This window comes from Diabrotica virgifera, chromosome 2 (genome assembly GCF_917563875.1).
Source record: "Diabrotica virgifera virgifera chromosome 2, PGI_DIABVI_V3a".
NCBI classification, from domain to species: Eukaryota; Metazoa; Arthropoda; class Insecta; order Coleoptera; family Chrysomelidae; genus Diabrotica; species Diabrotica virgifera.
The window spans coordinates 201,148,150-201,292,328 of NC_065444.1; the positions used below are offsets into that span (position 1 = coordinate 201,148,150).

Genomic DNA, 144,179 nt, shown 5'->3' on the forward strand with positions numbered 1-144,179 from the left:
TGAAAATAAAAGAAACCTTTCGAATTTTTTAGGAAAAAGTGAAAAATAAAACATACGCCATTTCCACAAAAATTAAAATTTATAATAATCCTTACAATAACTTTTTTATGTTAGCATAAGTAATGATTTCAATAAATTTGACCGGTTTAGATTGCATATTTTTGAAAAAAAGATATAATTTAAAAAAATCATAATTTTTAAAATTATTGTAATTTTCATATTCTTTTGATAACAACTCCAAAAATACTCAATATACGTAAAAAATGATAAATACCCAAATTTTAGTTTATTCTGTGTCAAATATTTTACCTGTTTTATAATTTCCATAGGGTAATAAATAACCGAGATAGAAACGTTTAAATCTTAAATTTTGCTGTGAAAACTATGCAACCGGGGCCATTTAACCTTTTATTTTTAAAAAAGTGAGGGGTCTAAAAGATTAAATTCAACGCGGTTAAATAGCCCTTGGAATTAACTTGCAAAATTTTTTTAGATAAACCTAATATCTTAAAAACAAACGGAGTTATTAAAAAAAAACCATACCATTTTTTGGAAAAATTAAAAATAAATAAATTTTGAAAAAGATTTGGTGCATACATTTTAATGCTATCAACATGTTCGGGGGCTCATTTCATAGATATTTTTAAGTACTTTGACAAATGTTAAATAAGTTTATGTTATAAAATGCATCTTTTCCCGTTATTTCAGCTTGAATACTTAGATTTTTTTACTCGCCGAAAAAATATATATTCAGTTACCTATAACTCACTTTTAGTTAACACTAAAAGGTTTTTCTAGTAAAGGATTTATGTCGTTTTTATTAGCTTCAATTTTGGTAATATTAACTTTTTGCAAAAACTTATAGTTTTTGAGTTATTGATGAAAAATCGGTTAAAAACATGTATTTTTCTCAAGAAAAATTAAAATCTGTGATCTTCAATAACTCAAAAAGTTTTGATTTATTTTAATAACTTTATGTAACAAATTTTGCTTAGAATTTGTCCCTCTATTGAATTATGGGGTTATTTTCAATAAAATAATTTTCACCCCCGAGAAGGGGTGGCATCCACCCCCAGGGTAAAAGCGCAAGTTGGCACCATGTCACCTTTGTTTTTTGAGATATTCTCTAACCACTCACCAATTTTCATGCAAATATATGGAGGTTCAACGAAATCGGAGGCAATATCTCATATCCACCTCCAGTGATTGCACTAGTTGGCTGTATAACACAGTTACTTATAAAAAACTTACAGAGAAGTAAAAACTTCGTTTGTAAACTGTTAAAGTGTTTATTTTAAAAAGCCATCCAAGTGGGTTATAAAATAGAGTCAGAACGTTTTTGATCTTATCATCATCAGTGACATTCTGGGCAGTAATTGAAACTAGCCCACTAGTTGAAAATAAGGCTTCACTCTTGCGTGGTTCTTAAATTAAAGGACCCCGCAGAAACCTTACGGGAAATGGCTCTCTGTCAAATGCTCTGAAACTTTGGGCTCTGTTAGTCCTTGAGGTGCAGAACAAAGGACTCAATGGGCGCGTAGCTCCAAAAAGGCATGGTTTTAAGATATAAGCCTCTGATGTTATAGGTACAGTGAGGACGTTTGAGTTGGAATAAATTCATTTTCTCGAGAATGGTCGATTCTGGACGTACATTACCAATCAGGTCGATTTTTATTTTCAAATTATAATTTTTTGGCATATATACTGCGCGTTATAGAAACGGGCACCCTAAAAAATGGGTAATTTTTGAAGTCGCGTATCTCCTAAACCTGTTGTCCGATTTAAGTAATTTTTGAATATGTTATAGCCTTATTCTTTGTCAATATCTCTGAAATGATATTTTTTAGTCCTGTCGCCAGGGGGGTACAACGGCCTTCTTAATTCAGATGGACTTACCCAAGTTTTTTTATGTATTTTGGCCCGTAGAACTCGAATTTTTTGGGTAACAGTTGATCCGGATGTCGATAAGATTGTTATAAACAAAGAAGTTGAGGAATTACATAACAGCGATTTCTCGCAAAAAAAAACATTTTTTTGTATTTTTTGGGTCATTCTAACCAAAAAATGTTCCTATAAGTTTTTTCGTAGGATGCATAGTTTTCGAGATCAACGCGGTTGAACTTTCAAAAAATCGAAAAATTGCAATTTTTGAACCCGAATAACCTTTGAATAAAAAATAAAATAGCAATTCTGCTTACCGCCTTTAAAAGTTTGAGTCAAATTATATCTGTTTTGAATATTTGTATTGCTAAAAATTTATTTTTTGATTGTTAAAAAAAGGTATAAGCACATAGTGTTTCCCGTGCCTAATACATGCGTTTTAATGCATGCTACGTAGAAATAGACCCGCTTGCACTTTTACCTATTCTACCTACTCGTTCGATTTTAAATGAGAAATCATTGAAAACATCACTCAAACACTAGGTGTTTGTAGCTTTTTTTACCAATAAAATAATAAATTTTTAGCAATACAAATAATTAAAACCGATATAATTTGACTTGAACTTTCAAATGCAGTAAGCAGAATTGCTATTTTATTTTTTAATCAAAAGTTATTCGGGTTCAAAAATTGCAATTTTTCGATTTTTTGAAAGTTCAACCGCGTTTATCTTGAAAACTATGCATCCTACGAAAAAATTTGTAGGACCATTTTTTGGTTAGAATGGCCCAAAAAATACAAAAAAATGTTTTGTTTTGCGAGAAATCGCTGTTATGTGATTCCTCAACTTCTTGGTTTATAACAATCTTATCGACATCCGGATCAACTGTTACCCAAAAAATTCGTGTTCTACGGGTCAAAATACATAAAAAAAACTTGGGTAAGTCCATCTGAATACAGGAGGCCGTTGTACCCCCCCTGGCGACAGGACTATTTGCTAAACAGGTTAATTTTCATTGTATAACGGGTATACGAATCAAACTTTGTTTTTTTCTCAAAGTTCGCAACACCCTGTGGACAATTCTAGCATTTATAAAATACTGAAATTAAAACCCGACTATAGCCTCAGGTTTTCTTAAGGTACTAGTACACTTTAGAAACCAAAAATAATCATTTTTTCAAGAATTTTTTTTCAGAACCTTTATTAAAAATTAACATAAAGCTTTTTACATATTAATATATAACTCTTAGAGAGTACAAAAAATATATCTTTTTTCATTTATGCACACACACTAACATTGTAGACTCGAGGCCTCGAAAAATGTTGGCGGACAGTTAATCTCAGGTTTGGGAAATCTGAAACAAAAAATCGTACGGCATTTGAAAAAGGAAGGTTTCATAAGTGACAATTTACCACAATTTGAACAAAAAAAATATATTTTTTAACAATGAAAAATTAAAGAAAATCGGGCGATTTTTTCACAAATTTTTTTCAAATTTCCGTAAAATCTTTTTTTGCGGAATTTTTCACTAACGGTGGTAAATTGTCACGTAAGAAACCTTCCTTTTTAAAATATCATACGATTTTTTTGTTTCAGAGATTCCAATCCTGAGATTAACTGTCCGCCATCGGAACTACTTTTTTTCGAGGCCTCGACTTTGGCGCCCTCTACAGTATTAGTGTACGTGCATAAATGAAAAAAGATATATTTTTTGTATTCTCTAAGAGTTAGATATTAACATGTAAGAAGTTTTATGTTCATTTTTAATAATGGTTCTGAGAAAAAAATATTGAAAAATACTTATTTTTTGTCTTCTAAAGTGTACTAGTACCTTAACATTCTGTTTTTATACAAAATACAAAAGTGAGGTGCTTTAACAACTAGATATGTTCTTCTTCAGCACAGGGTGTTTCTAAATAAGTGGGACAAACTTTAAGGGGTAATTCTGCATTAAAAAATAATGACAGTTTGTCCGCAAATGCTTCGTTTCCGAGATACGGGATGTTGAATTTTTTCTTACAAACTGACGATTTATTTATTGGTTTAAAAGCGGTGCAAAAAAGAGGTATGCAAATTAAATTTGTTGAATTTTAAGAGTAATATGATCGGTCATATTACCCGTATGCACGCCAATAGTGAATATAAAATTTTTAATTGCAAGCCAAAAAATTCACAATAACCATCTTTTAAAACCTACCAAATTTCATTTGTATATCTCAACCGGTTTTAGGACAATAAAATAATTCGTCAGTTTGCAAAAAAAATTCAACATCCCGTATCTCGTAAACGAAGCATTTGCGGATATACGTTAATAAAGCAAACGGTCAATATTTTTTCATGCAGAATTGCCCCTTAAAGTTTGTCTCACTTATTTACAAACAACCCAGACTGATGATCAAAACAACCCGTACTGGTTATGTACTTACATAACCAGTACATAACTTTTGTATTATCCAACATAAGCGAATGAATCAAATAACAGAATGTTAAGAAAACCTGAGGCTATAGTTAAGTTTTAATTTCAGTCTTTTATAAATGCTAGAATATTCCACAGGGTGTTGCGAACTTTGAGAAAAAAACACAGTTTGATTCGTACACCCGGTATACAATGAAAATTTACCTGTTTAGTAACAATATTATTACAGGTATATTGACAAAAAATAAGGCTATAACATATTCAAAAATTCACTTAAATCGGACAACAGGTTTAGGAGATACACGACATCAAAATGACCCATTTTTAGGGTGCCCCTTTTCTATGACGCGCAGTGTATATCATACTAGTGACGTCATCCATCTGGGCGTGATGACGCAATCGATGATTTTTTTAATAAGAATAAGGGACGTGTGATAGCTCATTTGAAATATTATTCAATTCTCTATTCACTAATATAAACATTAATATAATTATTTCTACAGGGTGCCCAAACATTTTTTTGAATTAAAGTAATTGAGACAAAAAGAAGAAAGTATATAATTTATTTAATTCGACATACATTTTACTGCTGTCAGAAAAGAGAAAAAAAATATTGATTTGAAAAATAAACATTGCTTTTCGCTTAAATTAAATGTTCAAACTGCTAAGAGGCAGGTGGGTGGCACTGGTGGTACCTTTAATATTGAATTTTACTGTCATCGTTGCATTTGGTTGTCTTTTTAAAGACAGATCACATGATATGATATTCTTTATGATATTCTTTTGTGACGGATATTCTTGAGTTGGGATTGATTTCATGTAATCGAATAAACTATCTTTTAGTAAAGTCGTCCCAGGAACGCAACTCATAAATATTGACGATATCATTTAAAGTCTTCTACTTTAAAATGTATAATATACGTCTGAATTGCCAATATAAATGAGTCATATTAAATAAATTATTAGAAGGATTTTTTTACTTAGCAACAACATTTTTGTTTATTTTAGTAGTATTTTGTATTTTGACAACGAAACCCGATTTGGGCTTCGAAAGGTTAATAAAATCTTTTTTTGGTAAAATTGTGGCTTATTTCCCATTATAAATAGTTGATTATCAAGAATGTATTACAAGTATGTACCTCATTTTGATTATTCTAGCGAATTAATCAGCAAACCCTTAGAACTGCCAAGGAATGACTTAACGAATTTTTTCAATAAATTCACAATTTGATTGTGCATTATTGTGCAGAAATTTATATTCATGATTGTCTAGTATCTCTCGAGGTATGCTGAATAATTGAGATTCAATTCTCTATAGCATTTTTTATCTTTTTTATGTATCATGCGTGCTATTTAATGGAAAATTTTCACCAATTCTATATATAGGGTGTCCCGAAAGTAGCGGAACGGTCGAATATTTCGCGAACTAAACATCGGATCAAAAAACTGAAAAATACGTGTTCAATAATTTTCAAAAATCTATCCAATGACACCAAACACCAATCCCCACTACACCCCCTGGAGGTGGGGCGGGGGGTAACTTTAAAATCTTAAATAGCAACCCCCACTTTTTATTGCAGATTCGGACTCACCATAAAAAATTAAGCAACATTTATTCGAAACATTTTTTAAAATTTCTGATAGATGGCGCTAATAAATCGTCTTTTTCCAATTAAAGCGCCATCTATTAACAATTCTAAAAAATGTTTCGAATAAATGTTGCTTAATTTTTCGTGACGGATCCGAATCTGTAATAAAAAGTGGGGATTGCTATTTAAGATTTTAAAGTTACCCCCCACCCCACCCCCAGGGGGTGGGTTGGAGGGTCACGTTTGGTGTTATTCGAAAGGTTTTCGAAAAAGATTAAAAATATGTTTTTTAGTTTCTCATTTGAAAGTGTATTTCGTGAGATATTAGACCGTTTCTATAAATTACCTATGGTATCAGGATAAACCGTTTTTCCCAATTATAGCACCATCTATCCACAGTTTGAAAAAATGTCTTGAATAAAAGTTGCTTACTTTTACTTAACTAATTAAAATCTGCAAGAAAAACTGGGGGTTTCTATTTAGGATTTTAAAGTTACCCCCCACCCCACCTCCAGGGGGTGTAGTGGGGGTTGGTGTTTGGTGTCATTGGATAGATTTTTGAAAATGATTGAACATGTATTTTTCAGTTTTTCGATTCGATGTTCAGTTCGCGAAATATTCGACCGTTTCACTACTTTTGGGACACCTTGTATATTATTATGTTGTTCTCAATATTAAAATGAACCTAATAAAAATATCTTTATAAAAAATAAGTACTTAGGACTTATCATAAATCTATATTAGTTCAAAATTACATAAATACATAAAATTGTTTTGATATCACAAATCAATCAATTGGATTAATCTCAAGTTTTGTAAATATATTGTGGCAGGTACTTAAATATTTTTTTTATTTGGAGATGATGATAAGAAATAACTGTTTTAAGTATTATAGTATGTATCAATATTTTTATTTATATTTTACATTAAAATATACGTTAAAAGCCAAATCAATACCAACGATTTTACAACAGATAACCAAGCGGCATTAATAGTCCAGAGAAATAAGATTTTTCTCGTGCCACATCCCCCTCCAGGCCGAAACCAAATTTTTTGAGTAGTATGGACATCTATATTAATAACCTATATGTTTCCTGCAGCCGATTTTGATTATATACATAGTTATAAACAAATGAAGATAAAAAACGGTAAATTTTCGCTTTTTTCGTGTATTACTAGAAAGTGAAGCATTCTAAACAAATTTAAGAATAAGACACTCATGAATCATATAAAAAACTTCAATATGGCGTTCGCTGAATATGTCTATCCTTATTTGTTGCTTAGAAAATTGCAAAATAAGTCATACATTTTGAGATTTTATAAATGTTCATAACTTATGTAAAAATTAAGTTAGAACCTTCTTATTACACGGAATGCTGAGACTTCTTGTGCTTAAATTATATTGTAAATTTCAGACCAATTTGTCAAATAGTTTAAAAGTTATTTCATTAGTTTATCCCAAATTCATTTTTTTTTAAACACTATAGGTAAGTCAGAAAATTATGAGGTCACAGTAATACTTCGGACAGTTTATGAAAGAAGAAGATTTATACTATCAAATTAATTTAAAAAAAAATGACAAAAAGTAATTTTAAACAGTGTAAAATTATTTTGCAAAAACATGTCGATTTTTTGCTTACTTATAAACAATTAGAGTAACTTTTTAACCGTTACCCGTAGAAAAATTATTTTTCATATTTAGAAAGACTGAATTTTTATACCCATTTAGAAAGAAAAACAATTGTCCTAGGACAGCTAGGGACGAAGTTAACCCCCCCCCTTTTTAATTCACATGCTTTTGCAAAATAATTTTGCAATATTTAGAATTATTTTTTGTCATTTTTTTTAATTAAGTTAATAGTGTAAATCTTCTTCTTTCATAAACTATCCAAAGTATTACTGTAACTTGATCATTTTCTGACTTATAGTGTTGTAAAAAAATTAATTTGGGATAAACAAATTAAATAACTTTTAAACTATTTGACCGATCGCTTTGAAATTTAGGGTATGATTTAGGCACCAGAAGTCTCAGCATTCCGTGTAATAAGAAGGTTCTAAGTTAATTTTTACATGTTATGAAAATTGATAAAAACTCAAAATTTATAATTTATTTTGCAATTTTCTAAGCAACCAATAAGGATACCTACACATTTTCAGCGAACGCCATATTGAAGTTTTTTATATGATTTATGAGTTTCTCACTCTCAAATTTGTTTAAAATGCTTAACTTTTTGGTAATAGACGAAAAAAGCGAAAAATTTACCGTTTTTTGATTTTCATTTGTTTATAACTATGTATATCATCAAAATCGGCTGCAGGAAACATAGGTTATACCTATAGGTTATTATTATAGATGTCTGTACTACTCAAAAAATTTAGTTTCGGCCTGGAGGGGGTTGTGTCTCTAACTTAGTTTGGAACTATCTTCAGAATCTGGTTCGGATCGGAAAAGTAAGCTTACTCTGGTTCCCTAGATGTATTGGTATTGAAGGGAACAAAAAAGCTGACCTACTTGCCAGGAGAATAATGTCAGGAAACATAGGCTTAGAACCCGTGGATGGCATAGCAAGAAGCACAAGCGAAAGAAAAATATCGGGCTAGGTGAAATTGAAGAAACGTAATCACTGGTACCAACAAATGGGGTTTAAACATTCTAAGGCTTTTATACGCGATCCTTACGAGAAGAGATCGAAAGATATACCATAATATGTGAGTAGGAATGCTATGAGAGTCATCGTGGATCTTCTGATAGGCCACTGTCGCCTCAAACGGCACATGAACAAAACCGGACTAACAAAAAGTGCTAAAAGACGGAACGTGTCATGTGCAACTGCCCAGGGTTAGATAAGACAAGAGTAAAAAACCGGTAAGCGCCGTAAAAATGAGTGGGGCATACAATATTCCAGCTACAAGAGATCTGATATGAATATTACGTGGCGCGAAAATGTATTTTCATTTTGATGCAAAATAAAATTTTAGTTTTATTTTAAAAGATATTTCCATAATATTTGCTAAATTTGAAGTAAAACGCACCACAAAAGAGTACCTAATACAGTTTGAATTTTGGAGTTCTTTTGTGGCGCGTTTACTTCAAATTTAGCAAATATTATGGAAAAATATTTTTAAATAAAGCTAGAATTTTATTTTGCATCAAAATAAAAATACATTTTCGCGCCACGTAATACTCATATTAGACCGGGAAGTATCGTCGCCCCCGCTAGCGAAATTATTCCGATTCGATTTTTTTGCACAAACTTACTCAAAAAGAGGTCTTTATAACATATCCACAGGGTGCCGGGCGGTGCCGTGGTCGAAAAATTGTTTAAACAATTTTTTTTAAACAAATTCACAAAAATAATTTTTTCATTTTGAACAATTTTTTTTAGATAAATTGGCTTATTCTGAGCAAAAAATGTCTCTTGTCATTTTATTCTAAAATTGATTGGTGTCGAGTTATATGCGATTAAAAATTTGAAAAATGCGAAAATGGCCATTTTCAAGGCTTAATAACTCGATTAAACATTATTATTATGAAAATCAAAAAGTCACCAAATCAAGGTGAAAATCTCTTCTTCAAGGTCCTGAAGAGATTTTTGTCATTATTTTATTAAAAAGCTGCTATTTTTAATTATTAACAATTAGCGCTATAGTCTATAGTCCAGGATGTATCGTCTCCCTCCGTTAGTGAAATTATTCCGATTCCATATTTTTGCTTTGCAGAAACTTACTCAAAACGAGGTCCTTATAACATATCCATAGGGTGCCGGGCGGTGACGTGGTCGAAAAATTGTTTAAACAATTTTTTTTAATCAAATTCACAAAAATAATTTTTTCACTTCGAACAAATTTTTTTTAGATAATTTGGGATATTCTGAGCAAAAAATGTCTCTTGTGATTTTTTTCTAAAATTGATTGTTGTCGAATTATACGCGATTTATAATGTGAAAAATGCAAAAATGGCCATATAACTCGACAACAATCAATTTTAGAGAAAAATCACAAGAGACCTTTTTTGCTCAGAATAACCCAAATTATCTAAAAAAAAATCGTTTGCAATAAAAAAAATATTTTTGTGAATTTGTTTAAAAAAAAATTGTTTTAACAATTTTTCGACCACGGCACCGCCCGGCACCCTGTGGATATGTTATAAGGACCTCGTTTTGAGTAAGTTTCTGCAAAAAAATGAAATCGGAATAATTTCACTAACGGGGGCGACGGATACATCCTGGACTATAGTGCTAATTGTTAATAATTAAAAATAACAGCTTTGCAATAAAATAATCACAAAGATCTCTTCAGGACCTTGAAGAAGGGGTTTGAAACTTGATTTGGTCACTTTTTGAATTTCATAATAATAATGTTTACTCGAGTTATTAAGCCTTGAAAATGGCCATTTTCGCATTTTTCAAATTTTTAATCACATATAACTCGACAACAATCAATTTTAGAAAAAAATGACAAGAGACCTTTTTTGCTCAGAATAAGCCAATTTATCTAAAAAAGATTTATTTGTTCGAAATGAAAAAATTATTTTTGTGAATTCGTTTAAAAAAATTGTTTAAACAATTTTTCGACCACGGCACCGGCCGGCACCCTGTGGATATGTTATAAGGACCTCTTTTTGAGTAAGTTTGTGCAAAAAAATCAAATCGGAATAATTTCGCTAGCGGGGGCGACGATACTGCCCGGTCTATATCAGATCTTTTGTAGCTGGAATATTGTATGCGTCACTCATTTTTACGGCGTTTAGCGGTTTTTTATTCTTGTATCAGGAGTTTTTCAAAGTTATTTATAAATTAAATGTATGAAAAAGATAAAAAGATCAAGGCAGGTTTTGTTTATATTTGATTCAGAGTTGGACCACCATCTCCATATAGCTATTTCAGCATCCTTATGCATCATCAGTGAAGTTTATGCAGTCACAACTCTGAAGGAAATATAAACATTCTGCCTATTTTAAGGCAAACCATCGCAATGCAATGAACCCACCTTTTGAGACGCAATTTAGCGACATCTCTCGTATTACGAGGAAAACAACGAAAAGCCCCAGATACAAAGTTTACTACCTATTAAACAATTAGAATAATTGAAATAAAAATATAATAAACAATATTTTAAATCTAAGACTTTTCGTTAATAAACTGCTTTCTGGCTGCATCCCGTATCTCCGGATTTTACAATATATAATCAAAGAGACGACGAAAATAGGAGAAAGCAAATAGAGGACACTTAGGCCACGCATTTACCTTCTCTTCGTCTAGGAAAAAGGACCGAAAGACAGTTTCTAAATACTCAAAACTGAGTAAAAATGAAAAAGATAAAAAAGATCAAGGCAGGTTTTGTTTATATTTGATTCAGAGTTGGACCACCATCTCCATATAGCTATTTCAGCATCCTTATGCATCATCAGTGAAGTTTATGCAGTCATAACTTTGAAGGAAATATAAACATTCTGCCTATTTTAAGACAAACCATCGCAATGCAATGAACCCACCTTTTGAGACGCAATTTAGCGACATCTCTCGTATTACGAGGAAAACAACGAAAAGCCCCAGATACAAAGTTTACTACCTTTTAAACAATTAGAATAATTGAAATAAAAATAGCTATATGGAGATGGTTGTCCAACTCTGAATCAAATATAAACAAAACCTGCCTTGATCTTTTTTATCTTTTTCATTTTTACTCAGTTTTGAGTATTTAGAAACTGTCTTTCGGTCCTTTTTCCTAGACGAAGAGAAGGTAAATGCGTAGCCTAAGTGTCGTCTATTTGCTTTCTCCTATTTTCGTCGTATCTGTGATTACATATTGTAAAATCCGGAGATACGGGATGCAGCCAGAAAGCAGTTTATTAACTAAAAGTCTTAGATTTAAAATATTGTTTATTATATTTTTATTTCAATTATTCTAATTGTTTAAAAGGTAGTAAACTTTGTATCTGGGGCTTTTCGTTGTTTTCCTCGTAAATGTATGAAGTTGAAAGCAATGTTTCTCGATTACACGTTAAGCTTTATAAATGGTCGGCTTTGTCGCATTATCTCCCAAATAATCTAGTGTCCATCGAATGTACACTAGATTTTTTTCTATTCGAAACAGATTGAAAAAAATATGGGGATGGCTGGTACATGAACTCGGATTGCCCGTTGTCAGATCAAATTTAGCGTCATAACCACTACAACTACATAAACCATTTCGGGAATAATGGTTAATTGAATTATACTTGTGTAGCTTAATAACTTCTAAACGGCTTAACCGATTTTCATCATTAAAAATGAGTTTGAAACGTATTGACAAGTAGTATCTGATGCATATAAGGTCAAGGATGATAACTGAAGGTATTAAAGGAATTATGCAGCTTGAAAACCGTTTTTTCCCATAGGAAATAAATTTGATCATATTATGAAGCCTAAAACTTAAAAAATCGAATTTTCCAGCGTATAAGGTATGCACCTTTAGATTCGTCTAGAGTCCTTCTACAAACGCTCAGTTATTGGCGCAATTCGTAGGTTGAAATTTTGAGTAATTGCGGAAAAACAAAATTCTCAAAGCTTAGTTTTCCAGTTTTTCGGTTATACTGAGCTGTGTGTATGTCTGATACTGACGGCTTAAACACCAGTTGAAAGCTTAACTGAACACTATTGATTTGGTGTATTTGCGGTTCCCTGTCTCTTCTTGAACCGAAGATATATACCCCCAAAAAATATGCCGTTTTGTACCTACCAAGTCCTGCAGCTGGCTTATGGGTGGTCAAAAGTCACAAACTACACCGGTTCTGAATTCCCCTTGACCCCCTCTGCAAACACAGAAAAAAATTCAGATTTGTTTAACTTTTCCACATATATACATATGCACAAATATTTTCCCTTTTTTAAATAGAAATTGAGCCATATTTCTGAGCTCGGTATCTTTTGAATGGTATAACCGATTTTCAAACTTAGACATGCGTTGGAAAGGTTTATCAGTACCTACTATCAGAAGCTGCAAAGGTCGGACTTAAATTTTGGAAATTTTTGGAGGTTTTCTGCGAGAACGAAAAACAGACCCTAAATAGGAAGGGCCGTAAAATCCACACCCTTGGACTAAAATGGATGGTTGACATATGGATAGGTGAGTCTTTTTCTGAAATTTAAGATGTGAGTTGGCCCAATTTTCAATTCAGTCAGATTTAGAAAATCGAAAATTTCGTGTGTGTGAGAACTGCCGTTTTCTGGTAAAAAGGCTCGATACATTTGAGCATTATCAACTTGAGTTCTACAACTTCGTAGAAGTGTCAACTAAGGCCATAATAGACTTTGTTAAAAAGGCTGGGGTGAAGACACCAATTTAACCTAGTGATGAGCCACAATAGTATCCTTAGGTCGAGCGGAAGGATGGTAAAGCACCCACGCATATTGAACATAACCTAATCCAACCTAACAACTAACTTAAAAGAGATCAAGAAATCAATATCACATCTATTAATATAATCCATAAACTCCATTTGACCCTAAACTTTCGAAAGCAATTGATTATAAGAACAAAACAAAGATGCATTTTATCTTCGCCCATAAAAAAATAAATAAATAACTGATAAAAACAACCTAAACTAAAAAAAAATAACTGATATTACTACAGAACTCCCCAACGAATAAAAATCAAATATGTCCTTAACAACATACGGCAATGACTTGGAATGCCTCTTAGAGTAATTAATTAAATCATGCGACGAGTACGTGCTAAAGTTAATAATCAAAGAACCACATATTATATTCTTTCTAAAAGATGTTTTCAATCCTAATAGCAACATTAATAATTTGAAAAATATTAAAAATATTACTAAAAGATTTTTAAATTGAAAACTTATTGGTCCATTTCCTTGGTAACACTTCCAAGGCTTCCAAAATTTGCAAGTCAGATGGATGCTGCAGTGAAGACAAAGGGTGGGAATTCTAAAAAGTTGCAATTCACAACCCCCGTCTGCAGCTTGGTAAAGTTCCTTGGTAAATGTTGCTATTAGGATTGAAAACTTAACCTTTCAATTGTCAGATGACGTTAGTCACCTAATCCATACACGTCAGTTGCAGTGTGGGGATAAACTTTCATGGTTTTTTCACTTCGAGCAGAGAGCATCAGGCCTACGCCTCTCCGATGATGACTCCAAAAAGAGTCGAAAATCGTCGATTCAGAGTGCTGGACTGTGCTCCCTGTTCTAAGTAAAAAATAAGATTGTTTTGCCTTCGAATTGCAACTGAATAAAAATGATATACATTTTTATTTTATTTTATATTAGTATTACTCCTATAGAGTAACTAGGTCCATTTTCCGTTGGAAATTTACCAAGCTGCAGACGGGGGTTGTGAATTGCATAGTGTAGAATTCCTTCCCTATTGTCTTCACTGCAGCATCCATTTGGCTTGTAAATTGTAGAAACCTTGGAGGTGTCACCAATAGCTTAATGTACCAATAAGTTTTCAATTTAAAAATCTTTTAGTAATATTTTTAATATTTTTCAATATTATTAATGTTGCTATTAGGATTGAAAACTTTACCTTTCAATTGCCAGATGACGCTAGTCACCTAATTCATACACGTCAATTGCAGTGTGGGGATAAACTTTTATGGTTTGGTCACTTCGAGCAGAGAGCAGCAGGCCTACGCCTCTCCGATGATGACTCCAATAAGAGTCGAAAATCGTTGATTCAGAGTGCTGGACTGCGCTCCCTGTTCTAAGTGAAAAATAAGATTGTTTTGCCTTCGCATTGCAACTGAATAAAAATGGTATACATTTTTATTTTATTTTATATTCTTTTTCTTTTCTTGTGCTTGTAGGTCTGTGAATACCCGTTGCTGAAGTATTTCTTGAGGGCTAGACTATCCGCTATCTCTCCATCTCTTTGGTGGTCTTCCAGATGTTAGCTTGCCAGCTGGTTTTCTTTCTAGCGCAATTATTACATGGATAATTGTACGTATACCATTTTTTTCATCTTTGCCTACCCCCTCTCACTACATCTTGTACGTCGTATTGTTCCCTGATGATGTTGTTTCTTATTCTGCCCTATTCCGTAGGTCATTACGGGTCTGATACAGGTTTCATAAATTTTAACTTTGCTGTTCGTTCGCATGTATGGGTTATTCCAGACATCTCCTAAGCATCCAGATATGACTGGGACCTTATATATATATATATATATATATATATATATATATATATATATATATATATATATATATATATATATATATATATATATATATATATATATATATATGCCCTCTTAGGTCTCTGACTGGGCCAAGGTAACTGAATAAATCTACGCAGAGGTTTTTGAACTAATTCAGCTGTTCAATGGGTTGTTCTCAACTACAAGCTCACCTTGTATCCAACCAGTTGGATCTTTGGCTATAATAAATATTATGCTCTTCGCTTTATGCATAGACATGTTCGTGTTGCCAGCGGCATTTCCAGATTTAACAATTATTGATAAGCAGACTTAAGCTGAAAACCTAGAATGACCTAAATGTTCTAGGAAAGAAGACTGGAAATTCTCTGCAATACACATCAAACCGGCGAATGTAAAGTCGGCCATAAACCACTTTGTTCCATTTAAATCTCTAGAGGAGTGAAAAATAAATAGCGATTTTGGCTCAACTCCAGAAATTTATGTCTTAAAAATAGCTTTCTTTACCTAAGTACAAGAGATGTCATCGTAGGGTGTGTTAACCCTTAACTACGGACATGGCATGGATGTTTCAGGACGCCAACTCTGACATGAATTATATTATATCGTTATTGCCTATTCTCCTTTGTTATCAATATGAATTATTCTTTTATCACTGTATTTGTTATATCAACTACGGAATGATTGTTCACACTGCTGTAGAATAAAATACTGCTACAAATAAAATAAACTTTATTTTTTCAAGAAAATTATGAAGGGGTCAAATTGTGGAGGGTCTAGCAAAATCCTTTATAAATTGATTTACAAAAAAACTTGAGTAGTTATTAATACCCACATAACAATTTCATGTTAGTAGATCCATAGAACATACTTTTCAGAAAAAGTATATGCTGAGCATGTGCGTAATTACCATTGGGAATATGCAGAGCAGATGCTAAGTATATACTACATTACAGTACCTTAACGTTCTATTTCTCTACTTAGTAGAATGTACTACCGCACTTCTTTTCGGTATATACCAAGTACAGCGTGTCTACTTGAGTTGGAAACATATGGGAAACTTTTTTATTATTAATTTTACGAAAAAAAGTTATTCTTTATAAAAAGTTCTGCATGCCCCAAAACCTAAGATTCAATTATCAGATATCAAATTTTCTCAATATTATACGAGGTATGTCAAAAAATATGAATTTCGGCTAAGGGTAAAGTACCTTTATTTCTCTCAATATCGAAAATTCTTATTATGAAAAGTTGTTTGGAAATAGAAACCAAGCTCAAATAGGTAATTACATGCTTCTAATTGAAAAAAAATATTTTCCAAATTTTTCTCAAATTTATTGATACTAACTTCGTTTTTATTCATTACACATACGATAACTCTTTTATTATTACTTTTACGAAAAAAAGGTATTCTTTATAAAAATCTCTGTATGTCCTAAGACCGAAGATTCAACCAACAGATATGACATTTTATTAATTTTATACGAGTTATGTCAAAAAATATGAATTTCACTCAAGAGTAAAGTACCTTTATTTTTCACAATATTGAAAACGGTTATTAAAAAAGTTGTTTAGAATTAAAAACTATGTGTTAATATGCAATTACATCCTTCTAATTGAAATACTGTGAAATATAAAGGTGCTATAATATTGAGCGAATTTCATATTTTTTGACACACCTCGTATAAAATTAATAAAAGTTGATATATCATGGTTGTGTCTTAGATTTTAGACCATGCAAAGTTTTTTATGAAGAATAACTTTTTTTCGTAAAATGAATAATAAACGAGTTATGATATTTGTAATAATTAAAAACGATGTTGGGTATCCATAAATTTGAGAAAAATATTTTTTTTTCAATAAGAAGCATGTAATTGCATATTTCATCTTAGTTTTTAATTCCAAACAACTTTTTATCATAAGAATTTTCGATATTGAGAGAAATAAAAGTACTTTACCCTTAGCCGAAATTCATATTTTTTGACATACCTCGTATAATATTGAGAAAATTTGATATCTGATAATTGAATCTTAGGTTTTGGGGCATGCAGAACTTTTTATAAAGAATAACTTTTTTTCGTAAAATTAATAATAAAAAAGTTTCCCATATGTTTCCAACTCAAGTAGACACGCTGTATACAGGGACGTATTTAGGGGTTGGCGAAAGAGGCGCCCGCCAAGGGCGCAAGAGTGAGGGGGCGCAAAATTAGCGGAAGAAAAACTTTTAGGAAATCCAAGATTTTCATTTTATAAACTAAGCATTTTTCATACTTTCGATGAAAAAATATGATGCCGTATTCTAGCAAAATTAAAAAGATAAGAAAATACATAAATACCGGACGGTGTCAGTAACATTATAAAAATAATGAACTATTTTAAATGGGAAATAAGCCACAGTTGTACCAAAAAAATGAAATAATGATGGAATAAATTCTTTTTTTTTTGGTAAAATTGTGGCTTATTTCCCATTTAAAATAGTTCATTATAAAAATGCTTATAAATAACTTGGGCGTCGAAACGTTAATAAATTCATTTTTTTGGTAAAATTGTGGCTTATTTCCCATTTAAAATAGTTCATTATAAAAATGCCACAAGGAAATAGCTTCAGAACAACATTATAAAAATAATTGGCTCAAATCGTGGAGAGTTTTGTTGATTTTATTGTTAGCCACAAGAAAACTGGTGAAGGAATCTCAAATGAAATTCTAACAAAATTGAAAGAAGATGGATTGGACGTAAATGATTGTCGTGGCCAAGGCTTCGATAACGGATCGAACATGGCAGGAATTTACAACGGCGTACAAGCTCACATTGGCAACATCAATGACTTAGCTAGATTTGTGCCATGTGCCGAGCACAGCTGGAATTTGGTTGGTGTTCATGCAACAGAAGTATTCCCAATGATGATCACTTTTTTTGCTATTGTACGTAGTATATTATGTTTTGCCAGTGGTTCAACGATACGATGGGAATGTTTTAACAAGTATTTGGTTTTAACAATTGAATTTCGCCAAGGGCGCAGGAATGGCAAGATACGTCCCTGGCTGTATATACTTTTTAGAATATTCCAAGTAAGTGCTATATACCTTCTATTTATATACTTAGAATGTACTATCTCCCAGGTCTAGATCTCTCCAGGGAAATCGGAGAGAAGAGGATATGGGACTACTGATGAGGAGGAAAAGACTTCCGAAACCGGTATAGACTCTTCCTGCACCCTCCGATTTAACCAGAGTATTATGCAGCTGCTGAATTTTCGTGTTGCAAAGAAATTGAAAATGTTTATACATTTTAAATTATTTACTCTTATGTTGAGTACTAAGGAATCTTTCTTGTTGGAACTTTTACCACGCTGAGCAGATGGGTTGTAAATTATTTAAAATTCTCTCATCTTAATTTCCTCGGCATTCTGTACGATTTATAATTTTTCAAAATCTCGGGAGGTTGAAACCAACGAAAGTATTCCACCTGTTGTCAATCTGGTGGTATGGGAACGATATTTATTGTCGTTTTCTGTTCTACTTTGATTGATTACTTACTTTACATAATAGTTATTTACCTACTCTACCTCATATTATGTATATAAGATTTAAGTTTGTGAAAACTGTCATTACAGATAGCAGTGCGTGAAGGATTTAAAGTGTGCGCGAAGTAACAAACTATTTTAAATGGGATTTACTTTTTCGCACTGTTTTTTGGCACACTTTCATATAATCAAATATCCTAAACTTTCGCGTTGTCATGGTGATGACATGTGAGCAATAAATTACAACAAAAGTTTTGACAGTTTTGTCGTTTGAAAGAAGAATTTTTAAATGTCAAAGTTCTAAAAATTGTAGAATAGAAATGAATTCCAGTGACGAAGAGTTACAGTTTTCTTATTTGTTAAGCGTAGATAAAATATTGTGTGAAACTGTGCGTGAAGTACTTTTTGCGAACTTACGCGATGTATAGCACTCACTCCGCTGTCGCTCGTGCTCTAAACATCGCGTGCGTTCGCAAAAAGCATACTTCACGAACTGTTTCATAAATAACTATAAATAACTATTATGAAACAGTTCGTGAAGTATGCTTTTTGCAAACGCACGCGATGTTTAGAGCACGGGCGACAGCTGAGCGAGTGCTATATATCGCGTAAGTTCGCAAAAAGTACTTCACGCACAGTTTCATACAATATTTTATCTACGGGAAACAAATAAAAAAACTGTAACTCTTCGTCACTGGAATTCATTTCTATTCTACAATTTTTAGAACTTTGACATTTAAAAATTCTAACTTCTTTCAAACCACAAAACTGTCAAAACTTTTGTCGTAATTTATTGCTGACAATGTCATCACCATGACAACGCGAAAGTTAAGGATATTTGATTATATGAAAGTGTGCCAAAACAGTGCGAAAAAGTAAATCCCATTTAAAATACATTGTTACTTCACGCACACTTTAAACCCGTCACGCACTGCTATCTATAATGACAGTTTTCACAAACTAAAATCTTAAACATATTATGACGTAGAGTAGATAAATATATATTTATCTACTCTATGTCATAATATGTATAAGTTTTTAGTTTGTGAAAACTGTCATTATATTTATCTACTCTATGTCATAATATGTATAAGTTTTTAGTTTGTGAAAGCTGTCATTGTAGCTAGCAGTGCGTGAAGGGTTTAAAGTGTGCGTGAAGTAACAATGTATTTTAAATGGGATTTACTTTTTCCTACTGTTTTTGGTACACTTTCATATAATCAAATATCCTTAACTTTCGTGTTGTCATGGTGATGACATAATGAGCAATAAATTACGACAAAAGTTTTGACAGTTTTGTGGTTTAAAAGAAGTTAGAATTTTTAAATGTCAAAGGTTCTAAAAATTGTAGAATAGAAATAAATTCCAGTGACGAAGAGTTACAGTTTTTTTATTTGTTCATCATAGATAAAATATTGTATGAATCTGTGCGTGAAGTACTTTTTGCGAACTTACGCAAAGTATAGCACTCGCTCCGTTGTCGTTCGTACTCTAAACATCGCGTGCGTTTGCAAAAAGCATACTTCACGAACTGTTTCATAAATAACTATTTCGACATGGTATGACATACTGCATGTCAGTGATTAAGGGTTAATTTGAACTAAAAAGAATATATGAAATCGCAAAAAAATTTAAAACCAGAAAATTCATTTATATAAAATATAAGAAACACGTATTGTATAAAATATTTTAGTATATTTTTACATATAAAACATTCAAAAATTATTGATGATCATAATTTTATTCGGGAATTCTACAACCACTAATTTTTACAAGTTCATCAGGACAAACTACTTGTTGGAATGAAACCAGTGGATTTGCCGCGGTTTCCATAAAATCAAATCTAAATTTACATCCCTCTTGTAGTTCTTCTGGAAGGAGCGTCACACATTCTGATCTCATGTGAACTCCCCCGTATTGGTCACCCCATCCTGTCCATGGAGCGTTCCACTGATCGTGGCAACCTTCTGGGTGATCCCCGACACCGCTTCCAGGTAGAGCAATGACGAACTCGTTTTTATCAAAGTTGGTACCACTGTTTGTTACCTGCAAGAAATAGTTTATCGTTATTAATAATCTTTCAGAAGATATTCTAGGCGACTATCAATGTGGCTTTAGTGGAGAATGTCAATAATAATAGATCAAACATTTACGATCCGACAGATATTATAAAAAAACTGGGAATTCAACCGAGATGTACACCAAATTTTCGTAGATTTTCAGCAAGCATATGATTCGATAAAAAGAAGCAGACTATGGCTAGCAATGCTAGAAATGGGAATACCAAGAAAATTAATGGAGCTAACTCAAATGTGCGTGACATACTCATATGCACAAGTAAAGGTGGGAAAGAGAACATTGCCATTTAGTATAACATCAGGATTTAGACAAGGAAGCCCCGTATCACCGTTGCTATTTGGTCTTAGAATAAGCAATAAGTAAAATATTATCTCAGCTCACAGGGAGATTGACGAATCTAGGATCAAAACTATTGTTGGGTTTTGATGATGACCTAGAAACATTCGCTCATTCTACAAGAGACGTGAGAAAGGCAGGGCCGCGGCTAAAGTGTTGGCCGCCCGTGTGCAACTTAATATTTGCCCCCCCCCTTCCAACACTTAAGACGTTTCAACATAGCGACGGTTAAACTGCAAAACCTCATAAGTCGATTTTTGGTTCGTTATGACTTTTATACTTTGTTGGTTTATTAGCATATCTTTTAAACTACGAAAGCTTGTAAATCAATATAAAAATTTAGCTAATAAATACCATTAAATTTTAATATTGACATACAAGCTTTGTCAGTTAAAAAGAAATACAAAATTATAAACTAACAAAGTATAAAAGTCATGAAAATCAAAAATCGACTTACGAGGTTTTGCAGTTGAACCGTCGATAGGTATTTTACTAGTATTTAAAGAAATGTGCAGGATACCGTAACACGTATATGAATAATAATTGCTCTGATCACGACGTTACTTTTAGACCTGGATCACGCATACCAAAAAAAGTTATTATTTTTATGTCAATAATAATATACAGAAATTCAATCTTGCACTAATACCTACATGTCTACACATTGTGTAAGTTTTGTTTACAAGACTAATTACAACATTCGGCATGCTTACCTAATTGTTTACTAATATATTTAAATATGTAAGCCTACATCTAGCGTACCAAAAAAAAGTTAATTAATAGCTGAAAATTTGTTAATAGCTTAACGGTGTCTAGTCGGACAAACTTTGATGTATGAGGACACTGGAACAGGGGAAGTTTTAATTGTGGAACAGGTTAAAAATTTGGAACGTCAGACTACGAAAACGTTTCAATATGATATAACTTCCGATTGATTTGTTACCATTTCATTAAACTCTCAGAGAACGCAAAAATCAGACTGGTGTTTATCACCAACCGGGCATTTTAATGACTGGAACACGAAGAACATTTTAAATGACAGGAATCATGTTGGTTAGTAATAGCAGTCTGATTTTTGCATGAGAGTATAATGAAAGGGTAACAAATCAATTGGATGTTCTGTCCGACAAAATACATGGGACGTTTTCGTAATCTGACGTTCCAAATTTTTAAACTGTTCCACAATTAAAACTTCCCCTGTTCCAGTGTTCCCGTACATCAAAGTTTGCCCGACTAGACACCGTTAAGCCATTAACAAATTTTCAGCTTGCTATTAATCAAATTTTTTTCGTACGGGGGATCCAGGCCTATTTGAAATACGGTAGTGTGCAAAAGAAACGGCCTATACTACTATATGTATATTATTTACAAACAAAATCGTTTATCCAAAGCGTGTCTAAAATCATTAACTTCTCAACTTAGACTGAACTACTATAACTATAACCCATCTATAACCATACATAATCATAAAGGAACAATATTATAACAGAGCAACCATCGAGTGATAAAAAATACTTTTTTATTACTCAACGAGAGCAACTTAACAAGCACTTATCCAAATTCTTGGAAAGTATCCTATTGTCGTATCGTACTCTCTTAATAAATCATAAATGTTCAGAATTTGAAAAAATCGCATATGAACCACATAGATAAAAATATCAACGTCTGAAAGCCGCCAGCCACTTTGAATTAAAAAGCATTCCCGGCAGGGGTGTAGTCGCAAATTAAGCAGTAGGTGCCGGAACGCTATGACTTTGTGATATTAAGTACTTGTCAGTACAGCGGTCAGTTGAGCACGGGGTTTGAGGAACCCAAAAAAAGCAGTACCGGAATGGCGTTCCGGTGCGTTCTGGCTCCACTACACCCCTGATTCCCGGGACTACTTTATGACTACAGCTGCAAAAGGGCAGTTCATATAATAAATAACATTTTCTCGCATTTTTGTTTAGATTGTTTGGAATATTAGAGTTTATAGAAATATCTGAATCATTACTACATATTTAATTTTTTGAATTTATTTTCGTTTTAAAAAAAGTATTATCATCAGTGGCCTGCTTTTGGCCGCCCCTATAATCGGCCGCCCGTGTGCGACGCACACTTCGCACACATGCTAGCGGCGGCCCAGGAGAAAGGTGTTTCATAACCAGACAACGAAACAGGTCTTAGAATAAATGAAAAGAAGACGAAATACATGCTAATAACCAAAAATACAAGACCAAGAGTTAACCCATCACTTTTAATTTTTTTGACAGTTAGGTAGGTACTTCCCGACGGTACTTTTAAGTCCGCTTTATTTTTTTGGTCACAACTTTTTAAAATAAACTGAAAGCATAGTTTTTTCCCAACGATCCTTTAATGTATCTATAAATCTTATTGTGTATTTAACACGGAATCGTTTGAATGACATTTGAAGTATTAAAAATCAGCTGATAACTAATAAATGATATTTTTCTATGTATGCTATACAATATGCAACTTCTCTTACTACTTGCATACACTCGAAACCAACAATTTCTCAAGCAGTGAGAAAAGTCGGCCATTGCAGTGAGAAATATTTTTTCTCACGAGTCCAAATTTAATATAACTGTTAATTGTATTTCATCATTTAATCATTTTTCATAAGCTACAATTTTGATTTTGCTGGGTCTATAGACTTCACGAATACACAATTTTTTAGGGTTTTTCCATGCTAAATTTTTGCTAAGAATTTTTTTTTTCGATAAAATACTTCATTTTTGAGTAATTCGCGAAAAACCGCCTGAAAACGTGTTTTTCTTTTTTGTCGAAAAATAAACATTTTTAAATGGCAAATAACTCGAAAACTATTGATGTTTTTAAAAAACTCTACGGAACAAAAGTTGCTTAGAATTAGTCAATTTACCGAATTCCGGACTTATTTTAAACGTGCGTTTTTCACCCTTGAAAAGGGATGACTGTCACCTCTTAAGTAAAAGCAACCAACGGCACAAGTTCAACTTTGAAGTAGAGGGTAAGTAGAAACTAAATCCAAATTTTCATTCAATTCGGAGTTGACCATGAAAATTACATGGTATCGTCGTATTTCCCGTTCATATAAATATGTAAATACATACAACGTTGCGCGATTTTTGCCGTCTTTTACGATTCTTATGAGATCAAGGTTATCACAGTCGCAGTGGAATTTCCATTACTAGAATCTCCAAATCCTATAATATTTCAAAATATACCTAAACTCTGAATTTAAACTGTAACATTTCAAATGATCTCAGGTCACGGGAAATGCTTCCACAACGAAGACAATTTTTGGACCAATTTCCTCCAAGAAAACAGTTTCAGAACCTGTTTCTTCATGTTTAGTTGGAGATATGAAAATATTGTAACAAAATAGTACTTTTGACCGACCCCCCGTATAACCGACCGAATGTTGCGCCATAACTAGAGTTGGGCAGAATATTCTAGAAATAACGGCTGGTATAAATAACGGACGATTTTGTAAATAAAGTTAGTCTATAAGATAAATTCCGTCTGTACGGTTGTATAAATAAATTTCGTGTAAACAAACCGTTCGTTTCATTTTAATTGTAAGTTGCTACAATATATTATGGGTAGTCATATACAGAAAATACGTACCTGTACAACCATGTGTTTATATTTTATTTGATCTGTAAAGTTAAGCAAGAAACAAGCACAGCAAAAGTTGTTTGTGCTCGGTCCACCAATTAAATAAGCAGCTGCAAATCCATATCCATACGTTTGATTAACAATAAATGGTTGTTGATTTGTGCACGTATATGCAGTACCATTTTCACAACCTATAAAGAAAACTGATAGTATACACGAGAAAGCCAAAAAACTATGAACTAATATTAAGTTCTTTTGATACATTAAGGTATAGTGCAAGCAATAGATATAGTAGAACGGCCAGATTGCTCGGTAGTTTGGTAGTTGTGCTTTGAGATATAGTACGGCGGCTGGTTTTTTTCTGGTACTTAAATATGTAATTAAAAATATTTATTCCTTACTTAGGTATATACCGCTAAAGCAGGACACATTGTATATCTAAAATTAATTTTCACAATTTTTTATTTACATTACCAACAGGATTACAAAACAGGGACCCTCTCTGTTACTGCATGCTTGCATTGATAACTGATGTAGAATAGCTTTTGTTATTACCTTTGTTATTGTTAGAATTACTGATACTAAACGACTTTATAAAAACATAAGGTATGTGCAGGTAATATGGCCACCTAAAGAACTTTTGTCTGTATTTATGGCCAAATATAAGTTTTTTAAAAAGTAACTGTTATTATAGTTATATGGGTTCTCTATATATAGATTTATTTGACATTTTTTCCAAAATTGATAAAAATACGAAATTTATGACGTAATTAAAAAAATACTACCATTGGCCATATTATCAACATGGTGTCGGCAATATGGACACTTTACAGTAAGTAAATTTTTATATCAAATTATGAAACTTAACACATAATACAATAAAACAGTTTCAGAATTTTCAACAGTTTTATTAAATGTTAAGAAAATACAGTACCAAATCTTTGTTTATTAATAACACGATTTAGTAATAATGCGACAGAATAATATTTCATAACTTCATCATCCGAGTAATATTCAAAGGCTCTAAATAGACCAGGGCGCATCTGTAAAAATATTAGTACATTTGGACGTTGAGAGGCAACTCAAATTTTTTGCAGAAATTGCTTGAAAATAACTCAAATAATAATATTTGAGTTATCCTCCCTCTCAAAAAGGTCCGGAACATTGTTTAAATAATCAAAATATCAAAAAATGAAGGAAAAATTCGATTTTTTTCTTCGTTTTTTGATTATAACTTTAAAAGTATTCATTTTCGGGAAAAGTTGTATTGACATAAAAGTTGCATAATTAAATTTTCTACAATATAGAATTGGTTAGAAATTTAAAAATGGTCACCCTTGTTGCAAAATATCAATAATTGCGAAAAAAAACCAAACAAAAACAAGTATTGGAATTTTACGTTTTTCAACCATTTATGCTACACTTAGAACCTTCATATTTCAACCAGAAAAACTTTATGATACAGTAAAACAACACTGTAAATTCCATTAAGATCGGTTCAACAGATTTTACAAAATATATTTTGCAATCCAGCTTTCGCAAAAAAAATTCATTTTTTCAAAATGTTACAGGACTGAAAATAAAGCAGATAGCAAGTTGAAATTTTTTTTGCCGGGGCACTGCCCCGGTTGCCCCAATGGTAGTTACGGCCCTGAGAAGAAATGCACACAAGGATACATGACAAATACAACAGTTTCCAACAAGGAAGCGTATCCATAAACTAATCGACCGCATATGGACACTAGAAGTCATCCCGGAAGATTGGAAAGTAGAAATCATACTTCCTATGTACAAAGGGGGAGACAAATGAGTCTGCAAAAATTATAGGGGCATAACAGTTTTAAATGTCGTCTACTAGATATTATCAGGAATTATATACAGCCACCTGGAATCGTTTTCAGAAGAAATGATAGCTGAATACCAATGAGGTTTTTGACCAAAAAGGTCAACTATAGAGTCTATATAGACCAAATACATGTGTTAAGAGGTATACATGAAAAATGTGTTGAATAGGTTGAATATAACATACCAATTTACAATGTTGTGTACCTATCGATTTCAAAGAGGCGTTTGATGGAGTAGATCGACATAAGATGTTGAAGCAGCTATCTACATATGTTAGGGATACCCAATAAGTTAGTTACTTATACGAATGACGTTGGAGGGTTCCAAAACTATGGTAAGAATAGATGGAGATATAAGAGATGCATGTGAGATTGAAAATGGAGTTAGACAAGGTGATGCCTTATTAACAACACTGTTTAATCTAACTTTAGAAGTGTTATGTATTTAATAAAACTATGGAAGACTTTGACTACTTTATTGAAACACATTAATTTGTATCTCTACACGAGACAAGATGGTCATCCTCAACATGACATCATTGCCGACATTACAGTGTTCTGTCTGCGTGTGACATTTCTTTGACAGCTCCCAAAGTATGTTACTAGGGTGTATTCCGAAATGCCGTAACTTAAATAAGTAAATATACAACAAGAAGCAGTAATAAGTGCTTTTATGAATACAAAGACTTAATGAAAAGTAAGTTACTGAATCGTGAGTCTAAGCTTAGAATCTACAAAACACTAATTAGACCAGTGGTCACATATCGATGTGAAACGGGGACCCTCTCAACAACTGATGAAAATCAACTGAGACAATATTTGGACCAACCCAATGCAGCGATGGTTCGTGGAGAATTAAAATGAACCACGAGCTGCATGAACTAATGCAGAGCGCAGATATTGTTAGATTTTTAAAGTCACAAAGACTAAACTGGCTTGGTCGCCTAGAAGGAATGCCAGATAATCGAGCTGTAAAAGTAATCCAGAAATAGAGCCCCAAGGAAATAAAACAAGAGGAAGGCCCCGTAAAAGATGGATAGAAGACGTAGAGGGGGATATTAAAACCATGAACAAGAAGGCAGTGGCCAGGGCCCCCTCAAGGCTGATTGGCGCCCGCGTGCGGGACATTTTAGCGCCCTTTAAATCTAAATTAGAAAACTAGTAAGTATTTTTGAAAAATTTAAACCAAGAATGAATGACTACATTATTACTGAGGCCGAAAGTCCCTGAAAACTTCTATAATATTTGCTTTAATAAGGTACAGGGGTGAAAATAAAAAAGGAAATTTAGTGTGATTTTTAATAATTGCAAATATTTAATTCAAAAGGAACTCTTTATTTATTTTAAGGGACTGTCGGCCCTCGGCAATGACGTTATCGTTCATTTTACGTTTAAATTTTTAAAAAATACTTAATACTAAAATACTAAAATACTTAATACTAAATACTAAAAAATAGTTTTCTCAGGATTCGAAAGAAATGAATACATTTAAAACACATTGAAAATATTGACATGCGACATTTTGCGCCTTTCCCCTTAAATTCTTTGCAACATTAATGAAGCACCCTGCATTTTAAATTAAAAATGTACATTTAAGTAAATAAACAACAATATTTTGTCCTTTCAAAGTTTCCAAACAAATTTTATGTTATTCTTCATAAAAAGTCCTGCATTGTCTATAACTCAGAATGAAACCATCAAATATCAAATTTTATGAATCTTATACAAGGTATGTCACAAAATATGAATTTCGGTCAATAACAAAGTATGTACGTTTAGTTTTCACAATACTGAAAAGTTATTATGAAAAGTTGTTCAGCATTAAAAACTATGTTTCTATATGCAATTACATCCTTCTAATTGAAATATATTGTGATCTAGAAAGGCACTTTACTTTTGATCGAAACTCATATTTTTTACATTGTATACCTCATATAAAATTGAAAAAAATTGATAGGATTTGATGGTTCCATCTTAGATTTTAGACCATGCAAAGCTTTTTAAGAACTTTTTATCGTACATCACTTGTACTTTTCAACAACGCCCTTTTCATTTATTAGAAATAATGTGATGTCTTTTATTATTAATAATTAGCCCTTTTCAGTTATTACAAATAATGTGATAATTCTCATATTATTATTAATTCATTAATCAATAGCAATAAAAGAGTTATCGCATTATTCGTAATAAATGAAAAGGACGTTGGGTATCTGTAATTTGAGAAAAAAAATCAATTAAAACGATGTAATATATTGATGCTTGATATATTAAAACATAGTTTTTAATTAATTCCAAACAACTTTTCATAATAAAAATTTTCGATATTGTGAAATATAAGGTACTCTTGATCGAAATTCATATTTTTGATACTCATAAGATTGACACAATTTTATATTTGGTTGCATTTTAGTTTTTAGTCTATGCAAAGCATTTTATGAAGAATAAATTTTTTCCGTAAAATTAATAATAAAAAAGTTTCCCATATTATGATTCCAAGTTACGCAGACACAATGTCTTAATTATTTTCTATTTTTTTTTTCAAAATAAATTGTAAATTGTTGATTTTATTAGAGGTAACCCGATTATAATTATTTAAAATGAATTATTATTATTCTATGCAATGATTATGATACTTACCATTTTCACAATTAATTTAATTTCCACACCACTTAAATTAACAACAAATAAACGTTTAAACACAACGATAAGTCACAGCAACTAGTTGTGATGACAAGTTGAAACGCTGTTTAGACGCTGCGATTCAATGCGATACCACCTTCAACCCAACTCCAACTTTGATAAGTTGTGCGATGCACCGTTTACACACAGTGATAAGTTGCAACAACTCGATTGACCTTGATAAGTTGTTTGATTTATCGCTGTGTTTAAACGACCCTATAAGGGTCGTTTAAACACAGCGATAAATCAAACAACTTATCAAGGTCAATCGAGTTGTTGCAACTTATCACTGTGTGTAAACGGTGCATCGCACAACTTATCAAAGTTGGAGTTGGGTTGAAGGTGGTATCGCATTGAATCGCAGCGTCTAAACAGCGTTTCAACTTGTCATCACAACTAGTTGCTGTGACTTATCGTTGTGTTTAAACGACGCGACGCTTTAGAGCTGCACATCGCTTAACGCACACGCTGCCCGGAGATCGGGCAAGTGAGATTTTTCGGCCAGCAGACTCCTCTGCGGATTTTAGGATCCTGACTACAAATAATGAAAAAACTAAAAGTGCGAATTTTGTGATGAAATTTGGTATGTGGGATTAGAATAATATTTGGAACAACTTGTTTAAATAACTTTTTCGATATCTGTAATGCAAAGCCAAATATCGGTAATTTACCGTGTTTTTGTATTCGCAGAGTAAGCCGCTTTTAGAATTAAAAAAATTCAGTTGAGTATCTTAAACAATGTAAACCTTCAACCTGTATGGACTGCAGAACTTCAAATCTGTATTTATTTTGATATGCATATCTACTTACAGAGACAGAATTGTTAACAAATAAACGACACAAACTTTGGTAATACACTTTTACAATTATACTAACTATTTTTAAAATGATATGATATTATGAAATAATTATGAATTATGATGATATTATAAAATGTAAATAAAAAATGGTCAAAAAAATGGGGCCTTAAATTATATTTTTTTGGCGGATTTTTTTTTGCTAGTGCAAATTTGTCTAGTAAATTTACATTTAGGTATAGCCTCCCCTATTGAAAAAATCACGAGCCGCCACTGGAGAATGATGATACATTGACAACTAGGACAAAACTAAATGTATCAGCTATAATGGAGTTATTGACATTATGTACTAATAATACCTATTTTCAACTAAATAATGAATTTTATAAACAAAATTTTGGTCTAGCAATGGGCTCCTCTTTATCTCCATTATTAGCTAATATATTTATGGAGGATTTCGAAACTAATATCATTTCTAAACAAAATTTAAAACCCACTGTATGGTGGAGATATGTAGATGATGTGTTTTGAATATGGCCTCATAGATCAGAATTGTTGGATACATTCCTGTATCCAGTAAAATGACAATAAAATTTACAATGGAAAAGGAATATAATAACACCCTGCCTTTCCTCGATGTTTTAGTCTCAAAGAAGGATACTGGATATGAGACTCAAGTGTATAGAAAACCAACACATACCAAAAGATATCTCAATTACAAATCAAATCACAACATCAACGTTAAAAAGGGAATCATAAAATCCTTATATGATAGAGCCAAAATTACTTGTTCTAACGAAAATTCATTTTTAGAAGAAAAACAATTCTTAACATCTGTTTTATTAAAAAATGATTATCCTTTATCGTTTATAAATAAGGAATTGTCAAGGTTGGATCGAATGGAACAGAACAACATAGAACGGGATCCTACAACATTCACAAGAAATAATACGAGGAAAATATCAACACCATACATAAAAGGACTATCCGAGAAACTTAAAACAATAAGAAATAAATTCAACATTTCAACAACACTCAAAACAACCAACACATTGAGATCTATTCTATCTAAAACTAAACCTAACAATGAACAAGAAAGGACAAAGAATTGTATTTATAAAATACCTTGTGAATGCGAACAGTTTTATATAGGTGAAACATCAAGACCATTAAATGTTAGAATAAGTGAACATCAATCTTATATTAAAAATAGAGAATTTGATAGATCTCAAATATGTCAACACGCATGGGATAATGAACATAGAGTTCAGTGGAGAGATTCAAGTATAGTCCTGAAAGAAACAGATAGTAAAAAGAGAAAAATCAAAGAAGCGGCTCTAATTATGCTTAACGAAACCAATTGTGTCGCAAATTCCTCGGTGGAATGCAGCGGCGATATCGAAATGCCTCCCAATTTTTCAGGTAAATATTTTCATACATGAAATGCCTCCCAGGTACAATTGAAATGCCTCCGTTTCGTTAATCATTTAGGCTGATATTTTGTCTATTTAATCTCTGTATAATGATCCAATGTTGCCAAATCATAATTTAAATAGGTAGTATCTATCTATTTCGATTTTTCTAATTCTTAATGCAGTGTACATAAAATTTGTTTCACATTAACATTTCACAGTACGACATATTTCTTTTTAGAAAAGAAAGTTGTTACCCCACAATTAGTTCAGAGAAATAAGGAAAAAAATTCCTGTTAGTGACACAACCCCCTCCAGGCCGATACCAAACTTTTTGAGTAGTGTGGACATCTATAAGAATAACTTATATGTTTCCTGCAGCCGATTTTGATGATATAGGTACATAGTTATAAACAAATGAAGATAAAAAACGGTAAATTTTCGGTTATTTCGTCTATTACCAAAAAGTTAAGCATTTTAAACAAATTTGAGAGTAAGAAACTCATAAATCGTATAAAAAACTTCAATATGGCGTTCGCTGAATATGTATATCCTTATTAATCTCTTGCTTAGAAAATTGCAAAATAAATCATAAACTTTGAGTTTTTATAAATATTCATAACTTATATAAAAATTAACTGAGAACCTTCTTATTACACGGAATCTTGAGACTTCTGGTGCTTAAATGATACCCTAAATTTCAAAGTAATTGGTCAAATAGTTTAAAAGTTATTTAATTTGTTTATCCCAAATTTATTTTTTTTGCAACACTATAAGTCAGAAAATGATGACGTTACAGTAATACTTTGGGTAGTTTATGAAAGAAGAAGATTTACACAATTAATTTAATTTAAAAAATGACAAAAAATAATTCTAATTATTGCAAAATTATTTTGCAAGGACATGTGAATTAAAAAAGGGGGGCTAACTTCGTCCCTAATTGTCCTAGGACAATTGTTTTTCTTTCTAAATTCTTGTTTAGAATGCTTCACTTTTTGGCAATAGACGAAAGAAGCGAAAATTTACCGTTTTTTGATTTTCATTTGTTTATAACTATGTATATCATCAAAATTGGCTGCAGGAAACATAATATAGGTTATTAAATATATATGTCCAACTACTCAAAAAATTTGGTTTCGGCCTGGAGGGGGATGTGTCACTAGAAAAATCTTATTTCTCTGGACTAAATCTAATATGCAGCTTTTCTGGGTAATTCCAATTCCGATTATAATCTCTTCCATATTTATAATTCCATTTTATAATTCGATAAATAGGTACGTTTACCTTAATCTTTTTGTTTGTTTATATATTTTCTGGGTATTTTCTGGGTAATTCCAATTCCGATTCTAATCTCTTCTTAACGATTCCATGAACAGGTATTTTTACCTTAATCTTTTTGTTTGTTTATATTCTTTTTTGTAAATAATTGTGCTAATGGGCTAAATGTTGTATAAATACATACGTGAAAGTTTATTAGTTCCTGCATCAGTCAGTTTGTCCAATTCAAGCTTGTCAGTTCGTCGATTTCAAGATCAAATTGTGTGTAAGTCATAACATCCATTAATTATTAACAATAACAACGATAAGTGTCAGTCAAAAGGCCAAATCTTTACTATCAATTGATGGTTTTACATTCGGTTTTCAAAAAATGTTGGCCAAAGATACAGTAAAACGGTGGACATGTACCTACTAAAAAAACCTGCAAAGAATTTGTGAAAACACAGCGATGTGAAAATACGATAATTGAATCAATATTAGATCATAACCACGAGAAGTTGTCTGCCGAAGTTTACAATAGAAAAGCCGTAAGCAATTCAATAAAAAGCGCAGCCGTGGAAGATCTCAGCGAAAAACCAACGAAGCTCATCTGTAAAGAAATTAAGAAGACAAATATAGAGACATTTACTATCAATGATATCAATAGGGAGAGACAAAATTTATATTATGCTAGAACCACATATATAGAAAGGTTCAAGCACTGGGATTAGCCCCAGAATACCAGAAAAAAGGTGTCGACTCAATCGAAATTATGCGTTTTCTTATTTATATTTTTGGTCTTTCATTCTTACATCCTGAAGATGTTAGCTATTTTTTTGCTATATATTTGGCAGAATTTAAACCAGTCGATGAAAGAGTCACTCAGTTTTGTGATTATCTTGTTGATAATTACATATCTGAAAATTCGACATTTCCTCCATATCTTTGGGCTGAGCACTCTTCATCCTTACAAAGAACCACAAACCCATGCGAATTCCAAGTATAATTCTTCTTTCTACTGCTCTGATCCTAACATTAGTAATTTTATTGATATAATTTTACAATTTCAAATAAATACCTACATTAAAATGAATTCTGTTTCCACACCAAAAAAATTGTTGCGTAAAGTACAACAAAAATAAATTTTCTAAATGAAAAAATTTTAGAATTAAGAGAATGTAAAATGAATAGATTAGAATTTGAAAGTAGTATCATATAAATTTAGGAAAAATATTTTGTAATTTTATATTTCTATACACATTTTGTAATATTTTCCAAATAAGTTTTTTGTGATGTTATTTTTAATAAATCTATAAAATACTTATATGTTTTTGTATATTTTGTATTATTAATAACAAAAAATAATGGTTATTATAAAATATATTATAATGGTTATAAAACTAATTATATATGTATAAGTTATAGACCTGGATCCCGCGTAAGAAAAAAAAGTTGATTAATAGCAAGCTGAAAATTTGTTAATAGATTAACGGTGTCTAGTCGGACAAACATTGATGCATGGGAATACTGGAACAGGGGAAGTTTTAACGCTGGACCATGATAAACGTGTCGTCCTGACAAGTTTATGATGGTGAAAAATAGCAAGTTGTTTTTAAGTTTATTCAATAGCCAACGTTATATAATATATGAAGAAATGTTTGTCCGACAAAAAGGTTGGGCATTTTAACGAGTCCGACACGTGGAACATGTCACATCACAGGAATTATGTTGGTGATGAATAGCAGTCTGATTTTTGCATGAGAGTTTAATGAAAGGTTAAAAAAGCAATTGGAAGTTCTGTCGGACAAAATTAATGGGAAATTTTCCTATTCGGACATTCTAAACATGTAAGATATAGACAAAAATGTTGGTGATAAATAGCAAGCTAATTTTGATTTGTTTATGTAAAAATTATATTTTGTAACGCAAAAAGTTATATGTCGGACAAAAAGTTTGGGCAAATCGAAGGAAATAAATAAAAAACATTTTTTCAGAATGACTTAGTCACATATTGATAAAGTTATTTTAGCTGTATATTATTATTTATATTCACATATTTGCATGTGCATATATATACATGCACACTCCAAAAACAGTGAGGTAAGTATCAATGCATGTATATATAGCAAAACAATTATTTTTTTGGGTGGAGTTTGTTCTAGATATTCTCAAAATGATAAAAAAAAATGTCAAAGAACATGTGAAAGCAATCTCTTAGGGTTTTCTAATTAGGCGCATCAGAAAGTACGGAAAATTTCCTACAAAAAACGTTGTATACACTTTTTTCCATACTTAAATCTTAACCCTGTAAACGACATTGAAAAATGTGAAGAGTGTAAAACTCCGGTGCTTATAAGAATAGACGTAAATATGACACATTTTGCTTAGAAGTATGTATTATAATAGAAGGCTGCATTTGTCAGTGTGACACTTTGTGCTATACAAAGTAGTATTTGAAAGTACATGGTCTCTGAGTTTCTGTTTGCCACGTGTGTTGGAAATTAAAATTTATATTAACTATGGAGTGTTTTTGTGTCTATTTTTGAGTGTCAACAGTTTAAATTTTAAGTCGCCAAATCAAAAGTGAAACCATTCAATGGAACATTTTTGAGTAATTTTCGAACATTTTACAAAGTTCGTAAAATGCTTGGTCATCAATTCAATGAGGTTCAGTTGCCAGATAATTGTGAAAATTCTATTGAATATCATTCTTCGTGCTGTAATGCTTTGCTTGATTGAAAAAGGGTACCTAAATAAATTATTATTAAAATTGTATAACGTAATTTTTCTCAACTTTCTACAAATGAAATATATTAATGTAATATGTCACATGGCTAGAAATAATTTGCTGCCAAAATAAATCGATTAGTTTAAATTTGAAGTTACGATTGCAATTTATTATGAATTATTGTCAAAAGTGACAGTTTTCTTAAATGGAAATGTCGATACATTTTTAACAAAGTAACGTAAGTGACATTTTCGAAAATCATGTTTTTCCATTAAACTAACGCTATTACTGTTCTGAAGGCACTGTCAAAGTGTAGTAAACCTATACATATATTATGTTTAAAGTAATTCTAGGCTTACTACACTTTGGCAGTACCTTCTAAACAATAATAGTGTTAGTTTAATGGAAAAATATGATTTTCGCCAAAAATATCACTTACGTTACTTTGCCAAAAATGTATCGATGTATTCATAGACATAAGGGTAGACAGGGAATACAGTGCAAAAAGTCGATAGGTGGTCTATCTATCTCTTTTAACCAAGCGATCCCGCGCATGTGGCAGACAAAGATAGCTAGACCACTCAATCCATAATATACTTTGCCTGATCTCACGGTTATTAGACTTTATTACGGTTGTCTTGTCCGACGGTGGTGGGGAGACTTATATTTTTGACTTTACGTCACAAGAGTTTACATTCCCATATTTTTAAATTATTTTCGATCATTGAATGTGTGTTATTGTGTATATATGTGTATTATTTGTGTTATTATGAAATAATAAGAAAAATAGTACACATTTTATCTTATACCGGGTGGCGAATCGTAAAAAGGGCCATAGGAAACTCAATGTAAAGTTCTGAATTGTTGAATTCCTGCTTCCCTAATTATTCTACATCAAAAATCATGAGAGAATATTTGTAGAGAATTAAAATCTGTATTAAAATCAAAAGTTAAAAATTTTCTACGATTTAAATGCATTCCAAAATTTTGAAAAATATGATACATTTGCCACAATAGGTATGCGTGTAAAAGTAAGGCCACACGTTACTATTTAACTGACAGTGCTCACACCATTGACTGAATAAAAAAAATCTTTATTATTAATCCTTTCTCCGCAACTGAGGGTATCTTATCAACTGTATTGTTTTTAAACAGTAGATGATAAAATAAAAATATTGACAGTTCAAAAATGTAAACATTATTGCATTGTGTGTGGCCTAAGTTTGGGCTGAAAACTAAAATGTATTACATTTTTACAAAATTTTGGAATATGTTTAATTACGTATTTAGACCAATTTTAACAGTTATTTCCAATACAGATTTCAATCCTCTTCAAATAGTTTCTAATGTCTTTTGATGTAAAATAATTATTAGGGAAGCTGGAATTCAATAGTTCAGAATTTTACATTGAGTTAATGCAAAACTTTGACGCATGTCAAAATTCTCAATGTGTTTTAATTGTATTCATTTTTTTCGAATCCTGAGAAAACTAATAAATATTTTTGAAAAATTTAAACTCAGAATGAAAGACTACATTATTACCGAGGGCTGAAAGTCCCTGAAAACTTCTATAATGTTTATTTTAATAAGTTACAGGGCTGAAAATAAAAGAGAAGTGTGATATTTAATTTCAAATATTTCATTCAATAGAATCTGCTTGTTTATTCTAAGGGGCTTTCTGCCCTCGGTAATAATGTAATCTTGCATCCTGCGTTTAAATTTTTCTAAAATACTTGGTTTTCTCAGGATTCGAAAAAAATCATATTACGATTCAAATGACAGTAAACTCTCGTGACGTAATCTCACCCTTAATGTTCATTGGTTAGTCGATTTAGGCCACCGTAGTAATGTCTAAGAACCGTGGCCTGATCTACTATAAATGTATTACAGTGAGGTATCTAAATGATGTTGAGATAAATCGAAAGATATCGATTGTAATTGACTGCAGGTACTTTTGACATAGAATGATCACCCCTTATTGAAATTTCAAAAATTATTTTTTTAAATTGTCTGACTACAAAATCTACCCCTTATTTTTTTCCGACAACAGTCATTCTTGGTAAGGAATAATTTACTTAATTAAATTTCATCTTTGTCGGAAAGCTATTTATCACCAGCATTTTTGTGTATGTCTTACCTGTTTAGAATGTCCGACTACGAAAACTTCCCATTAATTTTGTCGGACATAACTTCCAATTGCTTTTTTAACCTTTCATTAAACTCTCATCCAAAAATCAGACTGCTATTCATCACCAACATAATTCCGGTGATGTGACATGTTCTACGTGTCGGACTCGTTAAAATGCCCAACATTTTTGTCGGACAAACATTTTCTCATATATTATATAACGTTGGCTATCGAATAAACTTAAAAACAACTTGTTATTTTTCACAATCATAAACTTGTGAGGACGACACGTTTATCATGCTCCACAGTTAAAACTTCCCCTGTTCCAGTGTTCCCGTGCATCAAAGTTTGTCCGACTAGACACCGTTAAGCTATTAACAAATTTTCAGCTTGCTATTAATCAACTTTTTTTTCTTACGCGGGATCCAGGTCTATTAGTTGAAATTTATAAATACCGCGTAGTGTCAATAATGTTAATACATAAAGGCTGAAAATAAAATAAATTAAATAACACAATACCAATTTTGCCAAAAATTTACAAAGGGACGAAGATGTGGCAACGTCGCACCTTCACATAAAAATTAGAAGCATGTATTTTATTTAAAGCTTGGGAGGCAATTCGTATGTGACCATTTTAGCGACAGGTAAGAAACCTTATTTCGGGAGGCATTTCATATGCGGCCGAATGCAGTAGGATGTGGATACCCATACTGAAAGAGGAAGTCAATAGAAAGAAAATACCACAATTAGTAAGTCAAAGTTAGTACATATTTTATAATTTAGTATTACTTATATATCCATGTATTATTGATATTATTTATAATTTAAACAAAATTATAGTAAAGTCAGAATTTGGTATTAATTTTGAGAGTAAATTAAATGTAAGACCAAATACTTACGATGTCGGGATAGTATCACGAGGTTTTTCCTGGTTTTCCCTCGTGATTTACTATAAGATCTCTAACGCGAGAATTTTAATGTCACCGTTGCATGTGGTTGTCTTTTTAAAGACAGATCACATGCTATGATTTTTTTGTGACGGATATTCTTGAGTTGGAGTTGATTTCATGTAATCGAATGAACTATCTTTCAGTAAAGTCGTCCCAGGAACGCAACTCATAAATATTGGCAATATCATTTTAAAGTCTTCTACTTTAAAATGTATCATATGTATCTGAATTGTCGATATAAATGAGTCAAATTAAATAAATTATTAGAAGAATTTTTTTACTAAGCAACAACATTTTTGTTTATGTTAGTAGTATTTTATATTTTGACAACGGCACCCGATTTGGGCGTCGAAACGTTAATAAAAATCATTTTTTAATAATATTGTGGCTTATTTCCCATTATAAATAGTTAAAATTGTAAAAATGCCACAAGAAAATAGCTTCAGAACAACTTTAGGATCAGGGCAGAACAAACCCAACGGATATTGCAATAATAGTCGTAGGTAATTATTAACACCAATATAAAATCAAATTTTAAGCCTTTCACTGCAGGAAACCACCCGTTCACCAATAACAGTAAATAATGTTTATGCCTAATAAACGCATAGACGAGAAGGGAAAAGATACTTAAGTCAAATACATAATCATAAGTCATAGAGTATTTGTTTACTTAAGGGTGTTTGAGTAAAAGATTCACTTTATTACGAGTAAAACTGCTTGATCCAGCAAGTTGTGTTTTGTTGGAGTAAAACTGCTAAAAATTTGCGTTTTATAGGGTTAATTTATGTTTCTACTCGTCAAGGAGTGTGATTTGATGTTTATTTCACTATTTTGAGTGTCGCTTTAGTTTACAACATAAAATCGATTGGATGGTATGCCAAGCGTAATTCAATCTACTTCAAAGAAAAAAATTAGGAAGGAACAACAAAATGGAGGAATAACACAATATTTGTTTTTTGAGATTTCTCTAGCTGTTTATGAAATAATTAAAATTGTATATAAAAAATGATTATCTCATTTAAAATAAATATTTCTTATTTACCAAACCTTCGGTTTGGCGCCCCTTTGGGGTTACGCCCACGTGCGCCGCACGCGTTGCACGTCCGGTTACGGGGGCCCTGGCAGTGGCGAAGGAAAGTATCCGACAGGGCAGAATGGAAGAACATTGTTAAAGAGGCCAAGACTCACAAAGGGTTGTAGCGCCATTAGAAGAAGAAGAAGCAGGTATTTCATTGCTTTTGTAGCAATTGTATACCTATTGTGGTTTTCAATAGTTTTATAAGTGAAGCATCTATACTTCTTGAAAATTTGTAAACACATCGCTTCTTGCGATGATAGGGTTCATTTTTAACTATTCTGTATACAGTTGAAAGTGAAATTTCTGTTAAATTATAAGTTGCTTGTGCCAATAGTTTTCATCGAAGCCGAATTTCTTATGTAGATTGTTGTACACATTGAAACACACTTGATGTGTGTTCAGCATTGAAGTGCATTCGAAACTTCTTTGCGGGTACTTTTTTAGGAAGTAAAGACACTCTTTCACTGGCACTTTCTACATAATCAGTGTTATCTTACGTAATATTTATCACATTATCCCACGGACGCGGACGCCACGTCGCTATCCGAAATAATTAGATTACAGTGATTAACACTTTACACTATACCAACGAACTGTAGTAAGACACTGCTATCACACACCTGCACTATAAGACACTGCTATCGAACTAAAAACTAAACGTTTTGCTCAAAACTTGTAGTTTCTTAAGGCCATCGGTAAATAATTCGCAAATATTTTACGGCTATCCCTACTTTTCTGTCTTTTTCGGCAAATTACGTGTATATTGTCCTTTTCATGATCATTTTTCAGTGCGTAACAAATGATAGGAAAAAGGGTAAGTCCGTGATAATACACATTTATGACATTTATTCTAACATGACATTTTAGTTAAATCTGACAGTTGTCACATTTTATTTTCAATTTGGAATAAAAACCAATCAAATGTGTTACTTGCATTTATAAAATGGTATTTTCTTTAATTTGTATAGTCTTATAAATTATACAGATTATATTTGTAATATTATTATCTAATGAAATAAAAATTATTTTTTTATTATGGCGCCATCTATCGACAACTAGAATAACTAGAATAAATGTTATAAAAATGTCACCGACGAAATGTAATCACCGACGTGCCTTTTTTTCTGTCACATACAATTTAATGCGTTAGAAAGAAATCGAAAAACTGTGACGCACTGAAAGATGATCATAAGAAATACTGTACTATTAAAATTCACACTGGTATGGATATGTAAACATTATTAGAATGTCATTCTACTTGAAAATGTCATCACTAACTTAAAGAGATGGCTTTTGAATGTTCTTGGATAACTGTTATTTGTATAATTGCAAATTTTTAATTCAGTTAATAAATGTGATAATTTTTTCACTAAGTATGTATTCAGTGATTGTAATAATTTATATGTACAACAAAAACTAATACTCAATCGAGAAAAGAGAAAAAGTGTTAAAGTGATTTTTTAATAATATATTGTTACAATGGAACGCTTACAATTTTGAACATCTTTAACAACAAAATACTTGGATCACAGAATATATTATTATCCTGATGTATTCTCTGCTTGGATCTTCCACAAATAATACATAATAAATAACTTTTTATTAAGTTCAAGTCTTAAATCAATTATTTATCAAATACACTATATACCAATATTATTTAATCAACAACTCAAAATATTCCCGATGCCAGGTCAAATATTTAAAATTGTCACTGATTGTCACTGTCTGACAATATGCTGACAATATTCTATTCGACTGAGAGCGTTGTAAGACAAAGATAGATTTGGAAAATATTACCACGGACATTGTGTTCATTTTTTCGAATCCTGAAAAAACCAATAAATATTTTTGAAAAATTTAAACCCAGAATGAAATACTAAATTATTACCGAGGGCCGAAAGTCCCTAAGAATAAATAAAATAGTTATTTTCCTAACAAGTGCAGAAAGTCATTCTTTTCCGACGCGACTGCAGTTTGCCGAACGACGGGAAGCGGGAGTTCGGCAAGCAGTCGAGTGCGGAAAAGAGACTTTCTGCAAGAGTTAGGAACAATATTTTTTCTAAGAATCTTTAAAAAATTACCAAATCTTAATCAATTAATTTAATTAATATGAAAATATATACACAAATTAATTCTTTGACAAGGCTGTCAAAACCAAACTTTCAATATAATTAGTTAGCATGACGACGATTTTGGTTTCCATGACGATGATTCAAAACGACTGTTATTGTCTACCGATTTGACTTTCGAATATTATGTTAAAATAATTTTATTTCATCGAATTGTCAGTAGTAATTGCACAAGAGCTCTGAAATTATTGAATTTTTGCCGAGTGACACTTTGACAGTTTTAATTTCACGAGCCGAAGGCGAGTGAAATTATGTCAAAGTGTCACGAGAGCAAAAATTCTATATTAATTTCAGAGGTCGAGTGCAATTTGTTGCGATTATTTCATGAATAAAACTGTTCAAAACCAAAATTTTATTGTAATTTATTTATGTAAGTACCATTAAACACACAGTTTTTATAAATATTTGACGATTGAAAGTCATCACTTTTATAATTTTTAAAACATTAATTGTCATTAATGTCACTGAATGTATTTTTTCGTAGCAACGAAGGGCATCTGAGTTAATATACTTAACGACGGGAGATTATCAAAAATTATCCATTTAATTCAGATTTCTGTAGCTTTCTATTGGTCAGAATCTCCTATGAATGAAATAATCGCGTTGATTTCATTAAAACAGGAACACAATAAGATATATTTGAAATAAATTCGTAAATAATACCTAAATATTAGTTTATTGCATGTATTATAATTACATTAAGGCCATATTAACATCTAAATTAACACGCGTGCGGAAAAGTAAAAACCGCGTGCGGAAAAGTAAAAACCGCGTGCGGAAAAGTAACACGCGTACGGAAAAGTAACACGCGTGCGGAAAAGTGAAACTTTCTAAACTAAAATGCGTGCGCGAAAGTAGACATTTTTGCACGCTCGTAGAAAAAAATTTTCTCTTAGTTTTTCACCCCTGTAACTTATTAAAATAAACATTATAGAAGTTCCCAGGGACTTTCGGCCCTAGCTAAATAACGTAATCTTTCATTCTGCGTTTAAATTTTTCAAAAATACTTATTAGTTTCCTCAGAAGAATTTGCAAAAATCCCCTTAAAGCGTTCTAGTATATCGATTACTTACACTATAACAAGTAATAAAATATCGCAAAGTGCAAAGTAATAATACTAATGGGGGTCATAATATATTAAATACGATTGATTTTACATTTTACCTGACATAGCGTCTGGATTTATTGGTGTTATTCCGTCAGCTTTACAACTAGTAACTGGCCTTGGACTATGCGGAACATTTGAGGGCCAAGCACATGCTGGCTTACAACAGTCCCAATACCGGCTTGTGGAACCATTACCACTTAGACCCCCTTCAACTGGAGTTAGTTCTAAAGCATCTATAGAAGGAGCTAGGCCAACTGTAATATAAGATTATATATAAAATTTGAGTTGAAAATTCTAAAGTAAACAAAAAAAATGGAATAATTAGAAAGAATTCAGATAAAGTCAACTTATGTAGATACAGTGAATTTTTGATATTATTGTGTGACTTTAAAAAAATAAAACAAAACTTTCAACAATTAAACACATTATTTTTTCTCAGTTACATCGGAAATAAAATTCTGTTAATAATTTAATCCTATTTACCCCCTTAATTGTCATAATACCAAGTTCAAGTTAGACTACGCATAAGTCCTGTAGTCAGTTCGGCTATTCCTATTCCGTTCCGTCGAACTGTAAGTTCGTTTTACGGCTACTGCTCATAGATAAATAATATAGTATTACCGGATATTATTACCGTATATGCTACTGCTAGCGTAAATTTGTCATCCGTGGAGTGGCCCGTGGAGCCTTAGGCTACGGCTCCACGGGCGACAAATTTACGGAATAGGAATAGCCGAACTGAACCGACTACAGGACTTGTGCGTAGTCGGTTCAGTTCGGCTATTCCTATTCCGTTCCGCGGAACCTTAAGTTCGTTTTACGGCTACTGCTAGCGTAAATTTGTCGTCCTTTGTAGCCCGATTCTTCTATTGGTAGGTGCATACATTGACGATTTATCAAATTTCAGAAAATTGTATTTGTTATTGTTATTGTTATTATTTATTTATTTATTTTTTCTGACTTTATATTAAGCTTTGTCCATAAAATTTGTATAATTTTCAGTGACAATAAAGCATATTTCTATTCTATTCTATAGTATTTTTACTACAAAAGCGATATTACGTAGGTCAAAATTTTTTACGTAAGAGAACTGTCAAAACATTAGAATGTGACTTTTCATTATTGCCATGTTTATTATAAACATGGCAATAATGAAAAGTCACATTCTAATGTTTTGACAGTTCTCTTACGTCAAAAATTTTGACGTAAACGTAAAAAAAATGAAAAGTCACATTCTAATGTTTTGACAGTTCTCTTACGTCAAAAATTTTGACCTACGTAATATCGATTTTGTAGTAAAAATACTATATACTCCTCTCGTACAGCCTTTTTTATTTTCCCAACAATATTGATATCATCAGCATAGGCATTTGTATACTGAATTGTAATACAGTGATGAGTGCGCGAATAACCGGCAGAATAACGCAAAACATGAAAAACATATTAAGAGGAAACAGTAGCGATCAACAGGTAGCGAAAACGCGTTCCAAGATTGCGGCTGTAATTTTGAATATTTTTTCGAGATATTTGGCACACGTATTCGTAATATAATAAAGAATGGCGGTACAGAGCCCAATTTGAAAAATATATTAATATGTGGAAAATACTCTGTAATTAAATACAATACTAAAAAAACGAGCCTGTACCGCCATTAAGAAGAACAAAAAATACACTTTCTTCAAATAAACTTTTTTATCCGATGCCTAGATTTTGTGTCATTTTGGAACTACTAAATTTTTTTATTTCATTAGTAGTTCCATTGTCTTTGCAAAGAGACGCTAATTGTATCCGAACGTCTGCGGTCCCTCCAGGGAGTACCGATCCCACAAGGACAGAAACTATTTTCATTTATTAATTTATAATAAATGAAAAAATTTACATCAAAGTTCGTCCGACTAGACACCGTTAAGCTATTAACAAATTTTCTGTTTGCTATTAATCAACTTTTTTTGGTACGCGGGATCCAGGTCTATACTGATAATATAATAGACCAGGATCCCGCGTAGGTGCGAAAAAAAATTAATTGCAAGCTGAAATTTTGTTAATAGCTTAACGGTGTCTAGTCGGAAAAAAATTTAGTGTATGGGAACACTGGAACAGGAGTTTTAATTGTGGAACAGGTTAAAAATGTGGAACTTCAGACTACGAAAACGTTCCATGTATTTCGTCGGACAGAACTTCCAATTTGGAAGTTCTGTCCGACTGGTATTTATCACCAATTGGGCATTTTAATAATAATAAATAGCAGTCTGATTTTTGCATGAGAGTTTAATAAAACGGAAGTTCTGTCCGACAAAATACATGGGGCGTTTTCGTAATCTGACGTTCCAAATTGTTAAACTGTTTTACAATAATTAAAACTTCCCCTGTTCCAGTGTTCCCGTACATCAAAGTTTATCCGACTAGACACCGTTAAGCTATTAATAAATTTTTAGCTTGCTATTAATCAAATTTTTTTGGTACGCGGGATCCAGGCCTATAATGAATCAGTGCACACGACAATTTTGTTCCACTGGTTTTCACAACACAAATCAAGGCTTTAATATAGAGCACATGCTTCAGCGGGGAAGATGCTGGATTGATTATTTAGAGTAATATTATAACTTATATTTGGATATATCGTAAGATAATCGTTTAAAGCTCTAAAAATTTAGGTGGTTATGTTATGATGATCAACTCTCCCCATTAAGCTGATACTTAGACTAAATATACTAGAATAAAGTATCTCTAGACTAGTCTATACTAAAGAAAACCTTCTTGTACATTATAAAAGGTAGGTAAATCATGCAATTTAGATGTTGTAGATTTTAAGAAATAAATAATTAAAAATGAAAAAATATTTAAATTAATCATGTATCTTATAACTTCGAAACTCGAAACTTCAAAAATCAAATCGACCACGTCCTAGCAACCAAAGACTTAGTACAAAAAACATTGGATACACGATCTTCCAGAGGGGCAAATGCGGACACGGAACACTTCCTGGTAATAATAAAAATGGGCGCTCTCAAATAAAAAAAAAGATATCAATCTAACACAAACTCTAATAAATGGAACCTAGGAGCATTAGAAGATACTGAAACAAGAGAAAAATTCGAACAACAGATGAATGAAAAAATATCCAACCTCAATAGTCAACCCACAAATATAAACGAAAGATGGCAAGAAATAAAAAGAAAAATAAATGAAACAACAAACGAAGTAATAGGAAAGATAAAACAACAAAAAGAAATAAAGACTGGTACGGTCAAGACTGCGAAACAGACAGAACTTTAAAAAACTCAGCCAGATTAACAAACATGTCAGAATAAAATAGGGAAGAATACAAAATAGCGAGAAACAAAGCCAACGCCACAAATAAAAAGAAGGAAAATGACTGGTTAAATGAAAAGCTGAAGGATATCGAAAAAAAAACAGGAAAAATCATAAAATAAAACAATTTTACAAAAAAGTCAGAGCAACAAAAAATAACTCCAGCATTAATACAAGAGGACTAAAAAACCAAAAAGGAGAAACCGTGTTTGAAGACAAATAGATCAGCAGAATATGGGAAGAATATTATGAAAAAATGCTATTCACTACGGAGGAAGCACACCGCGATGAAGAAGTAAGACCAATAATACAAAGCAATGACGAAGTAGAAATTCCCACAGAAGAAGAAGTACTAAGAGAAATTAAAAACCTCCGAAACGGAAAAGCAGCAGGAGAAGATTAAATAGCAGTGGAATTATTAAAATACGGAGGAAGAGAATTACATAAAGAAATAAACCAGCTAATACAACAAATATGCACACAAAACAGAATGCCAGACGATTGGAACAGAGGTATAATAGTACCCACATATATATATATATATATATATATATATATATATATATATATATATATATATATATATATATATATATATATATATAAAAGGAGATCGGGAGGAGTGCGAGAATTACAGAGCAATAACTTTATTGAATACCGCATATAAAATTCTAGCAAGCATCATAAACATGAGACTTAAAGTATGCGCTGAACGAATAATAGGAGAATACCAAAACGGGTTCAGAACCGGGAAGATCGACAATTAACTCCATACATACAGTGGAGCAAATAATCCAAAAATCGAGAGAATACAACAGAGAAATTACAACCTAATATTCATAGATTTCAAAAGCGCTTTTGACAAAATTAATCGAACGAAAATGACGGAGGAGCTAGAGAATCTTGGAATCCCAGAAAAATTAAGACATATGCTAACAGTGAGCCTAAAGAACACCACAGCAAAGATCAGCTTTAACAAAACAACTTCTAACGAAATCAATATAAACAAAGGCGTGAAACAAGGCGACTCTATCTCACCGACATTATTTAACCTGATGTTGGAAGTAATAATAAGGAGGACAAACTTTGCAAACAAAGACGTTATTACAGATCAAATTCAACTAGTAGCATATGCAGACGATCTAGTCATAATAGCTGTTGGAGAACTGTATTCTCCACCCAAAATAAATTCTATTTCACCAACAACAAATTTCCGCGCCGCCTCTGTAACAACCATAAATAATTTCATTACGCAGTGCCCGAAGAAAACTTCCAAGAATGTTAATCTCCGCCCTCTCTTTTACCCAAAGCACCCAACGGAAATATTTGTTAACGGGATGAAAGAGCGGGGTGCAACAGTCAGTCAACTATCAACACTCATTAAGAACGTACGCAAAAACCTCTTTTCATTTACGCTTTTTCGAAGAGAATTCTTCACGCCGCATTTAGCAAAAAGCCGGTACAAAGTGTAAATATATGTGTAGTGGCGTCTTTCACGGATAAGTTGTTAACTCAATTGTTCACATGTAAAATTCTATTTCTTGCCCTTTTCAACTTCATTACAGTCATAGCAAAATAGAAAGTGTTTTATTTACATTAACAATTCAACAGGCCAGAATTACAGCATCTTACGGTTCATTAAAAGTTCTCCTCTTAGCTATCGAAGGCTTAGCGACACATTGAACTTACTGCAAGTGCAAAACGCTGGAAAGAGACATTGGAACTACTCCAAACTCTCCATGGAGGGATGTTGAACACCGGCGTCCCTCCATTTTGTTCCTCCGAGATCGGATTTTATTTCTAAGAGCCGAATTTGGCCCTTAGAGCCACATTTGATCCATCGACCGAACTTTTCTGGCCAAAAAACACTCAATTCAAGTTTCTATCTAATTCTATTATTTTGTTAAAAAACATTTCTGGCTAATGCCAACTCTTTCTAAAAGACATTATAAGTGTCGCGTTTTTCGGATATTCTCGTCGAATAGACAATAATTCCAAGAGACAAAGTGATTGCGTTATTTATTCTACGGACAAATAAACATTCTGTGAACAAAAACAGTGATAATAGTTTACTTCAAGAAGTGGTGTTCAAGGACTAGCTGATTCCAGGAAAAGCAGCCCACATTCAAGTACCAAGAGCCCAGGGGTGATGTACAAAATAAACTTTTCTATATATGTAAATTCAAAAAGTTAATTTTCAAAGATCTCTTGCGAAATGTTACTCTAATAAAGTTAAACACTATTTAAAGAACTATTCAGGGTTGAATTTTTGGTTTAATATTGCATGCTTGTTAAAATTCAAAAATAAATAATAATTTCATTCAAAAATAAACAAATTAAAGTTATTACAATGAGCAAAAAAGGTTTAAGTAAATTATTAAACAAAAAGCATTCCATTCTAGATTCTGTTAATAGAATTCAAACGTGGCTAGAAGCAAACCATGACTCGGAAAAAGATGTTTTCTCATTCAAAACAAGAGAAGGTCGATTACAAGACCTGTTCTCTGATTAACAGAGATTATGGACATTCCTACACTGAGAAACAGCTCACCGCAAGCCCTCAGAAATTTTCTAACTACCGTAACAAAAAATATGCAATTGCTAAAAAATTTGCAATTTTCAAGTACAGAGCTCATTGATATAATTTTAGTTTTCCTGCTAGAAAGCAAATTAGATTTTTCAACAAGGAGACTTTTTGAAACTGAGCGAAATCATTCAGATGTACCAAAATTGGATGTTCTTCTTAAATTTCTTGAAAAAAGGTGCATTGTTCTGGAAAGCCTGGAAAATACAAATCCTAGGCAAGCCAAAAACGTAAAAGTTTCACATCATGCATCCAGTAATAACACATCAGAGGATTCAGATAAAAATAATACGTCAAATAATTTAGTTTCTGATTTTTATTGCATTTTCTGCAAAAAGCAAGGTCATAAAATTTACAAATGTCACTTTTTCAAAAACATTCAGCATGATGACAAAATAAAATTCGTGAATTCAAAAGGTCTCTGCGTAAATTGCCTAGGTAGGCATAATTCTAAAGATTGTTCATCAAAACATGTATGTACCGTTTGTAAAAGGCGCCATAATACAAATTTGCACATTCTGGCACCAAATAATAATTCGGGTAAACATAATACTTTTTCTACGACCCATAAAAATGAAAGTCCGTCCACTTCTACAAATTCAAACAATTACGAACGCGAACATTCGTCAAATTCAAACTTTCAAGGTCCTTCGTTTCAAGGGCAAGAACCTTTTACAAATTCCTTTTCTGCCTTGTCCGTAAAAAATTTAAACATACTTCTAGCTACGGCCAAAGTAACCATTTTCGACAAAAACGGGAAACCTTTAACGGCCCGATTGTTACTCGATACGGGAAGTCAAAATAGCTTTTGTACCCAGTGTCTCGCTGATAGGCTGGGCTACAAGCCATATGACATATCTCTAAACATTTCTGGCATAGGCCAAAGTAATTCGGTTTCAAAAAAGATGGTCAACATAAAAATGCATTCTAACTATAATAAAAAGTCTTTCAAAATTTCATGTGCCATCTTAGAAAATACTACTTGCAATCTTCCACAGTTCCGCATTCTTACAAAAAAATTACCAATTCCAAGGGACGTTTTTCTCGCCGACGATTCATATCACAAACCTAGTCAGGTAGACATCTTGGTTGGGGCTGATTTGTACTACGACTTAATTCTTCCTGACATAATTCCTCTGGGCCCTAGGCTTCCAGTTTTGCAGGCTTCTCATCTGGGGTACCTAATAGCCGGCGTGATTGCTCCTCACTTGACGGCACCTACAGTAGCAAACAATGCTTCTGGAGATGTTGCTCTACTTTCTACGTGTAGCACGGACGAGCTGCTCACGAAATTCTGGAACATGGAAGAACTTTCTCAAAAACCTATTCTGTCGGAAGCTGACGAGCTGGCCGAACAAATATTTCAAACTACAACAAAGATCCTTGAAAATGGACGCTTTGAAGTAGATATTCCATTAAAAAGTGCACAAGAACACCAATTACTGGGTGATTCATTTTCTATAGCCAAACGGCGTTTTCTTTCACTCGAAAATAAATTCCAAAAAGATAAAAAATTATTTTTCGAGTACAAAAATTTCATTGACACATATATTTCTTTAGGGCATGCTGAATATGTACCTCTTTCGTTCGTAAATGAAAATTCGGACAAAAAATATTTTATTCCACATTTATGTGTCATCAACGAACAAAATAAAAGTACAACTTTGCGTGTCGTCATGGACGCTAGTTGTAAAAGCTCTACAGGAAAAAGTCTGAACGACATTTCATTAAAAGGGTATCAGGTTCAACCCGATTTATTCGACATTCTGGTTCGTTTCAGGCAATACAAATTCATATTTTCCTGTGACATTCAAAAAATGTTTCGACAGACGTGGATCAACAAAGATCAACGCTTTCTACAAAATATTCTATGGAGGGACGATACCCACGATTCTATAAAATGTATTCAATTAAATACTATCACATACGGGACGAATAGCGCCCCGTTTCTTGCGACGAGAGTCTTGCAAGAAATTTCAAATAAAAATAAAGTTCAATTCCCATTGGCCTCGCATTTTCTCGAAAACCAATTCTACGTAGATGATGGTTTATGTGGGTCAAATAATATTCAAGAATTGCTCGAAATACTTCAGCAATTAAATTCTGTTCTAAACCGCCATGGGTTTACTTTACATAAATTCCATTCAAATTCATCCATATTCCTACAACAAATCAACCCAGAACATTCAAAAAATACTACTCAGGAATATGACCTAAATTTCGATTCCACTTCCAGTAAGGTTCTAGGCCTAAAATGGGACCCTGCGGAAGACCAAATAACAATTTCCGTCCCCGAAAATAATTTCTGCCCACCAATAACAAAAAGAAAAATCCTATCTGCGTTAGCGCAATGTTTCGACCCTCTGGGACTCATCAATCCGTTTATTGTTAAAGGCAAAATGCTTATGCAGAAACTCTATCTGCAAAAAATTCACTGGGACACAGAAATTTCGGACAAAACTATTCTAAACGATTGGAACAACTTTCTACAGGACTTGTCACAATTAAAACAATTAAAAATTCCTCGTTTCTATTTTTCTGGAAAAATAATTCTGAAGGTTGAGCTTCATGGATTTGCAGACAGCAGCATGGCAGCTTATGGCGCATGCGTATACCTAAGAACTTTCTATTCGGATGAGACCATCTCTTGTGCATTAGTTTCTTCCAAATCAAGGATAACTCCGTTAAAGACGGTAACACTTCCTAGGCTTGAGCTGTGCGCAATGGTTCTTCTTTCAAAACTTGTTGCAAAAATAATTTCTATCTTTGAAAATCAATCTATAAAATTTCATTCAGTCAGCCTCTGGTCAGACTCCCAAGTAGCTCTGTCGTGGTGTAAAAGTCATCCAAGTCGGTGGTCGGTTTTCGTGGCTCACCGGGTAGCTCTTGTCCAAGAGTTGACTCAAAACTTTACATGGCTTCACATAAAGTCTGCGCAAAATGCCGCAGACCTTCTTTCTCGAGGAATGTCTGGTTCTGAAATTCTCAATAGCGACTTCTGGTGGCAAGGTCCCAAATGCTTGCGAGATAAAAATTTCAATGTTTCCAATCTAGTAAATGACAAAGTTCTCGAAAACCTACCCGAGGAAAGAAAAATAAGCCTCGTGGTAAATTCTAATGTGGAAAATTTCTGGATAAAAATTTTCTCACGTTTCTCAAATATTTCACGCTTAAAACGTACAGTAGCGTACGTATTTCGTTTTATTTCTAATTGTAAAAAACAAAAAATTTCTGAACCTCTTTCTGTTGCGGAGTTAAATTATGCAATGGATTTCATCATCAAGAAAATACAGGGTGATGCATTTTCAAAAGAAATTTCGGCGCTTAAAAATAACAAATTTATTTCGAATAAAAACTTCATGTCACTAAAACCATTTTTAGATTCTTCTAATTTTCTCAGAGTTGGAGGCAGACTTACGAACTGTCCCGACATAGACTATTTGCAAAAACATCCGATACTGCTCCCCTCCAATAATCCTATCGTCAATCTTATCATCAAAAATGAACATCTCAGATTGGGACATGCTGGTGCGCAAACAGTTCTCTCAAATCTTCGTTTGAAATTCTGGGCTCTCAATGGTCTAAAGGAAGCAAAACGAATCATTCGCAACTGCACCATATGTTTCCGATTTTCGTGTGCTCCTGCACAACAGCTTATGGGTAATTTACCTGAAGATAGGTTGTCCATTACAACAAGACCCTTTCAAAAAGTGGGTGTAGATTATGGTGGACCCTTTCTGTTAAAATCTTCTTCACTCCGAAAAGCGCCAAAAATCAAGGCATACATAGCCATTTTCGTGTGCATGGTGACCAAAGCTGTGCACATTGAGGTTGTTTCTGATCTAACAACTTCTTCCTTTCTATTAACACTTAAGAGATTCATTTCCCAACGTGGTAACCCAACCGTCATTTACAGTGACAATGCCACATGTTTTTCTGGTGCAAAAAACCAACTCTATGACTTATACAAATTTTTTCAAAATAAGTCTAATTCTCAAACCATTATGGAATACCTTTCTGAAAATCAAACCTCATGGAAGTTTATCCCCCCTAGATCTCCTCATTGGGCTGGGCTCTGGGAAGCTTCAGTAAAAAGCGCAAAATATCATATGCGTAGGCTAATAGGCTGTTCTTCTTTCACTTTCGAACAGTTTTACACTGTCATGGTTCAAATTGAAGCTGTGATGAATTCAAGGCCTATCTGTTCCATGTCCAGCGACCCTTCAGATTACACCTTTCTCAGTCCTGGGCATTTTATAATTGGCTCCAGCCTGTCAGCGCATCCTGAGCAAAACTTACAAAAAATTCCGGAAAATAAACTATCCATGTTTCAGCAAATTGCAAAAATACAACAAAGTTTCTGGAAAAAGTGGTCTGTTGATTACTTGAACCGGTTACAAAATTCTCCAAAATGGTCCCGACCAAGGGAAAACGTAAAAGTCAATGACTTAGTTCTTCTGCGAGAGGATAATGTACCTCCTCTAAAATGGCCTTTAGCACGGGTAGTTGATACAATGCCCGGGCAAGATGGCAAAGTCAGAGTGGTCAAGTTGAAGACCATCGATGGTCAATTCACAAGGGCAATCTCTAAAAATTCGGTTCTCCCTAATCAAGGTAAAGAAGAGTAGGTTAGACCACAAGGCTCTAACGCCGGGGGGAATGTTGGAGAACTGTATTCTCTACCCAAAATAAATTCTATTTCACCAACAACAAATTTCCGCGCCGCCTCTGTAAAACCATAAATAATTTCATTACGCAGTGCCCGAAGAAAACTTCCAAGAATGTTAATCTCCGCCCTCTCTTTTACCCAAAGCACCCAACGGAAATATTTGTTAACGGGATGAAAGAGCGGGGTGCAACAGTCAGTCAACTATCAACACTCATTAAGAACGTACGCAAAAACCTCTTTTCATTTACGCTTTTTCGAAGAGAATTCTTCACGCCGCATTTAGCAAAAAGCCGGTACAAAGTGTAAATATATGTGTAGTGGCGTCTTTCACGGATAAGTTGTTAACTCAATTGTTCACATGTAAAATTCTATTTCTTGCCTTTTTCAACTTCATTACAGTCATAGCAAAATAGAAAGTGTTTTATTTACATTAACAATTCAACAGGCCAGAATTACAGCATCTTACGGTTCATTAAAAGTTCTCCTCTTAGCTATCGAAGGCTTAGCGACACATTGAACTTACTGCAAGTGCAAAACGCTGGAAAGAGACATTGGAACTACTCCAAACTCTCCATGGAGGAATGTTGAACACCGGCGTCCCTCCAATAGCCATAATAGCGAAGACGATGATGACACTTATAAAAGCCGACACTTATAAAAGATTAGATAAGGAAGCGAAGAGAATAGGGCTACAGATAAACCAGCACAAAACAAAATACATGACGCTAGGGAAGGACGACACAACAAATCGGAAATATCTAATAACACAGAACCATAAATTTGAAACTGTATCCACCTTTAGCTACCTGGGCGCAACAATAGGGAAAACTGGAAAAGAGAGAACAGAGGAAAGAATTCTGAAAGGCAAAAAAGTATATGGAATGAATAGAAATCTGCTGAGAAGCAAGACCCTGAACAAGAGAACCAAGATGAACCTCTATAACACCTTAATAAGACCTGTTGTTACATATGGGATGGAAACAACAACGATTAACAAGAAAGAAGAAGATAGTCTTCTGAAATTTGAAAGAAAAATAATGAGAACAATACTGGGCCACAACATAACAAGAAAGGGAAAAATACGAATGAAAACAAATTCCGAAATTGAAGAAGAATTAAAGAGAGAAAATATAGTCAGATACATAAAATCGCTTCGCTTAGAATGGATAGGACATAATATACAGAGACGCATACAATCAGATATGAGGCGCCCAGAATAATAATGGTCCAACTCCATATTTTTTAAAATTGGCGTTTTGTGTACAGAAGGCTTCGCTTTATGAGTATCTTTCAGAATAAAATTGGCCCAACTCCTAATTATATCTACTGAAGCAGAGATGGCACCACTTGTATCGAAGCCGTCATACAAAAACAAAATATTTCAGTTTAAACGTGGTCTAAGTCATAGGTCTAAGTTTAAGTGTCAGTATAATAACGGTACAAATCCGGAGTTGGCCATTATCACTCTGAATTATCACGCCACTTCGGGGAACGTGTTTTGAACTTGCATGTGTTTTAATTAAAAATTGTAAGTTTTCGTTATGAATTCCGACGACAATGAGGATTATAGTGATTCTGGATCAGAATATCTTCCGAGTTCAGACGGGAATAATGAATATTCATCCGGTGAGTACCTACTCATAACTTAACATAACCTAAAATTAATGCTATTTTAAGGAAAAAAATAGTAGCAAATTGCAATTAACATTTTAGTTATTTAATTAAGAGTACCTAATTAAGTTTATCTTTGCGTAGTTTAGGTGTCAATTGTTTAAATAACATTATTTAAGATATTTTTCTTTTTAATTGCACTAAAACATTGTGTTATTGTTTTAGACTGTGATGAGAGCCTTAGTAATGAACAACTGCTGATGGAACTCACTGCAAATCCGATTTCCATCACTCCTGGTCTAGTACCACAACCAATACCATCAACGAGTACCCAAGCTGACATTCCGGGGACTGTTCAGGGGGAAGCAGTAGTAATTGAAAATGAGCCAGCTGCTGTAGAAGCCGTCGTAAATCAAGGTACTTCTGCCACATCTAGAAAACGAATAAGAAAAGAAAAAGAATGGAAAATACACCAAAGAAAGAAAAGTAGAAATAGTGGGAAAGATTATTTTGCCAACAATGGAATGAGAGTACCCGAAAAGCAGTTTGATAACCCAGATTGTGGTTGTACCAAAAAGTGTTCAGCTTTGTTTACAGAAACTGAGAGAAAAACAATATTTGAGGAGTTTAGTCCTGTCGCCAGGGGGGGTACAACGGCCTCCTGTATTCAGATGGACTTACCCAAGTTTTTTTATGTATTTTGACCCGTAGAACACGAATTTTTTGGGTAACAGTTGATCCGGATGTCGATAAGATTGTTATAAACAAAGAAGTTGAGGAATTACATAACAGCGATTTCTCGCAAAACAAAACATGTTTTTGTATTTTTTGGGCCATTCTAACCAAAAAGTGTTCCTACAAATTTTTTCGTAGGATGCATAGTTTTCGAGATAAACGCGGTGGAACTTTCAAAAAATCGAAAAATTGCAATTTTTGTACCTACCCGAATAACTTTTGATTAAAAAATAAAATAGAAATTCTGCTTACCGCATTTGAAAGTTCAAGTCAAAGTATATCGGTTTTAGTTATTTGCATTGCTAAAAATTTATTATTTTATTGTTAAACAAAAGTATAATGATTTCTCATTTAAAATCGAACGAGTAGATAGAGTAGGTACAAGTGCAAGCGAGGCTATTTCTACGTAGCATGCATGTAAACGCATGTATTAAGCTATTGATTATGTACTATAGAAAGGAACTACAACGTTAACGGGGTTTTATTATTTCATATGGTCAATGAATCTCTATATATGAAAAAACCGCGGAGTGCTACCATTTAAAGGGGTGCGTTTTTGAGAAATGGGTGAATTAGTCCCTGGGCACAGGTTACATTAGGGTGAGTTCTATGCACTTTTGGTACAAACATGTTTGCATAAAAATTGTTCCTGGTTAAATTTCCTATCTAAATATAACTTTTTAAGGTCAAAGATACTTTTTTTTACAAAAATATATTCAAAAGAAAAAGCACAAAGAAACCCAAAAGAAAGAAATTTTGTTCTATGTCCCATAACTTTTGTCCACGGGGATATACGTATAGGCATTGCTTCGCATAAAAAAAACTTACATATTTTCTCTTTAAAGTGATGTTTGGTAGAGGTCATTAGGATTTACAGTTTTCGAAATATGATTTTTGAAAATTCGCCACTCACAGCAATTTTGGGCAATTTTCCTTGTTATTTCGCAAATATTTTTCGGTAACTTTTTTCTACGTAACTTTAGGCATATGTAACGGTGCATGTAGGAGGAATAGAAATCAATTACCTTTAAAATGTTCTACAGTATAATGTTGTACGACTTCTTTTAAAGAGGTTATCTTTTTCAAGATTTTATACTTTTAACGAGTTTTTATATTTTTTACGATTATTTTTTTAAATTTCCCATTAAAACTTTTTTTTCTACATTTAAGTATATATTATACAGGGTGTCCCGAAAAGATTGGTCATAAATTATACCACAGATTCTGGGGTCAAAAATAGGTTGATTGAACCTCACTTACCTATATACAATAGTGCACACAAAAAAAGTTACAGCCCTTTGAAGTTACAAAATGAAAATCGATTTTTTTTCATATATCGAAAACTCTCAGAGATTTTTTATTGAAAATTGACATGTGGCATTTTTACGACAGCAATATCTTAAAAAAAAAATTAAGTAAAATTTGTGCACCCCATACAAATTTTATGGGGGTTTTGTTCCCTTAAACCCCCCCAAACTTTTGTGTACGTTCCAATTAAATTATTATTGTTGCACTATTAGTTAAATACATTATTTTTAAAACTTTTTTGCCTCCTAGTGCTTTTTCGATAAGCCAGTGTTTATCGAGATATTTTGAATATTTGTCGAATCCACCACATATTTGTATATGGTTAAGTACGGTTATAGAGATCTGTTAATAATCTGAAAATTTATTTATAATTTACATTTTTAGGTATATTTTGAAAAAGAAGCTACATCTCGATAAAAGGTGACTTATGAACAAAAGACTAAGAGACAAAAGTTTTAAAAACACTGTGTTTAACTAATGGTACTACAATAATAGTTTAATTGGAACGTACACAAACATTAGGGGGGTTTAAAGGAACAAAACCCCCATAAAATTTTTACGTAAATATATTGAAAAAGAAGCCGCATCTCAATAAAAACTGGCTTATCGAAAAAATACTAAGAGGCAAAAAAGTTTTAAAAACGTTGTGTTTAACTAATGGTACCATAATAATGAATTAATTGGAACGTACACAAAAGTTTGGGGGGGTTTAAGGGAACAAAATCCGCATAAATTTTTTATGGGGTGGACAAATTTCACTATAATTTTGTTTTAAGATGTTCCTGACATAAGAATTATACATGTCCATTTTCAATAAAAAATCTCTAATAGTTTTCGATATATTGAAAAAAATCGATTTTCATTTTGTAACTTCAAAGGGCTGTAACTTTTTTTGTGAGCACATTTGTACTAAGGTAAGTTAGGTTCAATCGAACTATTTTTAACCCCAGAATGTGTGGTATAATTTATGACCATTCTTTTCGGGACACCCTGTATAATAAAAAAGAAATCTTATTCTGTTTACTTTAAAATGATGTATTATAAAACATTCTAGGATTATTGTTGAATAAGATATGCTTTTTCAAAATGTAATAAGTAGGTACTTGCAACGCTTTTTGATTTTAAGATTATTTTTTAAATTTCTCATTATAACTTTTTTATGTGATTGTGTGTTATGATTGAATCTGATTTTTTAAAGGTAATACTTTTAATCCACTTGACTCTGCCGGGCAAACTTCAAAATATGGATTAATACCAATATTTACTATCAAAGCTCCTGCACCACAAGCTTTGCTTGAAAAAATAGCATGTAAATGTAGCAAAGGATGTACAAAAAACTGCGGTTGTAGGAGATATGAATTAGTTGTTCAATATTCTGCAAAGGATGCATCAGCATGGGTACTAATTGTGGAAAATCTAAGATAACTGAGGTGTCAGAGGAAGATATTGAAGCTAATGCTAACAAAGAGATGGACTTTGATTTTGAAAATTTTGTAAATGTCAACGTTTAAATAATTTTAACTAAAGTGATGTTTTCTAAGACTAATGTTTATGTAATTTTTGTAAAATAAATAATTTTAAATAATCCAGGTAAAAAAATATCAAAGAATCACTCTGTTTCCATTATTTAAATATAGATGGTACACCATTTTAAAGAACAGAAAGTAAGCCCTCTTTATTGAGCAATATAATATAGTATATTCATGTACAAGAAAAAAAATGTATAATGAGAAATTTAAAAAATAATCCTAAAATCAAAAATAATCCTAGAATTTTTTGTAATACACCATTTTAAAGTAAACAAAATGAACTTTTTTTATTATATAATATAATATATACCTAAATGTAGAAAAAAAAAGTTATAATGAGAAATTTCAAAAATAATCATAAAAAATGTAAAAAATATTTTTTATATTAGGTATTAGTATATATAAGGTATAATATATTAGGTATATAGTATGTATACTATAATATTATATTATAATATATTATATATTATCTAATAATATTATTTTATTTTTATATTATATTATAAAAAATCGTTAAAAGTATAAAACCTTGAAAAACCATAATCATTTTAAAAAAAAGTCGTACAACATTATACAGTAGACCATTTTAAAGGTAATTGATTTCTATTCCTGTTACGTGTACCATTGCATATAAAGTCGGAAAAATAAAAGAATACCCATGAACGAACATATAAAACACGCTGTATTTTCCTGTCACCGTGTCACAAAGAAAATTGTCCAGTGCAAGTACATGTAAGAATAATTATTACATGTACTTGCGTTGGCCAATTTTTTATGTGACACGGTGACAGGAAAATACAGCGTGTTTTATATGTTCGTTCATGGGTATTCTTTCATTTTTCCTACTGTACATAAAGTTACGTAGAAAAAAGTTACAGAACAATATGTGCGAAATAACAAGGACAATTGCCCAAAATTGCTGTGAGTGGAGAACTTTGAAAAATCATATTTCGAAAACCATAAATCCTAATTACCTATACTAAACAATATTTTAAAGAATAAATATCTAGGTTTTTTTTTCTGTAAAGCAATGTCTATACCTATATCCTCGTGGACAAAAGTTATGGGACAAAAAACAAAATTTCTTTCTTTTGGATTTCTTTGTGCTTTTTCTTTTGAATATATTTTTGTAAACAACAGTATCATTCACTGTAAAAAGTGATATTTAGATAGGAAATTTAACCAGGAACAATTTTTATGTAGATATGTTTGTACCAAAAGTGCATAGAACTCACTCTAATGTAACCTGTGCCCAGGGACTAATTCACCCATTTCTCAAAAACGCACCCCTTTAAATGGTGGCACTCCGCGGTTTTTTCATATATAGATGTCCATTGCTCATATGAAATAATAAAACCCTGTTAACGTTGTAGTTCCTTTTAGCTATCTTATTTTGAATATAATCAATAGCCTATATTAGGCACGAGAAACACTATGTGTTTATAGCTTTTTTTAGCAATAAACACATAAATTTTTAGCAATGTATATATTCGAAACCGATAGAATTTGACTTGAACTTTCAAATGCGGTAAGTAGAATTGCTATTTTATTTTTTAATCAAAAGTTATTCGGGTTCAAAAATTGCAATTTTTCGATTTTTTGAAAGTTCAACCGCGTTTATCTCGAAAATTGTGCATCCTACGAAAAAACTTGTAGGAACATTTTTTGGTTAGAATGGCCCAAAAAATACAAAAACAGGTTTTGTTTTGCGAGAAATCGCTGTTATGTAATTCCTCAACTTCTTTGTTTATAACAATCTTATCGACATCCGGATCAACTGTGTTATCCAAAAAATTCGTGTTCTACGGGCCAAAATACATAATAAAAACTTGGGTAAGTCCATCTGAATACAGAAGGCCGTTGTACCCCCCCCCCCCGGCGACAGGACTAGTTTTGGAAACTTGGAAATTATGTTGAACAGAATCTATATCTCTATGGCCTGGTAAAATCGAGTACTGTAAACCGTAAACGTCCAAAAGATGGCTCTGGTGTTAACAGCAAGTATTTCACTACTTATTGAAATATAATACGAAAACACAGAAGGTATGCAAGAAATATTTCCTTGCTACGTTTAAAATAAATAACGGACGCCTATATAGATGCATATCTAAAGCTGTAACATCTGAATGTAAAGAACGGCGTGGTGTATCAAGTTCGAGACAACTAGACGACTCAGACATCGTAGAACACACCGATATGTTTCCTGCATATCAGAGTCACTATTCGAGATTGAAAAACCCTCATCGAAAATATTTAAACAGCAATCTTACAGTAAAAAAGATGTACGATCTCTATAAAGAAAAATGTGACACAGAGAATAGGGAACCGAAGAAATTAAAGTACTACCACCACGTCTTCAACAGTAAATTTAACTTGCACTTGAAACCGCCCCACCGAGATACCGGCAAGTTACGTGATGAATTTGAACTGAAAATCAAATCCACACCAGAAGAACAACTCAAGAAAGGATTACTACTACAGAAAGATCTACATGAAAGGAAAGCAGATGCTGCCAGAGAGAGTTTAAACGTTTAAAGAATGATTCAAAGAAAATAGATGAAGCCTATGTGATTACATTTGACTTACAGAAAGCGCTACCCTACCCAAAATTAACTACTTCAGTAGCCTATTATAAGAAGAATTTGTACATATACAATTTTGGCATACATTGCATAAACAATAAAACAGGATACATGCATGTATGGGACGAAACTGAAGGTGGTCGTGGATCGCAAGATATTGCATCATGTTTAGTGAAACACCTAAAGCAAGAAGGTTCTTCTTATGAGCATGTAATTGCGTATTCTGATTCGTGTACGGGTCAAAACCGTAACATTAAAACAAGCCTATCGTTGTTAAAACTTGTACAAGATCCAGACGTAAGAACTAAAATAATAGATTTGAAGTTCCTAGTTTTTGGTCACTCCTACTTGCCGAATGATGGAGAATTTGGTATTATAGAGAGTGCTAGCAGAAAACACTCTTATTTACAGCCCTCAGGAATGGATACAAATAATACAAAATGCTAAAAGCAAGCAACCTCACTTTGTCGTCACTGAAATGCAGCGAGAAGAATTTTTAAGCACAGAAATGTTGGAAAACGAAGTAACAAACAGAAAGAAGACTATCTGCGGTTATAAATTCAATTGGTTAAAAATTCGATGGCTCCGTTTTCAACGAGATCGTCAGCAACAGTTCCAGTTTAAAGAAACATTGAACGTATAGCATTACGCTATAATTACTATTTCTGCTAATTTTATTTTTTCTTAATTTTTAATTATTATTTCTCAAAATCGAAACGACGTTAGTCATTCAAAAGTCACATGTAAATAAAAACGGAATGTATCCTTAACCATCTGTTTTTCGTTTGTGCGGTTTAACAAACTTAACCCTCATAAATTAAGTACTATATCAGACAACTGTGTCAACAACTCACTAATGCAACCAAGGGCGTTTTCTTAAAACTGCAAAAGTATATACGCCAGACCTAAATGATTTATTGTCATCTGGTCAGAGGGAAGAAGCATCAACAGATTATCGTTGTGGTTTTCTTTTTAGTCATGACACAGCTGGTAAACGATACACACACCAATCGTCGGCCCTTTTCAGAAACCAAGCGCAATACCTTTTGTTATTTTACCAAAATAAATAAAAATATTTATCGTTCGTTTTGTTACATTCATTTCAATCAATTCCGTCAACATCACCACCGGAATAAACGAATGCATGGAGTTTTACACGGTGGATATTTCCAAAAAGAGATGCGGTAGACCCATGAAAAATCTGTGCAACGTACAGCAAGGTCCTCTGTATCCATCCAGAAGAGCACTCACTGATGCAAAAAAAGAGACATGTTAGACTTATTACCTTACATACCTCCGATCTTTCATCACTACTACTGAAATCTGCCGACGCAGATAGCAACACGGTCTTCAACAGCTATTAATGAAGAAAATCGCCCTTCAGCTGACGAGAATATCTTTCTATCGTAATTATACGTATAGAAAGTTCTTCAAATAAATAATTCTTTGTATTACTGTGCTTTATTATAACATATTATTGTGTTTTCAATTTATCAATCAAAGGCAAAAAAAATTAAATTAAATTTTTTTTTAAATAACGCGGGCACATAAATTTGATACACCCTGTATATTGATCTGTAAATATTTATTAGAATTTAGTTTGGATGTAAGTAGATTTCTCTTTTAATGAGCTTTCCGATGAACCATTAAAGACTTTTGTGAATAATTAAAGTGAAAAGGACGATGTATTTAGTTTTAAAATGGAAAAAGATTGTTTATTACGGGAACTATAGAATCTACAGGTAGAAGTAATTATCATTTTCTAGAAAAATGGTTTAAAAGAAAGTTTGGAATTTTAATATCTTTTCTCACAATAAAACACTGAAAAACGTTTGTTTTTCTATACTTCCACAAAATTTATTACAACTATGTTATTACTACAGCTGTTTCGGCAAAGTGCCTTTCTCAAGTGATATATTTTACAATGTGTTTGCCTTTTTAAGTCTTTAACTGACTTTTACAGCTCCGTCATATAAACTTTCAAAAAAACTGTTAGATATTATTACAGAATACACTAAATTTTCACCTAAATTCACCGTAAAAAATACACTAGAACTAGTTAATAAAGTACAACATTTTCAATTGCCCAACAACTCCAGACTAATTTCATTTGACGTAAAAAATCTTTTTCCTAGTGTTCCTCCTACAGAAACTTTTGTTTTAGTTAAAAACCTTTTAAACCATAATAGTACAAATCCGATCATTGCATCTGAAATTTTACACCTTCTTGAAATTTGCATAAATCAAGACTATTTTGAATTCAATAATCAAATTTACACAAACAACAGTGCAGGACTTATTATGGGTAATCCTCTAAGCCCATTACTATCAGATATATTTATGAACCAACTTGAAACAACAATTTCTAAACACCCCTTATTTAAACAGTTCTTATATTGGTGGAGATACGTGGATGACATACTAGTCTGCTTTACAGGAACTAACAGACAACTTGACCAATTTCTATCATACATTAATTCACTTCATAGTAATATTGAGTTCACAATAGAAACAGAACAGAATAATTCCATAAACTTTCTAGATGTAACGATTACCAGACTACACAACAAACATGAGTTCTCCGTATATCATAAACCTACCCATACTGACACAACTATACACAATTCATCATCCCATCCTACACAACACAAATTAGCAGCCTACCATAGCATGATACATAGACTGACAGAAATTCCTATGACAAAAAATAACTTCGAGACAGAACTAAATATCATTAGACAAATAGCAGTAAACAATGGCTATAACGAACAAACAGTTAACAACATTTTAAACCAAAAACTCCATAAGAAAGCCTTGAAATTAGTGTATCCACCACCACAGAAAGAACCCAGTACCTTCTGCTCTCTCACATATACTGGCAAAATAACAACAAAAATAGCCAGATACATAAAAAAGAAAGGAATAACACCAGCTTTCAGAACTAACAACAACTTAAGCAAACATATTAAAAACAATAAAAGCCGAAAGAGAAAGCAACTACAGAGTGGTGTGTACAAACTAACTTGTGGTGACTGTCCGAAAACTTACATCGGTCAAACTGGCAGAACTTTTGACAAACGGATAGCAGAACACAAAAGGGCTTTCAACAATAGAAAAACAGACACTTCTACATACGCACTTCACCTTCTAGATCATAATCATTCTTTCAATGAAGAGTTTCAAATTCTACATATTCAAAATAAAGGCCTTAAGCTATCACTTTTAGAATCAATGGAAATTAATAAATTGAAAAATACAGATATAATTCTGAATGACCAACTCGAGACAAACAGCTCCCCACTCCTCAACCTCTTCAGTTAAAGACTTAAAAAGGCAAACACATTGTAAAATATATCACTTGAGAAAGGCACTTTGCCGAAACAGCTGTAGTAATAACATAGTTGTAATAAATTTTGTGGAAGTATAGAAAAACAAACGTTTTTCAGTGTTTTATTGTGAGATAAAATGAACTTCCATCAAGTAACGGTCGAATCCATCAATTATTTAATATCTTTGTTTCAACCCGAGTAAATGTTGTAGGGTTCCCCGAAAGTAATTAGGATGGTCGAAATAATTTTGAAAATGACTGTTTGTTTGTCGAATGGAAAAGAGAAATGTTTCTGATTATTGGCAATTTGGAAGGGGAAAAGTGGTTTGAATGTTGAGTGAATTTGAAAAAGAAGGCAGTATGTTTTTGGCATCGCTGAGGAGCAGTCGACGTTTTCGTGGATAAGTAGTTAGCAAGTACCAGTGTTTGTTTGATAGTGGAGAATAGTGCTGAAAAGTGGAACGAGAGACAGATCAAATTGAGACGAAATACCTCTTTGATTCTGTATTATTGTGAGAAGGAGAGCAGAGAATTTTTGGAGTTTGTGTGAATCGAGTACTGGTCAAAAGAGGCTTTGGCTCGTTGGAGAATTGGTGCTGGTATGCTGATAGTTTTGAAGCTGGAGAACTGAGAGGGCTTTGATGAGTAGCCTTTAACATAGTCAACGAGGGAGAGCTGTTTTGGGTCACGAGAAGACATCAGAGTGAGTGAAGAAAAAGGTCAGTCAATTTATGTGAAAGATATTTTTATGTTCGGAAACTAAAATTTTGACTAAAAAGCGTAGGAATTAAAATTCCAATATTTCAAAAAGTAAATAGGAAGTATAGCTAATCTTGCGAATACATAATTTGGTTTTGTTTATTTTTTTGTACCAAAGTCATCGGGAACAAACCGATAAATTGTTTTTTTTTAACTAGAATAAATTTAAGTGGTAAAAATTTAATTCGGACATATGTGTCCACAGGTTTTAGATTTGATAGATTTTTAGAGTATTGGTTTTGATAAATAAAAGACAATTCTGTATGTTTATTTTATATTTTGCTTTATTTCTTTTTTCCTATTTTACCCCGATTAGGATCAACAAAGAGATACTGAAACCACGAGAGAAGATAAGTATAACGTAAGATAATTTAGACATTTTTTAATATTATAAAAAGGCACCCTGAGATTATTTTATTCATTTTTTATGTATGATTTGCGACAATTAAATAATTAATCAAATAAATAATAATTAATATAAAATTAATAAGAAGCAGATCATAACAATATGTATATGCAATATCACAGTTAGATATTTTTAAAATGCAGAAATTATTAACAATGACAATAATTAAACCTCATCCAAATTTTGTTACATATTTTTAGGATAAGAAAAAAGTCCAATTTTATTTTTTCAAACACAACTTAAACTCAGTATTCAAGCAATATTTCAATATTTTGTGTCATTGTTCTAAAACTAAACATCTAATATTAATTAAAATCCAATTACGGTATATATGTGATATTTCTAGAATTAACTATAACTGATTTCACAAAACCTTCAATATCTCAGTTTCAACTTTTGTGGAGTTGGACCATTGTTATTCAGGGCGCCTCAGATGTTGAGAAGGATAACTAACTGGACACCACTATGGCCCAGGTGTAGAGGAAGACCCAGAAGAAGATGGCTGGATGATGTAGAAGAAGACATAAGAGCAGTGAATGTGAAAGACTGGAAAGTTCAGTGCAAGGAGAGGAAGAAATGGAAAAAAGTCACGAGAACAGCAAAGACACACAGCAAGCTATAAAATGACAGAGGGATAATCCACCTCACCCAAGAATAGGATTTTAAACGCCATGGCGTTAGCTATAATCCCTAGGGATTGTAATTCTTAATGAATGAATGAATGAATCTTATTAGTGCAGTCACTGAAAGTGGACATGAGCTATTACCTCCGATTTCGTTGAACCTCCATCGATTTGCATGAAAATTGGTGAGTGGTTAGAGGATATCTCAAGGAACAAATGTGACATGGTGCCAACCTGCGCTTATACCCTGGGGGTGGATGCCACCCCTCATCGGGGGTGAAAATTATTTTATTAGGAATAACCCCACAATTCGATAGAGGGACAAATTATAAGCAAAATTTGTTATATAAAGTTATTAAAATAAATCAAAACTTTTTGAGTTACTAAAGATCAAAAATTTTGATTTTTCTTGACAAAATGCATGTTTTTAACCGATTTTTCATAAATAACTCAAAAACTATAAGTTTTTACAAAAAAGTTATTATTATCCAAATTGAGGCCAATAAAAAATCAAATAAACTCCTGACTAGAAAAACCTTTCAATGTTAACTAAAAGTGAGTTACAGGTAATTGAATGTATATTTCTTTCGTCGAGTACCCAAATCTAAGTATTCAAGCTTAAATACGGAGAAAACGAAGCATTTTATAACATAAACCTATTAAGAGGAAACAATAGCGATCAACAGGTAGGAAAAACGCGTTCCAAGATTGCGGCTGTAATTTTGAATATTTTTTCGAGATATTTGGCACACGTATTCGTAATATAATAAAGAATGGCGGTACAGAGCCCAATTTAAAAAATATATTAATATGTGGAAATTACTCTGTAATTAAATACAATATTAAAAAAACGAGCCTGTACCGCCATTAAGAAGAACAAAAAAATACACTTTCTTCAAATAAACTTTTTTATCCGATGCCTAGATTTTGTGTCATTTTGGAACCACTAAAATTTTTTATTTCATTAGTAGTTCCAAAATGACACAAAATCTAGGCGTCGGATAAAAAAGTTTATTTGAAGAAAGTGTATTTTTTTGTTCTTCTTAATGGCGGTACAGGCTCGTTTTTTTAATATTTCATTTAATTACAGAGTAATTTCCACATATTAATATATTTTTCAAATTGGGCTCTGTACCGCCATTCTTTATTATATTACGAATACGTGTGCCAAATATCTCGAAAAAATATTCAAAATTACAGCCGCAATCTTGGAACGCATTTTCGCTACCTGTTGATCGCTACTGTTTCACCTTAAACATTTGTCAAAGTTTTTAGAAACATATATTAAATAAGCCATCGAAGAAGTTGATAGCATTAAAATGTATGCACCAAAAATTTTTCAAAATTTATCTTTTTTCCAAAAAATGATATTTTTTGTAAATAACTCCGTTAATTTTTAAGATATCAGGTTTTCCTAAAAACTAGCTAAAAGCTGATTCTAAGAGCTATTAAAAAACGTCGAATGTAGACTTTAAAAATAAAAGGTTAAATGGCTCCGGTTACATGGTTCTCGCAGCAAAATTGAAATTTTAAACGTTTCTATCTCGGTTATTTTTTACTCTACGGAAATAGTAAAATGGATAAAGTATTTGGAGCAGAAAAACTAAAATTTAGTTAGATGTCATTTTTTACGTATCTTGAGTATTTTTGCAGTTATTATCAAAAGAAAATGAAAAGTACGATAATTTTAAAAATTATGATTTTTTTAAATTATTTGAAAATGTCAAAATTGTTGAAATCATTAACTATGTTAACCGTAAGAAATTCTTGTGAGGATTACTACAAATTTTAATTTGTGTGGAAATGGCGTATGTTTTATTTTTCACATTTTCCTAAAAAATCGAAAGGGTTCTTTTATTTTCGTCATTACTTGCTTAATTTTGATGCTATTAACTTATGTTGGAGCTCATTTGATAGGTATTCCGAAGTACTTTGACAAGTGTTTAACAAGTATATTCTATAAAATGCATCGCTTTCCCGTTATGTAAGCTTGGATACTTTGAGTACTCGTCGAAAAAAATATACATTCAATTATCTATAACTCACTTTGAAATACCATTAGTTTAATTCGTTTAGTGCGGAGTGTATTAAATTTTTTATTGTCTTTAATTTTCGTAATAACAACTTTTTTACAAAAGCTTATAGTTTTTGAGTAATACGTGAAAAACAGCTTTAAAACATGCATTAAAAAAAGAATAAAATCTTTGATAACTCAAAAAGTATTGATTTATGTTAATAACTTTATATAACAAATTTTGCTTAGAAGTTGCCCCTCTACCGATTTCTGGTATTATTTTTAATAAAAAAAATTTCGCCCCCGAGAAGGGGTGGCATCTACCCTCAGGGTAAAAGCGCAAGTTGGCATCATGTCACCTTTGTTCCTTGAAGTATCTTCTAATTACACACCAATTCTCATGAAAATCGATGAAGGTTCTACGAAATCGGAGGTGAAAACCTTCAGCGACTCCACTATATATTTCAATAAAAATTAAAGAGTCTTTCACAATGGATGCGAAGATAATATTTAGGTATTTAAAAACTAACTTACCAAAGGCTAGCAAAGAGAATATAATAAAAATCATCGCTTGAATAAAAAATGTACGTAATAGTGTAATTTTTTTTCTGTTATCGAATAAATAGGGTATCTTATCTTAAACCTAGTTTAATTTTTATTACAAAAAACAAACAAAAAGATAAATAGATACTTCTTAGTCCACCTTAAGAGTTTTTTTCTGAAATTTATATTAAAATATTACGCACTTATTACGTCATTATTGTTATCCCGTCAATATTAAAAAATCGATAAAAAACGTGTATCGGCATACTTTATCACATTTAATCCTATTTCTTTAAATTAAGTGTAAGAACAAATAATAGAAAAAATTATTTGAAAAAACACCTAAGAGGTGCTTTAGTTATTTACAACTAGTCACAAAGGATTAGACTAACGAGCAAATTTTCTTTAATGACAATCTTAAACTAATGTTTGTTGAGTTCTTCCTAATGATATTTCTCAATTTTTTATCACAGACTTAACAGTACTCAGGGCCCCCGTAAGAACTACTAACGCCTGTGTGCAAAATAGGATTTTGGCGCCCCTTAAGGCATTTTGATATTTTTTTTATTTATTATTTTGGAGGTAGGTAGGTGCTTGAAATAAAGCAAATTAGAAACAAATAACACCATTGCAACACCATAGCAAATCTTAATTAAATAAAGTTTAAGGGGCTTTATTGAATCAATTTTGCTGGACCATCTTGTCACACATAGAGGGTTTAAACTTAACCCGAGAACATTTTTTCTCACAACATCCCACCTTTTTGTGGATGGCGAACCCAGAGTAACGCGATTTTCAAATCTTGTCCATTTAAGGTATGTTTTTACTGTTTTTAATACTTTACGAGCCAGCCGCGCCAGTAAAAACGTACCTTTAGACGGGCTGTATCGCCGTCCCCGTTAGTGAAATTATTCCTTTTCGATTTTTTTGCACAAACTTACCATAATACCTACAACTTATAACAAATCTTATATCTAAATCTTAAATAAATACTTACAACTTATATACATATATTTATACAATAGCACTAAAGGCCTTAGAGGCCCATGGCTTGAAAAGTTTGTTTTTTTTTCTTCATTTTCACGTTTCTTTATGTGCTGAGCTCTTCTCTAGCTTGATATGTGATTTTCCTCCATTAGTTCCTGTTATTCATTTTTTTCTTTTTTGGCCCTCTAGTCCCATTCTTTCCAAATCTTTTTCGACGTCTTGCTTCCATCTATTTTTCGGCCTTCCTCTTCTCTTTCTTGAAGTTATAGTATAGTTTAGTACCCTTTTTGGAGTCCTCGTGTTTGGCATCCTTTCAATGTGACCTCGCCATCTAAGTCTCTGAGCCTTTATCACTCCTATTATATTAGGTTGGTTGTATAATTGCTTTAACTCATCATTTGATCTTCTTATCCATACACCGTCCCTTATTTTTCTTTCATATATCTTCCTCAGAATTTTCCTTTCCCAGATCTCCAGTAAATTTTGTTCATTTTTTGTCATTGTCCATGTCTCACTACAGTATGTTACTATTGGCTGTATAGTTGTTTTGTATAGCTGCACTTTTGCCTTTCTTGATAGGAACTTGCTTTTCAACATTACATTAAGCGCATGTACACTTCTATTGCCTGCCATTATTTTAGCTTGTATTTCTTCTTTAATGATAGGTTTACGTGATATTATTGCTCCTAGGTATGTAAATCTTTCTACCATTTCGAATTCGTAAGATGTTCCTTCTTCTACTTCTACTTTAAACTTTTGTCTATTCCTAAACTGACCATCTGTCCACTCCATACATTTTGTTTTAGTTGCATGTATATACAGTCCCATCTTCTTCGCTGCTTTTACTATTCTCTGTACCATCTCCTGTAGCTCTTTTTTTCCTCTTGCCAGTAACACCACATCATCCGCAAACGCCAAAACTTCGTGTCTTCTTTAATATATGAGTCCTTCTCTATTGATTTTCGCTTCTCGCATTATTTTTTCTAGGCATAAGTTGAAGAGTAAAGATGACAGAGGATCGCCCTGTCTTAATCCTTCGTTTACTATAAATTTTTCTGATGATCGATTGTTTATTTTGACTCCGTTTTCTGTATTTTCCAGAGTAAGATGTATCATGTTACGTAACTTTCTGCTAACTCCCAATTCCTCAAGCGCCTCTTTTAATTTCTTCCTTTTTATTCTATTGTATGCTTGCTGGAAGTCGATGAATAGTGCTGTCGTTGGTAGGTTGTGTTCATAGCTTTCTGCTTGTAATTCTCTGATAACGAATACTTGGTCCGTTGTGCTTTTCCCTCTTCTAAATCCGCACTGATATTCGCCTATTATATTTTCAGCTTCTTTTTCAAGTTTATCTTTTATGGATTTTCCTAGGATTTTGTATACGGTATTTAGTAATGCTATTCCTCTGTAATTACTGCATTCTGTTTTGTCGCCTTTTTTATGTAATGGGCAGATAATTGCTTCCTTCCAGTCCTCCGGTATTCGTTCTTTTAAACATATATCTTTTATGATTTTGTGTATCCAATCATTCAGCAATTTTCCACCATATTTTATCATCTCTGCTGTTATGTTATCGCTTCCAGGGCATGTAAAACTGAACTATTTAATTTCTCAACTTTTATTTTAAAATTAATTTTTGTTTTTTTATTTTTTTCGTAAATATTTTTTTCAATTTTTGATCCTCAGTTTTGGCGCCCCTAAAGGATGGCGCCCGTGTGCATTGCACACTTTGCACATATGGTCGCGGGGGCCCTGGCAGTACTTAACACGCACTTGACTTTTAGACATAGAGTATTTGCACTAAGGTTTACACTAACTCTAAAGGTTTAGTTCTCTTGAGTCTTCTCACTATTCCATGTCGATCCAAGAGTTTATTCTTCTTTAATCCTTCGTTTAAGCCTCTAAGCTTCTATGGTTATGAAGTCTGTTTTCAAGCTTCTTTGCAAATATTTAATCACAATGACGAAATCGAAGTAAAAGCAAAATTGCAAGATGTACTCAATGAGGTTAATGCATGGACCAAGAAATGGCATATCAAACTCAATGAAAACAAATGCATATTTGATTTTATCAATAAAAAATTAATAAATCACCAATAGTAATAAATGGCACTACTATACCGCATACCAATACAGCACAATATTCAGCATGGCATGAAGCTAGATACCAGGCTAAAATACAAAAACGCATCAAAAAGAAAATAATTGAACATCAAAAATATAGTATTGACTTCTTGAAACAAAATCGAAGCTGTAAATACATAATAAGCTCATGATATTACATAAACAAGTACTGAATCCGGTATGGACATATATGGCATACAGCTTTGGGGACGCGCCAGTGTGAGTAACATCAAAATTATTCAAAGTTTTCAGAATAAAGCTCTGTAATAAAGTACTAATATTGTTCGGACGCTATTTTCTTGTGGTACCTAAATTCAATTTATTATTTTTGGAGGGGATAAGCCAGAATTTTACTTGAAAATTAAGTTTATTTGAGGTTTCAATTACCACTCCGAAAATCGTTTTTCAACGATTGAAATTGCCATCCAGTAACTACCTACCATTTTCTATATGTGTTTTCTTTTTCCCCTTCTTCTTCTTCAGTGCCTTATCCGGTCCGGATGTTGGCGATCATCAAGGCTATCATTGTTTTGTTGACTGCTCTGCGAAACAGCTCCGCGGAGGTTATCCCAAACCATTGTTGGAGGTTTTTCAACCACGAGATACGACGGCGTCCCGGTCCTCTCCTGCCAAATACTTTGCCCTGCATGACGAATTGAAGAACTCGATATTTTTCTTCGTTCCGCATCACGTGGCCAAGGTACTCAAGCTAACGTTGTTTTACTAAATTAAGCATTTCTTTTTCTTTTGTCATGCGCTGTAGGACCTCAATGTTAGTGACATGGTCCACATAAGATATTTTTAGTATCCTCCTGTAGATCCACATCTCGAAGGCTTCAATCCGCTTTTCAGTGGCTTGCGTCAGTGTCCAGGCTTCAACTCCATACAGTAGCACTGGAAGAACGTAGCACCTCACTATCCGCATCTTGGTTCCCAAACTGAGATCACCGCAGCACAGCAAGGATCTCAGCTTAATAAATGTAGACCGTGCCATTTCTTTTTCCCCAGTTTTATTATATTTCTGAGCTAGTAATATTGATCCAATGAACCACCCTCACATCTCTTGTGATTTTGAGCAACGCGGTCTTTGTTCATCTGAGTGTTGACAATTTGAGTCACATGGTATGGACAGGTATTTCTTTCAACGGACGCACCGAATTAATTTTCATAGAACATGGAACTCTAACAGCAGAGAGATACATCCCAGGCAACCAAGTGACGTCAAGAACGTCGAGGTAAGGTCAGTTTTTGGTGGAATATATACACGTGGTTGAACATTACGTCATATCGACGTCTTTTGTATGTGATTTTAAATACGTAAGATTAATGACGTTAAAATACGTTTAAAAGACGTTTTCATTTCAGACAGCCTAAGTCTGACGTCACGAAATTGGGAGGAGCATAAAAGTTAAAAAACAAAGGTTAGGTTATGTTTGTATCGTCGTTGTCGTTTCATGTTTCATTTCATTGTTTTGTCTAAATTTACCACAATGCAAAGTGATTATTTAAGGAAATTATTATTGGAAACTACGCAGATGTTGGAGAAAGGTAGGCGAAACAATTTTTATTTACTATTCATTTTTCCCTGATATTTATCAATAATGATGAATTTCGCAAGCAATAACATTATTTCTTTTATTGTTTTAGATATCCATTAAAGCTGAAAATAATTGGAGATTTAGATCCATATACAATTCAGTCATCAGAATTGGATTTTACATTAAAATTATCCCACCAATCACTATTATAGATGTTTATACATATCTGGTGGAGTCTCACAGTTACTACTCTAAGTAGCAGATGAAAGCATTCAGGCACATAAAAGTCTTCACAACTGGATTTGTTTTGAAAGTTTGAGTAAAAATTGTTAATGATTTCTATATTATTGTTGGAAAGGTAAGCCTTTATTTTATTTATTCACCATTAAGAAATCTATGGATAACAGTATTAGTGTCTTTTGGATAAATTGATTTTAAATATTAGATTTATTTAAGTTTATATATCTGTATGAGACCAGACATATTGTCGTCCTAATTTGTAAACTAAGTAACTCCATATTTCTCTGAAAATGAGTTATTACTGCCATTTATTTGAAAAAATCCCTACTCGTTTAAAAAAGGATGCACATGCATATTTTTACCAGAAGAGTAAATAGTGACATATTCGTATACACTGTATCTCCCTTGCGGCAAATTTAGTACGAAAAATTTGTAACTCCCCAGTTTGTCATACCACACACGACTGACCTCACTGTTTATAGAAAGTGATATTTTCAAGAAAAAGTTGGTGGTAAATAATATTAAATATTGTACACTCATTAAACAATATAGGTACAAATGTTAGTGATATGTGTACCTATCTATAAAATATTCCATGTTAGCATCCTATCTTTTAAAATCGGAGATACGTAGTATTCACATTAGTCATATTTAGAAAAATAATTTTTTGTGCCTCTGTAAAATTTGAATAAATGGAGTTACGCAGTTTACAGATTAGGTAGACGACATGTAATTGCTATGATAGAAGAGAGAATAAACAGTCATGATTGTTTGTTCTAAAATTATATTATATGAATGTCTGATTTTAAAATATTCTCAAATCATTGTAAAGAACGCAAATACTCTAATAAAAATAAATTTTTGTAGTTGGAGCATTCCCACAAAGATAAAATTTTTTTTTAGGTGAAGCATTCCCAAAAAGCTAATGCTAAACCACTAGATGCTTGGGTGATAGCCAGTTCCAATGGCATAGCAAATGCACATTGTATGTGTATGGCCGGTAATAGTGAAGTTTGCAGCCATATTGCAGCAATCTTATTTGCAGCTGAATATGCCCACAGCAAGACAGAAGAAGAAGAAGAACCCAATGCATGTACGGATGTTACAGCTCTGTACATTCTCTGATGAAAAACTAATGAGTTTTGAAACTGTTCGGTCAGAGTGCTTCTTGCGCTCTCTAAACGAACTGAAATATAAGACGGCTTTGGCTTCATGTTGCAGCGATATGAAAATGGTTAGTCATTTTTAATTATAATGTACTTCTTCATCATGAGTATTTATGTATAGGGCTTTTCATTCACAGTCATTTGTTTCGAGCTTCTGTCATGTGTCACATAATATTAATATATCTATATCATACGTTATTGATATATTCGCGGTGTGCAAGTACTTGGAAAGGGAAACGAGAAACGACCGTGCGCGAGTCGCGGAGAAATATTGCAACTATCTCAAATAATTCATATTGTCAATTGAAATTGTCAAATTGACGAATATTTCATACCTTCTGTCATTGACGCAGAAAAATTATATATTGCTCCACAATATTGATATGATATGCAATTATTATATAAAGGTAAATTTAATTAATTGTATTTTGCTTGCAGTATTGCATTTTAATAACTGATTTTATTTACTACATAAAATTGTTTACGTTTGCTAAACATAACCTGCATCTTATTTTTTCTTCTTATTATTTTTTTGGACTATGGTCTTGACAATTATCCAGCAACCAGGACTAATATAATTGGCCAATATAATTAAAAGTGCGAATAAAAGTACAGAGCGTAGAAATAGAGGTCGCTTTGCCGAACGTGCACGGTCCCAATACCAATGATACAAACCAAAGACGTATGGCGTAGATATATTAATATTATGTGACACATGGCAGAAGCTCGAAACAAATGACAGTCGATGAAAAGCCTTATTAGTCTTTTAAGTGTGTATTATCAGATATCACGTGTAAATTGTTTTTATCATTTTAATTTGGTCATTACAGTCCCTTAATCAAAAAACATATTTTTTAGATCTTTCATAGATCTTTTTGTATGCAAAAATTTGTAATATTGTTCTGAAGCTATTTCCTTGTGGCATTTTTATAATTACGTATTTTTTATGGGAAATAAGCCACAATTTTACTAAAAAATGAATTTATTAACGTTTCGAAGCCCAAATCGGGTTTCGTTGTCAAAATACAAAATACTATTAAAATAAAACAAACATGTTGTTGCTAAGTAAAAAAATTCTTCTAATAATTTATTTAATCTGACTCATTTATATTGGCAATTCAGACGTATATTATACATTTTAAAGTAGAAGACTTTAAAATGATATCGCCAATATTTATGAGTTGCGTTCCTGGGACGACTTTCCTAAAAGATAGTTCATTCGATTACATGAAATCAATCCCAACTCAAGAATATCCGTCGCAAAAAAAATCATAGTATGTGATCTGCCTTTAAAAAGACAGCCAAATGCAACGATGACAGTAAAATTCTCGCGTTAGAGATTCCATAGTAAATCACGAGGGAAAACCAGGAAAAAACCTCGTGATACTATCCCGACATCGTAAGTATTTGATTTTTTTGCGACGGATATTCTTGAGTTGGGATTGATTTCATGTAATCGAATGAACTATCTTTTAGTAAAGTCGTCCCAGGAACGCAACTCATAAATATTGGCGATATCATTTTAAAGTCTTCTACTTTAAAATGTATAATATACGTCTGAATTGCCAATATAAATGAGTCAGATTAAATAAATTATTAGAAGAATTTTTTTACTTAGCAACAACATGTTTGTTTTATTTTAATAGTATTTTGTGTTTTGACAACGAAACCCGATTTGGGCTTCGAAACGTTAATAAATTCATTTTTTAGTAAAATTGTGGCTTATTTCCCATAAAAAATACGTAATTATAAAATTTGTAATAATTATTTGAAATAAAAATTTGATGATTATAAGAGTATGGAAATATATGTGAGAATACAGACTATTATAATCAAGTATATTCAAATGGGAAATAAGCCACAATTTTACCTAAAAATGATTTTATTAACGTTTCGACGCCCAAGTTGGGTGTCGTTGTCAAAATACAAAATAATAAATATACTTGATTATAAAAATGCCACAATAAAATAGCTTCAGAACAACAGACTATTATAGTTGTCCTATTTTTTTTTTCATTCAATCGTCTTCCGTAAAATTTATAAATATAAAGCAGATAGTTTTCATTGAAATTCAATATATTGGGTCTTATTTGTATGTTTTCATTTCTGACTAAAGGTACGATTCCGACAACGACTGCAGACATCAGCAACTGCAAATATCAGTTGCAGTTCTCGACGTTATGGACGTTACTACTTTGCACTATGTATCTGTATGAGACTGATTCCGACATCTGACTGCAACTGCTGTCCAGCAGAACGTCAGTTGCTAATAATTATGTAAATTAATAGTGCAAAATAATGACGTCCTGCCATCTGCATTCGTTTTTGGAATCGTACCTTTAAAGTATGTGGTATAATTATAACAATTGTATATATTACTTAAATGGTTTCAACTTAAGTTTGTTATTAAATTGTGACTGAAATGTTTAATTTGTTAATAAATGATTTATTAGTTTATATGTTGTTTCACTTTTGACACAGTAAATACTTATACTTAATATAAAAAGTGAAAATTCTATGTATGTTATACTTACATATATGTTGCATTGAGGATATTCTAATTCTATGCATTTTAACGAGCCTTCCATTTGGTTTTACTGAAATGGAAAAATTGCAATACTAACAATGCCCATACGAATAATTGAATGGGTCTGCCGAATAACGTTGTAAAGCGCCACATGGTTTGTTTTTGAGAAGTCAAAGAAAAAGTTTTAATATTGTGATAATGGTGAGTTTATACATTTTAAGGGTTAGTAATACAGTTTTTAAATACAAAATACAAACTGTATTACTCACCTTTAAAATGTATAAACTCACCATTATCACAATGTAAAACTTTTTCTTTGACTTCTCAAAAACAAACCATGTGGCGGACCCATTCAATTATTGTGTATCTCTAAAACCATAAAATGAAAAATAAATCTAAAAACGACGCAAAATCGACGTAAAAACTACGTTATTCATATCACGTATTTAAAACGTGAATAATGGTGGGACAAATCGACGTAAAAACTACGTTTTTCATATCACGTATTTAAACCGTGATAAAAATGACGTGAATTATGGTGGGATATATTCACGTGATTTTCGACGTCGAAAAAACGTGATAAACTAACGTCGTTTGGTGATAATTATGACGTTTTTTCAACGTTTTGTAAACGTTATTTGGTTGCCTGGGATACGACTAGTCCAGAGAAATAAGATTTTTCTCGTGACACGTCCCCCTCCAGGCCAAAACCAAATTTTTTGAGTAGTATGGACATCTATTCAAGCTTGGATCTTGAATGCTGCATCAATGAAAAAACTAGAATCATTCGAGCTGTGGGTGTACAGAAGAATTCTGAAAATATCGTGGACAGAACACGTTACAAACAAAGAGGTTCTGAGAAGGATGAATAAAGAAATGGAAATCCTAAATACCATCAAAACAAGAAAATTGGAATATCTCGGACATATTACACGTGGAGAGAGATACAGCTTGCTCCAATTGATTATGCAGGGAAAGATTCAAGGAAAGAGAAGCATAGGGAGACGCAGAATATCGTGGCTGCGCAACCTGAGAGAGTGGTACGGATGTACATCAAATGCACTTTTCAGAGCAGCCATCTCTAAAATACGAATAACTATGATGATTGCCGACCTCCGCCGCGGAGATGGCACTTAAAGAAGAAGATTGACATCTATATTAATAACCTTTACGTTTCCTGCAGCCGATTTTAATGATATACATAGTTATAAACAAATGAAGATCAAAAAACGGTACATTTTCGATTTTGTCGTCTATTACTAAAAAGTAAAGCATTCTAAACAAAGTTGAGAATAAGAAACTCATAAATCATATAAAAAACTTCAATATGGCGTTCGCTGAATATGTCTATTCTTATTTGTTGCTTAGAAAATTGCAAAATAAGTTATAAATTTTGAGATTTTATAAATGTTTATAACTTATGTAAAAATTAAGTTAGAACCTTCTTATCTCGCAAAAACATGTCGATTTTTTGATTACTTATAACTTATAAACAATTAGAATAACTTTTTAACCGTTACCCGTAGAAAAATAATTTTTTCATATTTAGAAAGACTGAATTTTTATATATATATTTTCAAAAAAAACTTTTTACCACATAGTTGTGTAAGGCGACAATACATTACATTATGTTACATTATAATACAATACAAAAACAACTTAAATTTAACTAATAACTGCTATACATTTATATTATGTACAAATTTGACCCATTCCTTCTTATTTCTAGCCAGCGTCCTTGCTTCTATCCACGTTGTTCCCCTTTTTTCGATTATGTTGCCTAGTGTTCTATCCCAGGTTTGTCGTGGTCTACCTTTCTTCTTTCTTTGCGTTTTTGCCTGCCAAATTTCTTTCACCGGTTTTGTCTGATCCATTCTCTGAAGATGACCCCACCAACTGAGTTGCCTTCTCTCTATAAATTCTAACGTTGACTCGATTTCCAAATCTTCTCTTATTTGAGTGTTCCGTAGTCTATCTCTTTTGGTAACTCCTCGAACTCGTCTAAGGTATTTCATTTCTACTGCCTGTATTTTACTCTTTTGTTGTTCTGTTAGTACCCATGACTCGCAACCAAAGGTTAATACAGGTCTATATATTGACTTGAACACATTAATTTTTGTTTTTCGTGTTATTTCTTTTTTATTTATGAATTTATTGCTCATTGCATGGTATAGGTTCATTGTTTTTTGAATTCTATTATTAATTTCTGTGTCCTGTCTTCCGTTGTCTTCTAATTCTACTCCTAAGTATTGGAATGTTCGTGCTTGTTCTATATTTACTTCTTCTATTTTTATGTTTATATTTTCTTCTTCTTCCTTTTTCCCCATGACCATAACTTTTGTTTTATTTTTATTAATTGTCATTCCATATTTTTTTAGTGTTTCATTCCATATTTCTATATTTCTTTGTAGTTGTTTCTCATTTTTGGCCAATCTGACGACGTAATCGGCGAATGCTCCTTCTGAAATGTCTACTATTCTTAAATTTCTATAAACCACTTGCATTTTTTTCACCTTTACTTTACATTCTTTAATTATCTCATCCATGTAAACTATAAACAGTGTTGGACTTAATCCTCCTCCTTGTCTCAGTCCCTCGTTCGTAGTAAATGGTTTTGATGTTCTGTTTTGGTCGATGATATAATTCACATTGTTGTTGTAAATGTTCTTAGTTACTCTTATCATTTTGTTACTTATACCTCTCTTCTCTAATATTTCCCATAATTTTTGCCTTGGTACCGTGTCAAAAGCCTTTTCAAGATCTATGTAAGCCATATGCATTTTTTTTCTTGTTGCTGATATTTTTCTATTATTTGCTTGATTGTAAATATATGATCCTGGGTGCTTCTGCCTTTTCTGAAGCCGGTTTGTGATTCTTCGAGTGTGCTCTCAATTTTTCCGATTATTCTTTTATTCAGTATTTTTTTGTATATTTTCATGGCAGTGCTTAACAGTGTTATTCCTCTGTAATTGTTGCAATCTGTTCTATCGCCCTTTTTATAAATCGGCACTATCTGTGTCTTCTGCCAGCCCATCGGTATCTGTTCTTCTTTCCAAACTGCATTAAATATGTTTAATAATAGCTCTGTTGCATTTTGTCTCATTTTTTTTTATCATTTCACTGGTTATTCTGTCATAGCCTGGTGCTTTTCCGTTTTTCATTTCTGCAATAGCTTCTTGCAGTTCATTTATGGTTATAGGGTCTACATTGTATACTTCTATTCTTTGGTTCGCTACATTGTTTTCTTCATGATAGCAGTGAGTTTGTAGCATCTCTTGGAAATATTCTCTCCATCTGTTCATTATTTAATTTTCTTCTGTAAGAGTTTCGCCGGTTTTATTTTTTATGTTTTCTATTTCTTGAATTATTTCTTTTCTCATTGATTTTAATACTCCATAGAACAGTTTTTGATTCTCTTTACTGTTTGTTTCCATATTTTCTCCAAATTCTGTCCATTTGTCCTTCTGTGCCTTTGTAACCAGTTCTTTTACTAGTCTCCTGTGTTTTTTATATTCTTCATAGTTTTCTGGTGTTTTGTTTTGTAAGTATATTTTCCAAGCATGTTTCTTTCTTTTAACTTGTTGTTTTATTTCTTCATTCCACCATGCAGTTTGCTTTCTTTTATTGGTCTTTTTACTTGTTCCACATACTTCTGTCGCTGTATATAGTATTAGGTATATCTTTGAAGTAGTTCCATAATTGTTCAACGTTTTGACCCTCTCTATTTTCTTTAGTATTTTCTAGTTTTTGATTTATGATCATCTGGTACTTCTCAGTGTACTCTGTATTTCTCAACTTATATGACCTAATAGTTTCATATTCTTGCTTCTTTTCTTGTATTTTGTTATTGTTGTTATTATCTGACATATTTTGTTTTATTTTCATTATTACTAAGTAGTGGTCACTTCCTATTTCTGGACCCCTTCTAACTTTTGTGTCCATTACGTTTTTCTTGTTATTTTTTCTACTAGCATGTAATCAATTATCGATTTTTCTTCTCTACTTTTAACTTCTCTTGTGTACTTGTGTATGTTTTTGTGTTCAAAAAATGTATTAGTTATTACTAAATTGTACATCATACAGAAATCTAGCATTCTTATACCATTGTTGTTTCGTGCTGTTTCTCCATATTTTCCTAATACCTCTTTATATTCCTGGTTATTTGCTCCTACTCTGCTATTAAAGTCTCCTGCTAAATATATATCTCCTTTTGCTTGTTCCGTGACCAATGCTAATTCTTCCCAGAATTTATCCTTATTATAAGCCGAGTCGTCTTCGTTTGGACCATATACAATTATTATTGTTTTTAGATTATTGCCTTTATCTTTCATTTCAACCGATAGTATTCTCTCTGACCAGGCTTTCCAATTACTTATTTGGTCTGTTAATCTGGTGTGCACTATGCATCCCACCCCTGCCGCTGCTCTCTTGTTTTCTTTTATTCCACTATATATTAAGACATGATCATTTTCTGTTTTTACCATTCCTTGTCATTTTTTCTTAGTTTCAGTTATTGTTAGTATATGAATTTTTAGTGAATTTTTATACACATTAAAAAAACACACAATTGTCCTAGGACGATTAGGGACGAAGTTACCCCCCTTTTTTTTAATTCACATGTTCTTGCAAAATAATTTTGCAATATTTAGAATTATTTTTTGTCATTTTTTTTAATTAAATTAACAGTGTAAATCTTCTTCTTTCATAAACTATCCAAAGTATTACTGTAACTTCATCATTTTCTGACTTTAGTGTTGCAAAAAAATTAATTTGGGATAAACAAATTAAATAACTTTTAAACTATTTAACCAATTACTTTGAAATTTAGGGTATGATTTAAGAACCATAAGTCTCCGCATTCCGTTTAATAAGAAGGTTCTAAGTTATTTTTTACATAAGTTATAAGTATTTATAAAATCTCAAAATTCATGATTTATTTTGCAATTTTCTAAGCAACCAATAAGGATAGACATATTCCGCGAACGCCATATTGAAGTTTTTTATACGATTTATGAGTTTCTTACTCTCAAATTTGTTTAAAATGCTTAACTTTTTGGTAATAGACGAAAAAACAAAAATTTAGCGTTTTTTGATCTTTATTTGTTTATAACTATATATATCATCAAAATCGGCTGCAGGAATCATATAGGTTATTATTATAAATGTCCATACTACTCAAACAATTTGGTTTCGGCCTGGAGGGGTTGTGTCACCAACAGGATTTTTTTTTCCTTATTTCTCTGAACTAGACAGTGTCTGGAGGACAATGTTGTCCCCTACAATTTTAATTTAGATCCTGGATTTCCATATGATATTAACAGAATGTCGGATTTCAACCACGATTTTATCCCTTATGCCTTTTTGTATACTGAAAATATCAAATGAGATAAGTAAAATGAGAAGGAAATTTAAAGTTGAACCGGGTTTCTCCTTATGAAAATCTAATTTTCCGCAACTCTTCCAAGGTGAAAATTTTATTGGTGCCCTCAGTGCACCAGTAGCCCATGCCAAAATTTTTAAAAATAGAATCAATAGGTACTCCTCTATCGATTCGTAAAATGACATAAGGGGAAATCGTCGCAGTACATGCGATTTTCTTTACAAAAGAAACAGTAATTTTCACGCAGATGTCCCTAGGAAATCCCCCAGTTTTCACATCTTTTACCCTCCTTAATTTCATCCTTCAATACTCTCAAAGGCATAAGGAATAAAATCGTGGCTGAATTTTTATTGAAACCTGGCGGTCTTTAAGCATATTGTAGTAAGCATTACGAGCCTTATATTAATTCTTTCGTGCACAATATCCGTTGAGCCATCGTTGCAGTCAACTGTATTGCCCAGATATAAAAATTCCACTACTCTCTCAATTTCCTGGTTGTTGACCAGGGCCCCCGCTACCGTATGTGCAAAGTGTGCAATGCACACGGGCGCCATCCTTTGGGGGCGCCAAAACCCGGGGCCAAAATTGCAAAATAATTTGAAAAAAAAAACAAAAGTTAAGTAATTTTAAAATAAAAGTTGAGAAATTAATTAGGATTAGGTATAAAGAGGAGAAAAAGAGGTGAAAAACAGAATACTTCGGCCACATAATTAGAGAACCTAAATACCATCTACTTCGCCTTTAATACAAGGAAAAGTGGAGGGAAAGAAGTGGATTGGTCGAAAGAAATTTTCATGGTTGCGTAATATTAGACAATGGTGTGGAGCCACAGTAGAAAAATTTCGCGCAGCAACCGATAGAGAGAGGTTTCGGGAACTTGTAAACATGATGACGGTCAACGTCTGAATACGGACACGGCATCTAAAGAAGAAGAAGGTATAAATACACACGAAATTTTATTAGTATATCATCCAGTTACTGCTGATTCCTATGTGAGAGAACATGTCAGAAGTCAGGCATTTTAATTTATTTTGTTATGATTTTATTCTGTTTGTTTTATTCTGATGGTTTAGTGTACAAAATAATAGTCCATTTACTCACAGTTTTTGTTGTGAATTTTAAAGAACCGGTTGTATTGACGTGAAATTTGGCATACACACATAGCTAATATTCCAAATAAAAGTGATATTGAGCCCAGAGCTTTTGCCCTGGGGGTGAGTTTTACCCCTTCTCGGGAGTGAATAAACATACGTTCAAAATAAGTCCGGAATAGGATAAATTGACTAATTGTAAGCAACTCTGGTTCTATAGATTTTTCACTAAGTCATTACTTTTTGAGTTATTTGCGAGTGAATATGTTCATTTCTCAACAAAAAACCCCGTTTTTCGCAAAGAACTTAAAAGTATGTATTTTATCGAAAAAAATGATCTCAGCCAAAATATAGCTTACAAAAAAGTGAAAAAAATGGTGTACTTATATTTATGAAGTCTGTAAACAAAGTAGAACCAGATCTGCAGCTAACGAAAAGTAGGTTCTTATTCGTAAAATTCCCAATCGAATATTTATTCGTGAAATAACCAAAAAAAAAAAATGAAGTAAAACTCATTTTAATTTTTTTTAACGTGTTTAAAAAAGTTTTATTTTTGTTTTTTTTAGTTTCTGGCATAAAAAATAAGTAAGCTACGGTCAAAATAAAGTTGTTGCCTTATTTTTTTGATAAAAAATCGTAAAAATCACCCCCTAATTAGCATCCCAAATGAAATTAAACGTAACTGCTTTACCATTTACTTTATATATGTATTGTTTATAAAATCTGTAAGTTTCATCGGTTCAAATTGCTCATTTTTGAAAAGATTTGGGTTTAAAATAAAAATTTTTTGATCTTGAAAATAATTCCTTGTGTACAAAATAACTTAAAAATGATTATCTAGTGATACCCAAAATCTCAAGTAAAAAAATGTGGGTTTTGCTTTTCTGAATAATTTGAATTTTTTGTTTTCTTTTAAGTCAAAAATTTGTTAAGATATGACTTCAAAATTTGAATATGTACACTCGTGATAAGTGACTCGTTTAAGCCCTTTTAACTACAACCTTTTCAAAAATAAGCACTTTGAACCGATGAAACTTCAGATCAATATAAACGATACATAAGTAAAGTAGCTTTGTGGTGAAGAGTTAAGGATTAATTTCATTTGAGATGCTAATTATGGGCTAATTTTCACGATTTTTTTACCAAATAAAAGTGTTAACATTATTTTGAGCGTAACTTACTTTCGATGTTAGAAACTTAGAAAAAAGAAACAAAAAGAAAGATCCTTTTAAACACTTTAAAAACGTTCTAATGAGTTTTTCCCGATAAGTGCTTGATTCTTTGGTTATTTCACGTTGAAATCTTTGATTTGGAATTTGACGAATAAGAACCTACTTTTCATTAGCTACAACTCTGATTCTACTGGGTGTACAAATTTCAAATATACACCATTTTTTCACTTTTTTTATAAGCTATATTTTTCCTAAGAATATTTTATTCGATAAAATACTTACTTTTTGAGTTATTTGTGAAAAACCGTCTAAAAACCTGTTTTTTATTGAAAAATGAACATATTTACTCGCAAATAACTCGAAAAGTATTGAACTGGATAAAACGAAAGTTGCTTAAAATTAGATATTTTATCCAATTCCGGATTTTTTTGAACGTATGTTTCTTCATCCTCGAGAAAGGGTGAAACTTACAACCAGGGCAAATCACATATCAGCACAATACCACTTTTTTCTTTGACATGTTAGATATGGTAAAACAAATTTTATGACAATCCAAGCAGTTCTTTAAAATTCGGGATTTTACAATATTTGGCCGTGGATGAATGGACTATGAATATGACTTCTAAAGTTCACTTTTTTGCTTTATTTCAAGCACCTACCTACCTACCGCCAAAAAAAAAATAAATAAAAAACTTGATCCAAAATGCCTTTAAGGGGCGCTAAAATATTTTTTGCACACAGGCGCCAGTAACCCTTACGGGGGCCCTGTTGTTGACCACAAAAGGCTGGTTGTTTCTGGTACCTAATCACATTTCTTTGGTTTTGTTTATGTTTAAGTACTTCTAGAAAAGCCTTCTTGGATTCGTTTTGTAATCTTTCTGTTTTGTATGTTCCAATTGTCATATCAGAGAAATTTAGATCATCTAGAGTCTCTTCGTTAATTTTTAATAAATGTATTTATTAAAGTTTACATTTTTAGTACAAGTCCAGTATAATGTTAATTAAAAACATATGACATCTGAGTCCATTCATGAATGTTTTTTAACCAAGTAACTTGTTTTCTTCCTACACCTGTACGGCTCTCTATTTTGACTTTAAGGATCAGTTGTAATATTTTATATCGATTTTCCCTCACTATATGTCCCAGATAAGACATTTTTCGGTGTTTAACAGTCTTTAGTAGTTTCCTATCTTTGTTGACCCTCTTTAGAACATCATTAGTTTTTCTTGCTGTCTAAGGTATCTTCAGCGTCCGCCTATGAATCCACATTTCCAATACTTCAATTCTATTCATGATCGATATTTTTAGCGTACACATTTCTACACCATACAAAAGTATTGTGTACTGATGTTAAAAACGCGTTTTGTTATATCAGAATGGAAGGTATAAAGCTGCTTAAATTTTAAATTTACAAAAACATCTACAACAAGGTTTAAAATAGGAGGTCGAAACTGGTTTCTTAACTAGTAAACAGTGTTTCCGATTAGCTCTTAGTTTTTATCAAAATTAAGGTGGTTTTACTTGTTAGAAAATTATCAAAGTTGGTATAATAGTGTATTATATAGTGCTTAATCCGATTTTGGGATCAAACTGTAAGTTAGATCATCTTTATTACTATTTTTTAATCAACAAACAGTAAACAACGGTTATAAATACCAGTAACGAGGTAATTAAGTAGCTTAATTACTAATGAACCTGTCCAAGCACAAGGGCCGTAATCAGGCAACATAGGCCCAATATGCAGGAAATTTCAGAGGAGAGATCTTCTGAACTTCAAAATTCTCAAGATGTCATTAATCCATCCAATCAATCAAAATTATATTCAACCGCTCTGACTCAACCTAACAAAAAATTCGCAAGCAAAAACCAAGCCATTTTATTCAATTCACTTCCAAATACAAAAATTGAAGATTATTTAAATGCCATAGCAACTAAAGTCGATCCCAATAAAATTCTCGCCATTTCCAGGATTGTAAATGATCGTATTTGCGTATATTTTACTACTGAAGAAACAGTCACCGAATTTTTAAGAACAGATAATGGAACAATAGTAATCAATCAGGAACGTATCCAAGCCAGGAAGTTAGTCACACCAAGCGAAAAACTGATAATTTCTAATGTCCCCCCATCAATACCTCACAGTATTATAGAGACTCAACTACAAAATTTTGGAATTCATCAAATAACTCCATTGGATTTTCTAAGAATAGGTACAACTAACTCTTTATTTAAGCATATCTTGAGTTTCCGACGCTATACTTACATTTCTCCTAAAAATCTGGAAAATATTCCTGAGTCTATATTAATTAACTATGAACAAATCAATTATCGAATTTATTTTTCACTTGAAAAACAGTCTTGTTACATTTGTAAAGAACAAGGTCATCTAGCCTCTCAGTGCAAAAAAAAATACAAACACTCAAACATCTATCGAAAATTCATCACCTACTGCTCAACCAAATTATATCCAAAATTGCCACCCTATCATAACAGATGCTCAGCCAACTATCCATCCTTCACAATCTTCGCAACAATCCACCAGTCCACAATCAAAAGAAACAACCAATACTTCTCTATTTGATTCAAATCCCATTCAAACACCTATCCAGCCAGATAATGTTGAAATGAATAATCACAGCCAAAATCAACCTCCTACACCCTCTGACACTCAATCGTCTAAACGAGCGGTGTCAGAAATAACGTCTCCTTCAACATCAGTAGACCAGAACCCATTTAAAGAACCTCTGCGTAAATCTAAGAAAGCAAAAACTATTCCTGAAGATAATAAGACTTTAGCAGAAGATCTTATTAAATGCACTAGTTCTTTTTTCCAAGATAATTCTGACAACGGATATTTAACCCAGGAAGAACTAATTGATTTCTTTGAAAATGCATACGGCTCTGCAGATCCTCTCAGCATTGCAAAAACGTATACAGAAGATATCGAAGGACTACTCAATTTTTTAACTAAAATCCATCCAGCATTAACTCCCAAGTATCTGAAAAGTCGCTGTACAAGATTAAAAACTAAGATTAATAAACAGCTATTATTATCCGCTTTCTCTACTGATCACAGTGAATACAGCAGCGACGCCTCTGCTGAAATTTAATACAACATTCAACTGTATACTGCAATGGAACCTAAATGGGTATTACACCCATTTAGAAGAACTTAAATTAATTATAGCTAAGTTTAAACCATCTGTAATATGCCTACAAGAAACCCACTTCAAAGAAGATAACTGTCATAATTTAAGAAACTATACTCCGTATTATAAGAACAGAATAACTGCTAGCCATGCTAGTGGGGGAGTAGTAATATATGTCCATAACTCATTTAATACCGAAGTAATACGTTTAAGAACTGAGTTGGAGGCAACAGCAGTATCTATAAAAGGCCCCCACAAAGTCAATATATGTAATATTTATTTTCCTCCGAACTTAGACCCGTCCATAAAAGAAATAACTGAACTCTTCAATCAAATTCCAGAACCGCGTATTATATTAGGCGATTTTAATGCCCACAATATACTTTGGGGAGGTAAAAAAACAGATTCCTTGGGACGTAAAATCGAACAAATTGTTACAGATTCTAATATGAATATCCTTAACGATGGAAGAATCACAAGGTTCAATATTTCCACCGGCAATGGATCCCCAATAGATTTATCCCTCTGTGACCCTGTCTTACAACCAACTCTGTCGTGGGATGTGACATCCCATTTGCATGGAAGCGATCATTTTCCTATCCTAATTACGAACAATAACCATATCTCCTCATCAATTCCATCCAATAAATGGTGTCTGAAAAATGCAGATTGGTCTCTATATTCCTCTTTAATTTCACAAAAAATTTCTCAGTTGGTTCAGCCCTTTGATACAGACATTGATATTAACTCCAAAGTACTCCATCTCGTACAGTTTTTAACGTCAATAGCTCACGAGTCCATAGGTTATTCAAAATTTCCAAAAAAACGTGCTCCAGTCCCGTGGTGGAATTCCCACTGCGAAGCAGCAATTAAAGAGTCAAAAAAGGCGTTTTATAAATTAAGAAGGCACCCAACTTTAAATAACCAGCTAGAATTCAAAAGATTAAGGGCGTATTGTAGATACACCTTAAAGAAGAGTAAGAGAGAAGCCTGGAAAAATTATGTATCATCTTTAAATTCATCTACCCCGACTTCTGAGGTTTGGCAAATGATAAGCAGAATGTACGGGAAAAACTCATTTAACACCATTCATTACCTAGAACATCATAACCATATTTATTCAACTAAGCAAGAAATAGCCTCCGTACTAGCAAACGTATACCAACAACATAGCAGTGACGAAAATCTATCTACAAGTTTCCTAGCCCATAAAAATAAATTTAATAATGCATGTATAAATCTTGATGACCACAATAATTTACCTCTAAATGCCATATTTACGATGGATGAACTGTTAGAAACTTTAAACAAAGTTAAAGACACTAGCCCAGGGCCTGACAACATCCCTACGACATTTTTAAAAGCTATGCCAACGGAAGGAAAACAATATCTTTTGGATCTTTATAATTTCATTTGGACAAATAATGTTTTCCCCATTGATTGGTACGATTCCATTATTGTACCAGTTCTTAAACAGGGCAAGAATAAATCGGACCCAGAGTCTTACCGACCAATCTCCCTAACATCTAATATGTGCAAAGTACTTGAAAAAATGGCAAGCAACCGACTAATGTGGTACCTAGAAGATCGACAGCTACTTAGCCCTATACAAAGTGGATTTAGAAAGTCCAGATCTACATTAGACAACATAGTGGATATTGAATCTGTAATTCATGAGTCATTTGGATGTGGTCAAGAATGTCTGGCTGTATTTTTTGATATAACGCGTGCATATGATACAATCTGGAGATCAGATATCATAAGAATCCTGTCAAGTTGGTCGATTAAAGGAAATATTATCAAGTTTATTAATAATTTTTTATATAGGCGAAACTTCAAAGTTCGAATAGACAACTTTCTTTCAGACTCTAAAATCCAATTAAACGGTATTCCTCAAGGGTCTACTCTTAGTGTTGCACTTTTCCTTATTGCCATCAATGACATCGCTAAGTCACTTAGCCCATTAGTCAAAGCCCGTCTATTTGCTGATGATCTTGTTATATTCTGTCGTGGTAAAAATATATCAACAATGACGACCCATATACAGCAAGCCATTTACAAACTAGAGAATTGGTCGAATACTACTGGCCTAGAATTTTCACCCACTAAAACGAAAGCAATGATCTTCAGTAAAACTCCAAAGAAACAAGTAAATCCACCGAAACTCTTCCTAAAAAATTTACCAATAAAGTATTCAGAATCGATCAACTTCTTGGGAGTAAAACTGGATAGCCGACTATCTTGGCAAGACCACATCCACTCTCTCCGTCTGTCAGTTCAAAACGGCCTTAACTTAATGAAAAGTATCTCTCATAAACAATGGGGTGCCGATTTCCAAACTCTTATGACTGTATACAAAACCCTAATTCGTTCAAAACTAGATTATGCTGCTGTTGCCTACAACTCAGCCAAAGGTTCACTATTGAAAGTGCTAGACACAGTTCATAATTCAGCAATTAGAATTGCACTGGGAGCACACTACACAAGCTCAGTTGAGTGTATGTATGTTGAATCAGGCGAACCATCCCTTCAACTCAGGAGAGAATACCTTAGCCTCATGTATGCCTTAAGAGTATCAACTAACCCACATGTACCTGTTTATAAAAACACATTTACAGATAGATTTCCATCGACATTTAATTGTGGGAAAAGATTGGATCCTCCGTTTTATCATCGAGTGAGAGCAACGTTACAGAGCTTAGACACAATAATTCCACACACTTACAATACTTTTAAAGTCAGCCAACACATATTACCATGGACAATTGCTCTCCCTGCTTGTAATACAAACCTATCTGCATTCAAGAAAGGTGACACACCAGCAAAAATCTTCAATCAGAGATTATTAGAGATATTAAATGGTTTTAATGATCACATCCATATTTATACCGATGCATCCAGATCTGCAAATGGAGTAGGAGCGGCTTTCACAACAGATAACTATAACAGTTCCTACCAGCTCCCTCCCCAAACCTCCATATTCTCAGCTGAACTCTTTGCTATCCTCCAGTCATTAAAGTTTGTTAACACACATGACATCAAATTCTCAATAATCATTAGCGATTCCCTAAGTGCATTAACGGCCTTGAGGCGGGTATACCCCAAACATCCTATCCTCCTCTTAATTAAGGCGGAACTCTTGATATGCCAACAAAATCAAAGATTAGTTCAGTTCCTCTGGGTACCATCACATTGCGAGATAAGTGGAAATGATAAAGCTGACACATTAGCAAAAAATGCGAGTGAGAATCCCTTAACAGACATCATAACTACTTGCGTTCATACTGATCTAAAGCAATATTTTAAAAACAAGATCATGACAAAATGGCAAACAAATTGGAACGAATCAAACTCTACATTAAGAACAATCAAACAGAGTCTATCACCGTCGAAACATCCTACAAAGAGAAGAGACCAAGTGCTCATGTCCAGATTGCGACTTGGTCATACGAAGATCACCCACGACTTTTTATTAAAGAAGGAAGCCCCTCCGATGTGTTATGTGTGTGATAGTGAACTAACAGTGCAACATATAATAATAGACTGTCCCCTCTACGTTATAGAACGGCAACATCAACAGTTACCAACTACAATTAAAGATTGTTTAAGTGAAAGTAATTCATGTAAGACTCTTAATTTTTTACGTACTATAGGACTCATTAACCAAATTTAATATACCTAAATTTTGTAATTTGATGTAAATACAGTTCATTGCTAATAACCCTTGTGGTTGAAGCAAATTGTAAATAAAAAAAAAAAAAAAAAAAGGTTTAAAATATTTATTATATAAAATTAAAAAAATAAGTATTTAAAGTGGAAGACTACATCCACTAATTTTGACTAGTTCGGCAGGACATTCAACTTGTTCGAAATACATTTGAGGATTGTTAGCATTTTGCATAAAGTCAAATCGGAAAAGACATCCAGATTGCAATTCTTTAGGAAGGAGCGAAAGACATTCTTCTCTTGATGAAATTCCTCCATATTGCTGTCCCCAGCCAGTCCATGGAGCATTCCATTGGTCGTGACATCCTTGATTGAATGCTCCAACGCCACCTCCGGGAAGGGCGATGTCAAATTGGTTTGAACCAAGGTCTCCACCAGTGTTTGTAAACTGGAAATAACAAAACGATATAAATTATGATTAAGTGATTATAGGTTTTATTTAAAAAAAAAAAAATTAAAGTACTCGTGGGAGTCCCGACAGAAGTGAAACCTTCTTGCGAAGCAAGCGTCTTCGAGTACACACTATATCCCTTCTCCAACTATTATAACTTCGGTCGAACTTATACGCAATTCAACCTATAGTATATTAATTATCTATCTATCCCTCCTCCAACTAATATAACTTCGGTCGAACTTATACGCAATTCAACCTACAGTATATAAATTACTAATATCTCGCCGTAGCGATGACGGTCGCGAATTCGATGCTATTTCCCCATTCAAAAAGTGCATAACGTCGCTAAAGAAGTTTCCACTTCAAAAATACTTTAAACACTAATCAGTTATAATGATTGGAGTAGGGATAGTGTGGCCCCTCATGCGCTTGCTTCGCAATCTCCTTCGGGTACACACTCTATCCCTCCTTCAATCATTATAACTTCGTTCGAACTTATGCGCAATTCAACCTATAATACATAAATTACTAATATCTCGCCGCCCGTAGCGATGACGGTCGCGAATTCAATGCTATTATATTCAACGTCGCTAAAGAAGTTTTCATTTCAAAAATAGTTTAAACAATAATCAGTTATAATGATTGGAGAATGGATAGTGTGGCCCCTCATGCGTATGCTTCGCAAGCTCCCTCTGGTACACACTCGATCCGTCCTCCAAGCATTATAACCAGTCGAACTTATACGCAATTCAACCTATAGTATATAAATTACTAATATCTCGCCGTAGCGATAATGGTAGCGAATTCAGTGCTTTTTCCCAATCCAAAAAGAAGTGTTTTACCTTTATTATATACGCGTTGCGTGCGTCCTACACTATTTATATATACATTCAAAATTTATTTCGACTAAACGATGACGGTCGCGAAATCAATTCTTTTTCTCCATCCAAAAATAGGTTTTATAATACACATAATCACATAATATACACATACAAAATTTATTTAGCCGAAGCGATGACGGTTGTGAAATCAATTCTTTTTCCTCATTCAAAAATACATGTTATACCTATAATATACGCGTTGCAGGCCTTCTACATTATTTATATACACATTACACATACATACACATAATATACAGGGTGATTGATTAGTAGGGTAAAGCTCAATGGCTCCGCTATAGCAATAGATAGCAATAAAAGTTAAAACACAAAAATTTTAGCCACCTTTGAGCTTCACATTACAAAATTAGTTAGAATGTTACAGGGTGTTCGATAACACAGTGGCAGACCAAACTTTTGTTTTTTTAAATGGAACACCCTATATTTTATTTTAAATTCGAAATCTTGTTAACTTCTCCATCCCAAAAATATAAAGGTTTGTTATGTTATACAGGGTATTTACAAAGTTATAACCAATTTTATATGAAAATGGTAACAAGTTCAACTCCCTGTATAAATAAAAATAAGCAAAACAACAATGGTTTATTAATGCCATATTTTTTAACGTACTGACAATATTTTCAAGAATGGTCGATATTGCTAATTTTCTTTATATCAAATACAGGGTGAGTCAAAACGCAAGTACATTATTTTCTCAGTAATTTTAAATGGAACACCCTGTATTTTATATCACTATTGAAAAGTACCATTACCGTACTTTAATTTATAGAAAAATTCCCTATGTCTAAATTTATTAGTTTTCGAGATATTTTCATTTTTCAATGGACCAGTAGCGTGGCCACCCAAATCACCAGAATTTAATAAACTGGACTGATTTTTTTGGGGTTACGTTAATAATGAAGTTTATAAAATACCTCCAACAACAAGGGATGAGATGAAAAATAGAATACAAAATGTATTTCGATGTGTTAATTTACAAATGCTCCGTAGAGTAAGTAGCTCATTCAATGATTGTTTTTAGGCGTACGCGTACAAAAATGTGTTATGAGATAATTTTGAACACCTTATGTAATTAAATATTAAAAATATTTTATTAAAAGTAGCTTCTAATTTTTTCAAACATGTTTTTTTGCAAAATGTATTACTGATAAATTATGTTTCGTTCTTTATTTGTTACATTGTTACATTTACATACAAAAGTAGTGTTTAATTGTCTTCACAAAATATTGTATTTTGTGTTTGTGTGTTTTTTTTGTAAAATTTATTACTAATTTTCTTTGTTTATTTGTTGTATTTACATAAAAAGATAGTTTTTAATTGTTTCAAAAATGTTGCATGTACTTAGTGGTTGTGTTTTTGTTTGTAAAATGTATTACTAATAAATTATTTTTATTTCTTTATTTGCTACAGTGTTACATTGATTACCGGATTAATAATCGGTAATCTTCAATTGTCAATTCAGTCATGGCTTACTTAAAATTAAGATAAATTTAAACACATAAAATAATTTGCTCTGAAAAATGAAAATATCTCGAAAACTAATAAATTTGGGCATAGGGAATGTTATATAAAAATTAAAGTACGTTAATGTTACTTTTCAATAATGATATAAATACAGGGTGTTCCATTTAACATTACTGAGAAAATAATGTACTTGCGTTTTGACTCACCCTGTATTTGATATAAAAAAAATTAGCAATATCAATATTTCTTAAAAATTTTGACAATAAATAAAAAAATATGGCATTAATAAAACGTTGTTGTTGTGCTTATTTTTATTTATACAGGGAGTTGAACTTGTTACGATTTTCATACAAAATTGGTTATAACTTTGTAAATACCCTGTATAACATAACAAACCTTTATATTTTTGTGATGGAGAAGTTAACACGATTTCGAATTTAAAATGAAATATAGGGTGTTCCATTTAAAAAAACAAAAGTTTGGTCTGCCACTGTGTTATCGAACACCCTGTAACATTCTAACTAATTTTGTAATGTGAAGCTCAAAGGTGGCTAAAATTTTTGTGTTTTAACTTTTATTGCTATCTATTACTATAGCGGAGCTATTGAGCTTTACCCTACTAATCAATCACCCTGTATATTATGTGTATGTATGTGTATATAAATAATGTAGAAGGCCTGCAACGCGTATATTATAGGTATAATATGTATTTTTGGATGAGGAAAAAGAATTGATTTCACGACCGTCATCGCTTCGGCTAAATAAATTTTGTATGTGTGTATATTATGTGATTATGTGTATTATAAAACCTATTTTTATACCTACCTATACGAACAAAATTTATTTTGCCGAAGCGATGACGGTCGCAATGACGGTCGCGAATTCAATGCTTTTTTCCCATCCAAAAAGTGCACAACGTCCCTAAAGAAGTTTTCACTTCAAAAAATTTGATTTTCTATCATATTAACATCTGTATTACGTAAGATTATAATTCATATTTATATTGGATTTCCGGCGACTACGCCGTTCACTATAAATCTATAAATCAGCTTAACTGAGCCGCAGAACTCTCTCTCTCTCTCTCTCTCTCTCTCTCTCTCTCTCTGTCTCTTCCTCTCTCTCTCTCACCATACTAGTTGCCCATCGGCCACAGAACACACTATTTACTTTAAACCTTAAATGACTCACGAGTTGTTGTTCTAAGTTGTACTGGACAGTTGTACAACAGAACATGGTCTGTTGATATTTATAGACGTGCAATGGTTCTTGTCGAATCCATATCAATCAACAACGATTTTTCTTAGCTATCAATATGACTATCAATGTACAAGATGTGAACTCCACCAAATGACTTTATGTTATAGGAGTAACTACAGGATCTTTACGTTTCTTCTTTCGGAAGGAAGATTTCATGTCGACCTTCTCTAGTTTTCCACCTGTTCTATTTTTTTCTTGCAATTGTGATAAAGGTGGTTTACTTCGCAAAAAACTTGGCTCATTTTTTTTTAAATGTATCCTGGATTATTTTCCGATTAATCGAATGATTCGATTCGATAGGGACTACATCCCCGCTAGACAAGGTTTGTCCATAGTGCCTCTTAGTCCAGGGTAATAAGGATTTTCTCGGGACATTCAAAGATCCAGGTAGCTGATTACTTTTTTAGTTATTGTAGACATATAGGAAGATAACCTACCTGTTTCCTGCCTAGAGTTCGCGTCCGTTTTTTAATTATTAACAATTTAGTGAAAAAATCGCAATTTTTTCGATTTTTTGCACTCTATTCAAACACTAAATAGTTGACATAAAATTACAAAATTAAGTTTTTTAGAAGATTGAAAAACCTTCAAAATGCCGATTTTTTAAAGTTAAAAAGTTAATTTGTTGCTACCCAAACTGAAAAATAAGTGAAAATCGTTATTTTTTAATAACTTTTACTAAAACTACCTTAGAAATTTAGTATTTAGTGTTTCGCCCAAAGTTGGACATTGGGGCACTTAACAAACCCTCATAATTTGAGACCGATCCATTAATTATTTTAAGAGTTATTCTATTTGTTTATCCCAGAGACCTTTATTTTGCAATAAGATAAGACAGAAAATAATAAAGATAGTGCAGTTCTGAGTATTCCAAAAATGAAAGTAGAAGAGTGATAGTACCACAATGTATTAAGAATAAGATAAAAAATAATTAACATAGTCAAAAATCCTAATGCCAAATTTTTAAAATTTTGTAAGTTATAAACATTTAGAATAACTTTAAAAATGTTGTCCGTAGAAACAATCTTTTTATATATTCGAAAAGATAGTATTTTAACACGAATTTTCAAATAAAAAAATTTAGCCTGTGCTCATTTGGGACAAAGTTAGCCATATGTTTTATTTAATTCACAGCTAATTTGTTTATAATAATTAAGGAATCTCATTAATGCGATTTTAAAGAATGGGATTTGTATTTTTTCTTAAAAAATTTGCACAAACATTATACCTTGACAGCAACCTCTACGATTTTTCAAAAATGTAGTGCAAACGATTACTAGGGGGAATCTACAAAGCCAGCGAGTTAAAATACCGAAAAAGCAATTTCAAACGAATATAATTTGCTTTATCTCCGGATCAACTCAATGGATTTTGATCTTTCTTTTTTAATTGGTATGCAATTTTTACGTACATTACAAATATGCAATTTGTTTATAATTTATTAATTAATAAACAGTCTAATTTGTTTAAATAATTGTTGAAAAAATATTTTTTTACAAAAATCTATTTTTTTAATCATAGTAACATTAATGATCACAGAAAAAGTTAAAGTACACTTTAATAAATAAATCATTTTTATTAGATAATTATTTATTGAAGATAATTTATTTATTAAAGTATACCTTAACTTTTTCTATTGGTCCAAGAGCTGTGAGACATTTTTGAGTAGGTATTTTAGGCAACCTGAAAATTTTTCAGGTGACTCTTCCATGATAGCCTAATACAAAAATGCCGGTCTGGCTGGAGGGTAGCGGTTATTTTCCCCAAAAATCCCCCCCAAAATTAAACAAAAGGGTAAAAATTGTTATTACAAAAAATATCATTGACGTGACTTTGAAGTAAATTTAAATATTCAAATATAAAGAAAATAAACAGGCCAGGCGATTTGAGGGCAATTTTAACTCTGCAAGATACTTGCATGGGCGCCCCAGGATTATTTTCAGGGGATGCATCTGAACTTCAGAAGATTTCATCTGAATCTGTACATACTATTAACGAGTGTAAAATATACAACATGTCCTACATACTACAACACGCTATACGTGCATAGCTATGTACATTCCTTCCGGACAGGGAGGTGAAATTGTTATTTTGACAGGGTATTTTTTAACATTAAAAATAAATATTCTAAAAAAGCCAATTTTTTTTTGAAATTTTCCAAGTACCAGGTGATCAAACAAATTACGCGTGCATATAAATGAAAAGCGCTATAGGTAAGCAGCAGTGTGAGAAAGATCGTATACCGATAGCTGTTTGCGTCCTCTGTTGTAGCTGAGCGAGTCCGTTCGCTCGAGAAAAATCACGTGACCTGGCGATATCCATGTTGTTGTTTCTCGAAACGTTCGAGTAATTATTAGATATATATTATAGTTTTTTAAGTAACTTTTTCTTAATTAAAGAAAAATAATACGTACTATACAATATATTTTGCAAATATGATTCTCTAGTATGCTCTACGGTTCTCGTAGGCTTACGTTCTCTCCGATAAGACTCCAACACGAGTCGAAAATCGTCGATTCAGAGGGCTGGACTGCGCTCCGTATTCTAATTGAAAAATAAGATCGTTTTGCCTTCGCATTGCAACTGAATAAAAATGAAATTTTTATTTTATTTTTAAAAATTATTTAGTGATTAATTAGATGAGTTGCTACATACTCTCCGTTCTTTTATACGGAGTCGAAGACTGGACAATCACGGCCGCATCTGAAGAAAGACTTGCCGTTACTATATACCATATACTAAGAAATAAAAAACGTAATGTGATTGGTTATATAAGGAAAAGTATTAAGCATTGGTTATATAAGTAAGAATACGTAGCAACTGAATCAATTAATCACTAATTAATTTTTCATTAATTCTAAATACTTATTACAACTATTTAAAGATCAGGTAGAAGAATCTGAGTGTCGAGGGGAGTCTGATGAAGAAAAAGAGAATGTATATTTATTTTAGCTCATTTTTCTTTCCTTCATAATGTTGAGTATTTCTTTTACCTTTTTCATCTTTCTTAATGTTTCCCTGTTTGTTAAGTGTTGTGTCCATGATATTTTTTACATTATTGGATAACACCACATCTCAACAATGGCAAGTCTTTCTTTAGATGCGCCCGTGATTGTGCAGGCTTCGACTCCGTATAAAAGGACAGAGAGTACGTAGCAACTCAATTAATTAATCACTGATTAATTTTTAATTAATTCTAAATACATATCAGGGTTGGAAAAACCCGGTTTTTTTAAAAGCCCAACCCGACGGGTTTTTTTTGGGTTTTTTAGGTTTTTTTCGGGTTTTTTTTTGGGGATTTTCAGTTTTTTATTTAGATTTGATATATAGTTTCTGCTCTATCAAAAGTTTTACAAAAATTATAAATTTTATTGCAAAAATAATAAAATAACAAAATATGCTTACAAAATAAAGCAACTTGACAATGTCAGCAATTTATAAGCAACTATCACATATATGTTGAAATTAGGACAGAGAAGGAGCAAGAATTTGATAAAAATATCTCCAAAATATTAGATAATGTCGCCATATATAGAGAGGCTCTGTATTTGCAAAAACAACTTGCCGTTATTGTGAAAGCTCTAGACAGATTCCAAAGCGATTCTGTAAACATTTCTGATGCAGTAGAAATATGGAAAGATGCCCTCGTCCATGATTTGTTACAGTCATACAGACAAGAAATAAAAAAGAGATATGACTTTGCCATTCAACCATTTCACCTTTTTGCAAATACTATGGATCACAAATACATGGGAAGACGACTTACAGGGGAAGAAGAGGAAACAGTCGAACAATGGGTTGCATCGAATCTTTCTGATGAGTTTTTGGCAGTGATGTTATCATTCAAGATTAAGGATACAGATATGTTCCCCGCAACACTTTTCAAAGAAGAACTTGTCAAAAAATTCTCAACAAAGAAATGGTGGAAGCTGATATCAATAAAAAATAAACAAACAAATAAAATACGATATGAATTTTGTATTTATATGTTATCTTTGTTCTCATGTCCAGCTTCATCTGCATCTATTGAGCGGATTTTTTCTTCATATGGATTAATATGGACTAAGCTTCGCAACAGATTAGGTGCCGATAGAGCTGCAAACTTGGTAAAAATATATAATCATTTAAGAACCGAGTCCTCGTCCTCGACCGAGTCTAACGAATAACGAATGGGAATTGGGAATGTGACAAAAATACAGATTCTGATTTTCCTGATAACTAATATGCTTTGCTGATGCTTTGTTTAATGTGTTTATTATTTTATTTGTCTATATACCATGTTTAAAATAAGTGTTTTATTAGTTTAGTTTCAGTTTCTCTCGTTTTGTGCTCTACCTTATGCTAGTTTTTGTTTTTATTCAGAAATAAATATGACGTTCATTCAACTGAAAATTTGCTATTTTTGAAAAAACCCCAAAAAAACCCAATAATAGTGGGTTTTATCAATTGAAAAAACCCGAAAAAACCCGCTGGGTTTTATAAGATGGGGAAATTCTATGCCAACCCTGATACATATTACAACTATTTACAGATCATGTAGAAGAGGAATCTGAGTCTCGAGGGGAGTCTGACGAAGAAGAAGAGAATGAACATTTAAGCTCAGATGAGGAGTTTGAAGAAGAAGTACAAGATTCCGACACAGAATTAATTTAGTTTATAGTTTTATACTTTTCTACCTATATATTTATAATAATAAATTTGTCTTTTTCTATCATATTTGCAAAATCTATTGTATAGTATAAACTATAATATATATATATATATATATATATATATATATATATATATATGTGCATTTGCTACCCATACACCTCCGATTGCTACATCCTTAGTTCGAGTGTGCCTCCGATTTTACGAGTTCGCCTCCGAAATCGGAGGCGAACACGTACAGTCATGTTTCTTGTGCATTTATTTGTTAACACGTCTGTATAAGGCGTTTGCCAATTTTTTAAGTAGAGGTAAAATCGAGTCATTAACGTCTATCGATATACATTTTAGTTCGCCGTATCTGGCGTCAGAGGCGCAGCTTGTTACACGCGTATACTCTGTCGTTAGCCGAAGGTAGTGGGCGCCTCCGATATATACGCTATGTCCACCGGTTCACTTCGCCTCTTAGTAGTGGCAACATCGCAATCATTTAATCGCATAATGTAGTCGGAACCTGATACACAATGATTATGAATAGCTAGATATAAGACAACGCTAATTTTTGTATTTTCTCACCTTAATAGAAAATTTTATGCAAGTTTGCATTTGACTAAATTCGTATAATTTCGGGGTAATCTTAAATTTATCAGATCCTAAGTAGGTATATATCTTTATCTATTTATAAAATAGGGCCCGTGATTTAAATTAGAAAGTCTAAAAGGACAAAATTTAACTTTCTTTTCGCGTACATGGCCTTCAATAGTAATAGCACTTAATAGTGATGTAATTATTATGAGTCATACTTTTCTTGTACTAAACGTACCATACAATTGTTTTATGTTTTATTAACACTGTCGTTATTCTTATTCCTTTATTTTGATGTTAATCAAACTCGATACTGAAACACAGCTTTTAATGTAAATAATATGAAAAGGAATTAAACAAAAAGTAATCTCAACTACACCAAATTTAAAAAATTAGAGTATTTGTTAATTCTAATACTAACAAACATCGTCATAATCGGGATATCGGGGAATTCCCCTAAGCAAAAGAGGCTCAGTCGATACTATTTCATGTATTTGTTTTGTAGTTAGTAAGTAAAAGTGCTTTATTATAACTGCAAATAGTGTAGACGTCATCATTAAACGTGAATGTTTAGAAGTAATAGAAGCCGAACAACAGTGCAGTACATAATAAAAAAATAAAAACACGAAAAAGTTAACTATAAGCAAGGAACGATGGATTTCTATAAAAAATAAAAAATGATACAAGAATTAATGCACTAAAGCGTACTATTGAAGTACAAACGTGCTGAAACAAGATTGTTCATCCTGAAAACATCCGACGGATATTACGAAAGAAACTTTCATGGTAGGTATAACAAGCTCGGAAGTAACCTTACATTAGTCAAAATAACGGAAAAATTAAAATGCAAAAATTGAAACATGTGCTCTTTCTTGACGAGAGCAAATTTTACCATAATATTATATTGAAAACAAATTTAAATAAAAGCGTCTAGAAGTTAGGTATTATAGATAGTTTTGTCTTCTACATTGATAACAATTCAAAGCATTCCGCACAAATTGTTAAACAATGGCTATTATATAATTTAGCGTAGGTAATTCAAACACCGACAAAATCATCTGACTTAAATGCAATTAATAATTTATTTCCTAATTTAGTTTTCCTTATTGAGTTCAGATCCGTTAACATGATATTCACAATAATAATAATAATAAAAGAAGATATTAATATAAAATATTAATATAAAAGATAGAAGATACATATATTAATATAAAAGATAAAAGATAGAAGATATATAGAAGATATTAATATAAAATATAAGACATTAATATAAAAATGCTCTTCTAGAAGAATGAAGTAAAATTAATCCTAAATATTGAAACAAATTAGTGAAATCAATAATTGATCCAAACAGGCTTAAAACTGTCGTAGCTCAAAGGAACTACTGTTATATTGTGGTAATATAATATTATTATATTATATTATGTGTTAATATTATAATAAAGTGGAGATTGACGATTTTTATTGTGAGCATTAGTATTAACAAATACACAATTTTTTAAAAATTGCTGTGGTTGGAAGACTTTTGTTTAATTTATTTAATATTATTTACATATATGTTAAAAGTTGTATTACCACATTGAGTTTATTAATTTAAATTTTAATTTTTTATATACAGTGCGCTGGAATAAGTGTTACACCCTTATTAACTTATTTATTTTTAGCACATAAGCAAAACGCTCGAACAGGTCGATTTTTAAAGTAATCATAGTATATTATAGCATCAATGTTTCGAACTTTACGCGATCCCTCTTCAAGTGACAGGCATAACTTTGACTTTTCTAAATAGGAAAGAACATCATGTGATACATCATTTAAAAGCTTTTGAAATGCTGATTACAAAATTGTATACGTTACTCCTGTTTGAGAGCGTAGGCGCAAAATTTCGATCAAATTCTATTTAAACTGATTTATTTTTTTCGAATTCTGAGGAAACTATTAAGTATTTTTGAAAAGATCAAACGCAGAATTATTACGGAGGGCTGAAAGTCCCTTAGACTAAACAGTTTTTTTGAATAATATATTTGAAATTAAAAATCAGACAAAATTTTCTCTTCTTCTCACCCCTGTGAATTATTAAAATAAACATTACAGAAGTTCTTAGGGAAACCCTCGATATTTTAAAAAAAGACTTATTAGTTTTCTCAGGATTCGAAAAAAATGAATGCAATTGAAAATAATTCGACCGAAATTTTGCGCCTACGCTCTCAAATAGGATTAAAGTATTATATATTTTTGTAATCAGTATTTCAAATGCTTTTAAATGACGTGTCACATAATGTACTTGCCCATTTAAAAAACTCGAAGTTATGCCGATCACCTGAAGAGGAGTCGCGTAAAGTTCGAAACACTGATGCTATAGTATACTATGCTTATTTTAAAAATCGACCTGTCCAAGCGTTTTGCTTATGTGCTAAAAATAAATAAGTTAATAAGGGGGGGGTAACACTTATTCCAGCGCACTCTATACAGGGTGAGTCACCACTAACGGGACGGAAGATTACAGCGAAATGGTAAAAGATTTGAAAAAAATTTTAAATTAATAGTTTGTAAGTTGATAAAAGCTACATTTTAAAATTATTTTGGAATATACAGGGTGCGCCAATAAATGGCGGCGTATCAAAGTTATATTTTTTCTTATGGAACACCCTGTATTTTATTGCATTTTTTAATTGTCCGCAAAAAATAAGGTATAGTTCCATAAGGCTTACCTATACCTATGTACAGAGTGTTCTGAGTTATGCTGACTTTTCTTAAAATGTAAAGTTTTAAAAGAAGGCTTATTCTTAAGTTATTTAAGAAATTATAAAAATACTACTTCTACATCTTAATAGTTTGATATTGGTTAAATGTATTCCATGATTAATTATTACACATTTGTCTACAGGGTGTTCAAAATTTACAGTTCCATTATTGGACTATTCAATGTGTCATATGATGCTTATTTTAAATGGAACACCATGTATATTAATAAACAATTATACTAAACAAATTTACCTCTTTCGAATGGTATATGGATGTTCTATACCTAAGTGTCATAGTTTTTGCGTAATTTACAAATATTTAAATTCTTTATCTGTAAATCGATTTTAAAACAAAAGATGAAGTTAATTAATGTCATTGTATGACATTGTCATTTTATGACAATACGGTCTGGTAATAATCTTATAATTAATGCATCCCATGATTGATTATTACACATTTATTTACAGGGTGTTCAAAATTTACAGTTACAGAACACCATGGATATTATTCGCTTATGTAATAGGTACACATTCAAAATGTTTATACAACAAGCGATTTTAAATGATTTGTTATATAGCACATTATTTATATAGCTGGTGCTATAGAAGCAAAAACGTTCGAAATTCTTAATTTCATAAAAATATCATCTGAGGTAGTAGGGTAGGAAGTGTAGCATTTACAATATTTTTAATATAACCCCATTTAAAAAAATTCAACTTGGTCAATCCTGGTGACCTAGGTGGCCAAATATATGAACCGAATCTATCTATCCATTTATTTCTAAATTTCATGTTAAGGTTGTTCTTAACATAACGTCAGAAATAAGCAGCAGCTCCGTCCAATTGGAGCCACATGTTTGTTCGCACGCTAAGTGGAAGGTTTTAAGAAGGATCCAAAAAACTTATTTTAAGAAATTTAAAAAAGTTGCTCCATTCAGATTTTCGTCAACAAAATATGGGCCGATAACGTACTCGCTCAGAATACTGCCCCAAACATTAACACTTCATCGGTGTTGGCGATCAACAGTAAAATGTTTGTTTCCTGTATCATAATAAAGTGAAAGCTGTCTATTAACTAGACAATTATTATGAAAGGTAGGTAGATTCGTCTGTACACAATAAATTCTTAAAAAAATCAGGATCTTCTCCAAATTCTAAAGTCTATAAACGAAAAGTTAAACGTTCCTGTTCTGTCTAATGCTGTTGTAGTTGAGTTTTATACGGATGATAGTGGTTTTTCTTATATATTGTACATACACTCGTTTGACTGATTTCCAATCGACCCGAAATTTTTCTCGTACTAGTATTTGGGTTTTCCGTAACAGAAAGCAGTACATTAAGTTCGTTAACGTCATCAAAAATAAATGGTTTATTTTTATTTAACTTTTCGTATCTATGCAACATTACCATTAGCACAGAATCTATCGAGAAATCTCTTAAAAACGTCCTTTTTGTGTGTCTTCTATCAGGATACTTTTAAGCGTAAACTTTAGAACCTAAGAGACAATTTTAAAAATATTCCCAAACGAAAAGTAGCATGTCTACTCTTTCATGGATAGCGTGATTATTCATTTTTAGGAACAATTAAATTTGAATGTAATTGGCCCTGCCAAAGCCATTTTTAAGTAAAAAAAAATTGAATTTCATACACGGATGTTTATAGTTTTGATAATTACCAAAACAGACTGTCATAAACTGACAATGTCATACAATGACATTAATTAACTACATTTTTTGTTTTAAAATCGATTTACAGATTAAGAATTTAAATAATTGTAAATTACCCAAAAACTATGACACCTAGGTATAGGACATCCATATACCATTCGAAAGAGGTAAATTTGTTTAGTATAATTATTTATTAATATACATGGTGTTCCATTTAAAATAAGAATCATATGACACATTGAATACTCCAATAATGAAACTGTAAATTTTGAACACCCTGTAGACAAATGTATAATAATTAATCATGGAATACATTCAACCATTATCCAACTATTTAGATGTAAAAGTAATGTTCTGATAATTTCTTAAATAACTTGAGAATAAGCCTTTTTTTAAACTTCACATTTTAAGAAAAGTCAACATAACTCAGAACACTCTGAACATAGGTATAGGGAAACCTTATGAAACTATACCTTATTTTTTGCGGATAATTAAAAAATGCAATAAAATACAGGGTGTTCCATAAGAAAAAATATAACTTTGATACGCCGCCATTTATTGGCGCACCCTGCATATTCCAAAATAATTTTAAAATGTAGATTTTATCAACTTACAAACTATTCAATTTAAATTTTTCTCAAATCTTTTACCATTTCGCTGTAATCTTCCGTCCCGTTAGTGGTGACTCACCCTGTATAATAATGTAATATTTTTTGCAATAAACATATTTCAAACGAATGACCATATTTACCGTGAGCCACTGTATAAGTTGAACAATAATATATAAGTTAAAAAATAAAAAATATGAAAAGAAAATTTTTTAAGAAACGCTTTTCTTTAGTTGCGAGTGACTAAAATTAAAAATCCTATAAAAAAATCAACTAAAAAGCAAAAAATAAACAAAAATTGAAAAAATCTAACACATTCGTCAAAGAAAAGCGTGGAGCGTGTTCATCGAATAAACAGTTTTCGCCCCACGCTTATCTTTAACGAATGTGTTAGATTTTTTCAATTTTTGTTTATTTTTTGCTTTTTAGTTGATTTTTTTATAAGATTTTTAATTTTAGTCACTCGATTAGCTCGCTAATCACCGAAAAAAGGTCGTACAACTCGGGAAACCACCGGGCGAAAGCGATTACGCATTAATAATTTTTATCAATACCAATACCATTAAAAAATAACAGAGAAGGTAAAATACAACAAAAAGTTGCGAAGATTATAAAGAGAAACCGAAGAACTGTACAGTACCTAATAAAAAGGCAGAAAGACTAAAAGAGGGGGTGCATATAAATTCCAAACTAGAAATACGAAAAAGTTAAGTATAAGTATGAATCATATGTCGCAATCGCGATAATTAAACGATAAATTTGGCAACATCTACAGAGTTGGGCCCGCACTTGCAATATCATATAAAATATGCAAATGAGGCCATAGAGTACGTTCAGTGTATGGAGGCAAACACGAACTACACAAATAAAATAACTGTATAAAATTAGGTTAATAAATGTTTACCCCTCTTTCTTTGCCTTTATATTATACATCAAAATAAGGTTAATGATGCATTATATGTGCACATACTACCTTTAGTTTTGGTGGAGCGATGGACGTCTGTTGTATGTGCGGAGGCAAAAAGGATACAAATGCACATATATATATATATATATATATATATATATATATATATATATATATATATATATATATATATATATATATAATAATTACTCTAACGTTTCGAGGCACAACAACATGGATATCGCCAGGTCACGTGATTTTTCTCGAGCGAACGGACTCGCTCAGCTACAACAGAGTACGCAAACAGCTATCGATATACGATCTTTCTCACACTGCTGCTTACCTATAGCGGTTTCATTTATATGCACGCGAAATTTGTTTGATCACATAGCAATTGGATAATTTCACCAAAAAAAAACTGTCCTTTTTAGAATATTTATTTTTAAAATTAAAAAATACCCTGTCAAAATAACAATTGCACCTCCCTGTCCGGAAGGAGTGTACATAGCTATGCATGTATAATTGTATATTTTATACTCGTTAATAGTATGTACAGATTCAGATGAAATCTTCTGAAGTTCAGATGCACCCCCTGAAAATAATCCTGGGGCGCCCATGCAAGTATCTTGCAGAGTTAAAATCGCCCTCAAACCGCCTGGTGTGTTTATTTTCTTTATATTTGAATATTTAAATTTGCTTTCAAGTCATATCAATGATATTTTTTGTAATAACAATTTTTACCCTTTTTTAACTTTGGCGGTTATTTTTGGGGAAAATAACCGCTACCCTCCAGCCAGACCGGCATTTTTGTATTAGGCTATCATAGAAGAGTCACCTGAAAAATTTTCAGGTTGCCTAAAATACCTACTCAAAAATGTCTCACAGCTCTTACACTATATGATTAGTAGGGATAGTATGATTAAAATCATGGATTTTTGGGAAAAAATTATTTTTTCAAAATTGTTTAAACAAATTAGACTGTTTATTAATTAATAAATGTCTAGACAAATTGCATATTTGTAATGTACAGGAAAATTACATGCAAATTAAAAAAGAACGATCAAAATATATTCAGTAAATCCCGAGATATAGAAAATGATAGTAGTTTTAAGTGGCTTTTTATAGTTTTTGAACTCGTGCATTTGTCGGCTCCCAGCTCCCCGTTCACTTACCACGACTAGTCACCAATTAAACTATATTTTTAAAAATTCGTGTAAAATACCAGCTTTTCTAATATGTAAAATGACTTTTTCTACAGACAATATTTTAAAGTTATTCTAAATGTTTTTAAACTACAAAATTTCACAAATTTGGCATTAGGATTTTTAACTATATTAGATAATCTTTTTATCGTTTTTTGATACATTTTGATAGTATCAGTTTTCTACTTTCATTTGGCATACTCAGAATTGCCCTACCTTCATTATTTTCTGTCTTATGTTATTGCAAAATAAAGGTCTCTGGGATAAACAATTAGAATAACTCTTAAATTAATTAATGGATCGGTCTCAAATTTTGAGGGTTTGTTAAGTACCCCAGTACCTAACTTAGGGTGAAACACTAAAGTTCTAAGGTAGCTTTAGTAAAAGCATGTAAAAGTTATTAACAAATAACGATTTTCACTTATTTTACAGTTTGCGTAGCAACAAATTAACTTTTTAACTTTAAAAAATCGGCATTTTGAAAATTCTAAAAAATTAAATTTTGTAATTTTATGTCAACTATTTAGCTTTTGAATGAGGTGCAAAAAATCGAAAAAATCGCGATTTTTGCACTAAATTGTTAATAGTTAAAAAACGGACGCGATCTCTAGGCAGGAAACAGGTAGGTTTTCATCCTATAGGTATACAATAACTAAAAAAGTAGTCAGCTACCTGGATGTTTGAGTGTCCCGAACATGGTCTATTTCTAGCTTATTACCCTGGTCTATCTGGGACTTGAGACTTTAATTGAAGTGTCTTTCAGTCCTGGTGGCGGACATTTTAAAAATGTTTTATCATAAAGGTTTCTGGACTCCTGGATAGGTAGCAAGGTTTAAGAAGATTCTGCTAGTTAGATAAATTAATTGGGACCCGGTGAAACTAAGCTTTGCTTTGTGATTCTCGAATAAAACTCGAAATTCGAATACGTTTATCAAAATGCTACGTCTGGTCCACTCTTCTCTATATGTAGTTGAGACATGGACCCTTAAAATATCAACCGTAAATAAATTAAAAGCCTTTGAAATGTGGATCTATTGGAGAATCTGGATATCTACAGTGAATGTTAGAAAAACATCATACCTAGGCCACATACTGAGAAATAATAAGTACCAATATGCTCAACTTATAATGAAAGGAAAGATCGAGGTAAAGAGGGGACTAGGAAGGAAAAACTATCTAGGCTACGAAACATCCGACAATGGACAAGGCTAAATTTTGAATAGCTAATAAGAACAGCTGAAGACAGAGAAGAGTTTACACTTGTAGTAGCCAACCTCCATTTAGGAGAGGACACTTTAAGAAGAAGAAGAAACTAAGCTTGTGTTATGTGAATACGCCGGAATTTTGGTGGTCACTGTGATCTAGTCTGCGCGTTAAGGGGTGGTCTAAATAGTCTAAGCATCATATCGACTGAGTAATGGGCCATAATCAAGTAAATCATATAACATAAATCTCAAAGTTTCATTGTGGAACACTCATAGGAAGAAAACTTTCAAATAATCAATATCCTGTTATATTTCAGAGCTAAAAATTTCCATTCTCGCTAGAAGGCATATGATGGTGTATTACTTTCGCGACTGTGGTTGAACGTTGCAAAAACGGGTAGTATAAAAATGGGTGCAAAATTAAATCTACCATACTCAGTCTAAAAGAACTAAAACAAGGGTGCTATATTGCTTCTACTTTGTTTAAAGTGTACAAGAATTAAGCCTTAACAGACTGGAAAAGAAAATGTGGCGAGATGGGAACACCAATAATAGACTCATGATAAGGTTACAACAAGGTACTCATTTTATTCAGATTGAGTCGACCTGGGGCTTGTAGGTATATAAAAATATCTAATTAGATATTTTCGTCGGCTCTGGGGATCGTCCTTCGGCCTTATGTGTGAATGTCAGATAAGTACTTGTTGGCTGAATACAGTCTGGAAGTTAATCTATGGAAAACAGAATACATGGTGATCGGTGATCCTGAAGAGGAACTCAAGCTTGACAATGGTGTGGTTAAAAGTTGTACGAATTTTAACTATCTAGGTGTCACATTCTCTAGAACAGGGGCCTCTGATGTAGACGTTAATAATAAAATAGCTCAAGGTAAGAGTCAATTTAATTCCATATAATCGAATAATAAAGTTAAAAAAATGCTAAACGTCTGATTGATCAGGCAATATTATAAAGACAACCATTGGACGAAGCGAATTGTTGAATGGAGACCAAAAGACATGGAGATTCTTATGAAGAAATAAGAGAAGTAGCGGCAGACTTCAAACCAGATGGACTGATGACATCAAGCAAATGACTGGTCATGAATGGATGCAAAAAACAACTAACAGATGACCCAAATAATAGACGAACGTATGCAAGATCAAACAGAGAAGTAAAAAATCTAGTAACGAAAGCAAAAAATATTTCCTGGGAAAGTAAATGCGAAGAGCTCAACAAATATATAGGGTCAACAAGATCAAGAGAAGCATGGAAAACGATAAAAAATCTGAGAACAAACAGAAAAGAAACTAGTAGAATAGATTTAATAGAAGAAAGATCTTGGATCGAACATTACTCGCAACTTTTGACTTAAACAAGACCGCAATTCACGAACATCAGTACAACAACATATGAAGTAGAATACGATGAAGACGATGAAATAACAGTACAGCAAGTCGAGAATGCAATACGAACTCTAAAAAATCGAAAGTCATGCGGACCACAAGGAATACCGAACGAATTACTAAAACACAGCCCACAGGTATTACGAGAATTACTTGCGTATGTTTTCACCTTATTCTATAAAGGTCATGATTTACCACCTGAGTGGACAAAAGCACATATTAACAATATATACAAAAAAGGAGATAGAAAAAATTGTTCAAACTACAGGGGGCTTAGTGTCATAAACTCAGTCTCAAGACTCTATGGAAAAATAATAAAAAATAAAATTGAAAAAGAGATGACAGATGTAAAAGAACAAAATTGCTTTCGTGCAGGCAGATCCTGTATGGACAGCGTATTTACTCTAAAGCAGGTTACTGAGAAAAGATTAGCTCACAACCTTTCCACCCATATAGTTTTTATTGATCTGACAAAGGCATACGATAGTGTACCACTTTCAATGCTCTGGATAGCAATGGAAAAACAAGGAATAAGCAAAAAAATATACAAGCAGTACAACAGCTTTACAAAAATATGACGGTAAACATTAAAACTGGAGACAAATTAACGAGAGAAATTCCTATTAGTAAGGGCCTAAAGCAAGGCTGCTGCATAGCACCTACACTCTTTAAAATATATTTAAATGAGGCATTCTCATTGTGGAGAAGAAAGTGCTGCAATATGGGCATCCCAATCGATGACGATAGATTGTACACAATACACTTCGCTGACGACCAAGCCATTCTAACTGAAGACGAGAGTGATATAGACTATATGCTCAGAAAACTGGAAGAGGAGTACACTAAGTGGGACCTTACAATTAATATACAAAAAACCGAGTACTCAGTTGTAGGAGAAACACCAGAACGCCTACAAATTGAAATGGGAACTATAAACCCAACAGAAGTCTTCAAATACTTAGGAGTCCAAATAACTCCAAAAGCAGGGAGTAACGACGAAATACATTCCAGGATTGGCCAAGCAAGATCAGCCACCAGACAGCTACACGGACTATTGTGGAGTAATAAAATAACAAAAGAAAATAAAAGAAGAATGTATAAAACAATAATAGAAAGTATTGGGTTGTACGGCACTGAACTCTGGGAAATGAACCAAAGGAACAAGTCAGAAATTAACGCGATGGAAATGAACTATTGGAGACGATGTTGCCGACTCACTAGACTTGATAGAGTGAGAAACGAAGATATTAGGAGACAAATGGAAATTGATCTAGATATAATAGACACAATCGAAGCCAAAAGACTTAACTGGTATGGACACCTTCAGAGAATGCCTGAAAATAGATGGCCGAAAAAATAGAAAAATGGACTCCACCCACTAGAAGAAAACGAGGTAGACCAAGACCATCCTGGAGAGAAGATGTCGAAGATGCAATGACCGCCAGAGACCTAAAAACTGAAGATTGCTTCGAGAGAAAACGCTGGAAATTAGGATGCGAGAAGCGGCGACAGCTGTAGAAGACTCGCTTATTATATTATATAGAAATGAATTAACACATCTAAGGGAGGCTTACATTCGACGATGGATTGAATAGCTGTTGATGATGATAGATAAAGGGTATCTGAATATGAATCTGAAGTCTGGATACTAAATAAGAGAAAACTTAAAGTCTATCGAGATGCCCAAATATGTAAATCTCCAAGCCCTAACACATAAGAAGTGATTAGATCAGATGGAGGATGCAAGTAGAAAGCAATATTCTCGATGCCATTAATAGAAAGCAGCTTATGTGGTATGGACACCTCCAGAAAATGAAAGGAAGTAGATGAACAAAAATAGTGTGGCAGTATGGTAGTGGGCTCCCGTTGAAAGGAGGAAACGAAGTCGTCCAAATAGAACTTCAAATATTGAGGTCCAAGAAGCAATGGCAGAGTGGAATAAGATCAAAATACTGGATTGATAAAAATCGCTGGTACAAAGGAGCAAGAATCGGTTTGCGCTGTAACAGAGTTGCTGCAATGAAAAATTTCCTTACATAGCAATACAGGAGAATATTAAAAATTCGCTATCTTTCATAAATAAATAATATACCCTAGTGATAGCTATAACTTACCTGCAGAACCAGCTTTTTGTTATTAATTTGATTTTGGAATGTAAGCAAATAACAAGAGCAACACAAGTCATTGTCAACACCACCGGAGAAAGAGACTGCAGCAAAACCATATCCAAGGGTTTCATTCACAACGAAGGGCTGTTGATTATTGCACATATAAGACGTTCCGCCGATACATCCTACAAAAAATAATACCAAAATTATGTAATGCAATATTTTTGCCTTGTACTATATTAGGTACTCAAACAAATTGGAACAATTCTAATTAGTCCAAGTAATGAAGCTTAAAATACGACAAAACCTCGTAATTTTTACAGAATGGATCGATTTGCTTAAAAATTTGAGAATAAGTAGTGGATAGTCCAAGGATCAAAATCTATATGATGCCGAAAGGCGCTTTTACCATGGGGGTGGTTGCCATCCCATCTCGTGGGTGGAAATTTTTTATTATATTTTGACCGCAAAATTTGGTAAAAACATTCATTCTAAGCAAAAAACGTTCCATACATTTTTTTGATAAAATTAATAGTTTTCGATTTATTCGCTATCGAAAGTGTTAGTTTTATATCGAAAAAATCAATGTTTTTAATAAGTTTTCTGCTGGTAACTGCAAAACTTTTCGTTTTATCAAAACAACTTTAATTAACAAAAATGTACCTTTCGAAAAAATAAACAAAACCGTGTTTTTAATTTTCTATAAGACCAATAGTAATCGAGCTATACTTTATTATAATATGTTGGCTCTTCCTCGTCAAATGCTAAATATTGTAGTTTCAAAGTCAAAAGACGGGAAAACTATGCATTTTTCGAGGACAACTTGCTCAAACTAATTTAAAGTACTTAAAAATATCTATCTCCAGAAATAAAAAAGTCTCTAGCCTAAAAAATTAAGTGACATAATGAAACGAATGTCAGTCCTCATTTTTTTCAGCGAAAAGTGATCGCAAGCAACCCTCTAATCACCACCCTAATTAAAATTAGTCATTAATCTTATTTCGTCTTTTTTATTTATGTAATATTAATAGGTTCCAGAAGTTTGACTGGCTTAGAATTATTGGTTTTTAAAAAAATGGAGTTAAAAGCGAATAACGAATTTTTGTAGTTTGAAAAAAATGGCCTTCTCTACAGAATAGCAAGATTAGCATCAGAGATACGAAAAAATGTTTAAATATGAAATTGTAGTTTATTTAATTCCCAAGAACCTGGTTTGCAAAAAATTTTTCTACGGTAAAAATTGAGTGAGTTATTGACAATTAAATCTTGTAATAACATGCAAAAACCACTTTACCAACCCTTTCAAAGTCACCTCTTTTTGCGACTGAGGATTTTATAAATATTTAATATTAATAATCTTATAGATCTTGTAAAAACCTACAAAATTATTTTTTACCAAACTTTCTAAGATAAAAAAGAAAAAAGTTACGGTTAAAAAATCAATATATTTTTTTGAAAAAAAAAAAGGAGAAATCCAATTGGAAGCATAATAATGTAAGTTAGCGGTGTTTTTAGTCATTGGCCTTATTTATTCGTATTTATTTATGTATTATTAATAGATTCTAGAAGTTTGACTGGCTTAGAATGATTAGTTTTAAAAAAACTGGAGTTAAAAGCGAATAACGAATTTTTGTAGTTTGGTAAAAAATGGCATTTTCTTCAGAATAGTAAGATTAGCATCAGAGATACGAAAAAATGTTTCAATATAAAATTGTAGGTTATTTAATTCCCAAGAACTGGGTTTGAAAAACATTTTTCTATGGCAAAAATTGAGTGAATCGTAAATGAGTATATCGAAAAACATTGATTTTTTTAATACAAAACTAACACTTTCGATAGCGAATAAATCGAAAACTATTAATTTTATCAAAAAAATGTACAGAACATTTTTTGCTAAGAATGAATGTTTTTAACAACTTTCGCGGTCAAAATATAATAAAAAATTTCCACCCCCGAGATGGGGTGGCAACCACCCCCATGGTAAAAGCGCCTTTCGGAATCATATAGATTTTGATCCTTGGACTATCCACTACTTATTCTCAAATTTTCAAGCAAATCGATCCATTCTGTAAAAATTGCGAGGTGAAAAGCTTCTATTTGGACTTTTAACTTTAATGATTTATTAACACATTATCACCAATTATACGCTGTGAGCGCGTACGTAGAGGGGATATTTAAAAATTCGCGAGCGCCAGTAGTGACAAGTCTGTAAACGTTTACTGGAAATTTGATATAAATTGTCAAAGTGATTAATTTAAAATTAAAAATAAAAACATTAATTATAAAAAATATTAGTTGGTCAAAGCTGTGGTACATATTTTTACCTTAAATATACTTACGTTTTAAATACTGAATTTAAGTTTTTTTAATGTTCCGTAATATGTAATTATAAATTAATCTATTAATCTTAGCGCCATCTACACGATAATTGTGAAAGTATCCGACGTAAGAAATTAATATTTCATCAATAGAACGTCAAAATGATTAGGAACATCTTAAAAAATCGATTACAATTTTATTACTTTTTTGCGTTGTAAATATTAAGCGATAACAATTAAATAATAAATTTAAAAATTACCGGTGAAAGTTGAATTAGTAGTCCGCTAGGAGCGACACCAGCGAAGCTCAGAGCGTATACTGGAAGTTTTTACTTTATTGTAAAGTTTTTATTGTTAGAAAATTCTACACTATAGAAGCAAAAGGGTAGGTACCCCCCTTAAAATGGGTTAAATTTCCTCACTCACATATTTTTTATGTTCTTCTTTGTGATTAAAAATAAGACTCAGCTCCATTATAACCCTTTCCACCCCCCCCCCCCACAACCAAAAATGTCATTTTTTCGTTTTTATTTTTTTTTAGGTGGAATCAACTTAAAAATTTCAAAGAATTAACACGCGTTTGTTGAATACGCACGCAAAAAATTTATACGCATGGTTCAAAACATATATTATTTATTTTTTATGGACCCATAGGCTAAGTGTACATAATCTCAAAATGCATTTTTTTAAGATATAACTTTGTTTGGAGATAGCTGCAGGTCTAATTTTTTCTTTATTTTGTGTATTTTTATTTCATCAAAGACAATATTTCTAATTTTTTCAGGATTTTCCGTAACATGGCCGTTTTTTTATTTAGTTAGGTATTCCAAAGCTTATTAACAAATGATGTGGGGCTTTTAGGCAAGAAAAGATAAAATATGAAAGTAGTTGGAAAAAAAGTAGATGGATGTTTTTTAATAATAATAATACTTTTTTGTGTTGTGTCCTATAAATAATAAAAACGTGGTTATTATAAAAACAATTATTTTTCAAATCAAAATGTCAATTTTAAAAACAAAAAAGATTTCCGACGCAGGTAATCGAACCCGACTAGCGGGTTCAATGGAAGAAACACGTTCAAACCCTCGCCCCCCAAAACGAACAGGGGTTTTTTGGTCGTCGTTTTAGGGATTTAAACGTATGTCTCCCATTTTGGAATGTTCTACAAGACTCAGTTACTTCAAATCATATATATGTACTATATAAAAAACCTTGATTTAATCTAATTTGAAGTTCATAACATGGGGAAAATACACAAAAACTAAAAAAACAGTTTTTCAGATTTTTGAAGGTGGTGCACATTACGGAAAAATCTGGATAAAATTAGAAATATAGTTTCTGATAAAATACGCAAAACAAAAAAAATTAGACCTGCAGCCATCTCAAACAAAGAGTTATGCGGTTTTTTCAAAAAACAATGAAAATGCATTTTGAGGTTATTTACAATCAACCTACAGGTCTATAATAAATAGACCTATTTTTTAAAAACCTCAAGTATGCGTGTGAATTTTTTTGTGTTGAAAGTTTTTTGTTAAAGTTTTTGAAATTTTAAATGTATTTTATCCCACCTAAAAAAAGTAAAATCGAAAAATGACTTTTTGGGCGGTGCGTGAAGGAGGAAGAGGGCGGAGGGTTAAAATTGCGTTGAGTGTTATTTTTTTCATAGAGATCGTAAAAATGAAAAGATTGAATTCTGATATTGAGGGCATTTTGATTTTCTTAACGGAGGGTACCATTTTTTGTATGTTAATGTTAGAAGGAACATGAAGTTATTAAGTACAATGGTCGGTTTTTAAACCAAGTGGAGTGATTCAAATTTACCCCGCCGTAATGCTTGTTTGTAATTGGTCCAACCTCAGGCAAGTTTACTCCACTGTTATGAAATTTTGATACTCTTTACATTTATGAAATTTTAACACTATTGGCATTTTATAGGTTAATTAAGTTATATCGGCAATTTTTTGTGTTTTCTGCGTTAGTCTTTTAATTTTTATATTTTTAGTCTGCTTTTATATAAAAGGCAATTCTTTTTAGAACTCTTTAGCGACGTATTAGTATCTAATATTTATGGATTACCGTCGAAGTCGACATGATCAACCAAAAAAGAAGATATGTATTTGGTGATTTTTCTAGTAACTTTCTTGGGTGTGAATCTGTCTTTTTAGTTCACTTCTCTTGGTTTAAAAACAAAGCATAGTAAACGATAATGATTTTATCAAAATTTCAAAAATTTATCCTTTGTCACCAATTATTACACGCTAAAAAATATATCTAAGATATTCATACCTGATTGAACAGATGCATTGACAACGGTTACACCATCTGTAGCGCAAGTAGCAATTGGCTCCATGTCTGGTGTTTTGATGTTTTCTTTCCAAGCACATGACGGTTTGCAGCAATCCCAGTAACGGGTGGTAGTACCATAACCGCTTTTACCTCCTACGATCTTCTTGATCTCTGGGCTGTATGCCAGAGTAACTGCAAGAACTGTAGAAGGATTTTTTTTAAATATAAATGTATATATTTTTAGTGATAATAAAGTATACAAGAAAAAACAGAAAAGATTAAACTTCAGAGAGGGGTTAGACAAGGAGATTCTATCTCACCCAAACTATTTACTTTAGCTCTAGAATCTAGAAGATATGTTTTGAACTTCAGAATGGGCAAATAAAGTAGTAAAGATAGACGGCAGGAATGGCAAGCAGATGAAGGATTTAAAAGCAAATGGCTAAAGAAGTTGGCAGAAAAAAGTTTCACCTCTTTGAAAATGCCAAAAACCGCGTTTTTTTGTAAAAAGGGCACTTTTCAAACGACCGTAGCTTAAAAAGTTGTCAAGCACGAAAAAAACTTTATAAAACAAACTTGTAGATGTTTTCTAGACCTTTCGATTCTTTACTACCTAGATATTGCGGCGTTACTTAAAAGCTGTTTTATATAGCTGTTTGAATATGGCCATTTTTGGTCAAAAGTGGTCCTACTTTAATTTTTACCAAAATGGCACCTTGACATTTAACAAGTTGAAAAAATTCTCATGAATAGTAAGCATCAGGAGCTAAAAAATGACGTTTTCTAAATTATTTTTGGTAAAGAGGAACCCAAGAAAAAAAATTCTTCAAAAAGCGTTAAGAAGGCCTATTTTTGGGCCTTTAAAGGGTCACAGAAGGGGCCCCCCGGCTCAAAAAAATCTGAAAAAATTCAGAGAGCCATTTTTATTGAAGTACAATAACATACTAAAATTTGGGAGAAATCGGTAGGCTCTCCAACAAAAGTATACAGGGTGTCCAGAAACTCTACCGACAAACGAGTACAGCAGATTCCTCATATAATTTTAAGACATTTTAATCCAATTCATTTAGTCTGAAAATGCTTCCTAAGGGAGCTAAAGCTCTTTGAAGATGGCGTCTTGTAATTAGTTTTTCTTAAATACCTCCAGAATGCTTTTATTTAGAAAAGCAAAAATTGATACGCATATTTATCTTCCAGAGATAAATCGATTTCATCCATTGTGAATTTCTAGTACTGGTCATAGACGTCCCTTTTTTGTAGATCAACAGTTATTTTATCGCATAACTTTTTGTCTTTAATTTTTAAGCATTTTTGATACTGGATTATTAAATTGTGAGGTATTCTAGTACTAAAAGGTACTCTTAATTTAAGTCGGTAGGACACACCGTTTTCTAGAAAAATCGATTTGAAAATGTTTGGTTTTTTGAACTTGAAAACAAATTGAAAATTTTTTTCAAAAAAACGGTGTGTTTTACTTACTTAAAGCAAGAGTAACTTTTAGTACTAGAATACCTTATAATTTGATAATCTAAAGTCAAAAATTCTTAAAAGTTAAAGACAAAAAAGTTATGCAATAATATAACCGTTGACCTACCCAAAACGGAAGCATATGACCGGTACTAGAAATTCGTAATTAATGAAATCGATTCATCTCTGAAATATAAATAAACTTACCAGTTTTCGTTTTTCTAGATGGTTTTTTTATTTCTTTTTTGAAAATTCAAAAAGCGAATAATTTTTAAATCGATTTTTCTAGAAAACGGTGTGTCTTACCGACTTAAAGCAAGAGTATTTTTTAATACTAGAATACGCTACTAGAAATTCACAATAAATGTAATCGTTTTATCTCTGGAAGATAAATAACGGTACTAATTTTCATTTTTCTAAATAAAAACATTCTGGAGGTATTTAAGAAAAATTAATTACGAGACTCCATCTTCAAAGAGCTCTAGCTCACTTAGGAAGCATTTTCGGACTTGATGAATTTGGTTAAAATATCTTACATTTATCTGAGAAATCTCCTGTCTTTGTTTGTCGGTAGAGTTTCTGGACGGACACCATGTATAAAAAGTAAAAAAAATGCTCATATACATAACATACTAAAAATAAAAGTATAAACAATTTTGTAAATGTACTACAATACAAAATAAGAAGCCCAAAAGTAACTCTGCGAAAAAATACTTACGAGCTGCCAATGAAATAAGTTGTGCCTTCATTTTGTCAACTTGATAAAATTGGAATGAAAACTAGTTTATATACTTTTAAATTTATCTAAAAATGTGTTTTTTAAATAGGAATTTAAACTTATTCATTTATCTTAAGTAGATCATAGATGAAAAATAATGTGCATATTGCCTAGTTGAAGAGTTTTGACGAGGTTTATCTTGTTTTTTAAAGTGTTTTGTGATAATGTATACGATTTAGTGCAATGTGGTCAATAAATCATAATAATCCCATATGGTTTAATGTTTGATTTTTATTCTATCCATCCATTCACAACAATAGTTATTATTAGATTTAATTTATATTTATTAAAGTATTTTTTCCCAATTACTTTTTTGTGCTGTGGAGTGGAGAGATTTTCTATTACCTCATCAAAATCTTTATCTCGAAGTTGAAAATGATTCCGCAAATGAATTTGCAAGTTTGTCCGTGGCAACTAGACCAGTAATCAGTACACTTCAAACTGTACTTAATGCAACCATATATCTCGGAACGTTCTTTCAAACAATTACAACTATTTTTTTTCAATAATTATCAGGCACGAGCGAATCATTAGTTTAAATTGCATTTAAAACTATTTTTTCCATTTCCCAGCCCCACTCTTTGGAATATAATATATTACCAAGACAATTGCAAGCTTGGTAATAAACTCTAAAGATTCTGTCGATGGAAGCATGAAGCATGGTTTATAGAACAATTTATAGAACATGAAGTTTCAGATTCTGACACTTCATATTACCAAGAGTAATAAATTATTTACAAGATGGGTTGTCCACAACATTTTTTCCATCTATTACTATTTTAGAATCACAACAATGTAAAGTAGTACAGTTTTAATTAATTTTTAATGTGCCTGATGGATTTTAACTGGACCGAACCTTACTGATTATTTCCCCTTCCTATTGGTTGGTTGTTCCTGTAGTTGCTGATGATTAAAGCTGCATTCCCGAGAAATTCCCGGGAAATCAGTAAAAAATGGATATCCCGATTCCTGTGAATTCTTACAGATTTCCCGGGATTTTTTAAAATATTTGATTTTAAATTATGAGCGGAGATATTGCTAACTCACAATGAATTTTTTTTTCTTTTTTGGCTTGGACTATGGTCATTCAGCCAGTCTCAATCAAAAGTAAATGTATTAAAGATATTGCCAATTAGTGAAACTTGGTTATTATAATATTATTACAATTTTTTACTTCTTATTTACCTACTCATTACAGCTAATGTACATACTATGTTAATAAATATAAATATATTATACTACTTAATGTTTATCAAGAACATATACCTAGTGTATACATTTTACAAATAAAAATATTAATCTTAATATTAAAATAAATACATTCTTTTTTGTATTGTATTTTAGTTTTTTTTTGTTTTGTTTTTTGTTTTGTTTTTTGTTTTGTTTTGTTTTTTTTTGTCACTACGATAGGATGTCAACCCGGTTCATCCCCGCGGAGGTTTAAATCCTCTTAGTGATTTTTTCTCTAATTTTTTTTTAAGTATTTTTTTTAATTATTAATTTTTTTTGATTTATTTTTTTTGTTTCATGTTTTTATTTTTTTTTTATTTTTTTTTTATTTTTTTTATATTTTTTTAAACATATTTTACAAATACTTATAACTAATTACAATAATATTTTACTATCCGACAAGAAAGATACCAAACAGTCAAACATTTTCTTTTTATTCAGTGACAGAATAAGGCCCATTTATACATACCCGGGCCGTGTCTGTTCCGGGTCAGTGCCGAGTCCGGGTATTTTTATTGCGATATTCACATACAACCGGGTCGTGGCAGTGTGCGTACCGGGCCGAATAAGAGAGGAAAACGTTATTACATATCTCTGTGTAAAAGATAGTTGAAAATATTTCGGCTTGGATAGAAGATCTCACCTCACAATATCTATTGCTTGTCTGTTTTCCAGCAGTCGCGTTCACAAAACAATAAAATCGTGTTTATACAAGTCCCTGCGATCCGTGTCATTTTCGTGCATCGCCAGTGCCGACAGCAAAAATATCGGCTGGGATTAATTTCAGACCGGGCCCGGACGGGCCCCGTCCGGGAAACGCCAATGTATAAATATCCTCATAAGAGTACATATTGTTTTTTTTGGACCGGGCCCTGTCTTAACACGGAACGGACACGGCCCTGATATGTATAAATGGGCCTTAAAGAGAATATTTACAGGGAGTGGGATGTTCTGGTCTATAATTCTTTTAATTAGGTGATTGGTTAGGTGTTTATGCTTTTTGCATTCAAAAAATATGTGGTTCAAGTCACTTTTAACCTCACATTCTTGACAAATATTCGAATCTAATATGGTTATTTTAAATAAATGTGCAGGATAACATGCATGTCCAAATCTAATTCTACTGATGGTGGATATGTATTTGCGAGGGAGGGTGAAATTCTTATACCAAGGTTTTTCTGGAATAATCGGTTGTATCAAACTGTATTGTGTTGTTGAAATGTTACAGTACCTTTCCCAGTGTGTTTTCCAGCTCTTCATCTGTTCAGTTCTTAAACAAGCAAAAGCATCTAGAATGCAGGGCTGATATTTGGTTACTGTTCCATGGATGAGGGAATTTTTAGCTAATTGGTCTACATGCTCATTATGTGTAAGTCCTGAATGTGCTTTGATCCACATAAGTTTTATTTTTGGAGTGTGTTTATTAATTTCAAATAAGATTTTTTTTATTAAAAAAATGTATGGATTAGAAGTACTACAAGGTAGGTGAGGTGTTTGAATAGCAGTAAGCACAGATAATGAATAAATTAATGATTCTGATACAATTATTATGTCTGTCTGCTTAATAATCATTTTAAATTAATTTTAAATAAACTCACAATGAATAAATTAATGATTCTGATACAATTATTATGTCTGTCTGCTTAATAATCATTTTAAATTATTCCACTTAAAATATTTATTTTTCAGTTAGTATATTTTATACAATTATGGCCTGCTTAAATCAGAATGTATCATATCAGGCGGCATAAGCATTATTTTGTCTATGCGACGATCTGATTCATTTGGAAGCATCCAGAATGATAACACAAATATTTATTTTGAATTAAAATTATGTTTATGAAGAATTAGTACATAGGAAATTTAATACGTTATTATATTGGAACAAATCAGCTGATCGGACGTTTAAAAAAATGACCTGCACTAAAAAGCATCAGACTTACATAAACAGAAAATGCGTTTTCAACTTCAGCAAAAAAACCAGTCTGAAAGATCAAACACTCATCAATTTATGTTTTTTTTAACATATTTCAATAAGAAAAACAAAGAAAATTCAGATTAAACACTTTATAAGTTTTCTACTTTTAAAATTTCCTTTAAAATTTTGAATTTTCTTTTAAATTGTTGAATTTTTCTGAACATTATTAATATGTAATCAAGTTTAAACGTTTTTATACTAATTGCATTGAAAAATGAACACAAAAACAATTTCTTCTTTTTATTTTTAAATTTTCCGATTCCCGGGAAGTCACAAGGGACCGGGAAAATGGAGCTCTACTGATGATGGCTCGTGTTGGGCAAAAACGCGTCAAAGTATTTTAATATTATAATTATTTTTTAATAAATTTTGTTGTTCATCTTGGGGTACCTGGGGGGTACCTACAGTATTACCTCTATACCACATTCGTGAAACATGGATATGTTGCGAGTAAAGTTAGGTATAGTTGGTTCGCTAAACTCAGACACAATTGGCTAGTTATTTCAGTAAGTAATTTTGCCAATTTGGTACTTTTTCATTTTTACTCAATTTGTGAGTATTTAGAAACTGTCTTTCGGTCCTTTTCCTAGACGAAGAGAAGGTAAATGCGTGGCCTAAGTGTCCTCTATTTGCTTTCTCCTATTTCGTCGTCTCTATGTGATTATATATTGTAAAATCCGGAGACATGGGATGCAGCCAGAAAGCAGTTTATTAACGAAAAGTCTTGGATTTAAAATATTGTTTATTATATTTTTATTTCAATTATTCTAATTGTTTAAAAAGTAGTAAACTTTGTATCTAGGGCTTTTCGTTTTCCTCGTAATACGAGAGATGTCGCTGTATTGCGTCTCAAAAGGCGGGTTCATCGCATCGCGATGGTTTGCTTTAAAAGAAGCAGAATGTTTGTATTCCCTTCAGAGTTGTGACTGCATAATCTTCACTGATGATGCATAAGGATGCTGAAATAGTTACTATATGGAGATGGTAGTCCAACTCTGAATCGAATATAAACAAAACCTGCCTTGAACCCTTTTTTAAATAAATTCTAATTTTTATTTCTGCAGTATTTATAGTTGTACTATCCTTACTTTTGTAAAATGCGTTTTTTCTTAAATTAAGATATCTTTCAAACAGTTACGGTCATTCCTAGTACACATTTACCCAATTAAGCATTTAATAAAGATGCAGCAGCAGGTAGAAGGTGTTTCGAGTAAACCCCGGAATTTGAACTTTTTAAATTATATTTCGGACTTACTATCGGATATTACCGATACCTCGCAAATACTTCGCACTTTACCCGGGTAATCCTAGAATTACCCGTTTACCTAACTTTACCCGTAACAGATATACATCTTTTCATTTTTTGTATTTATTGCCTTTTTGCATCATCAGCATTGGATTTACAACCCATGGTGGGCCTTTGCCTGTTCTAGAATCAGCCTCCATTCCTTCCTATTCTTCGCCTTGGTTTTCCAATTCTGTACTCTTAAAACTCTTAAGTAAGTCGTCTTACTCGGTGTTTTGCACCAAGGGTAATAAATTCTTCACATTCATTTTTTTCTTATCATCCGCACAAACATAACGTCTTGTCGTATACACTTTGTAACACAACAAACGATGGACAGTGTTTGTGACACACAATGAACGAGGCAGCGTTGCTCAGAGTCAGAAGAGATATAGGAGTGGTTCTTATCAAGAGCCTCGAAAAAAATCATACGATATATCTAGCGAAATTATTAGGAATAGATTTGAGTACTAAAGAGTGGTGAAAACATAATATCTCAATTCAGCTAAATTTTTATTGCCACTGGCAGCCAAGTAGAACTTATGAACCCGTGAGAGCTTAAAAATACAAACAGTCCCCTAAGAAATTGACGAAGTACAACAAAGTAACTTTTTTGTGTATTGGATATTGTGTATTTTCGGATATTATTAAAGAAGGAGCTTTATGCTCCTTTTACTGGGCTAGAACCATTGTGTGGTATATACTTAGTGTGACTAACTCCAATTCAGTCGAATTCGGGACAATGCTGAAAAAAATACTTAAAATCCGGGACTTTTCATTGAAAATCGGGCCATTTGTTTTACATAAGTATAGTACTTATTGATATCATCATTTTATTCATTATTTAACATTTTTATAATTATTATTTTTAAACATTAAAAATTTTTTAACAGGATGACAGGATGGGTTGTAATGACTATTTCACTCATCTTAAAATTTTCACATAATCTGACCAATCACAAACCAAAGACAGCTTGTGTTATCGCGAAAACACCAACTGTCTTCCAATTCTGATTGGTCTATCAGCTTCGTGTTTTCAACGACGTAACCGTGGATACCGATCGCAAAGCAAAGTTTGACGTTTGCCAAAAAAATTATTGTAGCTGGTAATAGTCTCAAATAACTAAAATAGCCTCAAAATGAGTCGTTTCGGCGGTACTTCAAACGAAGTTATAAACCAAAACATTGAAGAAAATATACCGAGTAACACAAGAAAATCTAAATCTTATATATGGAGACAATTTATGATGTTCTGTGTGGATCGCAACTACAAATTAGATGCAGAAAATAACAACGAAAGACTAGCATTCATTCTAAAAGACTGGGCCTTCAACATGCGAAAAATTGATGGTAGTGATTACAAGGAGAATGTTATTAAAACCATATGGAACACTACTGCAAAATTGGTACAAGAAAAATATTTCTGTGAGTATCAGAGACATATTGATCCCTTCAAAGATATAACCTTCAAGGAAGCGAGAGCGGCTCGTGATAGTAAGAGAAAATTGTTGCAAACTGTACCCGATAAAAGGAAAATGAGTTCTGTCGCTATGACTTCGGATGAATATAAAAATATGTGCTTACAATGGGACGAAGACACGCCAGAGGGACCTCAAAAGAAGTTTTTTTTATATAGCTGCCGTAGAATTAGCTTGGAGAGGTAACGAAGCAAGTTTTTCCATGTTACATTTTTTCAAGGAAGAGACTAACAACAAAGGCTGTTTAACAAACAGAATTACATATAACCCGATATTTTCCAAAACCCGCCAAGGTGGTGATAAAAACTGTGCAGATAATAAATGGCTTACTCAAAATTTGAAGAATCCTGAAATGTGTCCTGTGAGATTATACCGGAAACTTATATCGAAAAGGGAAACTATTACCAATGATAGACTTTTTCTGACTGTGAATGGCAAGTGGAATAAATATAATAATAGTAATTGGTACAAGAATTATCCTATTGGTATTAATACAATATCCAAATGGATAAAAATGTCTGCAGAAAAGATAGAATTACACACTAAAAAAGTGAAAATAACGAATCACTCTAATCGTGCCACTGCAGTTAGTCAGTTACTACAATCTGGCGTTAGTGAACAACAAGCTATGAAAATTACTGGACATGGAAGTTCGAACTCGATGAAACCGTATTTACATCTTAGTGCCGAACATCATCAGAACATAGTGAATACTTTTAGGAATACTCCAAGTCCATCAAGTAATAATAGCAACAATACATTGTATTTACCTAATAACGGTCATACTATTCAAAATTTTTACAATTGCACCGTTTATAATAATTATAGTCGAGAATAATGTATATTTTTCGTGTACAAATTATTTATTGTTATAGGTAAAAAATAATTATAACAAATTATTTATAGTTATAATAAATATTTCATTATTATGACTAATTGTGAATTTTTCAAAAAATGGGTAGATTTGGGTTACCTAGATCAAATGTATTATTATTAAATTCCTTCCTCTCATTCTACTGAATTTTTGACCTATCACTTTGTTCGTGAAATAGTCTAATAAAATACCACTCGTGATTTAATTTATCTTATAAGTCTGTCTTTTATTTCTAAACTCAACTGAGTTGCTTAAAGAAAACACCACTCGTCCTACGGACTCGTGGTGTTTTCAAGCAACTCAGTTTCGTTTAGAAGTAAATCGACAGACTTATCGCGAAAATTGAATCACTAGTGGTATTACTATTGATAATTAAATTTTTGTTAATTTTTGACGTTTCGACTCCAACACGGAAATTGTTCTCAAAAAGGACAAAAATTAGAAAATCAACTAATGTTGAATTTCCATGTAAACAGAACCTTAGGTTAATATAAAAATATAATTATCATTATTTGATCTTCATGTTCTTGAATCTTCTTTTCAGAAGACGATAATTAAAATACAGAAACGAGAAAAAGTCCAGAGTTTGAGTTTTCGTAGAACTATAGCACCACGATATAAAATGCATGCGTTTTGAATGTGGTATTAGTATTACACTCTAGAAATTGTCGACTTTTTTTCGTCCAACCAATTCAATTAGATGTGAATTCTTAGAAGAATAATGTATTCAAAATTTCAAAACAGAATTTTACCAAAACGTTGAAAATTCGGATGGCCCGGAAGCCTTGTCCGGGACGCCGGGACACGACTTCGTAATTCGGGCCATGTCCCGGATTTTTCGGGCTAGTTGGTCACACTATATATACTACATAATGGTTCTAGTGCTGCATAGTGAAATACATACATACAATGAACTAACTGTAGCCTACTTTGAAACTATTTTAGTGGAAAGGTAAGCAGAAAGATTATTGCAACCACCCGGTTAGGGAAGCATACTCTTAAAATTTTGGCAAACCACCAGTAGACATAGAATTATGTAGTTTATGAGAAAATTCAAAGGACACGGTCAAACATATTGTCTGCAACTGCAGGGCAATTGTTTGCAAACGCCGTAAATATATAATATATCCTTTAGGTCGCAGAAATCTAGTAACAATAATCACGGACGTAGTTTTGATCACATTTTTACAGTCTCCAGATAGATTTCACAGGTCAAATATGCGCTTTAATGGGACTATATTAAATATTATTAGTACGTTACTTTTTGCTCTGGTATTTGGTAACATTTAGACAAAAAAAATATTACTTACCAACTGAAAAAATGAAACAATTAAATATCATAATTAGGAAGCTTGAATATCTCCTTTAGAAAACAAGATAGTATACTAAATTTTTATTACAATAAATAACAATATTTTGAGATTTTAATGAGTGTGTATACGCGTGAATACCTACCGCAGAAAAACCTACCGCAGTAAATATATATTTACATAGTAACATACCGAAGCCATCTAATTAAGTAAAAAAGATTATTATTATATTTTCAAGGTTATTTGAAGCGTGCTCCGGAACAACGATCTATGTTAAATTTGTATAAATTTGCAAAAATTATAACTGTTTATATTCAATTGTAAGTACAGACAGTACAGCAGTGGAAGCACGCAAAATAGAATTCTATTTTGCTGACGTCACAAAACGAATTTCACAATACGAGAATCGACGGTTGCTAGGCAACATGACGTCACTAAAATAGAATAATAGGTTTGTTCTAGCATCAGTTTCAAACGATCAAACGGTTTGAAACCATCAGCGAATAGTCGACCAGCGCGAGTAGAGGGGATAGCACTGGTGACTGTATTATGTTCTCTCACTGACCAACTGTTTGCTGACGGTTTCTGACTAATCTGACTGTTGCTAGAACAAACCTTATATTTTGCGTGCTCCCACAGCAGTACAATTTCACATCCAGACCGGTCCGGACCTCCCCATATCCGGACGGTTGTCCGCATCTACCGAAATCTAGATATCAATAAAGGCAGTCCTGCTGTTGGACAACGCACCCTCTCACATCCCGACCCAAAAGAACTAAAATATTGCGAAATAGAGTCATAAAGTGTCTTTTTTGCCCCCAAATGTGACATCCCTCTGGCAGCCTATGGATCAAGGTATTATTCTATCGACGAAAGTTATTCACGGCGTTGATTACTGGAATGTATGAAGGAGAAAACGTTTCAGAGACTATAAAACAAAAGTGGTCTTGATATCCGGATTTTTTCATATCCGGATCGGTCTGTCTCCACATTGATCCGGATATGGCAGGTTTTACTGTATTACTATAAAGAAAATGGTTAACAATATAATTTATTATATTAATTTTATTTATTTAGTGTACGGCGTGCGTAGACAATCTTCTTCTTTAAGCGCCATGTCCGCGATTAACGTTGGCAATCATCATAGCTTTTCTGACATTAGATGCAGATGCTCTGAACAGTTGCCTTGAGCTGCAACAAAACCATTCTCTTAAGTGTTTCAACCAGAAAACGAATCTCCTTCCTACGTTTCTCCTACCCTATATTTTTCCTTGAATTATGAGTCTCAAGCTGTTGCTTGAGTATCTTTAGCCCCTCATCACATGTCCGAGATATTGCAATTCTTTTTCTTTTATAGTGTTTTCAATTTCCCTCTGCCTATTCTCCTTTAAGGCAATCAGTGGCGGCTCGTGACCTCAGTATGCGGGTAGGAGGCTACATATATACTTCGGGTAGGCGACAAAAAATATCCTACAGTTTGTAATACATTTTGAGCCGTCTTGCAATACCAAATGTAATCTATGAGCGCAACAATGTGTAAAAATTGCTTTTGGAGCATCTACTTTAATTTTTGATTGTAATCCGTTTAAAGAGCCAGCCATTACACTTGCACCATCGTAAAATTGAGAAATTTATTTATTTTTGTAATCATATGGCTCAAGCACGTTTGAAATTAAACTATATAGAGCGTCTGCAGGTCTATTATCGCTAACATCAAAAAGCCCTAAAAATCTTTTTGAACACCCCTTCTATTTTTTGACATGATCCTGGATTTCCTGATCGCGTTTAACTACTAAATTAAAAATTTCTTTAAAATTACCCATGTTTGAAGAATTATGGCTCTCATCACGACCGCGAAATGTAAGTTCTTGTTTTGCTAAAAGAATTGTAACATCAATTTCTTCAACTTCTTTAATCTTTTTCAACTTCTCCATTATATATCTTATTAGATAGAGAAATATGTCCAGCGAAAGCACTGTCAGTAGTTTGTTATTTTTTTCTAACCGTTTTAAATCTAAGCAATTGTTTAAATGTTCTTTCGAAGATTCATGTTTTTTTACACTAGCTGATAAATTTTTCAAATCTGAATATCCCTGACTCACCCAAACATTTTGCTTCAAATTTGAGAGCAACAGACAAGGCCAACAGAAAAGTGAATTTTTAAAATAACTTCCGCTTAGCCGTTTATGATTTTCATACCATATTGTTTTAAACGATCTCGAAAATGGTTGATTGTCTTTTGTCTTATCTGTGGATAAAATTGTTAAATTTTGTAAAGGCCGGCCCATTGAAATAATTACTAATCTGATTTTGGCGCCTTGAAAAAGGCGTCTCGATCAAACTGCATATTACATCGTTTAAAATATTCATATTCGATGACTAAAGTTTTTCCACCAATAAAACTAACACACCTACGTTTCAACAACGTCAAATATTACTTATTTTATTTATGTATCAAATAATAATTTACTATTCGAATAAATTGATAAGTTAACAATTAACCTCGCTTTAAATTTTTAATTATCTATATAATCTAATAACACATTATTCAGTTTTCATAAACAAATTTAAATTGTCCTACCTAGTTTTATTCAATACTTAACCTACTTATAACGGCCAAAATCAAAAAACAATTATTTTAAAACAGTTTCACAAGACACAAGAGAAGCAACTGATAAAATTTTGTAGGTCCGGCTATAAGACTCTGTGCCTATCCGCCCGTTCAAAATCGTAGAATACGGTCGCTACGAGCAGACCTGCTCGCGTAAACAGAGAGAGATCGCACGTCAATTCGGTGTTGGCGTCGTTCTATTTCAGGCTACGTTCCCGAGTGCCTGACCAAGGAGAATATAGAATCTATACAGTACTACTGATACTACAAGGAGCGTACAATAATTATAACTACGGAGAAAATTTTTTGGATATTTTTAAAAATAATTTGGATAATTTTTGCTATTTTATTGTAGATATTGTGTCAAAATTTATAAATTACAATTTTGAAATAAGTAATTTATATTAATAATTTATATTATTGTACTACATTTGAAGAGGGTAGGCGGCGCCTACCTTGCCTACCCCGACGGGCCGCCCCTGTAAGGCAAGCGTCCACAGGCCCGCATCGTACGCAACGGATTTTAGTTTGCCTTGTACAAAAACTTATGTAAAGTTCATTCACAATTATAAGAGTTATTGACTTATGCAGAATTTAAGACTATCCCTCTGATAAAGTCGAAGCCATAAAGGGATTTGCCTCTTGAGGTAAATAGTGAAAAGGGCCGGCTTAAGAAATTTTATATTTTATTTGGTATTTACTTAACATTACGTATTTATTTTAAATAAATATCTACATAATTAAAGGGGGAAAATACAGAAACTGATGGAGTATTAGAATTAATTAATTATTATATTTTTCTGTGTCGATTCTTTATTAAATATATATCCAAATTTTGAAAGTAATAAACAATTTTTGTTATGTTAAATAAATTGCAAGTGAAATAATAAAATAGTATAGTGAAAATTAACAACCTGACAGTTTTCACAATCATAAACTTGTCAGGATGACATGTTCCACAATTAAAATCATGTTCCAAAATTAAAACTTTCCTTGTTCCAGTGTTCCCATATATCAAAGTTTGTCTGGCCAGACACCGTTAAGCTATTAACAAATTTTCAGCTTGCTATTAATAAAAAGAATGTGTGTGTACTTTGTACGCACGTAAGAAGTTATACTTCTATTACATATTATGTGATTTTAACGAAATTGATATAATGTACTTTAAACAGTTTATTTATATTTTATTTAAATATTAAACTAATTTTAATACTTACTACTTTCCAAAAATTTTTATTAAGACAATACCAAAAATTTAAAAAAATTAAAACGCACACAAACACATTGAAAAATGCCACAAAGAAAAAATGATTTCTGAACGATAATAATTGTTGGCAAAAATTTTAAATACGCATTTTCTGAAAAAAAGTTATATAACAAATATACTTACAATCATAAAATGCATAAAAAAATAAAAACTTGCATCGGGATTCGAACCCGCGAATTTGGGGACGCTTTGATTCGTAATCGAAGCCTAAACTCACTCATCCAATTACACATTATTTGTCATGTGGAAAAATAGGGCAACTGAACGTTTTACTGTTTGACAGTTATTCTGAATTTAATCAAATTATGTAGTTTGATTTTTGTGGAAGAAAATATTAAAATATAACAAAACAGTAAGAAAACAATATATTAGATGAAGATTTGTAGAACTTTTGTTGGTAATCAAATTAAGCATGTAAATCAAAGCATTACATACCTACTAGATAAATAAATCTACGCCAAAAAATCATAATTTAAAAATCAAAATCGGACCTAATTTCGGATTTCTCTCTAAAATCCCCATTCTTGAGAAAATAAATTTATTCCAACCTAATCCAAATGTATAATTACAATATGATTATAATAAAAACTACTTACCAAATTAGAATGAGTTTTCCTTGTCCAAAACAGTCCAAAAGTCCAAAAATATATATGAAAACTATTTAAAAAGGCAGTATAACTATTAACTAACTTTTGTTTGTTGTTTCTTTTCCCACAAATTTCAAAACGCAACAACCATAAATAATCAAACCACAGCTGTGACACAGCCGACATATTGAATAATTTTTGACATGTCATTTGAACATCCAATCAGAACAAAGTTATAATGCGACTGCGCCCAGATTGAAGATTTTAATCATATTAAAATTCACCCTCATATCGCGCCTAAAAAAGTATAACTTCTAAAATTTTTTTGGTGCGATCAAACATTTTTTCAAATTCAAATTGTTTCTCCCGTTTTTTGCAAAACTGATTAGTTTCCACGGCTGGTTCAGTCAATTTGACTAATTAGATCTTAATAATTAGTTTAGACTTAAACTAATGAGAGTTTTTTGACATTACTCTTGAATGATAATAATATTTTGATCTGATGTTGATTTGGCTGTAAGCCGGTCCTGGCAGCTAGGGTAACTATGATAATTATACAACAGTAGTGTATTTAGAAAACAAAATTCATAGTTATATCAAAGAAAAATATTAGAAACATCAATCTACACGTAAATAATAAGACGATAGAACGAGTTCAGAATTATAACTATTTAGAGACAAACAAAAAATAAAATGTAGAATAGAGAAGGCTAGGAGTGCATTTAATAACATGGCCAAACTCTTTAAAAGCCACAACCTTAATCTGGAGATAAAAATAAGGCTCCTACGATGTTATATCTTCTCAATATTGTATTACTTAGTTGAATCCTGGACACTCACTGAAGCAACGGAGAAAAACTTGAAGCCTTCGAGATGTGGCTATACAGGCGAATCCTAAGGATATCATGGACGGACAAGATAACCAACGAGACCGTATTACGAAGAGTGGGCAAAGAAAGAGAGGTGATGTATAGCATTAAAAGGAGAAAGTTAGAATATCTCGGACACATAATGAGAAACGGCACTAAATACAGATTACTGAAGGTAATCCTTCAAGGTAAAGTATTTGGAAAGCGAGGAATTGGGAGAAGAAGAATATCATGGTTAAAGAACCTGAGGAAATGGTTCTCCACAAGAACTAATCTATTTAAAGCATCAGTTAATAAAATAATTATAGCCAGAATGATCGCCAATATTCGCAACGAATAGGCACTATAAGAAGAAGAGGCAAATATTAGTGAAACAAACGATTATACCAAAGAAATCAGAATTAGAATAGAAAAGGCTAGAAGTGCATTCACTAATATGAAACAAATATTATGTAGTAGAGACCTCAGCCTAAATATTAGAAAGCGAGTACTAAAATGTTATTATTTTCTGTTCTTTTGTATGGTGTGGAGACATGGACTCTTAATAAACAATGACTTAATAGATTGGAAGCATTTGAAACGTGGACATATCGAAGAATGCTGAGAATCTCCTGGACAGACAGAATAACCAATGAGCAAGTACTAACACGAATACAGAACAGCAGGGAGATACAGTATTCCATCAAAATAAGAAAACTTTAATACTTGGGTCACATAACACGTGGTGACAGATATGAACTCCTAAAATTAATTATGCAGGGAATTATTCAAGAAAGGCGCAGCATAGGTAGGAGAAAAATGTCCTGGCTGAGAAATCTCAGAGAATGGTTTGGATGCAACTCAAACTGACCTCTTTCGGGCTGTAGTGTCAAAAGTAAGAATAGCAATGATGATTGCCAACCCGCTTCGCGGAGATTGCACGTAAAGAAGAAGAAGGGATTATTCAGTTTTACCGCTGGTATTAAAATAAATTTGTAATGAAACACTAAATTTCTGGATACAGTCATAACTTTGTCCACTGATCCGTCGTATGGATCGCATCATCGGTAACGCCGAAGGGTTGCTTCGAGAGGCAACTTTTGCGATGCGTGCCGATGAGTCATTCAAAATGCCGATCACTGGACGTCCTGCGCGCTCTGTTCGTGATTTCGCTTGGTCCAGTCAGAGCAAATTAACGGCTATTTGCATTTGACGATCGTCTTGTCAACGATTGTTTTTGCATCATGGACGCATCACGATTAATTACAGTTGTGCAAGAATATGAAGAGCTATATAACTTAGCACACCTCAATTTTGCAATTCAACAATGAAGGGATAATATATGGGAGGAAATTTTAATAATATTAAATCAAAATGGTAAGTTGGTAAATTTTTATTTTATTCCATTCCATTTCATTCTACATTTTATTTTAGTATTTATTAGGGTGTTCTGAAAAAAACAAAATTTAAAAATGTCGGTCACCCCGTCCCGGCTTTTTAATAACAGATTTAATATTTTTAATTATTTTGTGTATCCAAAAATTGTGCTTCCTTTATCTAGATTGTTTCTTCTTCTTCCTCTTCTGCTAACAAACAACCAATAATGACTTGTTCTTCATCGCTTTCTCCATTCTCACAAACACTTTCCGCAGGTACCTACAATCCTACAATCACTACAAAATCCGAACAAAGTGTCATCGACAATCCGATTGGGGATACTAGCGTCGGCAATCCAATCGCTGCCGATACGGTGGACGCAGTATGAAAAATTAATCCGATGCGGACCTGTGGTTACGCTTACCTTTACACTTCTATATTCGTGACTCTATCTCTCAAGAAATCATTTTGTTGAGATCATTTACCCACTCCAGTGCAGCATCTGTGACATGGAACAAGTCCATCATGCTACCAAAGTATGCCCTCAAGGGACATTCCATCACCATGTGCTTATTGATTTGGCGAGGTTATCCATAGTCGCATGATTATATCTGTCCTCATTTGAGATGTGAATCGCGACACAGCCCATGGGATATTCGTGGGTGATGAAACCTTCCTCATGTAACTAGCTTGCCATAAGAAGTAGAGGCGATCTAGATTTAAGTCGCTTAAATGCGATATCTGGGACATCTGTATGTATCGGTAGCTGGGGGTTTACAATAACATATTAGGTTTGTTCTAGCATCAGTTTCAAACGGTTTGAAACCATCAACGAATAGTGGACCAGCGCGAGTAGAGGCCATAGCACTGGTGACTGTATTACGTTCTCTCACTGACCAACTGTTTGCTGACGGTTTCTGACTAGTTTAACTGTTTGCTAGAACAAACCTATTGTGTTTCTGTCTCCCCTTAGGAAACACTCTTGTCTATAGATGTCTGAAAGTGTAATATGACACAAAACGGAGAGGCATTACATGGGATTTTTGGCATAATTTGTGAAATGTGTATTTGAGTGTTCATTTTGGTGACAATGTTTTCTACGGGTTTTATTGTCCTTTTCATGAGCATTTTTCAGTGCGTAACAAATGACAGGAAAAAGGGTAAGTCCGTGATAATACACATTTATGACATTTATTCTAACATGACATTTTAGTTAAATCTGACAGTTGTCACATTTTTTCAATTTGGAATAAAAACAAATCAAATGTGTTTGTGTGAGATGAATATCTCAACTCCCCAATGAGAATCAGTTGCACCAAACTCATTCCAAACTTCAGACAGGTTGTACATAATAAAAAATGTCATTTTTCTCACTGATAATTTTGTAAAGAATGACAAATTTTCTGATTCGTTTTTTTTTGTGGATTCCTGTTCAAAAATGTCCCCTTAAACAAATCAGAAGGGGCCCGGGATGACGGACAAAACAATCTTTTTATACAAATTCAAAATTACCTTTTAGCCCCGAAAATTGTATTTAAAAAATGGTCTTTTGTCATTTTTTTTCAAGAGTTGATGGTTTTCGAGTTATAAGCGATTTAAAATCTGAAAAATGTGAAATAACCTACGCATTTTCGAGGTTTAAAACTCATATCTAAATTATTAGTTTTCAGCTTGCCAAGTGCCTAAATTGAAGTTTATAAATTCAATTTCAAGATTCTAACGAGTAATCGGGACTTACTTCAATATAGACCGTTGTTTTTTAATTGTTAATTATGCGAGTACACTCGACTTTTAAGTCGCCGCACATCGCAATTTATGGTGCGTCTCTTATTATACATATTATACGCACTTATGCAAAAAATGCAAAACAAATACTTCACATTTATTTAAATTTTATAATTTATTATTAACATATTTTTTTCTTAATGATTTATTTATTTATTCAATTAATTATTGCCAATGTGCTAATTAAATACGCCAATAAAAACAAACGGTCGAAATTGAAATAAACCCCGCTAACTCATCAGAATCTTGAAAATGAATGTTTAAACTTCAATTTAGGCACTTGACAACCGCAAAGATAATAATGTACACATGAATTTTCAAGCTTCGAAAATGCTTAATTTCGCATTTTTCAGTTTATAAATCGCTTAAAACTTGAAATCTATCAAGTTTTGAGAAAAATGACAGAAAATCTTTTTTGTTTAAGATGACCCAAAAATGTTAAAAACATATTTTCGGGAGCAAAAAAGGTGATGTTCTGGATTTATTAAAAAACTATTAAAAACAATTTCTGCCTAAGGTACATACATTCCATGTCAAATCACTCAGGCAAAAAATTTTGGATTTCCGATTTGTCTGAAAATTGGTATATAGCTTCTGCGGGACGTAAAAATAAGATATTTAAGGTCAAAAAATCTTCTTCTTCTTCTTTTCTCAAAATGTTATTTTATGCGATTTTACAGTGATTTGGTGTTTATTTAAACAGATTTGCATTTTCTATCGTAAAGTATCAATGAAAAAAATAATATTTTAATATAAGGGACTCAAAAATGATATTATATGGCATTATCACAAGTTATTTTGATTCAAAACAAGTTTTTGATCAAATTTAATGGTGTAGAAAACTTTAAAATACCGTTTTTTACATTTTCCTCCATTGCCAAAATACATCATCATTGATTTGGCTGAAAATTTGCCCACAGGTAGACAAAATATATAACTTTAAGTGGTTAGAAGAATTTTAATTATATTACAATACCAAAGAAGTTACATGCAGTAATATCAGACTCAAAACTATATTAGTCCAATCGGGATAGCATTTGACCTTCCATGCCAAGCTGCCCAAAATTTTATTTTTCTAATCTTTAGGGGAATCAATAGTAGTCTAAATTTAAAATTATGAATGAATTCCTCCGTTACGTTAGCCGCCATTTTGATTTTAAAGGAGAACCTGTTTTGCTCAATAAATCCGCCATTTTTAACTTTTCTACAAAAATGTAAGGAACTAAAATTGTTCCAAATAAATCGTATTTACAATTATTACAATTTCTTTTTAACAGGTTTTTTCGTGAGGTCGATATTTTCGAGTTAATTTTACTTACAGTAGACGCCTATATTTTTGACTATGATATTGCATGTAACTGTTTTGGTATTGTAACATAATGCAAATGCTTCTCACCACTTAAAGTGCTATGTTTTGGCTATCTGTGCGAAAATTTTCAGCCAAATCGATTATGATGTATTTTGGGAATGGAGAAAAATGTAAAAAACGGTATTTCAACGTTTTCTACACTATAAAATTTGATCAAAAACTTGTTTTGAATCAAAGTAACTTGTTATAATGCCATCTAATGACATTTTTTAGTCCCCTATATTAAAATATTATGTTTTTTATTGATACTTTACGATAGAAAATGCAAATTTGTTTAAATAAACACGTAATCACTGTAAAATTGCATAAAATAACATTTTGAGAAAAAAGAAGAAGATTTTTTGACCTTAAATATCTTATTTTTACGTCCCGCAGAAGCTATATACCAATTTTCAGACAAATCGGAGATCCAAAATTTTTTTTGCTCCAAAATTGAGTGATTTGAAATGGAACTACCCCTAAAAATTTCGCACTGCACCCTTCTGATTTTTTTACCGAATTGTAACAACAAGACAGGTAGTGTTAACTCCGGACCCCGGAAGTGTCACAGGTTTTCGAAACGGACCCTCAGGAAATATAATTGGTGACCCCCGCCATAGATTATAGTGTCAAAAATAGGTGGATTGAACCTAATTTACCTTAGTACAAATATGCACTTACAAAAAGTTAGAGCCCTTCGTAGTTACACAATGAAAAGCAATTTTTTCCAATATTTAGAAAACTATTAGAGATTTTTTAGGAACATCTTTAAAAGAATTATAGTGAAATTTGTGCACCCCATAAACATTTTATGAGGGTTTTGTTCCTTTAAATCTTCCTAAAATTTTGTGTATGTGCCTATTAAATTATTATTATAGTACTATTAGTTAAACATAGTGCTTTTAAAACTTTTTTGCCTCTTAGTATTTTCTCGAAAAGTCAGTTTTTATCGAGATATTTTGAATATTTGTCAAATCCACCACATATTTGTATGATTATTGAGACCTGGTAATAATATGAAAATTTATTTATAATTTACATTTTTGGGTATATTCTAAACCATATTAAAGAAGAAACCACATCTCGATAAAAGGTGCCTTATCAAAAAAATACTAAGAGGCAAAAATATTTTAAAAACACTGTGTAAAATCAATGGTACCGCAATAATATTTTAATTTGAACGTACACAAACATTTGGGGGGTTTAAAGGAACGAAACGCCCATAAAATTTTTATGTAAATATATTAAAAAAGAAGCCGCATCTCGATAAAAACTGGGTTCTCGAAAAAATACTGAGAGGCAAAAAAGTTTTAAAAATGTTGTGTTTAACTAATGGTACCACAATAATAATTAAATTGGAACGTACACAAAAGTTTGGGGGGTTTAAGGGAACAAAACCCCATAAAATTTTTATGGGGTACACAAATTTCACTTTAATTCTTATTTAAGATGCTACTGCCATAAGAATGCCACATGTCCATTTTCAATGAAAAATCTCGATATATGAAAGAGTTTTCGATATATGAAAAAAAGTTGATTTTTATTTTGTAACTTCAAAGGGCTGTAACTTTTTTGTGTGCACTATTGTATATAGGTAAGTGAGGTTTAATAAACCTATTTTTGACCCCAGAATCTGTGGTATAATTTATGACCAATATTTTCGGGACACCCTGTATACAGACAGAATATGATTGGTGTAAGCAATGGTTCTTGAGTTAGGTAGCCCATTTTGCAATTTCTTTACCCTGCCCTTTTCAATTTCTTTTAGTGCCTTTGTTATACCATTATTTGCTTGTTCAATATCTTCTGTTTCGTTTTCTAAGTCTTGTACGTGTCTGGTTATTTTTTGCTACCTGCGTTGATCGCTACTGTTTCCTCTTAATATCTTACGGTTTTACTTGATTTTTCCAAAAATACTCCAAAAAATATTCAATTTGGATTTCAATACTTCAAAAAAATTTTTGGAGTTCTGAACTCAATACATACTTAATATCTGTACGGTTTCACTGGATTTTTTCAGAAGTGTTGAGAAATATATTGTATGTGGTAATTTTGAAAAGGTGGTTGAACGGCATATCAAATAAGGTATCACTAAACCTCCCTTTCCATTAAAGATTTTGGGGGTTGTATTCGCCCCCACTAGAGGGTTGATGTAAATGTATTTGAAAACTGGTCCCCATAAATAAATTTTACGTTTTTTGCATAGGGGAAGCTGGTACACAGTGAGACGCGGTACACAGTAAGACAATCAATTTAAATTCTAAAGTTTTCTTACTTTTGCTTCGCCATTCTACTTAAGGAGGGATATTACATCCCAGATGTCGCTACTATTGTTATTTTTGCAATATGGCGTATAATGTAAATAACTAAAACGTGTTTTCGATAGTATAAAGTTACATTTAAACCAATATTTAGAGGAATATTTTGCTGAAACTATAAGCAATTAGGTGTTGAGTGATCCCAGCTGAATATTGGCGCATCAGGTGTTGTGAACCAGGTACGTTGTTATTTAGAACATATAAGTTGTTGTACTTTTTCAAAATGGTAAATTTCAAAATAACGTCCAACAGTACACAGTGAGACAAGCATTACTGGTACACAGTGGGACTGTCTAACTGTGTACCACAAATGAGTACTAACACAATTCTTCTTCTTCTTATGCAATCCACTAATGGATGTTCGCGATCACGTTTGACCATTTTTCTCTATCCCTTGCAGTATGTATTAGGTCTCCTATGTTTTCTAGTCCTGTCCATTGTTTGACATTACGGAGCCATGACATTTTCTTCCTGCCCACTCCCCTTCTTCCTTCGATCTTTCCTTCAATTAAGGTTTGCAGAAACTGATATCTTTCATTTCTAATTATGTGTCCCAGGTATGCCGTTTTTCTGTTTAATTGTGCACATCAGTTGTCGTTCTGTACCAATTCTTCTCAGGATTTCTTCATTTGTTATTCTTGCGGTCCAGGGAACTTTAAGGATTCGTCGATAGATCCACATCTCAAATGCCTCTAGCTTATTCATTGTATTTATTTTTAAAGTCCATCCTTCCATGCCATATAGGAGCACCGACCATATATAGCATTTTGTGAATCTTAATCTTAGGTTTAGGTCAAAGTCAGAGTTCGTAAAGACGTTTCTGAATTTCATGAATGCACTTCTGGCTCTTTCTATCCGACATTTAATTTCCATATCCGACATCCAGTCTTCACATAGCCAGGTTCCCAGGTACTTAAACTTTCTTACGCGCTCTACATCTTGGTTGTTATATGCTAGTCTTGCATTTTGATGTTGACATAATTGACGGCTGATTATAAGGAACTTCGTCTTTTTTATGTTGATACTAAGTCCCATGTTCTCGCTATGCTCTCCAATTTTATTAAGAAGGTTTTGGAGGTCTTCTATATTGTCTGCTATTAAGACCGAATCATCCGCATATCGTATATTATTGACCCAGGTACCATTCACTTTGATGCCGCTTTCGCATTCCTCAAGAGCTTCCTGGAAGATACTTTCTGAATATAGATTGAACAGTAGTGGGGAGAGAATGCATCCCTGTCTTACACCTCTGAGAATTTTTTGAGCTTGCGTTGTTTCATTATCCACCTTGACGACAGCTGTTTGATTCCAGTAAAGAGCCTCTATGCAACGAATGTCTTTTTGATCTATGTCGAGTTGTTTTAGTATATGTACGAGTTTATGATGTTGTACTCGATCGAAGGCTTTTTCATAATCTATAAAGCACATCATTACATCTTTCCTTTGATCGTAGCAGTTCTGAGCTAGCACTTGGGTTGCAACTAGTGCTTCCCTGGTACCCAGGCCTTTTCGAAATCCAAAGTGTGAGCAACCAATAACCTTATCGCATTTTGTGGAGATTCTGTAGTGAAGAACTTTGAGGAATATTTTTAAAGAATGGCTCATCAGACTTATCAGTCGGTGCTCTTGACACTTTGTTGCGTTGTTCTTTTTTGGCAAAGGGATAAAGGTAGATGCAAGCCATTGGACAGGGAATTTTCCTTTTTTATAGATTCGGTTGAAAAATCTTTGGAGTATCGTAATTCCCTCTTCATCTAACAATCTGAGTAACTCAACAGGAATTTTATCAGGTCCAACTGCTTTCCCGTCTTTCGAGGTATTTATTGCTCTAGTAATTTCTTCAATTGTGATCTCGGGACCAGATAGGTTGTTAATATCTATCACTTGTTCCTGAACGACTTCTATCTCAGGCCTCTCGTCTGCAAAGAGATTTTTGATGTATTTTTCCCATATGAGTTTCCTCTCTCTATCATCTTGTGCCATTTTTCATTGTTCATTTTCTAAGTTAGAAAATTTCTTTTTTCTGTATATTCCAGCTACCTCCTTTAGTTTCTTATGTAGGTTGTGGTCATCATGTTGTTTTTGTAACTGTTCCATTTCCTCACACTGTTTCTTTAGCCACTTATTTCTTGCCGTTCTTATCTCTCTTCTTATGCGTTGTTGTTGTTCTCGATATTTGTCTCGGTTCCCTTGGTTTTTATGTTTTCTTCTTTCTTCGAACATTGCCAGGATTTCGGCAGTCATCCAACTTTTCTTTTGTATTTTTTGTTTATAACCTAATTCTTTTTGAACTGTATCCGTCATTGTTTCCTCTATGGCTCTCCATGTGTTATCCAAATTAACTTCTCTTTCTAGTTCTACTTTTGTATTCTTTGTTAGTTCTTTGTTTAATTTCATACTTAATTCTCTTCTGGTATTCTCATCTTTAAGTTTAGCATAGTCTATTGTTGGTTCTGGTTTAGGTCTCCTCATATTAGTGATTTTTATTTTTATTTCTGCTAAGAGAAGGACATGGTCTGATGGAACATCGGCGCCAGGGTATGTACAAGATCTAGTTATTGATGATCCAAATCTTTTGTTAACCATTATGTAATCGATCTGGTTTCGAACTATACTCTCGGGGCGGTCCGCTGGGGCTTTCCATGTATATAAGCGTCTAGGTGGTAGCTTGAACCAGGTATTAGATATTTTCATATCTTCCTCTTGGCAAAATTGATATAGTCGTTCGCCTCGGTCATTTCTCTCTCCTAGGCCGTACGGGCCTATTAAATCGTCGTCCTCTCCCTATCCTGGCATTAAAGTCGCCCATTATGAGGTTTACTTCATGTCTCTTCACGTTACTAAGCAGTTGTTTAAGTTCTGCGTAGAACATTTCTATATCTTCTTCTGTTGAGTCCGATGTTGGGGCATAAACCTGAATTATGTTGATATTGACTGGACTGGCTTTCAGTTTGAGTAAGGCCATACGGTCTGAGAGTGGGAAGAACTGTATTACCGATGCAGATAATTTGCTCGTGATTATTATACCTACTCCCTTTCTGTGGTTTTTATCCTGGTTTCTAGAATAGTACATAACTGCCCCTTCGACAGCACACCTTCCTACATCTGGCCACCATGTTTCTGCTATCCCCAAGACATCTATCTTCAATCTCTTTACTTCTTGGATTACGTTAGTCAGCTTCCCAGCTTCATACAAACTTTGCACGTTCCATGTTCCGATCTTCATTTTACTTCGTAAGTTCAATTGGGTTAGGCTAACAGAATTACCTGAATATAATGATACCGTTTTTGTTGCAGATGCCTAGAAAACTTAATGTTCAACGCAAAATTGGCAAGGCTTCTGCTGAACAGATGACCAATGCTGTTAATGCTGTCATTGATGGAACATGTTCATTAAGACAAGTCGCACAAAAATTTTATGTCAAATTTCAAACCCTTCAGAGATATGTGCAGAAGAAAAGAAATAATCCTGAAAATTTACCAATCAATTATGCAACCAAATTATTCGGTGAACAAAATTTTTACAGATAAACAGGAAGATATTCTTTGTAACTACATTAAAATCTGCAGTAATATGGCGAACGGCCTAACCACCATAGCGGTAAAGACGCATCACATTTTGATGTAGCTACAGTAAACAAATTGAAGATACCAAAATCATGGACAGAACGTAGAATGGCCGGTATCGACTGGCTTCGTGCACTTATGAAAAGAAAAAAGTTGAGCATACGATAACCTGAGGCATGTAGCTTGGCACGCTTAACTTATTTCAATCGACACAACGTTCAGCTGTTTTTTGATAATATTCAAAACATCCTAAACAAATATCCTATTTTAATTGAGAGTTCACGTATTTTTAATCTTGATGAGACTAGCAGAAAAACTGTCCACGACCTCAAAAAAGTTGTGACTGAAAAAGGAATTAAGCAAGTAAATAGCTGCACTAGTGGTGAACATGCGGTGTGCTCGTTACCACCTGTTGTATAATATCCGCCCTTTGCACATACTGTCCACCAGTGATGGTGTTTCCACGTAAATTCTTTAAAGAGCATATGCTAAATTATGGAGCACCTCGTGGTACTTTGGAACTAGCTAACCCTTCAGGTTGGATGACAGCAGAAATTTTTTTACAAGTATTAGAACAT

The 144,179-nt window shown here is 32.5% G+C and overlaps 2 protein-coding genes across 3 annotated transcripts; both read right to left on the bottom strand.

Annotated features, from left to right (window-relative positions):
• Nucleotides 1-20,200: 20,200 nt before the first annotated feature.
• On the bottom strand, nt 20,201-68,807 carry LOC126880358 (endoglucanase-like). Its single transcript, XM_050644176.1, has 4 exons — nt 68,690-68,807; nt 42,752-42,949; nt 24,595-24,776; nt 20,201-20,616 (listed from the first exon to the last, which is right to left on the bottom strand). Exons 1-4 carry the CDS (start codon nt 68,721-68,723, stop codon nt 20,311-20,313), a joined length of 720 nt encoding a protein of 239 aa, XP_050500133.1. The 5' UTR covers nt 68,724-68,807; the 3' UTR covers nt 20,201-20,310.
• Nucleotides 68,808-91,837: 23,030 nt separating this feature from the next.
• LOC126880359 (endoglucanase-like) lies at nt 91,838-127,939 on the bottom strand. Of its 2 annotated transcripts, none has more exons than XM_050644178.1 (4): nt 127,894-127,939; nt 117,494-117,694; nt 112,896-113,074; nt 91,838-92,186 (listed from the first exon to the last, which is right to left on the bottom strand). In XM_050644178.1, the coding sequence occupies exons 1-4, from the start codon at nt 127,922-127,924 to the stop codon at nt 91,881-91,883; spliced, it is 717 nt and encodes a 238-aa protein (XP_050500135.1). In that variant the 5' UTR covers nt 127,925-127,939; the 3' UTR covers nt 91,838-91,880. The 2 variants fall into 2 exon arrangements, with proteins under 2 accessions (XP_050500135.1, XP_050500134.1); XM_050644177.1 differs by lacking the exon at nt 127,894-127,939 and adding an exon at nt 119,679-119,829.
• Between the last annotated feature and the right edge of the window lie 16,240 nt (nt 127,940-144,179).

Coding starts and splice junctions, on each gene's coding strand:
- LOC126880359 (XM_050644178.1), bottom strand. CDS start 127,924: ATGATATTTAATTGTTTCATTTTTTCAGTTG. Junction 113,075..117,493: donor CAATGCATCTGTTCAATCAG/GTATGAATATCT, acceptor TATTTTTTGTAG/GATGTATCGGCGGAACGTCT. Junction 92,187..112,895: donor ACAAAAAGCTGGTTCTGCAG/GTAAGTTATAGC, acceptor TGTTATTTCCAG/TTTACAAACACTGGTGGAGA.
- LOC126880358 (XM_050644176.1), bottom strand. CDS start 68,723: ATGATTTTTATTATATTCTCTTTGCTAGCCTTTG. Junction 42,950..68,689: donor ATTCTCTTTGCTAGCCTTTG/GTAAGTTAGTTT, acceptor CTTATATTACAG/TTGGCCTAGCTCCTTCTATA. Junction 20,617..24,594: donor ATAAACACATGGTTGTACAG/GTACGTATTTTC, acceptor TATTTCTTGCAG/GTAACAAACAGTGGTACCAA.